Source organism: Mirounga angustirostris, unplaced genomic scaffold (assembly GCF_029215605.1).
Source record: "Mirounga angustirostris isolate CCGP_5_RB_7025 unplaced genomic scaffold, mMirAng1.0.hap1 SCAF_8, whole genome shotgun sequence".
NCBI classification, from domain to species: domain Eukaryota; kingdom Metazoa; phylum Chordata; class Mammalia; order Carnivora; family Phocidae; genus Mirounga; species Mirounga angustirostris.
Genome location: NW_026991716.1, coordinates 1,437,626 through 1,571,504, shown reverse-complemented (window position 1 = coordinate 1,571,504; position 133,879 = coordinate 1,437,626). Strand labels below are relative to the sequence as shown.

Genomic DNA, 133,879 nt, shown 5'->3' with positions numbered 1-133,879 from the left:
ACATTAGGGGTCCCCTGCCTTGAGTGAGTTGAGATTCAAAAGTTCAACTCTGAAAGTTGCCTGTCTTCATCCCTTGTTGTGTCTCCAAACTGTGTGGTACAGTGGGGACATTAAGGACCAGGAGCCAGGTTGCCAGGGATGGAGTCCCTGCTCAGTGAGGTCTGCAGGGTGGGGCCTTTGGTAAGTCACCTGGAGTGGATTTCCGAGAAGCAGAGCCCGGGCAGGGATTCAGGTCCAGGGGATTTACTGCAGAGGGGCAACCGCAGGGCAGCAGGGGAAGCAGGACATGGAGGAGAGGGCTGAGCAAGATGTGGTCTCAGTCTCGCTGGAGCCTAATTTGGGGGAAGGGTGTCTGGAACAAAACTCACCTTGGAGGCGAGGGGCTAGCCTTGTGTGTCCGCACTCAGCACTCATGGATTGAGGGTGGCCTGCTCATGGTGGCCAGGGGAAGGGAGCACTGTCTGGGTGCAGGGCAGGGCACAGGACCACGGGCAGCTTTCACCGAGCTCAGCCTCTCAGGCCTGTTCCTGCGCTTGCCTGCCCACTTCTCACAGTTGTTCTGAGGAGCAGCAGATAGCAATGAGAGGAAAGGACACTGTGATCTCTAAAATACACATCACATGAAGAGAAGGGGACATTATTACTAAGTTTGAATATGATCTATATATAGCAAGGCAAAAGGAGGGTTGGACAGCAGTGAGAGACCTCCTAAGTTAAAGTGTTTGGGGGACTTTTTCTTTTACCTCAATTTTTTAAGAAAGTATATTACAGACTGCAGTCATGTGGGGTTTAGAAATAAATTAATATTTGGATCAGGGGAGCAGAGAGAAAAAACTAAGTTAACATTAAAAAGTGAAGACGTGTCCTGAGTGGAATTCCCTGTTTTCCCTGAACTGGGAGCATTTAGTTCACGTGTAACGTAAATGTGCTCTGCAACAGTCTCTCCGTTAAATTGGTATAGGAGTTCTCCTCTCCCAGTGGCTTTCCCCCCCCTGCTCATCGCCCTGGGCCCGGCGGGCTGGCACAGGGCAGGCGAGCGGCTCACACGGCAGGGTAGCCGTGTATCTCCCACAGTTCTGGAGACGGGGAGGCCGGCATCCGGGCACCAGCTCGGGCTTAGGTGACGGCACCTTCTTTTGTGCTCACATGACCTGTCTTTTGTGTGCCTGGGGGAGGGAGGGAGAGAGACGGACAGAGAGACAAACCGAGGGTCAGAGACAGAGGCAGACAGACAGACAGCAAGCTTCTTAAAAGGGCGCTAATCCCACTGTCATGACCTGACCTGACCCTAATTACCTCCCAAAGGCCCCATCTCCAAATACCATCACACTGTGGGGTTAATTTTAACATATGCATGTAAGGGGGGGGACACACGACCCCACTGCTTCCAGTGGCTGCTCTCAGCAGGTCTCCATCTATTTTTTCAGCTCTGCCTGAGAACTAAACATACCTGCATCTTTATATAACCCTGTAATAGTCATCCTTATCTTATTCCTAATTTTGAATGGATGTATCTAATGATTTGGCAAAAAATCACATTTTCTGTGTGTTTCTGATAATTGTCCTCATAACATTAAGAATATTCCCTCCTCATTTGCAAGAATTCTTTATCATGAATGATTTCTTTTAGAGAATATTAGCCTAGTATCTCTTTCCCATCCTTTACTTTTAAAAAACTATTTCCTTTGGATATCCTATGTACAGAATTGGATTAATTACAATCCTTGGTATGATTCATGACACACTGTCATCATTTGTCCATGAATGCCATGATTTTGATTATTCGTTTGGTAACTTAGGTAGTTAATTTAGTACCTAGCACCCATTAATGTGTCATTAAACACAAACAAAACAAAAGATCTTGAAAAACACCTGTATGGCCAATCACTTGGCACCCCTCATCTTTGCCACCCGAATTTCCCAATTAAAGGACATCATCTTGAATCCTGATTTTATAATTTCTTGCTTTCCTATTTATATACTTTTACTGCATATATTTGCATTCCTAAGAACTATAATTTTTAATTGATTCTAATAACTTTATAAAATTTCCTATGTTCAATCTTGTCTTTTAACTCATCAATTTAATCCAGTTGTGTTTATTATGATTATCAGTTTATTGCTACCACCCAATTTTGTCTTTTCTATTTTCCATGATCTTTCTTTAATTTTTTTCTCAGTTCCTGTTTTATATTGGTTAGTTTATATTTTCTTCTCTTTCCCCCATTCACATGTTTGAAAATTATACATTTTTAGTCTTTCTTTTTACTGGTGACACATAAAATTTCAATATGCCCACCTGACTTGTGAGATTATGAAACTAATCTCTGTGTGTGCCCTTCTGCATGATATTGCACAAAACCTGAATGCCTCCCAGGAGCCTGCTCCAACTGTTGATTAGTATTTTAGTTACACTTGACCTCAAGTTGACCTTGTCATTATAATTATTTTATTAGTGGGTTTTTATAATCAACGACTAATTAGATTTTCACATATGTGTTTTAACACATTGGTTTTACTCACTGAGGCTTTCTTGAAGATTCGTTTTTGTTGTCACTGGGAGCGCGCTTTTCGGTGGTTTGGCATTGGCAAGTTCCGTTAGGCTTTGTGTGAACATGTTTTCGTTCCACTCTCCCCCTTGAATATTGGTTTCCATGTATTTGCAGTGACAGAGTCCTCATGAACTCAGTCTGCTTAGAAGGCTGACTGTTCTTTTCTTTCACCACTGAAGTGTTTCTTCCAACTTGAGATTTAGGTCATCCATCAATTCCTGCAATTCTCAGTCAACCTCTCCCTCAAAGTTCTCTTGGCTGTCCTGTCACTTGTGTGGATTGGGCTTTCTCACCCTGTTGGCCAGGTCTCTTACTCCCAGTGTGTTTTGCTGATCTTCATCTCTCTGTGATATATGTCTTCAGATCAGTCTTACAGTTTACTTATTCTCCATTAGCTATATTTAATATGTTGTTTATTTAACATAGATTTTCATCTCAATGCCTGTATATTCCATTTCCTAATGTTTTATTTGATTCTTTTTCAAATCAGTCTGCTCTTCTCATTTTATATCATGTTCTTCCATTTATGGCTTCTAGGTGTCTAAAAAATACTTAAATGTTCTAAATACCGCTTACCATTTCCTTCAGATCATTATATATCTGAAGCTCTTAGGGAGCCAACTCCGCTGCTCATTTCTACAGACTTTTTCCAGGGTAAATGCTTATTCCTGTGGTCCATTATTTTCTGCCATTGTACATTCTCAAGACGGATTATTTTTTTTATCTGTGGCAGTACCCTTGTTCTAGGGTATGGAAGCGTCACTATGGGGTTGTTCTTTTTTTAAAGATTTTATTTATTTATTTATTTATTTGAGAGAGAAAGAGAACGGGGGATAGGGGAGGAGGAAGGGAGGGGTGGAAGAGGGGAGGGGGAGGGGCAGAGGGAGAGGGAGAAGAAGAACCCCCATGGAGTAGGGAGCCTGATGCGGGGCTCGATCCCAGGACCCCAAGATCATGACCTGAGCCCTGAGCTGAAGGCAGAGGCTTTACCGACTGAGCCCCCCAGGTGCCCCTGTTTGTTGTGGTTTTGACATATATCCACAGATTCCCTTACACTCCTGCCTTCTAAATGCAGAGTCTAATTCCATTCTCCTTGAGTGTGAACTGAATTTATCCTCTGGTTCAGAGATTCCTTCGTCATCTGTGCCCAGTTTTCTAAAAAGCCCATCAAAGGCACTCTTCATTTTTGTTAGAGTGCTTTTCATGTCTAGCACGTCTTTTTTGGTTCTTTCCTAAGATTTCCATCTGTTGCTCACATCACCAAGGCACCTGTTCTTGCACACTATGTGCTTTATCTGTTAGAGCCCTTAGCATATTTTCCGTAGTTATTTTAAATTCATGCTCTGATAATTTCAACATTCCTGCCATGTGTTGTTCTGATGCTTGTGCTATCTTTTCAGATTGTGTTTTTTGCCTTTTAGTATGTCTTGTCATTTTTTTCTTGAAAGCCATACAAGATGTACTAAGTAGAAGGAAGTGCTTTAAAATGGCCTTTAGCAATGTGGTGGCAAGGTGTGGGAAGCATTCTATTATTATGTATGTATGTATGTATGTATTTGTCTTAGAGCATGCATGCATAAGCAGGGTAGGGGAGAGTTGGGGGGGCAGAGAGAGAACCCCAAGCAGACTCTACACCCAGCACAGAGCCTGAGTTGGGGCTCAGTCCCACAACCCTGAGATCATGACCTGAGCCGAATCAAAAGTTGGGCACTTAACCAACTGAGCCACCCAGGTGCCCCCAAATGATTCTATTATTAAAAACAAGACAGGGGCGCCTGAGTGGCTCAGTCGGTTAAGCACCTGCCTTCGGCTCAGGTCATGCTCTCAAGGTCCTGGGATCGAGCCCCATGTTGGTCTCCCTGCTCAGCGGGGAGTATGCTTCTCTACCTGCTGCTCCTCCTGCTTGTGCTTGCTCTATCAAATAAGTAAATAAAATCTTTTTTAAAAAAACAGACTGTAAGACAGCAGGCCCCACATGCAATCACTTACGCTAAGCCTCACATCGTCAAACTGAGATGTAACTTACATACCATCTCAGCTCTCCTGGAACTGGAATCATAGATGAACCGGTCGATCAGGAATCAGCTGGTCAGCACTAGTTAGGGAACGTGCCTGGTAGTGCCTGTTGCCCCTACAGGAAAGTGACCATGCACTGACCAACCTGCTTTTTCTGCCCAGAGTATCTTCCTTGTTCCCAGACCCTTCTGCCTTTAAGTTTTTCAGTTTGTACAGCTTCTCTCCATCTGATAGATGGGGTGCTGCCCAATTCACGAATTGCTGAATGAAGCCAATAAGATCTTTAAAATTTACGCAGTTGAATTTTGCTCTCAGTGAGCCTTTGTGTCTGGACTGAACTTTGCAAGTGTTCCCCAGTGCCCTCTTGTCTTCGATGGAACGTGGTGGCTGGAACTGGTGATTCCCTTCTTCCACAGGAAAGGCTAGAGCTGGCTGGATTGGGGATTTCTCTTCCCCCAGGTCAGTGAGGATCTGATAGCACCCTAGCAGATGAGGCTCAGGATAGCTAGTCTCTCCTGAAGGCAGGCCTTATTAAAAAGAACAGAATGCTCTGACATATCTAAAAATGGTCCCCTTTCCTCTCCTCCGGCTGGAAGCACAAGGGAATTTTTCTCTACCATTTCCTGTGGAAATCTGGTCAAGCTCCCGGAGGTAGAACACACAGTATTGTGGGGGCCTCCCTGTGACTGGAGCTCCCTGGAGTTTTCATCTCTCAGGGTTGCCCACACTGAGCCTCCAGCCATTCCTCCATTTGTGTTCTGGCTTTCCTACCCTCACTTGGTGGCACGCAGTTATTACTCTTGAGTTTCTGCTTCCTACACCTTCCCTCCCTGGATTCATCTGACTGTCCAGTCATGGGCCTGCAGTTCGTCGAGTCCTCCCCTCTCTCCTGCATCCAAAAGAGTCACTGGTTTCTCAGTGTGTTCAGGACAGACTGGTAACTTGCAAGCTCCCCACATGTAGAACCAGGAAACTGATGCTGTGTGTAAGCAGAGTTCAGCCACTAGCTTCTCACAGCTAGACTGGGGGGGGCGGGGGGTGCTCTGTAACACCTGAGTCTAGATCACTGAAGAGCAGGGTGTGCAGCTGCCTCTCAGGTCGTTCCCGGGAGGGAAGTGAGCCTCCATGCCATCAACTCAGTGAGCTGGGTGGATGGGCCCTGGGAGAACTGCGCCTCCTGCCGGCCAGCCATGCTAATGAGCCCTGTTGGAAGGAAGCCTCCAGCCCCAGTTCGGGATGACAGCAGCCTTGGTTGAGCCTTGAACTGGGACCTCAAGGAAGACCCGGAGCTAGAATTGCCCACTTATCGTGTTCCTGAGTTCCTGAATTACAGAAATTGTAAGAGATAATAAATGTGGTTTCAAGCCACGGAGTTTTGAAGTGATGAGTTATACAGAAATAGGTCGGGCGCCTGGGTGGCTCCGTCAGTGAAGCGTCGGCCTTCGGCTCGGGTCAGGATCCCAGGGTCCTGGGATCGAGCCCCGCGTCGGGCTCCCTGCTCGGCGGGGAGTCTGCTTCTCCCTCTCTCTCTTCTGCTCCCCACCGCTCATGCTCTCTCTCTCAAATAAATAAGTAAATCTTAAAAAAAAAATAAAATGAAAGAGCTGGCTCAACACACTGCCTTACTGGTGGCCTGTATCAAGTATAGTATCTCTGCAGGTTTCTTTAGCACCACTTCACAACCGTGCATGGTACCTGCATCTTCCCTCCTCATTTCTGGCACCTGGGAAATTTCCTGTTCTTTCTTTGAAGCTCAGCTATTTAAATTTTCTGTTGTTATACTTTATCATTTACTTGTGCCAGTTGGCCATGCTAACGTATGATTTTCTGTAAAATTATAAATTACTAAAATTAACTACAGAAAAGACAGAAAATTTAAAGAGACTACATATTTCTTAGAATCAAGTGTGATTAAATATGATAAAACAGTTTACGTAATGGCTTAAATAAAACTTCATTTATCTTTTTTATAAAAGAAATATAGAGACAGATAGTTTAGGACTGGTATGGCAGCTCCATTATGTCATACACACACACACACATTGTTTCCAGGGATATAGGCTTATGCATTTCTGTTCAACCACTGTGGTATCTGCTGACATTTCTCATGATCAACTTAGGATCCAGTGAATCTGCTAGATCTCCAGCAGTTACACCTGCAATATAAGAGTAAAGGAGTAAGGAAAGCAGAATAAAAAATAAAAGTCCAGCCCTAGCTAAGTCAACTCCCTGTAGGCCCTTCTCTGAAAGCCCCACAGAGCACTTCCACAGGTGCCCCATTGACTTGAACGTAGTCTCAAGGCTACGATCAGCTGCTTGGGAGACTGCAAAACGTTGTCCCATATTCCAGTGGTGCTGCATTCAGATAGAGTCAGGATTATGGCTCTGAGGAGGAAAGGGAAAATGGATGTTGGATGGACAGTGAGCAATCTCTGCCACAGACTGAGAAGAAATAGAAAAATTGTCAAAGTTCTAGCCCTAAGACAGTGCCAGGTTCAGTGAATTTCACAGTAAAATCTAGAAAAACTCTAAGAAACATAAAGCTGTTTCCAAATAGGGTTTTTTTTTTCTAGTTTTGTTGAGAAATAATTGACATACATCACTGTATAAGTTTAAGCCAAGTTCTTTTATAAAGTAAATATTACATTGATATTAAGACCTGTCAAAACTAGCATAGAGAAAACTACCAATCAAATTTACTTATAAATATGAATTCAAAACTCTTAAATAAATACTAGCCCAAAGGTCCATAGCACATTGAAAGAAGGATGGACTATGCCTGATAAAAATTTAACACCCATTATTAAACTAGGAATAAATAATTACAAATTAAATCTTAAAAATAACTTCCAAATTGGCAGCATGAGGAGCTCCAAGGACCCACTCAGAGCGAAACAGTCATAACTGGTGAGCACTACCAGGGACAGTCTCTGGAAATTGTCCTAAGAGCATACAGCAAATAAGGAAACATTTGGTCAAGAAAATCTACTAAATTCTGGTAAGAACACAACCTGTAGCACTTGTGCCATGAACTACTTCCTGTCCGATCCCCATCCACTGGCTCAGCATGAGGGAAGCTCCAGTCTGGGTGGTTATGTCTAAGACCATGGGGCTCCCAGTTCCCAGGCTCAAGCAAAGCCTAAGGTGCCCCCTCCCCCAAGAGGGACAAGGTACCAGCATGTTTTTAATCCCTTCAAAGCTCTATTTTTCAGAGACTAAATTCCAGGCAAGTATGACCAGTAAGTCAAGAGGAGCTCTTTCCTCCACCCAGCCCCTGTTCATAGGGCAGAGGGTCTACTTCAGGCATGGCAGGCTAAGAAAACCAGAGCCCCGAAAGCCCTCACACAAGCTATAGGGCAGAGGTTCCGTGCTGGGAAGACTGGAGGCTACTGCCTGGCCCAGCACCCTAATCATAATGCAGAAGTGTCACTGAGAGAAGTGGATCACTGTCCCTGTCCTCAGCTCTGGAGTAGTGACTCATATTTTGCCCCGGTGAAGGGGTGGGTGTAAGAGCAGAGTGCTTTGAGGCGCTCCCCAATGGAGCTGACTATACTTGGAACAGATTATGGGAAAGGTCAAGCCTAAAGGTATTCTCTGAAACAGTGTAGATTTTGGTAGTAGGCAATTTAAAGGAAGCTAATAACTCCATGAAAGCTAAGTAATAAATCTTAGGCTGGCTAGTTTACCAAGGAGAACCAGGAAAAAAGACAAGTAAGAAGAACCCTCTTGGGGTCAGAAAGAAACCTTATACATACTGGCCCCCAAAACTATCCCTACAGAGGGGTTTAAATTTAATTGTATCATAGTTGAATATTTTATGGCACAAGGTATTGTTGAAAACAATAGAGCAGTCAGCCACCAATTAATGATGCCTAACTGCTGGATGTGATACCAACAGGTTCCTAAACAGAGGGCCTACGGAGATAGCCCTTCTAAACCACTATCATATCATATCCCATTGTGTATATGTACCACAGTTTTTTTATGCACTTCTCCATCAGTGAACACTTAGGTTGTGTCCATATCTTGGCTATTGTAAATAATGCTGCAGTGAACATGGAAGTGCATATATCTTTTTGAGTAGTGTTTTTTTGGTTTTTGTTTGTCGTTTGTTTTGTTGGTGGTGGTTGTCTTGGTAAGTACTCAGAAGTGGAATTGCTGGATCATATGGTAGTTCAATTTTTAATTTTTTGAGGAACCTCCATCATACTGTTTCCGTGGCTGCACCAAATTTACATTCCCACAAACTGTGCATGAGGATTCCCTTTTCTCTGCATCTTTGCCAACATTTGTTATTTGTCTTTTTTGATAATAGCCATTCTAACAGGTGTGAGGGGATATCTCATTATGGTTTTGATTTGCATTTCCCTGATGATTAATGACATAGGGCATCTTTTCATGTGTCTGTTGGCCATCTGTATGTCTTCTTTGGAAAAATGTCTATTCGGAGCTTTTACCCATTTTTTAGTAGTTGGATTTTTGGTTTTTTTTTTTGTTTTGCTATTGAGTAGTATGAATTCTTTATGTATTTTGGATATTAGACATTTATCAGATAATGTGATTTGCAAATATCTTTTCCCATTCCGTAGGTTGCCTTTTCGTTTTGTTATGGTTTCCTTTTCTGTCCAGATTTTTAGTTTGATGCAGACCCATTTGTTTACTTTTGCTTTTGTTGCTATTGCTTTTGTTTTTGGTGTCAGATTCAAAAAATCACTGCCAAGACCTACATCAAAGAGCTTCTGCCTGTGTTTTCTTTTAAGAGTTTTATGTTTCAGGTCTCACATTCAAGTCTAATCCATTTTAATTTTTGTATATGGCATAAGATAGTGGTTCAGATTCATTATTTTGCATGCGACTGTCCAATTTTCCCAACACCATTTATCTAAGAGACTGTCTGTCCTTTTTCCATTGTATATACTTGGCTCCTTTGTCATAAATTAATTGACCATATATGGGTGGGCTTATTTCCGGGCTCTCTATTTAGTTTCATTGATCTATGTATCTGTTGTTATGCCAATGCCATACTCTTAATTACTATAATTTTATAGTATAGTTTGAAATCAGGGAGCATGATGACTCCAGCTTTGTTCTTTTTCAAGATCGCTTTGGCTATTCAGGGTCTTTTATGGTTCCATACAAATTTTAAAATTGTTTGTTCCATTTCTTTGAAAAATACCATTGGAATTAAAAAAATTTTTGTTTAAATAAGAATTCTTTCAGATGAAAAGAATTCTTATATTTGAAAGGAGAAACAACAGGTACTGATCCAGAGGGAAAGAGCAAAGGGCAAGTGTGCCACCATGGCATGCTGAATCCATGACTCCATTTCCCATCCAAGGCAAAAGCTTCCCAAATCATTGGAATTTTAATAGGGATTTCATTGAATCTGTAGATTACTTCAGGTAGTATGGACATTTTAACAATATTAATCCTTCCAATTCATGAACACTGAATATCTTTCCATTAATTTGTCTTCCATTTCTTTCATTAATGTCTTATAGTTTTCAATATATAGATCTTTTACCTCCTTAAATTTATTTCAGGGTATGTAAATCTTTTTGGTGTAATTATAAATGGGATTATTTTCTTAATTTCTCTGATAGTTCATTATTAGTGTATAGAAACATAACAAATTTTTGTGTATTGATTTTGTATCTTATAACTTTACTGAATTCATTTAGTGGTTCTAACTGTGTGTGTATGTCTAGTATTTTTTTTTTTTTAAAGATTTTATTTATTTGTCAGAGAGAGAGCACAAGCACACAAGTAGGGGGAGTGGCAGGCAGAAGGAGAAGCAGGCTCCCTGCCAAGCAAGAAGCCTGATGCAGAACTCAATCTCAGGACCCTGGGATCATGACCTGAGCTGAAGGCAGATGCTTAACTGACTGAGCCACCCAGGCTTCCTGCATTTTCTATATATAATACCATGTCATCTGCAAATAATGACAATTTCACTTCTTCCTTTTCAATTTGGATACCTTTTCATTTCTTTTTCTTGCCTAATAGCTCTGGCTAGGTCTTTCAATACTATGTTGAATAAAAGTGGTGAGTGGGCAGCCTTATCTTGTTCCTGGTCTTAGAGGGAAAGTTTTCAGCTTTTCACTTTTGATTATGCTGTTAGCTGTGGGCTTGTCATATGTGGCCTTCATTATGTTATATTCTCTCTATACCCACCTTGTTGAGAGTTTTTATCATAAATGATGTTAAATTTTGTCAAATGCTTTTTCTCCATCTATTGAGATGATCATACAATCTTTCTCCTTTGTTTTGTTAATGTGGTGTATCATATTGACTGATTTGCAGAAGTCGAACCATCCTTGCATCCCTGGAATAAATGGCACTTGATCATGTGTATGATTCTTTTAATGTATTATTGAATGTGGTTTGCTAATATTTTGAGGATTTTTGCATCTGTATTCAATAGGGATATTGGCCTGTAATTTTCTTTTCTTGTGTCATCCTTAGTCTGGTTTTGAAATCAGGCTAATGTGGGCCTCATAAAAGGAGTGTGAAATTCCTTCTTCTTCTCTTTTTTTGTAAAAATTTAAGAAAGATCATTATTCTTCTTTGAATATTTGGTAGAATTCACCAGTGAAGCTGTCTGGTCTTGGACTTTTTTTTTGTTAGGACCTTTGTGATTACTGATTCAATCTCGTTAGTAACTGTTTTGTTCAGATTTTCTATTTCATCATGATTCAGTCTTGTTAGGTTGTATGTTTCTAGGAATTTACCCATTTCTTCTAGGTTGTCCAAGCTATTGGCCTGTAATGTTCATAGTAGTCTCTTATGACCCTTTGTATTTCTATGGTAATCGGTTGTAACATTTCTTTCCTTTCTGATTTTTATTCCAGTTCTCTTGTTTTTTTCTTTGGTGAGTCTCCCTAGAGGTTTGTTAATTTTATCTTTTCAAAGAACCAGCTTTTAGTTTCATTGATCTTTTTACTGTCTTTTTAGTCTCTATTTCATTTATTTCTGCTGTAATCTTTATTATTTTCTTCCTTCTACTAACTTTGGGCTTCATTTGTTCTTCTTTTTCTAGTTTCTTAATGTATAAAGTTAGATTGAGACTTATTTTTCAAGATAGGCATTTATCACTATGAACTTAGAACTGCTTTTGCTGCATCCCATAAAGTATAGTATGTTACATTTCCATTTTCATTTGTCTCAAGGTATTTTTTTATATCTTTGACCTGTTGTTCAGTAGCATGTTGTTTAATCTCCACATATTTGTGAGTTTTTAAGTTTTCCTTGTGTAATTAATTTCATACCAGTGTGGTTGGAAGATACTTACATGATTCAATCATTTTGAATTTATTAAGACTAGTTTTGTGGGTGCCTGGGTGGCTCAGTTGGTTAAGCGACTGCCTTCGGCTCAGGTCATGATCCTGGAGTCCCTGGATCAAGTCCCGCATCAGGCTCCCTGCTCGGCAGGGAGTCTGCTTCTACCTCTGACCCTCCCCCCTCTCATGTGTTCGCTCTCTCTCATTCTCTAATAAAATCTTAAAAAAAAAAAGACTAGTTTTGTGACATGATGTGATGAGCACTGTTATACACAAGTAATGAATCATTGAACATTATATCAAAAACTAAAGATGTACTATACATTGGCTGATTTAATTTAAAAAAAAGACTTGTCTTGTAGCGTAACATATAATGTATCTTGGAAAATGTTCCATGTGCTCCTGAGAATGTGTATTCTGTTGCCTTAGGCTGGAATGTTCTGTAAATATCTGTTAAGTCTATCTGGCCCAACATATCCTGTAAGGCCAATGTTTCCTTATTTTCTGTCTGGATGATCTATCCATCAATGGAAGGCCCTACTATTGTTGCACTGCTGTCTATTTCTCCCTTTATTACTTTTTAAAAAGTTTAACATACAGTGCAATATGTTTCTGGAGTTATTTCTCCCTTCATTCCTGTTTAATATTTGCTTTACATACTTAGGCACTCCTAAGTTGGGTGCATAAATATTTACAAATGTTATCTTTTTTTTTTTTTTTAAGATTTTAATTTATTTGACAGAGATGGAAAGCACAAGTAGGTAGAGTAGCAGGCAGAGGGAGAGGGAGAAGCAGACTCCCTGCTGAGCAGGGAGCCCGATGCAGGGCTTGATCCCAGACTCTGATCATGAACGGAGCCGAAGGCAGATGCTTAATCAACTGAGCCACCCAGGCGCCCCCAGATGTTATATCTTCTTGTTGGATTGACCCCTTTATCATTATGTCATGTCCTTCTTTGTCTTTTATTAGTCTTTGTTTTAAAGTCTATTTTATCTGATATAAGTATAGCTACTCCAGCTTTCTTTTGGTTTCCATTTGCATGGAATATCTTTTTTCATCCCTTAACTTTCAGTCTTGTGTGTCCTCACATCTATAGTGACTGTCTTGTAGGCAGCATATAGGTGGGTCTTGTCATTCTATCCATTCAGCCACTCTGTGTCTTTTGATTGGAGAATTTAGTCCATTTACATTTAAGGTAATTGATAGGTAAGTGCTTATTGACATTTTGTTAATTATTTTCTGTTTTTGTAGTTCCTCTCTTCTTTTCTTGCAGTCACAAAAATTGGGGCACCAGACTGAGTATGAGCTCCCTTTGGAGGTGACACCAAATACTACAGTCCCATGAGACCAGGAACATAAGCTTCCCTGGCCTCCAGAGCCAGATGATCCAGAAGCATCCCCTAGGTGGCAGCCACAAAAATGGAAACACCAGAGGCATGTAAAAGCTCATTTATGAGAGATACTGGTGCTCTGGAGCATGGTAAAGGGAGACTGCAAAGATGGCACCTGCCAGTTTCCTCTCTGGAATGTTCCAGCAGGCTCCTAAGTATATATTCAATTAGATGCTTGCTCCTCAGACCAATGTTTTAATAGAAGCAGGTGAGCCTCCTTCACCGGCTATCCGCTGCCTCTGAGCCCTGTAAGAGCAGTTTCTCAGATCACTTCAGTCTTTTGGGTCTTAGGACTCAGGCCCCTGTTGGTTTTCAGGTGTATGTTTTGAGGAGTTGTCTCTCAAGTGTAGGTCTTAAAAGTTGGTATACCTGATGTGGGTTTGAACACATTGCTCTTCAGGGAGAAGCTCCCGGTTTTGAGTTCCTTCCCAGTTGTGGGTCACTGTGCCAGGGGTGGGCTTTATTGTGAAATTGTGTTCCAACTCTTTAACATGCCTTGATGTAGTTTTCTTCTTGTTTGCCAGGTGTGTAGTTGTCACTCAGCCAACCTTTGTTTTTTAAGAGGAAATCGTTCCATTCTAGCTGGACTCAATGTGTCTCTGGGAGGAAGCAAGTTCAAGGTCTCCTATGGTGCCACTTTGAACCAGAACCTCCCAGCACGTTTGTATAAGTGGTCCTCACAACCCTGTGGGTAATCTGTCCCTTTTTTTTTTTTCCTTCTGAAGGAGAAAACAGTGTTTCATAGGGTTATATACTTCACCAAAATTAAGAACACATCTAGGAGGGCTATTCATCAAAAGCTCCTTTCCTAATAACTATTCATTCTACCCAAGTGGAAAAAATGTTATAACCAGCTACTTACTTATGCAAAGGGAGAAAAAACAAAATGGAGCTTTTCTGCATTGCAGCAGTTGGAAAAATGAAGTAGATGGCTGACTAATCAACACTAAAATTTGTAAAAACAATTTTTAAAACAGCACAAAAGTGGCATTTTATTCTACTTTAAATACTGGCCATATCTTAACTAAGCAGCTTATTTTCCTGGATTTAATTTCATCTGGAAATAAATTTTTGACCACACTATTAAATAGGCTAGGGTTGAAGCCATTTTATAATTTACTTCATAAACATACATTTGCTTTATACAAAAGCAAGGTGTCCAAGACTACCAGCAAAGTAGTTTAAGTTGAAATTACACAATACTGCCAGATAGATAATACTTTGATCGTGTCAGTGGCTCCCTGGTACTTACTGAATACAATTTAAACTCCTTGCTCTGGCACTGAAGACCCCTACAATGTACCTATTTCAAACTTGCCTTAATTACTAAATCTGACAAACTCCTTTAGTAATCCCAGCTCTTTCACACATCACCCTATCCATGTGCTAACAGCTCACATCCAGAAATAACCTTTTCCTGAGATTCCATGCCTTTCAGCTCACCATTCCCAAGGCATTTCTCATGGCACTGTCCAATTTATGTGCATGTCTTACCAACTTTAGTATACTGAAACCCTAAGCCCAAGTGTGTATGTGTGCATATACTTTATCTTTCATTATCAGACATAATAGGCACTTGGAAGTATTTTTCTACAATATCTCCTCCTCTATAGAGAAGACTTTAAGGCTGGGAAAGAGCAGAAAGAGTGAAGGAGGCACAGCGGTCCCACTGATCCCAGTAAGTTACACGTGTATAATGCTTTCTGGTTTATAAAAAGCTTTCACATGCATTTCTCCCAATGACATAAAAAAATACCGAAGAAAAATGAGCAATGTTTAAGATCAAGGCTATGAGCCAATATTTAGGAAAAATAGAGAAAAGGAAATTGCTAGCTTTGTGGAAGTAACAAAAGATTAAGGAAATGTTAAAAGGCTAGAAAAGATTAAGTGGAGAAAGCCTGCAAAAGTTTGGAAAGCTACAAACTTTTAAATTAGACTGCAGTGGGGGGAAATGAAGGCAATGAAAGACTGCAGGAAAGTGGTAAGAGGGAAAGCCCCAGAATCTGCAGTCTCTTGTCAGCCTGTGTTGCTTCAGAGTAGGAACCCAGAAAGGGCACTTGAGAGCACAGGGAACACTATGCCGGTGACTGAACAAAACATGGCCCTGAGATCCAAGAGAAATGGAATCCATTCTTGGCACAGCCTGGTAAAGTTGGAAGCTGGTGATATCAGGAAGATGTCAGCCTTTGAAGAACTCAGTAGAAGGTGATTTGGGTGCAAACGAGATATCACAAAATTCTTATTGTGGCTTCACATGTTGATACTTTGGACATTGTGGAGTATGATTCCAATGTAATTCTGAACAGATACATTTTCTCCTACTGCCCATACTTGGGCTCCCATCCTCATTGGCTGCCTCTGACTTTATCTTCCTATCCTGACGCATCCAAAGAGCAGTTCTGAAAACATGAAGATTGTTATAAATATCTGGAGGAAATCATAAGCTGTGATTCAAGTTGGCTCAAAGTTGGGAGGGAGGGATATAGATGGTGTCTTGGCAATTTGTTGGGCCCAAGATAACTAAAAGGTGAGAAACAAGCTGTTGAACATCAAAGAATTTATATCAAAATTCATAACCAGTTGGATCTGACTTGATCAATTCACTTTTTATTTACCTGAATGTGAAAGGTTTCCCCCTAAAAAGTAGCAAAATTAATGTGAACAAATATAATTAACATCGACTGAAGAATGGAGTTCTATGGATGGAGAAGTCTCACCACATCTGAATGACCAGCTGCTTAAGGCATTCTTCTACAAGTACTATGCTGATGAAGAAATACGGATTCCCCCACCCCAACTCTGACAATCCTATGTACGTGGCAATAAATACACAATTGACCCACAATCTAGAACCTCCAAGAATTATACACAAACACAAGTGGCCTTAGTTAGAAAGGCCTCAGAAATCTAGACATTAGATTTTCAGAGCTATGGAGGTCACTTCACTAGTATATTTAATAAATGTTTATAAGCACCTATACAAAAGGCACAATGGGGAGTGTAAGATGTCATGGATCTGACCAACTGATGGAGGATTCTTTACGGGCAAAGTGGTCAGAGCAGCAGCCCCAGCCTTCTGCCCATGAGACATCCAAAGTGCTGGCTGGAGGTGGTTAGCCAGTCTGGAAGCCCATTTCAGTCTAGTACGTGAGAATAAACATTTCAGGTCCTACCCCTTCCAGACAACTCTCCTGTAGCCTCCCATCAAATAAGCTGTTCCTCAGCCACCTTCTAGAATGTAGAAGAGAATCCATCTCAGCCGGACTGTGTGTCTTCTAACGCAAGATGATGGGAAGTGGTCAATAAAGCCCAGCCCAGTTTCTGTGGTCAGGAAGGGCTGCGGGTGGCTTCGGTTCAATGAGGAATGAGCACCAACTCTGCCACATACGACGTGGGTCACTGTGATAGAACTTTTTTTCCGACGTGGCTTCTCTGATGTTGAACAAGGTATGAAGTTCGGGTGAAGCCTTTTCCACATGTGTCGCACTGATAAGGTTTCTCACCAGTGTGGATTTTTTGGTGTTCAATAAGGCTTCTGTTCCGAGTGAAACTTCTCTCACACTCGTTACATTTATAAGACACGGGAGCCTCAACATTTTCCCACTGGCCTTCCACCCTCCCCTGACCCTCCCAGGTCTCTCCACGTTCAGGATCCTGCACGTTTCTATCGCCATGGGTCCTCTGGTGTCTCAGGAGGTGTGAATTCCGCCTAAAAGCTTTACCACACAGGGTGCACTCATACGGCTTCTCCCCCGTGTGGATTTTGTGATGTTCTAGGAGGCTGCAGCTCTGGCTGAAGGTCTTCCCACAGTCCTCACACTCATAGGGCTTCTCCCCAGTGTGGGTTCTCTGGTGTTTGATAAGGTTTGAGCTGTGACTAAAGACCTTGCCACATTCTTCACACTCATATGGTTTCTCCCCAGTGTGGACTCTCTGATGGATGACGAGGGCAGAGCTCCCGATAAAGGTCTTGCCACAGTCTTCACATTCATAGGGTTTCTCACCAGTGTGGATTCTCCTGTGTTTAGTCAGGCCTGAACTCTGAGCAAAACTCTTTCCACATTCATGACAATAGTGCCGCCTACTTCCTGTGGCATTTTTCTGCTTTCTTGGTAACCTGCCCTCCTGTTCACCAGCTTCTACACAGGCAGGAATCTGGGCAATGTCTTCACTCAAGTGGCACGGTATTTCCCCAGGCTCTTGTCCTGGATGTTCCTCATTTGGGGGCAGGTCTGTGATCTCAGCCTGCATGTTACCGCCTGAAATAACAAGTGGCCAGACATGGTCAGTTATGCCCTGCCACAGAGTTCCACAGACACTGGGATGAGGATTTCCGTGAAAGGATAAGGGTGGGAATAAAGGGGGACAACGGGTGCTGGGGAGGAAGGAGACCGGAGAATAGGCATGGGGCCATCGGGAGCAAGGTGCACACTGGGAGTGGAGGAAGGTGGTGAGGACTGTGCTGGGGACACACAGAGGCTCTAAATCCTAAGGACGAAGGCAGGGCTCTGCACTGGGGCTGGACGCTAGGAGGGCTGGGCAGAAGGCAGCAGGAAGCAGGCAAGTGTAAGGACTTGCGAAACGTTCTGTAAGAAACGGGGCAAGCGGGAACTTAGAAACTGATCCCTAATCAGGGATACAAGCAGTCACTCTGATCCCACACCAGGACTGGCTTCAGTGCTGACAGATGTGAGCTGGGGCTCCCACTGTACCGGATGGAGCGGTGTGAGCTCAGACGAGTCAAGCTGTTGCCCTGTGTCCTGCGCCCTGATCTCTAGGTCAGCTCTGCTGTCCATTCCAGGTCACTTCTTGCTCTCATGCTCTGTGGGCCCAAGGCTGTCGAGGCTGTCGAGGCTGGCAGTGGGGAGGGGATCAACACCGCGCACCTACTGTGAGCGAGGCCTGTGCGGGGGGTTGCATGGGCTGCATCCCACTTCACCTGACCAGAACACGGCAGGACGGGGAAGGAGGCGAGGTCACAGGGGTTAAGGAGCTGGTCACACATGTGGTTAGGAGTTAGGGTTCAGAAATGGTGGCTCTGAATGCAAACAGTTCAAACAGGTTCTCACAGCCCGGTAGGTTCTGACCGATAAAGGAAGCCACGAAACCCTAGGAGAAACCAGCACCCATCCGTCTTACCCAGGGGGGTCAGGCCGCCACAGTTCTGCTGCCTTTCATCTCTGTGGAAGCTCCCCCGAGGTGAATCCAGCTGTGTCCATGCAGGGGAGAAAGCCAGGGCCACGTCTTCCGTTTTCAGCAAGCCCTGAAACAGTACATGATCCCACCTAGCTCCTCTTCCCCAAAGTCACGCCCACAGCTGGGCACAGGAGAGTGAACGTTCCCCTCTCAAGGGGCTCTTTAAAAAGACCAAGTGTGGTGCACTATACCTACTTAACCCTATCTCTAATAACATTTTGGTCAAAAAAATATATATATAACCATTAAGGAAGAAATACCACACACATTTGGAAAAATACTTTCATATAAATATCTAAATAGTTCAGAACGTAAAAGGGTTTGGAAAACAAGGGACAGTACAGGGAAAGGAGGAGAAACATACCCAAACCTTTTAAAATATTTGTGCTGTGCTTTGGCAAAGTGGCCTGGGGGCTTATTTATATTAACGATTTTAAATATACAATGAAATCTAGGTCTAAAGTGAAAAAAAAACCAGGGAAAACATAGATATTATAGGGCCTCAAACACTGAGATCTTCAAGCAGGACATGAAAGACAGGGTAAGGTGTTAAAGTAAAAAGGTTAAGTAAAGAGTGTTCAGATTTTAATATTAAACCTTAGACTAAAGAATATGCCTCATCTGTTCCTTCAAATTTAAGTCCCTAGAGGGCAGAGGCCATGTGCTTATAACTCTAAGAGCATAATTTATGAATCTTTAAAAAACAAAGCTGGGTGCCTGGGTGGCTCAGTTGGTTAAGCAACTGCCTTCGTCATGATCCTGGAGTCCCGGGATCGAGTCTCGCATCGGGCTCCCTGCTCGGCAGGGAGTCTGCTTCTCCCTCTGACCCTCCTCCCTCTCATGCTCTCTGTCTCTCATTCTCTCTGTCTCAAATAAATAAATAAAATCTTTAAAAAAAACAAAAAAAACAAAGCTAAATCATCATTACAACAAAATGTTCGGTTTGTATTTACTAAATCGCCCTGTGGAAGAAGAAAATCCCACTGATAAAGGAGCTGACCAAACAGATGGGGCATGAAGACTGGGGAACCAGATAGTACCCCGCGCTAGGAGTAAAACAAAAAAATTCTTGGAAAATAAAGGCAGACAACAGTAAGCAACCTTGGGATTGATGAGAAAACTCCAACTCGATGTAGATGTAGGATGAGGGAGGAGGAGTGGGAGAAAGGGACCTAATGGGAAGCCCAACAGCAGTGAGGAGTGCTGGGGAGGGGGCTCCAGCTCACCTGGGGCTCTGAGGGCAGCCTGGCAGCCACCACTGCGTCTCCTCTGCAGCGCCCTCCCAGGGCAAGCCCAGGAACCTGGAGAACTAAGAAGGAAAGACGCTCTGGATGAGATGGACCCTGGCACCCAGCCTCCCTGGCCTGTGGATTCCAAGTTCAAAAACTGGGCTAGTAAATTCCTGCCAGGAAGTTCATACGGAATGTGCTCCTTTCCCCAGTGCCTGGTCCCTACCAGCTCCAACCCTAGGCCTAGAGAGGCGTGGGGTGCTCCTGCAGATGTGCATGACATGAAAGCAACATCAAAAGAAAACAAAGCTTTCCATTTGAAGATCTTCAGTCTTGAATTTTGCTGAGAGAATGGATAAGAAGATTTTTGATGTTAAAACAACTCTTTACTAGCTCTTAGGGTGTTTCTGCTTTAGTTTTAAAAAACTAAGAGTCAGATGAGGTTAGGCCTAGAAAGAAGAAAATGAGTAACGCTTACATGGAACTTGCTTAGATTAGAGAAGTAAAAGGTAACTTCCGGTTTTCCTGGAAGAGCTGAACTTTGCAAGGGGCAGAGAACAAGTTAGTTTAGGTCAGAACCTGTGTGTTGAAATAAAGACTGCGTGTCAGCTGGTGTGTCCCAGGGCAGTGTGTCTTGGGAATACACCCAAATGTGCACAGCATTCGAGGAACATATGGTGCTTTCCCATGGAGTGATTCTCACCCTGTTCTAGTTACAGACCAAGGGTTTAGAAGATTTATACTCTTTGATTTGCAGCAGTCCTACAATGTCTGGGATTTACATTTCTTGCCTTATATTCTTCACAGCACTTACCAATAACTAAAATTTCATCATTACATTCTTTGCCATCTTCCCTTTTAGAATGTAAGCTCCAGTGAAGCAAGAAATCTGTCTTACTGACAGCTCTATCCCTGATGCCAGAACACTGGCTACCACACTTGGGGGGGGGGTCCTCCATAAATTCATGTTAAATGAATGGAGGTCACTCTGTTATTAAAAAATCAATTCTTTCCAAACACCACTTTTAATAGTCTTACATTTACTAGGTCAGGTTTGGTTAGAAAAGCTTCCCACCATTGTTTGAAATTTCCCTGTCATCTCAATCTAAAAGTAAAGTAGATCTGTGATGGGCATATAAAGCACCTGTCAACAGATCAGTCTTTTAAATGAAGCTGATGAAGTCTGTAGAATTCAAACTGCCCAGAAGGTAACACTCACCCCTGTCTGCTGAGGCCTGGGACCCCAGAGATTCGTGCTTGAGCAGAGCCTTCATTGGCTGGAACTGGGTACTCCATGGCCTCTGAGCTGGTGTCAGCACCGCCATCTTGCAACAGAGTAGCTGCCTCTGGTGACCACCTGGGACCTGGAAGTCATTCACGTATTGATTCATCAAAACTTCTATTATGCTTCCTATGTGCTAGTACTTTCTATTTTCTAGGCGCTATTTCTAAGAGCCTTATGAATATTCACTGAATGCAGATACCAACGACACTATGAGCTAGGGACTATTATTCTCTGTATTTCTGTAATGAGGAAACGGAGGCCCAGAGTTGAAGCAACTTGCCCAAGGTCACCCAGCTAATAAGTGGTGATGCTAGGATGGGAAGTCAGGCAGAAGAAACCCAGAGTCCATGCTCTTCACCACTACCGCATGCTCCTTCATTATATACGTTGTGCTCTTTGGGAACTAGTGTTAAGTTCTCAGAATATTCATAATATTCATAATTTTTCTTACTGAAAAGTGGAAATAATAATTTCTAGCTTACAAGGTCTGGAGGACTAGTAAATAAGATGTGAAATCACCTAACACATGGCCTGGTACATGGTTCATCCTCAATAAGAGCATGTTTCTTTCCAGGCATTTGTAATTAGTTCTGAATCCACTTTCAAGATCATTAGCTTATATGCAGCTTAGAATTTCCACATCCTCTATATAAAACACACAACCTGATACTAAGAGACTTGAAATGCGTTTTCACTGTTAGAGGACTCAGAGGCACTACTGCCAATTCAAGTAGCTTGGTCTCCTGGTCACCAGTTACTCTGGTTATGTGTTCTCTGAAAGGGACACACAAAAATACAGGATAATGCACGTGGAAAATGGTCTACAGGGCGCCTGGGTGGCTCAGTCGTTAAGTGTCTGCCTTCAGCTCAGGTCATGATCCCAGGGTCCGGGGATCAAGCCCCGCATCGGGCTCCCCGCTCCGCGGGAAGCCTGCTTCTCCCTCTCCCACTCCCCCTGCTTGTGTTCCCTCTCTCGTTTTGTCTCTCTCTGTCAAATAAATATTTTTAAAAAATAAATAAAATCTTTTAAAAAAAAGTGGTCTACAAAAAGCAAGAAGATGCGGATAAAAATGAACCCAGGAGTTCCTAACCTGTGGTTCATGGACTCCCTTCCAAGTGTCCTATGAATTTAAGTAGGAAACATTTCTATTTTTATTGGCGTCTAAGCAAAATTTGGCAATTCCTTCAATTATGAATGGAAGCAACAAACCAAAGTGTTATAATCCTAAGTAGGCACAACCAGGCAAACACTATCAAAGTCATTCAGCACCACTTTGAAACTACCAGTTACCGGGCCTATCCCTAGGTCTTACTATTTGGTGCATTAATTTTAAAAAGCATATATATGATTTTATCACTGATTTGTTTCATGCTCTGTTAACTGTATTTCAATATAATTGAGTTCTTTTGTAATCCTTCATGTTCTTAAAAATACTAGTATGAGGAGGGGTCCAGGGACTTCTCCGGAGGGGCAAAGAGGTTCATGATACAAAAAGAGATTAAGAACTTCTGGATCTTCCAGAAACGCCCCTCACACCGATCTTGAGACTTCAGGGAGAGACGGAGCTCGGCTCTCAGATCCTAAGCCCTTTGCCTCTACCTGCGGCCCTGGCTCCTCCAGCTGCCTCTGCAGATACTCCAAGAGCACCACCACCTCGTCCCCGCTCTCCGGGTGCCGCTCCCGCACCCAGGCCTGCAGGTCCCCCGGCAGGATGGCCAGGAACTGCTCCAGCACCAGCAGCTCCACGATCTGCTCCTTGCTGTGCGTCTCGGGCCGCAGCCACTGACGGCAGAGCTCCCGCAGCCGGCTCAGCGCCTCGCGGGGCCCCTCGGCCTCGGGGTAGCGGAAGCCCCGGAAGCGCCGGCGCGAGCGCTCGGGGCCAGGCGCCGGGCTGCCGGGCGCCCCCGCCTCTGCCGCCGGCGCGGGGGCGTCCTCCTCCTCCACCTTCACCGTCAAGACCCCAGTCAGGAGCCCCGGCCGCTCCTCCGCAGAGTGGGCGTCCAAGGCCGCGCTGGCCTTCGACTCTCGGGCCATCCCGGGCCTCGCGCCGGCGAGCGCCTCGACTTCGCGGGCGGATCCTCGAGTGTGGAGTCGCTACCGGCCGGCACGACTGCGGGCTGCACGGGCACGGCTCTGCCGCGGCCACAAGCCGGCCGCGCCGTCCTCCGCTCCCGGCCCGAGGCCCGCCGCCAGCGTCTCCGCGGCTGGCCGGCACAGGCGGGCGCCCGGAGCGCAGCAGTGCGCGGAGCCCAGGCGCCGGAAGCTCGGCACCGGAAGCCGGGGCCCGCGCCATTTCCCCGGCTCTCTAGGACGCGCCTCTCGGTGGCGGCCCGAGTTAACCCTTCAGCTGCCGGGCCCGCCGCGGGACCTCACCTCTAAATCCCGGGGCTGTGATGTAAGCTCGGCCAAAGAGCTGGCGTGCGTCGGACACTGACGTTCAGAAGAAGGTCCGCTTCCTCGGCGTCCTTAGAGCTCTGGCAGGAGGGCCTGCAAAAGAAGCCGGAGCCATCGCCAGGCGCCTGCTTGGGAGAGAGCGGTGGCTGCCCCAGGGCCTTGCCTGCCTCCAGCTGTCACTCTCCTGCCCTTTAAGGCCAAAGGCTTGGAGGAACGCCCTCCCTATCCCTGGCTAGTCCGCTTGCATTCGTCCTTACCACGTTGTAGGCAGCAAACCGCCCACAAAGCCATTCCGACCCCTCCAGCCGAATTAACCAGAAGTGCCCAACCTCCCCCACCAGTTGCCACTTTACATTTTCCAGGGCCTCCTTTCAGCAGCCAGGCTTATGCGGCTCCCTACTTCGGGGAACTCTGCTGTCCCTGGCTTCGGGACCCTATTCTCTTCCTGCTTGCTTGCTTTTTGTTTTCTTCCCAGTTCCCATCCCCTGATTATACCTGGGCTCATAATCCTGGCTTTATTTACCACTTACTAGCTGGGTGACCTCCGTTAACTACATAACCTCTTTGTGCCTGACTTTTCCAATCTTAACTGGGGGTAATAATAGTAGACAGGGATGTTGTGAGCAGTAAGTGAGTTTTTTGTGTGTGTAAAGTTCTTAGAATAATGGCTGACCTATAGTAAGCGAGGCCTTCCCTAAAATGGAAGGAAACCCTGAGATTCCTTTGAGCCAGAGGGGCAAGATTTAAGCCAGAAGTGACAGCAGTTATTTTGCTGGAGTGAGATGTCCGTAAGTCCCCTTTCTACTCAGTGGAATGCAAGTTTGGTATAGAAGTTTATAAAGTGGAAAAGTACCATGTTGGTACCTTCCTGAGTTTTTATTCCTCCGTCTATCCCTCTGCGGTTCAAAGGGTAGCAAGAAAGGGATAGAACTTAAGAAAATGAGAGGTCCCAAAGGCTGTTACAAATGAAAACTACTAGAAAATATTTGTCTCTTGATGAGCCGCCACAAGAGGTACAAGGCATTGACATGAAGCATTGTTGGCAAAACAAGTGAACCTGAATCAAATTAGGTTTCTAGATCCTAGTAGTTGCATATCAGTGAGATTCAGAAACAAGTTAGCATTTTTCACACTGCACAGCACATTAGAATTATTGGGGAGCGTTAAAGCATCTTGATATCTTGGTTGCAACCAAGATCAATTCAATCAGAAGGTCGAAGGATGGAACTTAGGTGTGCATAACTATAAAATTTTCATAGGTAGTTGTGATATGCAGGTACGTTTGAGAATTAATGAGCTCAATGGTACTTAAAAGAAGCAATAAATAAAATTCAGAATGTGGGATATTCCATAGGCAGAAAAACCTGGATCCTCAACAAATACATGGCATTTTTTGAAAAGGCAGCAGAGAAAAGGGAACTGTTTTAAAGGAGACCGAATAGATGTATCAGCCAAATGCAAACCTTATTTGGAAACTGATCAGAGCAAAACAGCTGTAAAAACACATTTGGGACAACTGGGAAAACTAAAACACAATGATATTAAGGAGTTACTATCAATTTAGTTGTCATAATGATATTGGGGTTATGTTAAGGAAAAAAGGCCTCATTTGATAGAAATTTATACTGAGGTACTTGTCGGTGTACTGATATAATGTCTGGATTTGCTTTAAAATAATCAGAACTAGGGGCACCTGGTGGCTCAGTTTAGCCTCAGACTCTTGATCTCAGCTCAGGTCTTAAGCTCTGAGTTTGGGCCTCGTGTTGGGCTCCACACTGGGCATGGAGCCTACCTAAAATTAAGAAATAAAATACTCAGAACTAGAGAAAACACACAAAGAAAGGTACCGCGATAGCTGTTGAAGTTGAGCGAGAGGCATAGGGGTTCACTGTAATATGCTCTTTACACTTATACATATTTGAAGTTTTCCACAGAAATTTGCTTTTTAAGTATACAAAGTCCTACTTCTTTCTTGAATAATTCGGTCCAAAAGCCTTTAAGTGGTGCCAGGATGCTGGGATCATGACCTGCTTAACTTTAACCAGGTGCCCCACTGTAGACCTATTTTAACCCCTACACTGCTTTTCCCTGTTGAGGAGCAGTCACCTTGCTGCCAGAGAAAATTAAAAAATGATAGTATGACTATATGGCCTTTTAAAGATATGATCAACTTTTTTTTAAGATTTTATTTTTTAAGTAATCTCTACACCCAACATGGGGCTCAAACTCACAACCCCAAGACCAAGAGTCCCGTGCTTGCTGACTGAGCCAGCCAAGGACCCCAGTATGATCAGCTTTTAAAGACCCCTAGAGGGCGCCTGGGTGGCTCAGTTGGTTAAGCGACTGCCTTCAGCTCAGGTCATGATCCTGGAGTCCTGGAATCGAGTCCCGCATCGGGCTCCCTGCTCAGCCAGGAAGTCTGCTTCTCCCTCTGACCCTCCCCCCTCTCATGCTCTCTCTAGTTCATTCTCTCTCAAATAAATGAATAAAATCTTAAAAAAAAAAAAATAAAGACCCCTAGAAACTAAAAGACTCACTTCTCTGCTGAGCACAGAGAAATTCAGGGGCTGTTCAAGTTCCTCACATAATTGGTAGCAAAGTTAGGACTAGAAGCTTTGTTATTCAGAACTTCAGTTATCCAGTGAAATTTTTACCCATTATTGTTTCTCATGAACTCATGAACAGTGCCCCTCATCTATACTATTCATCAGTCACTGTCCAGGTAACAAGGGTTACTCTCTCAGCTCGGGGAATTTAGAGTCCCATGAATAAGACTGGAATTTCAGTCATACCTGAAGAAGCAGATTCAGGAGAGTAGAAAATAGAATTTGAGAACATGGGAAAGAAGTACATTACACCAAGTGCTTATATTTCCCCATTATATTCATTATGTTGAAAACTATAAGTAGGTATCTTTGATTTAACTCTGAGGTCTCTAAAAGTCCCTCAGACAGTACATTTCTTCTTGTTTATTGCTTAAAGACATAAAAACTTAATCCTGACACACCTTAATGGAAATATTAAGATCAAATTAAGTGTCCAAGTAACAGTTGAGATGTTGCTATAATTGTTAGAGGCAGGTCTGACCCTTCTAGGTATCAGTATATAGAAATCTTCAGAACAATGGAGAAGAAACAATTCTCCAACCTGCATAGAAACCTTAAAAATGCCTACGTGTTAGGTATTTTGTATTAAGGGAATCAACCATATAGATTCTTATGAAACTGTTACAACATGAACTGTACTAGTTCCAAAATCATACAGTATTTTTTCCTAATTCTGTATCCCCTGTGTGAGACTACAGATGATTCAACAGAATTTATTTTATATGTTGCATCAGGAAAAATAGGATGCTCCTTTGTCTACACCTATTGTTTATAGAGCTGGGAGTTGGGTGAGGTGAGAGAGGCACTTAGGTCACAGAATTTAAGAGAGTGGATGTGTCCTTAGATTTGGGCCCTCAGTGCCTCTCTCGCCTCACCCTACTCCTGGCTCTGTATAGACACAACATTAGAATCCATTAAGCATTTTTATATTTATCTCCTCTGACTCTTCCATTGGTGAGGAAGTGGCATTGCTAGGAGTCTCCCTCATGTCTTTTCACACTCTATTCCTAACTTCCACTACCCGTCTCTTTCTTAGAAAATGCACGTTTAAGCAAGAGTCTTGTTTCTACAGTGAGAGGGTTCCTGATTAATTCATTCATCCAGGTATGTTTATTTGATTTCACCCCAGATACAAAGTGGAGTTTGGGAGAAATCACAAAAGAAATGAAAAGTGTGATTCTTGACCTTGCGATGCCTAGAAATGTATCAGGGAGAAAGTAAAAGGCAAAACCTAAAAATACAGAAAGTAACACTACAAAATGATAATGTGCAGAGAAGAGGTTGAATACAGCTTTAAAACCGCGGTAGCAGGACGCCTGGGTGGCTCAGTCAGTTAAGCGTCTGCCTTCGGCTCAGGTCATGATCCCAGGGTCCTGGGATCGAGTCCCACATCGGGCTCCTTGCTCGGCGGGGAGCCTGCTTCTCCCTCTGCCTGCCTCTCCCCCTGCTTGTGTTCTGTCTCTCTGACAAATAAATAAATAAATAATCTTAAAAAAAATAAAATAAAAAATAAAACCCCTGTAGGGTCACCCCTTCAAGAGCATGGTGGTTAGGAGCGCTGGCCCAGGCGTAGTCCACCCTTCACAAAATCATAAAAAAAATACATTTACAATACTGCATGTACATTTATTGTAAAAATAAACAAACAAAAAGCCCCCCACGTGTAGGTGCCCCAGACTGTGGGCAGCGCTCTTCCCAGGTGGTGTTCCCCTGCCTGGAGGCTTGGGCTCAGCAGCCGCCACACCGGGAAAATTTATGGAAAACAATTTTGAGAAAGATAGTAAGATATTACCTATGAGAACAATTTCATTTTAGCTGAGCTTTCAACATCTGGTGCTTTTCTTAATGATTAGAATGTATTGCTATTTCAAAAACTACCTATTTTCTTTTCTTTTAAGATTCATTTATTTATTTGAGAGAGAGAGCAGCCACGTGTACAAGCAAGGCTAAGGGCAGAGGGAGAGGGAGAGAGAGAATCTTCAAGCAGACTCCCCACTGAGCATGGAACCCAACGCAGGGCTTGATCCCAGGACCCTGAGATCACGACCTGAGCTGAAATCAAGAGTTGGCCACCTAATGACTGAGCCACCAGGGTGCCCCCAAAACTACCATTTTTTAAAAAAGATCTTCAAATACATTTTTGTGCTCTATCTGAATGAATATTTGCTCATCTATAAATAAAATTAAGAAAATAAAAGCCCCTCCCCCCAAAAAGATATGGTAGGCATTTATTTTTATTCCTATCAGCGTATTTTTTGTACCACTGCTTTCTCTACTAAGTCAGGGGTCAACAAACTACTGTCTACAGACCAAAATTGGCCCACTGCCTGTTTTTGTATGGCGTGAGCAAGAAATTATTTTATATTTTCATATTGTTGAGGAAAAATCAGAAGAATATGATGTGAAAATTGCAGAAATTCAAATTTCAGTATCTATAAATAGTTTTATTAGAACACATTCATGTTCATTTATATATTATCTATGGCTGTGTTTGCCTTACAATGGTAGTACCCCAATTAAGCAAAATGTTATTCCTCAATTTTTTCATTCTTCCCATTAGAAAACGTGTCTTACAAAAAATGTATTATTACTTTTAACAAAAATAATTTTTATTAAATTTCTAATCAAATACTATAATAATTTATTTTCTTTCATTAAAAGACTTAAATGTTTACAACATTATCAGTTTGGGAAGACAAAGAGTAAAAATGGCAGCAAAGTGATCAAAAGACAAATTCAGAGACAGAATAAATGCAGCCTATTTAAATGCCTGCCCGGCTCTGGTGGATGCTGCCAGAGTGCTGATTCTAAGCCTCAGAATAAGTAATAGTTCAAAATCTCCTCCAGCTTCAACACGTCCCAGTGAGAAATTTTGGTGACTTCAAAGAAGACCTGGTGACAATACTTGGAATGCACAGTCTTGAGCCTATTACAAAGATGCAAAATCAGCAGGATGTTCAACTGCTTGCCCAAGGGGTGAAGATCAGAGGTCTTGTAGCCACTGTAATACTCCAGGGTAGGAGCCCAGTGTCTGAACTTCTTCAGTAGAGGGTCAGGAGGAAGGAGTCAGCAGCTAGCTTGGAGGCCCTCTACTGGATACATTCCTATTCCTGCAGTCATCTCATGGATGAAGCAGGACAAGGTCAATGTCTTCATGCTGGCATGGAGATACCTAGCATATCTGCACAGGAAATGATAGGCAATGGGAATGTTGGTATCAAATTTGAAGGTTTGCAGGTTGCTGACTTCCATAGTGAGCATCTCATCTTGCTTATAAATATCATCTAAAAATCTAATTTGATCCTATTCAATTTAATTTCCCCACTTTACTGTTTAGAGTCCTAGCAGCAGGAAAGCACTATTTCTAAATTCTGACTTAGCTTTTCTGTCACTTTACAAGTCTGTCAAATAACCGAGGTCAACTTAACTGTAGAGAACCAAGATGATGGTATGCCTACATACATTTTAAGATCAGAGGAAAATGATCTTGCATGAAACGCTGACCATTTCAGAGAGTGAACGAAGTGTGTGCAGAAAGTGGTTCCCAAGCACAAAATTTCTGGAGAAATTAACCAGGTTAGGAGACATCTACAAGACTGGGTTGGATGCTTCCCTGCATTTCAGGGGTAGAAAAGTGTGAATTTAAGAATTAAAATCACACTTGATCTCACCCAAAAGGCCGAGAAGCTATTAAAATCGTAACTCTGGCCTTCACGTGGCTCAGAGGCTGAGCTTAAACTTCGTTTCCAAAAGAAGTTCTGGTTCTTGCTTCCAGTAGGCACAAGCGGGGTTTGCAATTCACGAGTACAAGTATTTCCTCCGTGAAGATGGTGGACAGGTTCCTTTCTGAGATCAACGAAAGGAGCGTGCAAGTAGGAAGCCTCCACCAAGGGGCAATGATAAAGAGGGCCGAAGGGAGCGAGGAGGAGCGAAGGCTATTAAGACGGTTGAAGGCGAATAGCCAAGCAGCGTAGAAGACGTCTGAGCAGCAGAGGGGGTCGCTGGTACGAACTCCTCTTCGGCGACCCAGGGGCTCAGGGCACAGAGGCGGAGCCTAACCACAAGCTCCGCCTCGCCTCTCCACCCACTGCCCCAGGGAAGCCTCCGGCGCCGGCGTTTCCCGTCCCCGCCCGCGCGCGCGCGCTGCGTCCTCGCCCAGCAATCCGCCGGAAGCGGAAGTCGCGGCAGAAGCGTCGCCGAAGCGCCTCGGGCGGTGGGAAGTACCGGCCGCCGCTGTGTCTGTGGTAACTGCCCGGCGTTGGTCCTTGGATCGCCCGTGAGGCGTGGCTCATGGCCCCGGTGTCCCGGTCCCGTTACGTCGAGGACACCGCGGGCTCTCGGAGGTGGCGGCGCAGCTCGTCGGGGAGCCCGCCGTCTGTGCAGGCCAGACGCTCCCCGTTGGGAGGCCGCGGCCGCTCTCACTCCCGCGGCCTCGAGGGCCTCAGGCCTCCGTGGGGAGGGGCGGGCGTCGGCGCCCCTTGCCCGCTTGGCCGCCGTCGAGAGGCGGCCCCGGCGTCGCGCAACTACGCCTTCTCAGCCTCTTCTGTCTACTGTGGCGGGTACCGCTACCATCACCACGACTGTGCGGGCCACCGGCAGTGGGCGGAGGAGCACGAGGAGGAGGAGGAGGAGAGCTACCGGCAGAGGAGGCTGAAAGAGAGAGAGAGGATTGGGGAGTTGGGAGCTCCTGAGGTGTGGGGGCTGTCGCCAAAGTTTCCGGAGCCGGATTCTGATGAGCACACGCCCGTGGAGGATGACGAGGTGAAGACTCAGAAGCCCAGCAGTTCAGACTCCAGCTCTGAAGAAAAAAGGAAGAAGACCGGTCGTTCAAAGAGCAAGAAAAAAAGAAAGAAAAAGTCCAAAAGGAAGCATAGGAAATACTCTGATAATAGTGATGCGAATTCAGACTCCGACACTGATTCTAGCTCTGATGATGATAAAAAGAGAGCCAAAAAAGCCAAGAAGAAGGAGAAGAAGAAGAAACACAGGGGTAAAAAAACCAAGAAGAGTAAGAATAAGAAGACTAAGAAAGAATCCGGTGACTCAAGCTTTAAAGATTCAGAAGGGGAGTTGCCGGAAGATACCTGGATTGGGCAGTCAAAGACTGCAGATACCATGGATCTGATAGGTCCAGAAGCACCTATAATACACACCTCCCAAGATGACAAACCTTTGAACTATGGCCATGCTCTGCTCCCAGGTGAAGGTGCAGCAATGGCGGAGTATGTAAAAGCTGGAAAGCGAATCCCACGAAGAGGTGAAATTGGGCTGACAAGTGAAGAGATTGCTTCATTTGAATGCTCAGGTTATGTTATGAGTGGTAGCAGGCATCGTAGAATGGAGGCTGTACGACTGCGTAAAGAGAACCAGATCTACAGTGCTGATGAGAAGAGAGCCCTTGCATCCTTTAACCAGGAAGAGAGACGGAAGAGAGAGAATAAGATTCTAGCCAGTTTCCGAGAGATGGTGTACAGAAAGACAAAAGGGAAAGATGACAAGTAAGGACTTTTGTTGTTCAGCAGGACTTTTAACAACCATTTTATATGACCAAAATAGTGTGAAAAGACTTCATGGTGCTACTGTATCTACTATGTTAGAAAGTCCTTCAAGAAAAAGCTGCTGTTTGAGATCTCTTTAACAATTTATTTTGTTATTTTTAATTTAATATGTGCACATGGCTTAACAAATATTCAAGTACTACAGTTGGAGAGTTAATAAAAGGTCTTTCATCCTAGTTCCTGATTCTTCTCCTCAAAGAAATCTCTTCTTGATGTCTGTTACATCTGTTCATAAGTTCTGTGTATATACAAGCACGTTGCAGGTTAAAGGTTGGAGTTATTAACCTGAAGATTATTTTCCCTGTTGAACCTGACCTCTCTCTCTCTCTTGAAGGGCTTCATGGAGCCCTTCATTTGCCCCTAGCAGGACCAGAAGAACCCCAGAAAGAACAAAGGATTCAAATGAGTGTATATTTCTGGTTGCAGTTAACAGATTGTGTTAAAAAATAAAGGAGATTTATTGGTTCATGTAACTGAAAAGTCCTGCAGGAAAATGGGTTTCCTGCATGGCTTTATGGGACCTTAACTTTTTTCTCTCCATGGGTCATTTTCCTCCGTAGCCTGTTTTCCCTTAAATAACAAAAGGGTTGCCAAAGGTCCTGAGTTTGGTTATATACTTCCTGGTCCACCTCTGAGGAGAGAAAACATTTCTGTCCTGGCATTCCAAACAAGAATCCTGAGATGACCCTAATTGGATTAGCTTAGGTCACATGCCCACTCTCATAAAAGGTACTGTTGTCAGGAGATAGGCCTACTCCTGGAGCTGTGAGTATAGTCAATTTATAGGCTACATGGGGAAGAAGTGAATACCTGAATGAAAATCAGGGTAATGTTGGGAAGGTGTATAGGCAACCAACAAACGCCCACTATAGTTTTGAATGATTTCTAAAAAAACACAGTACATGTGCTGAAAGCCAAAATTTTCTTGAAGCTTGCTTTTGACTATTAGGGAATACCTGGCTGAAGGGGACATAGGGTTTATCCATCAAAATAGATCTGAAAAGAAAAGATGAAGGTCCATTGTGCTTGGGTCTTCCAAAGAGTAGATTAGGTGCCACCTTAGACTAAGAGGAGAAAGAAAAAAAATGAGAAGGTATAAAGAATGAAGTTGGTGGAGTTCACGAAAAGATCAGATCAGGAGGGACCTCATGGACAACAAAGTTAGCATTGAAAGGCTGGCTAGCTCCAGTGTTAGAGAAGACTTTAGAGTGAACTCCACTCATGGTCTATGATAAAGCCTTCATTGTCATCCAGTGACATCTGCCTGAATCCTAAGACTTCATTTCATCGCTAAGCAAACTATCTCATTTGAAAAGGGGACCCCCGGGGCGCCAGGGTGGCTCAGTTGGTTAAGCGACTGCCTTGGCTCAGGTCATGATCCTGGAGTCCCAGGATCGAGTCCCACATCGGACTCCCTGCTCGGCAGGGAGTCTGCTTCTCCCTCTGACCCTCCCCCTTCTCATGCTCTCTCTCTCTCTCTCTCATTCTCTCTCTCAAATAAATAAATAAATAAAATCCTAAAAAAAAAAAAAGAAAAGGGGACCCCCTTTTCAAGGCTCGAGACCCTACTAAGCTCCACAGAGCTGAGGGTGAAGGGGTGGGGTTCTAGAATCTCACAGGGCAGTATGAGGTGGAAGGGCACCTTCATCCTAGTAGATGACTTGATTGGCACTGGACCACACTACTTTGAGAATTTCCCCAGAGTATTGGGGAGCACTGGTAAAAGCCAATGTTACATATGTATATTTCTATCTTTAGAAACAAACCATACCACATTTCACCCATGAACTTACACCTTGCTTTTTTCACTTAATACATCTTGGAGATGTTTTAATCAATGCATATAAATACACCTTATTCTCTTTAATGACTTTACAATGTTCTATTGAATGAAAGGACCACATTTTATTGGATGTTTAAGATGTTTCCTATATTTTGCAATTACACTGTACTGAAGTGAAAATCTTTGTGGATATGTGAGAATATTATCTGTAACATTCTCATCTAGAAATAGAATTATTGGGTCAAAAAGAATTCTTTGGATCATCTAAAAATGGCCACCTATAAGTGGAGTTCTTGGATTAAATGGAAAATATTTATTAGGTGCTTTTTATATGCTAGGCACTATGGCAGGTACTGGATATAAACCAAAGAGCAAGTTAAGTTTGATCCTTGCCATCACAACAGAATTTTACATTCTACTGGAGGAGACAGACCTTTAAAAACTACCAGACAAATATGTATTAGTTGCGGCATGCTGTGAAGAAAATAAGGGACTAGAGACAATAACAGGGGGAGGTTTTTGATAGGGTGGTCAGGAAAAATCTAAGAATGTCACATGTTCTATGTGCTTTTACATTTTAATAGATTTTGCAACATTGCTTTGTAAATAAGATGTACCAGTTTACACACCTACATCACCAACAATATTGTACTTCTAAACCTTTTGATCTTTGCCAATCTAATAGGTGAAAAATGGCGTTTCATTTTTTTCTTAGAGAGAGAGAGCATGAGCGGGTCTGGGGGAGGGGGGGAGGGAAAGGGAGAGACAGTCTTAAGCAGACTCCCCACTGGGTGCAGGGCCCAACACGGGGCTCAATCTTACAACCCTGAGATCATGACCTGAGCTGAAATCAAGAGTCAGATGCTTAACCAACTAAGCCACCCAGGCGCCCCTCGGATTTTTCTTTATTAGTTTATTCATATGATGGTTTAAAGTTACAGATTTCCTAATATAAAACTATGGGTTAAGTTTATTGGACTCATTTGTAGGTTTTTTATTGTTTAGAACAATCACTGGTCACATAATTTTCTATTTAAAATTCAGAATAATGAATTAATATTTTGCTGAATATGTGGAAGCCGAGAGAAAAGCAGAAAGCATCATTACAAAAAGATAAGAACTGCTATCTTATGCTATAGCATGGTAGCATGACTTGTAATGCAATAGGGCCTCTACAGATCCTATAGAAGAAGAAGCTTTCATTTTGAATATCTTAAGAATGGACCTGATGGAAACATACGGACCACCATTTTGTTTACAAAAATAAGGATAATCCTGAAAAATGATAATCTCAAATTTGAAAATTGATTTTTAAAATTAGCAACATGTAGTCTGTCCTGTAAGATAGCATCTTTATTAATTCTTATCTACCTCTACCCCTTCCAAAAGATAGACTACTTAAATTAAAAATGCAGACCTTGAATTTTTTTAAACCTCTGCTTTAACTACATTTTGATTTTCTTTTTAAAGATTTTATTTATTTGACAGAGAGACAGCAAGAGAGGGAACACAAGCAGGGGGAATGGGAGAGGGAGAAGCAGGCTCTCTGCCAAGCAGGGAGCCCGATGCTGGGGGACCCTGGGATCATGACCTGAGTAGAAGGCAGACGCTTAATGACTGAGCCACCCAGGCGCCCCTACATTTTGATTTTCATGGGTTATTCAATACAATGCCAATTTAAGCCTTGATACTATGAGTGACGTTTACGAAGCCAGCCATGGTAGAGAGTTTGAAAGGGGCAGTAAATTAAGATATATTTACTTCCTTTTTATTTTTATTTTATTTTTTTTAAAAGATTTTATTTATTTATTTGAGACAGAGAGAATGAGAGACGGAGAGCACATGAGAGGGGGGAGGGTCAGAGGGAGAAGCAGACTCCCTGCCGAGCAGAGCCCGATGCGGGACTCCATCCAGGGACTCCAGGATCATGACCTGAGCCGAAGGCGGTCGCTTAACCAACTGAGCCACCCAGGCGCCCTACTTCCTTTTTAAATTTTATGTTTATCTCTTACGTAATTTTCAAAAAATATATAAGCCCTTCTTTAGAAAGAAAGAAAATCAGACATATGAGTTTTCTGTCAAAAAAAAAAGTTAACTTCTAATTAGTAAAGTATTTGCATTGACTGCATTTGTTTGCCTAAGGAAGTTTTAAGGTGAATATATTTAATTGGTATTTCTAAAAGATACTTCCAAGCTTCTGGCACCCAAGGAGGAGATGTTAACTCTCCTTGTTGTCATGAAACACGTTTTTTTCTTTTGCTGTGATAATTTCAATGCTGAAAACACTGAATAAATTACCTGTCATAAAATAATGATTAGTATATTTGATGATATTTCAAAACTATCAACTAATTAAACAGAAGTTGTTTAGATTTTTAAAAGGATTTATTTTATTCAAAGACTAAAAAACAGTTTTTGGTAAGGTGAATAAGAAGGAATATTTCTTCTGTAGAATTATTTTTGTAAAGTGATATCTGATGGTTTTTTCCCCCTAAAACCTACATTCTCTGCAAAGTATTGCTGATTATACTTTTCTAGTAATCTACTTAATTTTTCATTACCTTAAATATTTCAATACCAATATATTTTCATTGTTCAATTTGATCTTCAATTCTTTGATACTACGAAAAAAAAGGGAAAAAACGCCGATACGGTGACATTTATTTTTGCCGTTGTGTTTGACGACTTTTTAAATTGGGGAGAAATGGAAAGGTACGTGTCTGCGTTTAATTCGTGAGCGAGCAAAGTAGAAACGCTGGCTGTTCACGGAAACCGTTAACCGAGCGGGCCTGCTCTCCCCTAATAAAATCAACCTCGGCGCGCAGACGAGGGCCGCCCGCGCTCGCCCCGGCGCGCCGCCAGGGGGCGGAGCTCCGCCCCCTGCCGCGCGCCGGAAGCCGGACACCATCGAGCCGCGGTCCTCCCGCGTGCCTAGAGCGGAGGCGACGGTGCGCTGGGCGGCGGGCGTTGGCGCTGGGCGAGGATCCCGGGCCGTGCTGGACCCGCCTGGCTGGCCCTGAGGGGCGGTGCTGGGCGCGTGGTGTGTGCGCTCCGTCTGGGAGGGCCCTGCAGACCCGGGCTGGGGAGCGGCTGGTGTCCTAGGTGCAGAGAAGCTTCTGCGACGGAGGGCCCGCAGGCCGGGTGGGGGGCCGGGGGCGTCCCGAAGCTGCGGATCTGCTGACCTGGGCCCAGCGTAGGCTGCGCTTGTTTCGTCCGCTGAGCGCGGTTTTAAGCAGGTGTTGAAGGTAAGCCTTAGAACGTAGTGCCTGAGCAGAAACCTGAAGAACATGAAAAGACCTGTGTGGCCTTTGGGCGCACGCGCTTTCAGGCAGAGGGCACAGCAGGTGCAAAGGCCTCCAGGCTTGCTTGGCATTCTCGAGGAATAGCAAGGAGACCGGGAATGTAGACGCGACCGTAACGAACGGGGGCGGGGTGTGTAGAGGACGGTATCGAGAGGCTGGGGGGCGGGAGGACGTGTTTACTGTGGAAGTAATTTGGTGTGAAGAATTTTTGGACGATTTTAAGCAGAGGGAAAACATGATCTGATTTATGTTTTAAAGCGTCTATAGCTGGGAACTCACGGTGAGATGAGACCGTAAGGCCGCGAGAATGGAGTCAGGGAAACTATTGCAAGTAATTCAGGTGGGAGATGCGGCTATCTTGGACTTGTGTTATGGTAGAAGTGGTTAGTCGTGGTCAGATTAATGATCTACCTGGAAGGCGGAGCCAGCAGTCTTTGCTGTAGGATCAGATGTGGATTGTGAGAGAGAGAAGGCAAAGTAAGTCCAAGGGTTTGGAGGAAAGGTCTGAGGTTGAGCTTTGGGATCTTGTGTAAGTTACTACACTCTCCATGTCTCAGTATCCTTCTCTGTGCAATGAAGTTGGCAACTGTGTCTTGATACAGTTGTGTGAAGATTAAACGCATTAATACTCATAAAATACATGAAACAGTTGTGTTGGCTTATTGTTTTATTACGCTGAGACATGAAGGGTATATGGGCACTAATGAGAAAAAAAATTGGTGAGTTGAAGAGTGTTCGATGTGGAAGGACCCAGGAACAGGAAAGAGTATCATAAATTTGAGGAACCGAAAGTTCATTAGCTCATAAGAAAATTTTAAGCCATATTAGATGTCTTTAACTTGATACTAAGGGTAGTGATGAGTCACTAAATGCAGTAAATGCACAGCAGAGATACAGTCCTATCTTCTCTTTAGAAATATCACTGTTTGCAGTGTGGGAAATAGATTGGTGAGTCAGAAAGATTAGTCACAGTAGTCTGGATAGGAGGAGATGGTGGCAAGGGGGATGAAGAGGAGAGAATAGATTTGAGAGCTATTTAGGCAGAATCAATAGATCTTGATTGATCTGATGCACAAGATGTGAAAGTAGGCTGGAAGGGTCCATTTATCATATTATTTATTATATATTGTGTTTGATGCATTTAGTCATGTCATAGAAATGACCACCACTAATTCAGCAGCATATGCTATGTATCTGTATTAGAGTTCTCCAGAGAAGCAGAACCGGTAGGAAATACATAGACATAGACACGTAGGGACAGATTAATTATGAGGAATTGGTTCATGAAATTACAGAGACTGGCAAGTCCCCAAGATCTGCAGGGTGAGTCAGTGAGCTGGAGACCCAGGAGAGCCGATGGTTTAGTTCCATTCTGAGTCCGAAGGCCTGAGAACTGGGAGATCTGATGGTGCAGGGACAGTAGGAAGTAAAAGGCCAGCAGTCTCGAGATCCAGGAAGAGCGGATGTTTCCATTTGAGTCCGAAGGCAGGAAAAAAGCTGATGTCCCCATGTGACGGCAGTCAAGCAGGGAGAATTCTCTTACTTGGGGGAGAGTCAGCCTTTTTGTTCTATTGAGACCTTCAACTGATTGGACGAAGCCCACCTACATTATAGAGGGCGTCTGTTTTACTCAGTCCACTGATGTAAATGTTACTTTCATCCCAAAACACACTCACAGAAACCCCCAGAATAATGTTTGACCAAATATCTAGGCACCCCATAATCAGGTGTTCACATAAAATTAACTGTTGCAATACCAAACTTTTATTTCTGGTTAATAATCATCACTTTCTTTGACTTTTTCATTTCTATTAAGAACAGTAGGATTTGGGGCACCTGGGTGGCTCAGTCGTTAAGTGTCTGCCTTCGGCTCAGGTCATGATCCCAGGCTCCTGGGATCGAGCCCCTCATCAGGCTCTCTGCTCGGCGGGAAGCCTGCTTCTCCCACTCCCACTCCCCCTGCTTGTGTTTCCTCTCTCGCTATCTCTCTCTCTGTCAAATAAATAAAATCTTTAAAAAAAAAACAGTAGGATTTGACTTTTTAAATTTTAAGTCCATTTTTCGACCTATATATATATATATATGTATCTGGTGGGAGTTACCATCCACATCCAGGACTGTATAACAGCAAACTGTATTTGGAGCCCAACCAGGTTTTATAGTGTTTTTAAACCCAAGAGCCAATTTTCACAATTAATTTAGGTGTCTGTTTAATCCAGAACAATACCTCTTTTTATTTTTGTGAAATTGACTGTTGTAGATGAGCTGCATTCAGGATTTATCTGAAAGTCTCCTCATTATTAGATTCATATGAAACATTTAGTAAAAATGCGTAAGTGATAAGGCACAAGGTCAGTTGTCTGACTGTTGGTGTTGCTGGGCTTGATCATTTAAGTTTGTGGCTTCCAGATGTCTCCATTGTTTTTTTTGTAATTAATAAGCAGTCAGCATGGTGGTTCTTGGAGACTGTGAGAGTGTCCTTTCTCCCCACTCCTTTTGCCCAGTGACTTTACCCATTTGTGGTCTTTGGTTCAATTAGTTATTTCATCAAGCTGCAAAATGGTGATCTTTTCAGATTTATTATTCCTGCTTTGTCAGCTGGCAGTCTTGTGTAGAACAAAGTTTTCTTATTTTGTATGTGTGTTCTGTTTTTAGGAATGGTTGTTTTGGAGAGAAAGAAATTGATAGTAATTATTGGAATTGTATGAACCCAGCAAAGGTGTATTGCTGTGGTTACTGTTACTACTACAGCTACTGTTTCTGTGATTCTTTTTTTTTTTTTGGGGGTAAAGATTTATTTATTTATTTGAGATTGGGGGGAAGGGGAGAGGCAGAGGGAAAGGGAGAAGCAGACTCTCCACTGAGCAGGGAGCCTGACGCGGGGCTCGATCCCAGGACCCTGGGATCATGACCTGAGCCGAAGGCAGACACTTAACCGACTGAGCCACCTGTTTCTGTGATTCTTGTTTTTACATTTTCAGGAGGAGACCGTGGAAAGAAGTTCTCCAGGGCAGAGAGCGCAAGCCGGCTGACGCTGGGGATGGCGACAGCACTGGCTAATGCCCATTCCCCAGCTCCTCTGAATCTGAAGAAGGAGGGGCTTCGGATAGTGAAGGAGGATCCCTGCTCTACTTGGGAACAGGGATTCAAGCTGCCAGGAAACAGCACCGGCCTTGGACAAGAACCGCTGTGCAAACAGTTCAGGCAGTTGCGATATGAAGAGACCACAGGACCCCGCGAGGCGCTGAGCCGGCTCCGGGAGCTCTGCCGTCAGTGGCTGCGGCCCGAGACGCACAGCAAAGAGCAGATCGTGGAGCTGCTGGTGCTGGAGCAGTTCCTGGCCATCCTGCCGGGGGACCTGCAGGCCTGGGTGCGGGAGCACCACCCGGAGAGCGGCGAGCAGGTGGTGACTGTGCTGGAGGATTTGCAGCCAGAGCTTGGAGAAGCAGGACAACATGTGGTAAGGAGCAGATTCGTTCTTTTGCAGAAAAGCAGGAGCTGAGACCTTGGGCCGGAGAGGTGGGCATGAGCTCGGTAGCAGGAGAACTGCTAAGCTTTGGTTCTGTTTCTTTCCAGTCTGGCTGCTCGAAGCTGTAGGTCAGCCTCCCCTGCTGTCTGCTGGGATGAACTGAACGTGCTGATTCCCCAACCGCTTTTCTCCACCCCCCCGACCCCTGGTTTCTCTACTCCTTCCTCACGTGGAAGTGTTTCCTGAACAGTTTCCGCCTAAGCCCACATGTCCCTAACTGTGCCTACATAACCGTCCCTAGGGCCCAGACCAGGCAAAGAAGCAGAAGATGCTCGCAGAGGAGGCGGCCCCTGTGGAAGCAGCGCGGGAGCCACAGGTCCAGGCTGAGCGTGACATCCCAAAGCCTGAAGAAGAGAAGGGTAAGAAACAGCTGCATCTTCTCACGTGGGACAGCTTTGGCGTCCCCTCCGGCGGCCCAGCTTTTGTGTTTGTTTTGAGTCGGGTTTATTGAGGTATAATCTACACACAGTAGAAATCACTCTGTAAGTGTCCGGGTCAGTGAGTTTTCACAAATGTGACAAAACTCAGTCTTCTAATCACTGCCACAATCTAGATCTGGAGGATTACTATCACCCCAAACATTTCCCCCCATCCTTTCCTTGGTGTTTCTGTTCAGCAGAAACCAAAGGCCTCTCCTGTGCCACCCTTCATCTCCTCCTCCTTCCAGCTACCATGGGGGTGAATAAACAAGGTTCACTGGTTTCTCACCCGAGGCAAAGAACCCCAGCCACGTGGGCCAGTGCTCATTTTTTCTTGTCTCCTTCAAGTTGGTGTAGTATTATTACTGTCCTTTCTTTCTAAATGTCACCTAGATTGGTTTTTCACTGTATTTTCTTTGTCACTGAAATTCCTCTTTGTTGTTTCTATCCCTTACATTTTTTTTTAAAGATTTTATTTATTTATTTGAGAGAGCGCATGCGAGAGCATGAGTAGCGTGAGGAGCAGGGGGAGAAGCAGGCTTCCCATTGAGCAGGGAGCCCGATGCGGGGCTCAATCCCAGGACCCCAGGATCATGACCTGAGCCGAAGGCAGGTGCTTCACCGACTGAGCCACCCAGGTGCCCCATCATGGGCTTATATTTTAAATATGACAAGTAAATGTAGTCACGGTAGATCCGTGACACTGTCCCTTGCCCTCCCGGTCTGTTGAAAATGCTGTTTTACACTCAAAGTTTAGGTCGTTTTCCGGTTTCAGAGCTGCCCCTGCTTTTTAGTTGTTCATGTCATTAGATCATTGCTGGAAAAGGATCTCTCTTCCTTTAAGCCCTCCCTCCCCTGTGCGTGGCTGCAGGAAGATGTGCACAAGGTGCCTCGCACCGGATTCGCTGTCTCTGGCTTCTCCTTGCGAGTCCTCCACTGTTTCCTTTGGCTCTCATGTGCTCTCCCTTTGCAGTTGATCTGCTGCCTTTATGTGGCTCACAGTCATGAACTTGCACTAGCTTGTTATTGGTGCTGCTGAGGACCTCTCTCTCCTGCTTTCTGTCTCATTCCAACTTTGCGTCCTCATTCAGGTTCCTGGCCTTGGAAGGCCCATTCTACTCACCTACCTCTGCCTGTGTGTCTGAGCTTGGGTTTTATTCATCAGACATTGCTTACGCTCTTTCACGTACCAGACATATGAGCAAATTATTACAACATCAAGATACTTGGTATCTGTTGAGCCACACAGGAAAGCAACTGCTGCTGTCCAAGGAGATCAGGACAGTTCAAGTCATTTCTGTGAACTTCATGTTACCCTTGAGGGTAAAACCCAGTAGTTTTGATCTGTTGGTGAGGACAGTGAGCCCAGAGGGTTTAGATTACACAGCCAGTCAGTGATAAAATGGGCTCTGTGTCTGCATTTCTTCATTTCCAGTACGTTCTCTTTCTTATTGGCCCCAGGGCCCTCAGTTGACCTTGCTTTTTTATACTCCAGCTGACAAACCATTTTCAAGAATGTACAGCCATGCCCTTTGAGACTGTTCGCTTGCTTGCTAACTTTGTGTGCTGTGTGTATGTCACATGATCAAGTTCAAACCATTTAAGATAAGCTGCCTCCTGCCACAGTCCCCATCCTCCCCCAAGCAGCCACTGTTAACAATTTCTTGTGTACCATTGCGTGTATATTCTGTGCAGATGCAAGCATCCACAACATTTCCACTTGGCACACATGGCTTGATTTAAATTTATTCCTCCTAATTGCAGATTCCCTTCCCTAAGCATCAAAAAACAAGTAATTGGTAGTATATATTTAATGTTTCAGGTGAGGAGACAAAGATTGAGAATGGGAAGACGGTGGTAGAGACAGATTTTTTTGGAGGAGTGGAATCATCTGGGAAAGTATCTGAACCCATAGAACCTCGTCGTGAGGACCCTAACTTGGAAGGGCAGCAGGTCAAGCCCAAGGAGAAGACTGAATATAAATGCTCAGACTGTGGGGAGGGATTCACCCAGTGCTCAGACCTGATTAGACACAAAGGGACACACACACAAGGGAAGCTCTGTGAATCTGAGGCTTGTCAGAGTCCTAGTCCTACTGCACATCAGAAAATCCGCTCTAGAGAGAAAGGTCATCAGTGTCACGAGTGTGGGAAAGCCTTTCAGAGAAGTTCACACCTTGTCAGGCACCAGAAAATCCATCTTGGAGAGAAGCCTTATCAGTGCAAAGAGTGTGGAAAGGTCTTTAGCCAGAATGCAGGCCTTTTGGAACACCTCAGAATCCATACTGGAGAGAAACCTTACCTGTGCATCCATTGTGGGAAGAACTTCAGGCGCAGCTCCCACCTCAACCGACACCAGAGAATTCACAGCCAGGAGGAGCCCTGTGAGTGCAAGGAGTGTGGGAAGACCTTCAGTCAGGCCCTTTTCCTCACCCACCACCAGAGAATCCACAGCCACTCCAGAAGCCATCGCTGTAACGAGTGCGGGAAAGCCTTCAGTTTGACCTCGGACCTTATTCGCCATCACAGGATTCATACTGGAGAAAAGCCTTTTAAGTGTGCCGTATGCCAGAAAGCCTTCCGACTGAACTCCCACCTGGCTCAGCACGTGAGAATCCACAACGAAGAAAAACCCTATGAGTGTAATGAATGTGGCGAAGCCTTCAGGCAGAGGTCGGGTCTTTTTCAGCATCAGAGATATCACCACAAACACAGTCTGGCTTGATGGGGCATCCTCTCTGCAAGGAACATGACGGACAGTATGTTGACAAGCAAACAGCACTTTAGGAAGAGTCACTCCAGCCAATTCTAGCCTCAGAGAACTCCAGGGGGCCAAGTGGGAGGCTCTTGTCCCTTCACTTGTGCTCAGCCTTGGACCAGAATGATTTGATCCTCGATGGGACTGTGGGAACAAGCAAAGCAACATTCTTCACTGCAGGACTTCTCTGAGCCTTTAACATGGTAAATGCATGATTGCACACCTCCCAAGTAGTAGAGAGCCTCATGAGTGAGGGCTTTGAAGTCAGCAGTGAGTCAGTCAAGTATCCATGGATTTATAGGCTTGAACAGAACAAGAGCAGGTCAGTATTTTTGCATCTGCTACAGCAACAGCTATAAAATAAAACTAATGATGTTTGGAAATACACCACTCTCAAAGTGCAGGTTAATGGTGGGCATTTTCCCCCACTGGTTTTACTAACCAACCCCTACTGTCATCCCCCCCACTTTCCCCACCCCCAGTCAGCAGAAGCATTTTGGAAAGCACAGAAAATTTAATTTGACCACTTCCCACCCCATTCTTGCCACAATACTTCACTGATTCAAGTTGGAAATCAAGGTTTTACTTAAAGTGTGGAAGACATTTCATAAGTCATTTGAATGAATTCAGGTAGCAGCTGTTTTACTTGATAACTCTGGTGCCAGGATAGTTGGCTCCTGCATAGACACTGTTTAGTAAGTGGGGAAAGAAATTAGACTTTTTCCATTTAATACTGATAATGCAATTTTATTTTATTTTTTTATAGATTTTATTTATTTGAGAGAGAGAGCATGAGCAGGGGGGAGGGTGGAGGGAGAGAAGCACACTCTCTGCTGAGCATGGAGCCTGACACAGGGCTCGATCCCAGGACCCTGAGATCATGACCTGAACCAGAATCAAGAGTCAGATGCTTAACCAACTGAGCCACCTAGATGCCCCTGATAATGTAATTTTAAAATGTTGCTTGTTCTGGAGTTCTTTGGAAGTCAATAAAGTCAGCTGGGAGGAGATCATGATTTTATACTGTGAATACCAAAATGTCGTGGTAATGATGAAGAGTGTTGTGCTTAGGGGAGTCCACTCCTGATTGTTAGTAGCTGAATAGGGTATTGTGTCTGGAAAAAGTGTCTCAGTCTGCCACGAGAATGAACCCTCGTGTATTGTTGAGGGTTTGGTGCATCTGCATATAGTTTAGAAACAAACGAGGAGTGACTTCACAAAAGCTTGTTTTTCTCTCAGGTAGAAAAATCTGGAGACATGCAGTCCAGGACTGATAAAGTGGTTCCATGACACCACTAGGGACCCTGCTTCTGCTTTTCTGCTCCAACATCCTAGTGCACACTATCAGTCCTGAGGTTGTCACATGATGCTTGGTAGCTGCTGAAGCTCCAGCCATCACATGCAAAGTGCAGACAGAGGCAGAAGGAGAAAGATGCCTCCCAGCTCAGCCAACCCTCTGTGAGCAGCCTCCCAGAAGTCACTTCCACACATACGCTACAGGCCAAAACTTGGGAAAGGGAGTCTGGAGAGCGTGTCTTGTTGTGGTTTGCAGAGTGCCCAGCCAAAACAGCTTCTGTCACTAGGAAGAAAGGGGAGCATGAAGGCTGGAACAGGCACTTTGCAGTCTTTGACCCACTTCCCACCTGCTGCGTGCGGTGGGACCAGGTGCCACCATTAATACCATTTCCTGGAGGAGGACCAAGTCTGTGGGAGAAGCAGTGCGACCTTTTGTGGCACTAAAGAATTTCACGGGAACAGTCATGTTCCATTCCTTAGGAAGTCGTAAAGCTATCTGTCTTTCAATCTGCCGATGAATAAAATTAAGTTGATATCAGGGATTTTCTCCCAAGTGTTTTGATGGCTGTGCTGAGGTCAGTACCTAAGCATTCAGCTCTGTGTCATAGTTTAAATCTATTTGATTCTGTTCTGTTTTAGAAGGAAAGAACAGAGAATGTCTGTTTCCTTCTCTGTTAAGAAGGAAGAAATGGGCACCTGGGTGGCTCAGTCGTTAAGCGTCTGCCTTTGGCTCAGGTCATGATCCCAGAGTCCTGGGATCGAGCCCCTCATCCGGCTCCCTGCTCAGCGAGAAGCCTGCTTCTCCCTCTCCCACTCCCCCTGCTTGTGTTCCTGCTCTCACTATCTCTCTCTCTGTCAAATAAATAAAATAAATAAATAAATAAATGTGTAGACTTGGGGCGCCTGGGTGGCTCAGTCGTTAAGCGTCAAGATCGTAATAAAGTCAGGTCCTAGGGGCGCCTGGGTGGCTCAGTCGTTAAGCGTCTGCCTTTGGCTCTGGTCATGATCTCAGGGTCCTGGGATCGAGCCCCACATCGGGCTCCCTGCTCAGCGGGAAACCTGCTTCTCCCTCTCCCACTCCCCCTGCTTGTGTTCCCTCTCTCGCTGTGTCTCTCTCTGTCAAATAAATAAAATCTTAAAAAAAAAAAAAAAATTTCTCATGAAAAAGCAATGACGACAAGAGTCAAAGTATGAAGAGTGATATACCCTTAAATATCTGGAAAATTTAGCTTTCTTTGTGGTGCTTCTGTAGTACACGCATTATAAGTTTTCTAAATTCCTTGGTACCTTAACCAACCTAATCCCTCACACAGTCCCAAAGGAAATGGTGTTCTCATCAGTACCCTGGGGGCATACCCATAACCACTTGGACATAAATGTTGGATACAGGCATATTTTATTTATTTTTTAAATTTTTTTTGAAAGAGAGCATGGGGGTGGGGAGGGTAAGTGGGAGTGGGGGCAAGAGAATCTCAAGCAGGCTCCACGCCCAGGACCCCAGATAATGACCTGAGCCGAAATCAAGAGCCAGGTGCCCCTGGATACAGGTATATTTTAATAACGTGCTTTTCTTTTCTATTCTTGAAGATTATAGAAACATTGAACAAAGGGCAAAATGTTATAACAGATCTTGTTGAAGGTTTTGCTTGCAATGCAACACATGATAGATGCTCTAGAAGGAAAGCTGAAACTCTATTCAGAGGGCAGCAACCCAGAAAGGATGAGCTGTATTGCAAAGTGTCTTCTACTGATCAGCTTTTCTGTTGGGATAGTATCCTATAATGTTCAAAAAAGAGTGGTACTTGTGTGTCTTCATTTCCTGTTCACTCTCCTGTTTAAAAAACTGATAAAGTTATTAATAAGTGTGCCATTATAAATGTAGTATGGAAAAACAGGAAAGGGAAAAATAAAGCCCCTAATTTTCACCTGTCAAAAAGAATCACTGTTTAATGTGCATATATACACACACATACTCGAATTGTGATTAGTCATTACTAATAATTTCTGCTTAATTTTCAATATAATTGTCCATGTTTATCTTCATAAATTCTTAATAAATTAACTCTTGTTTATTATGATAGAAATTTATATATTTTGTAAAAACCTTGAAAAATGTAAAGAAAGCAAATCATCCTGCTTCATGGGTCAGGTATAATCCCTTAATAAAGTATTTTGAGATACTGATCTTTTTTTATGCATAGAAACACTTTACTTTTCTACTGGATTTCATATCATGAACAGTTTTGATTTGTAAAAGAAAAGGACAGTCCATTTGCCTATCTGCCCAGTCCATCCTAGACCAGTTCTGCCATGATCCTGGGTGGACAGCTTGCCATGTGACCCTTCTCTGACCCCTGAGGTTTGGATCGGGTGGGGGACCCCTAAGCCAGGCTTGGTCATTTGGATACCCCCAGAAGTTCGATATTGGGTCACAGATTCTGGTTCATCTCTGTTAGACATTTGAACAAGAAACTAATCTAGAGCTGGAACCATTTTTGTGGTCACATAAAAACCAAATAGAAACAAACCAGCCTAGTGAAAAGTAAAAGAATGAAAGCAAGTCTTGAAGCTGGGACCCTATGAAGGCTCAGTGCAACTCAGGATAAACGACTCCGGCCCTCAGCTCCTGAGGTCCACCACACTCCCAGCTGGTCCTGGGAGTCCAAGGAACACCCTGTTTCCTTCTGTTAAAGGTTTCTTTTAAGTCATTTTGATTGGGTTTCTGAACCTTGCTAACAAACCCAAAAATCCCTGATTAAGACACCCAGATAACTAAAAGTCTTCATGGAAGATCATTTATTTTTATTAAAAAAAAATTTTTTTTAAAGATTTTATTTGAGAGGGTGAGCAAGAGTACAAGCAGGAGGAGGGGCGGGGGAGAGGGAAAAGCAGACTCCCTGCTAAGCAGGGAGCTGATGCAGGACTGGAACCCAGGACCCTGATATGACCTGAGCTGAAGACAGCTGCTTAACCAACTGAGCCACCCAAGCATCCGGAGAGAATTTTAATATAGGTTGCACAATATTCTATGGTGTATGTTCCCATTGTTAGTCGTTTAGTTTATAGTTTGTCACCACAAACATTTCAGTAAACATCCTTGGACATAATAGCCTTGCTCACTGTAGAATTCTTTTCCTTCATTCAATTCCTGAAACTAGGATGAATGAGACAAAGGGTAGGCACATTTTCTAAGGCTTTTGATTCATTTGCCAGATTGCCCTCCAGAAGGGTTATACTAATCTGTGCCTTCTGTTAGCAGTCTGTGAAAATGCCCGTTTTTCCATACCCACATCAAACCTGGGAATTACTCTTTTGCACATTTGACAATCTGGTGCGTACGAAATGAGTCTTTTTTTAAGGGGTTTTAGAAGAATACTTTTGCTGCCAAAGTTGAACATCTACTTGCATGTGAATTGGTCATTTATAATTCTGGTCTTGTGAACAGCTATGTTCACATTTTTCTGGATTTTTCTATTAGATTCTTTTAAATAGCAGTGCCCTTTAAAATTAATAGGGGGGGCTGTATATATTAAATTTTAGATGCACATGCTCTTTGACAGATCAATTCCAATATGTAGTATTTAAGCTGGAATTATAAAAATATGTGAAGATAACTGTTCTCTGCAGCATTATTTACTGTGGGCAAATAGACACACATATATACACATGTCCTATGAAACAATAGGGATAGTTAGGTAAATTGGTGGGCGTCCATACAACGGAAACCATGAGGCTGTTAAAAAATAAGCGGATACGGAAAGATCTCCAAACTGTGTTAACAGAAGAGGCTGAGGTGTAAATTCATGTTGTGAGCCCATGAGGTTAAAAATATATAGCTACATACTCACTGAAATGTTTATTGCTACTATGTGGCTGGTAGTGTCCTGGGAAAACCCACACAAAATACTAACAACGGTTAACTTTGGGGATGGGGTACTTTTCATAGTTTCTAAGCAACTTGATTTTTATTGGGCATACATGATCTACATATTTAAATTTTAAGAACTTGTGCCGCTCGCTAGATTGTAATTGTTCATCTGACCAGCGACCTGAGGATACTAAAAAGGGCGTCTCGGCTTTGCCATCTTGTTTTTGTTTTTTTTAAGATTTCTTATTTATTTCACAGAGCAAGGCACAGCGAGAGGGCGCCCGATGCGGGGCTCGATCCCAGGACCCGGGATCCTGACCTGAGCCGCCCACGGGGCCCTGCCATCTTGTTTCTAACCGAAACCGTTCACAGAGGCGAAGGGCCTGCTCGGGTCTTCGGGACGCGCCTGCGCGGGACGGCGGCAGGGGTCCTCCCGGCGCACTAGAGAGAAGGGCGGCCTCGATCCTAGAGAGGCCGGGCCGCGTTCCTAGAAAAGCCGCTACTCGGCTGCCCGCGCAGCCGAAGACGCTTTGGAGATGCGGGCTCGCCGCCGCCCGGGACCTGTGGCGAGGCCGCCGCGTCTTCGCTGAACACGTTTCTTGAGCTTTTGGTCCGCTGACCAGCCGTCGGACGCGCGCATATTGCGCGCCCGCTTAGTGCCTCCGGAGTGCTCCGAGCGCCGCGGGTGCCCCTCCGTGCCTTCTCCGACCGCCGCGCTGCGCGGACACCAGGTGGGAGCCGGGCTCGCTGGGGCCGTGTGGACGGGGCCTCCGACCTCGAGGGGCGGGAGCCGGGCTCGCTGGGGCCGTGTGGACGGGGCTTCTGTCTTCGCGGGGCGGGAGCCGGGCTCGCTGGCGCCGTGTGGACGGGGCTTCTGACCTCGGGGGGCGGGAGCCGGGCTCGGTGGGGCCGTGTGGACGGGGCTTCTGACCTCGGGGGGCGGGAGCCGGGCTCGCTGGGGCCGTGTGGACGGGGCTTCTGTCTTCGCGGGGCGGGAGCCGGGCTCGCTGGGGCCGTGTGGACGGGGCCTCCGACCTCGAGGGGCGGGAGCCGGGCTCGCTGGGGCCGTGTGGACGGGGCTTCTGACCTCGGGGGGCGGGAGCCGGGCTTGGTGGGGCCGTGTGGACGGGGCCTCTGACCTCGGGGGGCGGGAGCCGGGCTCGCTGGGGCCGTGTGGACGGGGCCTCTGACCTCGGGGGCCGGGAGCCGGGCTCGCTGGGGCCGTGTGGACGGGGCCTCTGACCTCGGGGGGCGGGAGCCGGGCTCGCTGGGGCCGTGTGGACGGGGCTTCTGACCTCGGGGGGCGGGAGCCGGGCTCGCAGGGGCCGTGTGGACGGGGCTTCTGTCTTCGGGGGGCGGGAGCCGGGCTCGCTGGGGCCGTGTGGACGGGGCTTCTGTCTTCGCGGGGCGGGAGCCGGGCTCGCTGGCGCCGTGTGGACGGGGCTTCTGACCTCGGGGGGCGGGAGCCGGACTCGCTGGGGCCGTGTGGACGGGGCTTCCGACCTCGGGGGCCGGGAGCCGGGCTCGCTGGGGCTGTGTAGACGGGGCCTCCGACCTCGGGGGGCGGGAGCCGGGCTCGCTGGGGCCGTGTGGACGGGGCTTCTGTCTTCGGGGGGCGGGAGCCGGGCTCGCTGGGGCTGTGTGGACGGGGCTTCTGTCTTCGCGAGGCGGAGCCGGGCTCGCTGGGGCCGTGTGGACGGGGCTTCTGTCTTCGCGGGGCGGAGCCGGGCTCGCTGGGGCTGTGTAGACGGGGCCTCTGACCTCGGGGGGCGGGAGCCGGGCTCGCTGGGGCCGTGTGGACGGGGCCTCTGACCTCGGGGGGCGGGAGCCGGGCTCGCTGGGGCCGTGTGCACGGGGATTCTGTCTTCGCGGGGCGGGAGACGGGCTCGCTGGGGCCGTGTGGACGGGGCTTCTGTCTTCGCGGGGCGGAGCCGGGCTCGCTGGGGCCGTGTGGACGGGGCCTCCGACCTCGGGGGGCGGGAGCCGGGCTCGCTGGGGCCGTGTGGACGGGGCCTCTGACCTCGGGGGGCGGGAGCCGGGCTCGCTGGGGCCGTGTGGACGGGGCTTCTGTCTTCGCGGGGCGGGAGCCGGGCTCGCTGGGGCCGTGTGGACGGGGCTTCAGTCTTCGCGGGGCGGGAGCCGGGCTCGCTGGGGCCGTGTGGACGGGGCCTCCGACCTTGGGGGGCGGGAGCCGGGCTCGCTGGGGCCGTGGACGGGGCTTCTGTCTTCGCGGGGCGGAGCCGGGCTCGCTGGGGCCGTGTGGACGGGGCTTCCGTCTTCGCGGGGCGGAGCCGGGCTCGCTGGGGCTGTGTGGACGGGGCTTCTGACCTCGGGGGGCGGGAGCCGGGCTCGCTGGGGCCGTGTGGACGGGGCTTCTGTCTTCGCGGGGCGGAGCCGGGCTCGCTGGGGCCGTGTGGACGGGGCTTCTGACCTCGGGGGGCGGGAGCCGGGCTCGCTGGGGCTGTGTGGACGGGGCCTCCGACCTCGGGGGCCGGGAGCCGGGCTCGCTGGGGCCGTGTGGACGGGGCCTCTGACCTCGGGGGGCGGGAGCCGGGCTCGCTGGGGCCGTGTGGACGGGGCTTCTGTCTTCGCGGGGCGGGAGCCGGGCTCGCTGGCGCCGTGTGGACGGGGCTTCTGACCTCGGGGGGCGGGAGCCGGGCTCGCTGGGGCCGTGTGGACGGGGCTTCCGACCTCGGGGGCCGGGAGCCGGGCTCGCTGGGGCCGTGTGGACGGGGCTTCCGTCTTCGCGGGGCGGAGCCGGGCTCGCTGGGGCTGTGTAGACGGGGCCTCCGACCTCGGGGGGCGGGAGCCGGGCTCGCTGGGGTTGTGTGGACGGGGCTTTTGTCTTCGCAGCGCGGAGCCGGGCTCGCTGGGGCCGTGTGGACGGGGCCTCCGACCTCGGGGGCCGGGAGCCGGGCTCGCTGGGGCCGTGTGGACGGGGCCTCCGACCTCGGGGGCCGGGAGCCGGGCTCGCTGGGGCTGTGTGGACGGGGCTTCTGTCTTCGCGGGGCGGGAGCCGGGCTCGCTGGGGCTGTGTGGACGGGGCTTCTGTCTTCGCGAGGCGGAGCCGGGCTCGCTGCGGCCGTGTGGACGGGGCTTCTGTCTTCGCGGGGCGGAGCCGGGCTCGCTGGGGCCGTGTAGACGGGGCCTCTGACCTCGGGGGGCGGGAGCCGGGCTTGCTGGGGCCGTGTGGACGGGGCCTCTGACCTCGGGGGGCGGGAGCCGGGCTCGCTGGGGCCGTGTGGACGGGGCTTCTGTCTTCGCGGGGCGGGAGACGGGCTCGCTGGGGCCGTGTGGACGGGGCTTCTGTCTTCGCGGGGCGGAGCCGGGCTCGCTGGGGCCGTGTGGACGGGGCCTCCGACCTCGGGGGGCGGGAGCCGGGCTCGCTGGGGCCGTGTGGTCGGGGCTTCTGTCTTCGCTGGGCGGGAGCCGGGCTCGCTGGGGCCGTGTGGACGGGGCTTCTGTCTTCGCGGGGCGGGAGCCGGGCTCGCTGGGGCCGTGTGGACGGGGCCTCCGACCTTGGGGGGCGGGAGCCGGGCTCGCTGGGGCCGTGTGGACGGGGCTTCCGTCTTCGCGGGGCGGAGCCGGGCTCGCTGGGGCTGTGTGGACGGGGCTTCTGACCTCGGGGGGCGGGAGCCGGGCTCGCTGGGGCCATGTGGACGGGGCTTCTGTCTTCGCGGGGCGGAGCCGGGCTCGCTGGGGCCGTGTGGACGGGGCTTCTGTCTTCGCGAGGCGGAGCCGGGCTCGCTGGGGCCGTGTGGACGGGGCCTCCGACCTCGGGGGGCGGGAGCCGGGCTCGCTGGGGCCGTGTGGACGGGGCTTCTGTCTTCGCGGGGCGGGAGCCGGGCTCGCTGGGGCCGTGTGGACGGGGTCTCCGACCTCGGGGGGCGGGAGCCGGGCTCGCTGGGGCCATGTGGACGGGGCTTCTGTCTTCGCGGGGCGGAGCCGGGCTCGCTGGGGCCGTGTGGACGGGGCTTCTGACCTCGGGGGGCGGGAGCCGGGCTCGCTGGGGCTGTGTGGACGGGGCCTCCGACCTCGGGGGCCGGGAGCCGGGCTCGCTGGGGCCGTGTGGACGGGGCCTCCGACCTCGGGGGCCGGGAGCCGGGCTCGCTGGGGCTGTGTGGACCGGACCTCTGACCTGGGCGGTGGGGTTGGGGGGTGGTTGGAGCCGGAGAGGGACTGGATGGGCGCGGTGGGTCAGGCTGGTTCTCACGGGAATGGCCTGGAGAACAGACGGGTTTCCTCCCTCTGGACATGAGGTGTAGGGTGGCGTTTGCGCTGGGACTTGGGAAATGTGCCCTCCTAGGAGGGCAGTCCTGGCCATGAAGGACAAGGTGGGTGGGAAAGAGCCAAGCAGGTCAGCATGGCAGTGATGTGAGGAGTTTGCAAAGGGGGTAGGGACTGTGCCTTTTATTATGGGGTTAGCGTTGTGCCTAGAAAATAATGACGTGCTCGGTAGTTTATCGAATGACAGACAAACCCGTAAAAACCCAGAGAAAGTTTGAATCCAGTCCAAGGAGCAGTTGAAACCCTCTTTTTGGTGAGGGAGATGTGTTGAACGTGGTCTGAATGGTGCTTTCGGAAATATTAATGCAGTGATGATAGAGTGGCCTGTGGGGCAGGGATACCACATAGAACATTATTGTAGTTGTGAATGTCCATGGGAATAGGGAATAAAAGGGAGGGAATAGCTGCAAGAGGTGTTTTGGAGGAAGGATTGACTGGACTCCGAATGACTGTGTAGAGAGGCTGGTTTTTGTTTTGTGTTTTAAAGATTATTTATTTATTTGACAGAGAGGGAACACAAGCAGGGGGAGAGGGAGAGGGAGAAGCAGGCTTCCCGCAGAGCAGGGAGCTGGATGTGGGGCTCGATCCCAGGACCCTGAGATCATGACCTGAGCAGAAGGCAGATAGATGCTTAACACCCGAGCACCCAGGCAGCTGAGAAGCAGGTTTTAAGCCTGAATGCATGGGGGATGGTGGTGATGCCAAGGGAAATGGGGAGAACAGTGAGTACAGCTTTGAGAGGACTCTGATTTCAGCTTGGGATGTGTTGAAATTACGACCCAGGAGAAGCTGGAAGGGATCCTACTGGCATTTCAAGATGTGAGTCAGGAATGTAAAGGCGAGTTGGAGTCAGCCAGAGATTTGCGTATTCTTGGAATAGAGGTATACTGAAATTGGGATTAATGAGATCACAAAAGGAGAGAGTAAGAGAGAGAGAGAAAGAACTTGAAGTATGTTTTTCAATTTTCTATTCTTATATTAAAATAAGTTGAAACCCCAAACTTAGTGCCTTAAAATATCCTCAGCTTATTATTTTTCATGATTCTGTGGGTTGACTGGGCATTTCTACTGGTGGAGTTACTGTGGTTGCGATCAGCTGGGAGTTAGGCGCTGCTGGACTTCAGTTGGGGCCCCTGGGTTCCAACCCACAAGACCCAGCATGGCCAGCTTGGGCGTTCTCACAGCACAGCAGGCTCACGGCAGCGTGCCAAGGACTGCTACGCACTTCCTCTTGCAAAGCCATTTCTGCCATGTTCTCTTGGCCAAAGCAAGTCCTAGGTCAGCACAGATTCAAGGAAAGGAGAAATAGACTCCACCTCCTGATGAAAGGAGTGACAAAATCTCATCTTAAGAAATTTTAGGGGACAGGAGACTTTGGAAACAGTCTACCTCCCCTGCATTTGAGGTGGAATATTCTATGGGAAGTACACAGATGAGAGTATGTTTGGCTCTGCCATGGATAAAATGCTCTTCTCTCCAGCTGAAGTAGAGGCTGCTCAAGCATCCTTATTAACCCTGCTTGCCTCACATTCTTAACTTTCCATCCCTTACCTCCTGGCTCAACCCCCTTTGGATTCAAGATAGATTTCTAATTAATCTCACTGGTAACATTGGCAAGCAGGCTCAGTTTCTGAGCATAACTTACAGTGGGGACAAAAATAAAAGTATGTTTCATGGAATTTTGAAGCTCTTGTAACTTAACATGTTACAGATCCATTCTCATGCCTCGGATGTGGAAAACCATTTTTGAAGTGTAGACCTGGGCTAAATGAATCTTTTCCTTTAAGCCTTTAAGCCAGCATGGATGAAGCTTTGCCAGGCTGCACACCTGAAAATGGAGACAGCCTTGTCAAAGTGAAGGAGGAGGACCCCACCTGGGAGCATACGTGGGGCTTATGGGAGAGCAGCCGCCAGGCTCAGGAGCTTTGCCGCCTGCGATTCCGGCAGTTCTGCTACCAGGAGGTAACTGGGCCCCGAGAGGCTCTGGCCCAGCTCCAGGAGCTCTGCTGTCAGTGGCTGCAGCCTGAGACGCACAGCAAGGAGCAGATCGTGGAGCTGCTGGTGCTGGAGCAGTTCCTGACCATCCTGCCTGAGGAGCTGCAGGCCCGGGTGCGGGAGCGGCCCCCGGAGAGCGGGGAGCAGGCGGTGGCTGTGCTGGAGGATCTACAGAAAGACACAGGAGACCCAGGACAGCAGGTTGGGGAACATTTGTTAATTTTTAACTTTCTATTTTTAAATAATTTATAACTGACAGAAGTATCTGGGAAAGTAGCACAGAGAAGTCCTGTATCCTCTTCACCCAGATTCACCAGTTGTTAACGCTGTACTCTGATGTGCGCCCTCTTGTGCGAGCACTATCCCTCATCCTCTCCGCATGTGCATAGGTCTGTGTATCACACACACACACACACTCATGCTTTGTGTTTTCTTCAACCATTGAGAATTACCTGGGGACACCATACTTCTTTATGTAGGAACACTTCAGGGTTCAAGATGTATTTCTGAAGAACAAGGGCATTCTTTTGTATAACCAGAATACAAAGATCAAGTTTTAGGAAATTAAAATGGTTATGTACTGTTATCTACACAGTAGTCCTTGTTCACATTTTGCCATATCATCCCAGTAGTGGTTTTTTTTTTTTTTTTTTGGCAATTTTATCCTGATCCAGGATATAGTCCAGCATCACACGCTGCATTTAGTTGCCTTTACTTTAGTCTCCTTGAATCTGGAACAGCTGCTTGAATCTGGAATAGTCTTTCTTTGTCTGTCATGATATTGATATTTTTGAAGAGTACTAACCAGTTACTTTATAGAATGCTCATAAATTTGGGTTTGTCTTCTATTTTCTCATGATAGACTGCAGCTTGTGCATTTAGGCTAGAATCCCACAGAAGCTATGTGTTCTCCTTAGTGCATCACATCACGAGGCACACGGTGATGGGTTGTCCCATTACTGATGAGGTTAAGGTGGGGTCTTTCGGATTTCTGTATTATAAAGTTACCATTTTCCTGCTTGTAATTAATAAGTAATCCTTAGGAGAGGTTTTGAGATCACGTATATACCCTGTTCCTCGTTAAAGTTCCATCCAGTAGTGTAAGCATCCATCTGGGTTTGTTCTGTTTTCTTTCTGGGCAGAGATTCTGTGTCTGCCTTGTCTCTTGTTTGCCATGATAACCCCAGCGTGTAGAACAAAGTCTGAGTCTCAGTACATGTGCAGTCCTTGTTTACCACATGGATGAATGTCTCTGTGTTGCTCATTTGTCTTACTCGTTGCTTCTTTAAAAGACAACATGGGGCCATCTGGTGTTCTGGGAGATGTCCCTAACTGCTGTTCAGTCTGGTTCCACCAGGATGCCTTTTCAAAGTGAATCTTTTGTCCTCAGGCTTCTGTCTATACTCAGGGACAGGACATGTACCCACTGGTGACAGAATATCAAGGAGCCTCTTTGGAGTGTCAGAGCCTCCAGCTCCTGCCCAGGGTAACCACCTTGAAGTGTGAACCTCCAGAGCTCTGCCAAGGGAACCCCCAGGAAGTGAGTGGTGAGTGCCGGTGGGTGTTCAGCGTGGACGTTGGCAGCAGATACTGACAGTTGCTTTTGTATCTGTGTCCTCCACTTTTTATATTTTGTTTTTTCTTTGTCTCACCCTGTGTCTAAGCAAGCTTCTAAGGACATTTGGAATTATAAAATGTCGGAATCCTAAGATCTTCTTGTCCAATACCCTTCCCAGTAGTTGGGAAACCAAAACTCAAGTTGTTTAATGACTTGTGCAGGGCCGACAGCGGCAGAGCAACATCTGGAATTCAAGTCACCTGACCTCCTGACCAGAGGTGTCTCTGCTACATACCTCTGCTCTACACCTCTAATTCGATACTTGTGGGTGTTTTAGATATTTACGTGGCAGCTTTCCATAAACTTACCTTTTTCCCGTAGTAACATTTTCTTCAGTATCTTCCCTGCCTCTAATCTTGCGTCATTTTAAATGCAGCTTTGGGCTTAAGCAGGTTCTCTGTGTTTTCCATTTGGAATGCAGTCTCCTGTGTGCAGGGCTCCCCCACTTTCCATCTTCAGGCTTCACCTCCAGGTAAACCACCCCAGCTGTTGGTTATTGTTTAGCTCTGTGCAGGCCTCTGGCAATAGGGTAAGCCATGCAGAGAATACAAAGTTTACAGTCTGCAGATGGATTGAGAACAGAAAAAGTACACAGAAAGTTCAAAGAGGAGACCTTCGAACTCCACAGTGCAGTGTTTTTTAACCTCTGGTGAGGGGTGCTACTAGTTTTTCCCCAGAAGTTGTTGAAAACTTGACTCTCCTCCCTGGAAATTGCAGGTACATGCAAAATTATGCATACGATCTCAGAGGGTATATGATTTACCCCAGTCATGGTTACCAATCACCACGTTGGTAATCTGTGAATGCTTATATTTTGACAGTAAGTGTAGAATAAATGGTTCATGTAATAAAATCATCAGAGAGAGATGAAATGTATAGGGCTCATATTACTTATGGTGTTTACCATATCATGTAGCATAAATAGGCCTTGATATTTCCCTACTTACAAGGCTGATGGTTCTCTCATATTTCTTCAGCTATGAAAAACGAGCATTACATAAAGCCCCAGAATGGTTTGTTGATGTGAAGAAGTTGAGAGATGGTAGAGAGCCCCATAGTGGGTAGACACTCCTACTTACCTAGAAGACAATGAACATTCATCTGCTGAAAGCGATTTCATTTTGCCTGGAGATGGGAGAGGGGTAATGAATGGAGGTGGGCAGTTGTCAGAATGGTGATGATAATTGACCAAAAGATAGCAGTGGTCGTAGGATATGAGATTGTTTCATGTAAGTAAATGCTTAAAAGTTGCCTGAGATGGCTTATGGAACCAGACCCTGGGGCACTCTGGGCAGAGTGGTGGCCTCCGATGGTTTCCTGTATCCCCACAGGGAGGCACCAGCGCTGTGGTGTGTGTGACTGGGATGGCAATGCTCTCTGGGCCCTCAGGAAGCATGCCTTGGCATTTTCAAGTGCTTTTTAAAATATATATATCCTTTTAGCTCCTCCTGAATATTCTAGAGATTCTAGCTAAAGGCCTGCCTACCAGCTATAATCCCAGCACATTTCTCCAGGTTACCTGAGACCACATGAACTGAAGACCAATTTCCCAGGCTATTGGCATCCCCTCTTCCTGTGCTGGTATTTTCAAGGGATAGTAAGTCAACCAGCATGGCAAAAGGGTAGGTAGGGTTTCTTTAACGAGAATGTGGGGAAGAATGGGGAGATCACGTGGAAATATCTTGCAGGGTTGTTAAAGTTTGGCCTCTCATTAAAAAGTTGGGTGCTGGGGCATCTGGGTGGCTCAGTCAGTTGAGTTTCTGCCTTTGGCTCAGGTCATGATCTCAGGGTCGTGGAATCGAGCCCCACACCAGGCTCCCTGCTCAGCGGGTAGTCTGCTTCTCTCTCTCCCTCTGCCCCTCCCCCTGCTCATGCTTTCTCAAATAAATCTTAAAAAAATAAAATAAAATTCTCTCTTTATGATGACTTATTGCCATTTTATTTACTATGTGTCTTGGTGTGGACCTCCTTAGGTTGATCTTTTGCCTCCTGTATAAGATTTTATTTGAGAGAGCAAGAGGGAGGGAGTACGAGCTGGGGGAAGGGGCTAGGGGAGAGGGAGAAGCAGACTCCCTGCTGAGCAAGAAGCCCAGTGCAGGGCTCCATTCCAGGACCCTTGGGGTCATGACCTGAGCCAAAGGCAGAGGCTTAACCAACTGAGCCACCCAGGTGCCCCAAGAGGCTGTTTTTGATTTGTCTCCTTTTTCCTTTGTTTTTTAAATTCCACATATGAGTGAAATGATATGGTACTTGTCTTTCTCTGAATTATTTCACTTAGCATTATACTAATCTAGAGATCCTTCCATGTTGTTGCAGATGGCAAGATTTCATTCTTTTTTATGGCTGAGTAATATTCCATTGTAGAAACATACCACATTTTTTTTATCCATTCATCTGTGGATGGACACTTTGACTGCTTCCATAACTTGGTTACTATAAATAATGCTGCTTAAATGTAATGGTGCCTATATCCTTTTGAATTAGTGTTTTCATATTCTTTGGGTAAATATGCAGTAGTGTGATTCCTGGATTATAGAGTAGGTCTGTTTTTAATTTTTTGAGGAACCTCCATACTGTTTCCATAGTGGCTGCACCAGTTTGCATTCCCACCAACAGTGCAGAAAGGTTACTTTTTTTTCCTATCCTCACCAGCACTTGTTTCTTGAGTTTTGGATTTTAGCCATTCAGACAGGTGTGAGGTAGTATCTCATAGTTTTGATTTGCATTTACCTGATGATGAGTGATGTTGAGCATTTTTTCATGTATCTGTTTGCCATCTGTATGTCGTCTTTGGAGAAATGTCAGTTTGTGTCTTCTGCCCATTTTTTAATTGGATTATTTTGTTGGTGTTGAGTTGTGTAAGTTTTTTATATATTTTGGATATGTCATTTGCAAATACCTTCTATTCAGTAGTTTTTCTTTTAGTTTTGTTGATTGTATCCTTTACTGTGCAGAAGCTTTTTATTTTGATGAAGTCCCAAAAGTTTATTTTTGCTTTTGTTTCCCCTTGCCTCTGGAGACATATAAAAAAATGTTACGGACGATGTCAGAGACATTACTGCCTGTGCTTTTGTCTAGGATTTTTGTGTATCGTGTCAGAAAGTGTTGCGTTTCCTTCTTCTATATGTGGCTGTCCAGTTCTCCCAGCACCATTTGTGAAGAGACTGCCTTTTTCCCACTGCATAGTCTACCTACTTTGTCGAAAATTAATTGACCATAAAATCGTGGGTTTATTTCTGGGATCTCTAGTCTGTTCTGGTGACTTATGTGTGTATTTTTGTGCCAGTACCATACTGTTTTAATTAATACAGTTATGGAGTATAGCTTGAAATCTGAGATTGTGACACCCCCAGTTTTGTTCTTTTAAAGATTGCTTTGGTTATTTGGGAACTTTTGTGGTTCCATACAGATTTTAGGATTATTTGTCCTAGTTCTGTGAAAAATACTGTTGGTACTTTGATCGGGATTGCATTAATCTGTAGATTTCTTTGTCTGGTAAGGATATTTTAACAATAATTCTTCTTCCACTACATGAGGATGAGTATCTTTCTGATTGTGTCACTGTCAATTTCTTTCACCCATGTTTGATAGTTTTCGGAGTACAGGTCTTTCACCTCCTTGGTTAAGTTTGTTCCCAGGATTTCATTATTTTTGGTGCAGTTGTAAATAGGACTGTTTTATTAATTTCTCTTTCTGCTACTTCGTTATAAGTGTATGTATAGAAATGCAGCGGACCACTGCACCTTGTGACCTTACTGACTTCATTTATCAGTTCTCATAGGTTTCTGGCGGTCTTTAGAGTTTCCTCTATATAGTATCATGTCATCTGCAAATAGTTTTCCTTCTTCCAATACCAATTTGGATGCCTTTTATTTCTTTTTCTGTTCTGATTGCTGTGGCAAATACTTCTAGTACTATGTTGAATAAAAGTGGTGAGAGTAGAAATTCATGTCTTGTTTCTGATCCTAGGGGAAAAGCTCTAAGGTTTTCACCATTGACTATGATGTTGGCTTTGATTTTTTCATATATGGCCTTTATTAGGGTGAGATATGTTGCCTCTAAACCTTCTTGAGGGTTTGTATCATGAACGAATGTTGTACTTTGTCAAGTATTTTTTCTGCATTTATTGAAATGATCATGACTTCAGTCTTTCTGAATTTGTAAGACTTGTTTTGTGGCCCAATATGTGATCCATTCTGGAGAATGTTTTGTGTGCACTTGAAAAGAATGTATTTTGCTGTGTTAGTATGAAATGTTCTGATTGTATCTGTTAGATCCATCTGGTCCAGTGTCATTCAAAGCCACTGTTTCTTTGTTGATGTTCTGTTTGGATGATCTGTCCATCGATGTACGTGGGGTGTTAAAGTCCCCTATTACTATTGTATTACTATTAATTAGTTTCTTAATGTTTGTTATAATTATTTTAAATATCTGGGTGCTCCCATATTGGGTACATAAATATTTACAAGTAGTATGTCGTATTGTTGGATTGTTCCTTTTATTATTATGTAATATCCTTCTTTGTCTCGTTTCAATCTTTGTTTTCAAGTATATTTTGTCTGATAGAAGTGTTGCTACCCACTTTTCTTTTCACTTCCATTTGCATGATAACTGCTTTTCCATCTCTTCACTTTCCATCTGCATGTGACTTAGGGCTGAAGTCTCTTGTAGGCAGCATATAGATGGGTCTTGCTTTTTTATCCATTCCATCACTCTGTGTTTTGATTGGAGAGTTTATTCCTTTTACAATCAGTTTATTGATAGGTATGTAGCTAGAGCCATTTGGTTACTTTTTTTTTTTTAAAGTTCTTTTCTGCTCCCTTGCTTTCTTCTCTCATGGTTTGTTGAGTTTCTTTAGTGAGATATTTGAATTCCTTTCTTTGTTTTTTGCATATTACTGGTTTTTGATTTGTGGTTACCTTTAGGTTTGTATATAACATCTGCATATAGCAGTCTATATTAAGTTGATGGTTGCTTATATTTAAACCCATTCTTTACTCCTCGCCCCCTCCACGTTTTTGGTATACGGTTTCATACTTTACATCCTTTTATTTTGTGAATTCCTTGGTTGACTTTTATAGATACACTTAATTTTACTCCTTATGTCCTTCCTGCTTTTCTTACTCCTGAGTGTGGTCTTTCCTTTCCACTCAAAGAATCCCCTTTAACATACCATGCTACTCCCTTTTGGCTTGTATAGTTTCTGCTGAAAAATCAGCTGATAGCCTTATGGGGTTTTTCTTTCTATGTAATGGTTTTCCTTTTGCTGCTTTTAAAATTTTCTCTTCATCATGAATTTTTGCCATTTTAATTACTATGTATCTTTTTTTTTTAAGATTTTATTTATTTATGAGAGCAAGAGAGAGCATGGGCCAGGGGGAAGGGTAAAGGGAAAAGCAGACTCCCCACTGAGCAGGGAGTCTGATGCGGGATTCGATCCCAGGACCCTGAGATCATGACCAGAGCTGAGGGCAGACGCTTAACTGACTGAGCCACCCATTACCATGTGTCTTGGTGTGGATCTCCTTGGGTTGATTTTATTGGGGGTTCTCTGTGCCTCCTGGATTTGGATTCCCGTTTCCTTCTCCAGATTGGGGAGATTTTCAGGTGTTACTTATTTAAAGAAATTTTCTGCCCTCTTCTCGCTCTCCTCACATTCTGGGATACCTCTGATGTCCGTGTTATTATGCTTGATCTATTTTATTTATTACTTTGTTCTTTCTGTTCAGCTTGATTACTTTCCATTCCTCTATCCTACAGGTCACTGATCTGTTTTTCTGCTTCCTCTCCTCTACTATTTATTCCCTTTGGTGTATTTTTTTTTAATTTTTTTTTTAAGATTTTATTTATTTGTGAGAGAGAGAATGAGAGACAGAGCATGAGAGGGAGGAGGGTCAGAGGGAGGAGCAGACTCCCTGCTGAGCAGGGAGCCCGGACTCGACCCTGGGACTCCAGGATCATGACCTGAGCCGAAGGCAGTCGCTTAACCAACTGAGCCACCCAGGCGCCCCCCTTTGGTGTATTTTTAATTTGTTTTTCATCTCTGGTTCTTTTTAGGTTTCTTGTCTCTTTAAGGGTCTCACTGAGATCTTCCACTCTATTCTCAAGTCCAGTGATTAGCTTTATGATCACTACTTTAAATTCTATCAGGCATATTACTTAACTGTTTCATTTGGCCGTCTTGCAATTTTGTCTTGTTCTTTCATTTGGGACGTATTCCTCTGTCTCCTCATTTTGTCTCTGTGTCTCTTTCTGTGTTAGGAAGGTCAGCTATGTCTCCTGCTCCTGTAAGTAGTGGCCTTATGAAGAGTTCCAGGAGTGCCTGCAGTGCAGTGTTCCCTGTTCATCAGAACATGGTGCTTCACTGGGGGTCTCTCTGTTGTGTGTGCCCTAGGGTTGTGGGTGAGCTGCGTTTGCCTTCAGTGTCGTCCTTTGCAGTGGCTCTCTTTGCCTGTTGTAGCCTGCGTTTGGTCCCTGTGTTAGCTGGCCAGTCTGGGGCTGCCTGGGGCTTGAGTTGAGGCAGTTCGGGTGTTTGCCAAAGATGCAGTGGCACCAAATTGCAGGGTGCTCTCCCTGTGTTGTCCCCCAAGCAGCTTGTGTTGGCAGGTGGAGCTGCCGTCAGACCAGATGTCTGCCCCCAGTCTGCTGCTGGGGCCACATCAGACTGGTGTGTGTTGTTCCCTTACCGTCTCCCTGGGGCAGGATTCACTTGGGAGTGGTGCTGGCCCCTGCTGGGGTTGCTTGCACATTGCCAGCTGTGTGGCCCAGGCTTGGATAGGCTCTGGCTAATGGTGCACGGGAGGGGGCAGGGTCATGGTGTTAGCAGCTTCTGGGTAGGTTGGCTGTGGGGGGTGGCCTGGAGCCCCCCTTTAGAAAACTCCTGCGACAGGCTGGATAGGGGAGTCCCCTGAGTGTGTGGACGTGGCATGTGGTGTGGGCCGTGCAGGTCCACGGCAGGAGGAGACTGCAGCTGCCCAGAACTCCATAGGCGGTAGGGATGGATGGGGTGTGGGTGTAGGAGAAGGGGGGCGGGGGGGTGAGGCTTGCTGTTACCATTTTGGGTGGTGAGTGCTGCACTACCCTGACTCCCACACGTCTGTGGATCTAGGCTGGGCTGAAGCAGAGGAAAGCAGAGCCTGCCAGCGCTTTTGTTCTTGAAGTCTCCCAACGATTCCTGTCCCTCTAGCATCGCTCTGAGAGTAGTAAGCAAATCTCCCTCCCATTTACCCCAGGCAGTTCTCAGACTGCGCTTGTGTGCGGTATCCCAGTGGGGCTGCTTGCAGTGCGGTCTCTTTAGGGGCGGGGACTCCTTTTCCTCTTGCCCTCCCTTCTCAGAGCCCAGCAGGCTGATCTTTAAAGTTCCAGCTTAAGCACTGCCGACTGTATGAAATTCGCCTGTTCTGGTTTTCAAAGCTGGAGGTTATGGGATTCATCCCTCCCCCCCCCCCCGCCCCCACCCCCGCAGGCTCCCCGGTGTGGGGGGTCTGCTTCTCTCCCCTCTCCCTCCCTCCTGCAGACAGTCCTGAGGGTCCGTTTGCCTCCTGACTTGCACCTCCAGCTTCCTGTCTTCTTTGATGTGGCCTCTTGTCTACATTTAGCTTGTGGAGAATCTGTTCTGCCAGTCTTTGGGTCATTTTCTGGGTTCTTTACACTGAAGGGGTTATTATCTAGCTGTATCCATGGGACCAGGTGAGCTTAGAGTCCACCCAGTCCACCGTCTTCCCTGGATGGCTCTTGACTTCTGTTTTTGCACTTAGCTCTGATCCCCCTGAATCTGCAAGGATAAATGGAGAGGAGGATCTGGACTTGGGATTATTTGGAGTTGGAAACAATCTTTTTAAGCAGCAGCAAGGTACCCGGCACTGTGCAGTCATCCTTCCTGTTCTGATCATTGTGGGTCCTTCTAGAATCAGCAGCTTCCAGCATGGCGGATTGCCAGCATCTGCCGCCTGCACAACATGGCTTCTGTGTGTGTGTGGGGGGGGTACATTTCCCAGAGCGCCCCCCCCCCCTCCACTGCATCCACACACAGCCGCCGCCACTTTCCGCTCCTGTTCCCTCGGTTCTCTCCCGCTTTCCTGTCTCCCCTTGCCGGGTACTTCTACTCTGCTCAAGTTTCCCTTTAGCACTAGCTTCTTCCTCCTGTTTATTTTTATCTGTGACTTTAAAATTTGCTTTATGTGAAAGTGCATCACTATTAAGCACTTGAAGAGTTCGCAAGCACTCAGTCGTGCGGGTGGGAGGCCCTGCAGTTTTAGAACTAGGATTCCGGACAGAATGGGGACAGTTGTGGTGTTCCATCTCAGACAGTGTTTCATGCACATCAGAGGCTGTGCAGGCTGCCCCTCCCCCCCCCAGGGCACTGCTTCCGGCTGTCGTGGCTCATGCGGGACTCTGGTCTCCCCCCCTGACAGGGCCTGCTCCCCCGGGACCAGCTAGAGGCAAGGACGCAGCCGGGTCCCAAGTGAGGAGGGTGCCCGGCTCATGGGAATGTGGGTGGCAGCCCTCTTTCCAGCCACCTCCTCCTCGCCCTTCACCTGGGGGAGCTTTTCAAGCAGCTCCGCCCTCTGCCTCCACTTGGAACAGGTGTCAGGCCACGGATGCCTCCTGCCGGGGGCGTGTGAATGACGTGCCCTTGCCTATTCTATGCCGTGTTTAGCCACATGTCAAGTATGAGAGGGAAGGGCCAGTTAGACCCTTGCGTTCAGAAAATGCCTCCACTCTTAGCTTTGGGGGCCTCTGCCTTGTCTCCCCTACCTGGCCTCCGGGATTCTTCCTTTCTATTCTTGGTGTCCTTGCACAGACCTAACATTTATGATGGTAACGTTCATTCTGTGTATCCAGCGCAAAACTTCACATCACCACAAATGGACCTTTTTTTTCCTTAATCTCTCAGTGGTTCACTCATTTTCCTAGTCATTTAGTTAAAAAATAATTAAGTCTTCCATTAAGTCCTGTGTTGCTGAATCAGCTTTCTCAAAACATGGTCCTTGTGGAGTCCTGTCTTCACTTGGTCCTTTTTTGTGACTTCTAATTAGTTCTTAATTTTGTGAAACTCAGTGCCTTCTATTCTTTAACAAATACTTTATCTTTATGAAAATAATTGTATAGAAAATAAAAATCACCTGTACATGTTTTTAAATCAATATAGTTGATGATGTGGGTGGAACTGTGTCCCCCTGAAAGATGTATTGCAGCCCCAACACTGCAGGTACCTGTCTGTAGGTGTGATGAAGGTAAGTTGAGGTCATTCTGGATGTGGGGGGCGCCCCAGATCTGGTGAGTGGTGTCCTTAGGAGAGGGCCGTGTGAAGGCAGACATTGGGGTGACACATCTACAAGCCGGAGGACACGGATTCCTGCCAACCGCCAGTGGCCAGTGGGGCAGCAAGGACGATCCCCCTGAGACCTTGAGAGAGAGCACGGCCCTGCCGAGGGGCTGCACTACTGCTCTACGGGGGGGGGGGGGGTGTCCACGCCCTTCACAACGGGACCCCCCCCCATCCTTACCACAGGGAAGACTACGAAGCTGTCTTGCCTTTGCAGACATCAGTGAAGACTGAGGAAGAAGCTGCCCAGGCCCTTGTGGCAGAGCAGCGGCCACCTCGGAGTCTGGCTCCCGGGGGCCCCTGTGGGGACTTCACTCAGGGGAAGGTTACCAAAGCCCATCTGATGGGTGAGGGCAGCCTCTGGCGGGTCCCGTGTCTGGGCGCACCGTGTCCCATAACTCTGACTTGGCCCTTGGGAGCCGACATTCCCTGCGCGCCATCGCCCTCCCTTCCTTCTCTGTCCTCTGCTTGCAGGCTTGTCTCAGCCCTTACCATTTCGCATCCCTCCCCATCACGTTATCTTCTTCTGTCACTAATCACTCAGCTTATTGATTCTTGTTATCTTCTCTGCTCATCCCTCCACATTCCCTGAATCCCTCACGGCTCCTCTGCTTCCATTTTCTTCCCTATAAAGGGTTCCATGTAATTGTCATGTGCAGACATCTCTTTGTGTCTGGAAGCCCCACACACTCCTCTGCCTGAACCCTTCTTTATCTCAGAGACGTTCTCTTCACACTCTGAGCAGACTATTATCCACATATTATTTTCTTTAAATACAGAGCTTGGTAGACTCTCTCCCCAGCTAACTGACCTTTCGTGTATTACCTTCCCACACTGTGCCAGACTTTGGAGGACCGCTGTGACAGCACTTCTGGGACACCTGATGATTATGTTAATTTGAAAATCCCGTTCCCAGGGCGCCTGGCTGGCTTAGTCAGTAGAGCAGGTGACTCTCGATTTCGGGGTTGTGATTCTGAGCCCCACGTTGGGCGTAGAGCTCACTGAAAAAGAAAATCCTGGGGCGCCTGGGTGGCTCAGTCGTTGAGCGTCTGCCTTCGGCTCAGGTCATGATCTCAGGGTCCTGGGATCGAGCCCCGCATCGGGCTCCGCTCCGAGGGAAGCCTGCTTCTCCCTCTCCCACTCCCCCTGCTTGTGTTCCCTCTCTTGCTGTCTCTCTCTCTCTCTGTTGAAAAATAAATAAAATCTTTAAAAAAAAAAAAAGAAAAAATCCTGTTCCCTGCTCTGGAGATTTTTTCTTCTTTCTCAGTTCAGGCAACAGATGACATTTAAATTATTGTATTATTTTAGCTGAAGAAGTTGTAACTAAAGATGGATTATTTAATGCAAAGAAAGAAACTTCTCAAGAAGTGGAGCATGGTGCTGAGGCCCCAGGAATACCCGACAGGTGAGTGTCCATGGTTGTATGTGGGACAGATCCTGCAGCTGTCGGAACAGATTGGAATGGAACCAGAGAAACCAACTGGTCTGGAGCTGCTTCCCTGGGATCATGTAGGAAAGTAACTCTCACTTCTGTAATCACAGGAGGTCCCATGCCACGGTGACCTACCGTTATCCGCATTACACAAAACCTTCAGTCGGTGCACAGGTGCCCCAAGAATCCTATCCTGACTGTTTACCTTGCCTGGTCACCCTTCCCTGAGCGCCCTTAGGTCTTTGAGGAGCTACAGATAAGCCAGAAAAGGCGGAGAATTTAGACGAGAGTGAGGCCCGTCATGGCAGTGAAGAAAGACCTAGCATTAGGAAAGTAGCTGATGGCGCAGATATTCAAGATAGTAGTAGCTACTTAGTAAGTGCTGGTTGTGGGAATGAATGAATGAACATGGAGCACAGATACTCCTAAAGCAGGACAGGAGGGACCCAGTCAGAGGCAGAGTGTTAGGTTTGGGTGAGGCAGTTAACTCCTCGGAGGTGAGAAAAAGAGGAGAAAGGAAACAGTGTGGGATAATTAGCCTGGCACGCAGGGCAGCGGTGGGGACATTTGTTCAGGGCAGGGAATCGGAGCTAAATCTTAGTGAAAACGGAAATGTCTTGAAGCTTAAGAAAAGTGAAATTTTTCATAAAGCCCAGAGGCCTGAGCCAGGCTCCCACTAAAATAACATTTTATGAAGTCATTGTACCAGCACAATAGGAATCTGGTGGTGTGCCTGTCAGGGACATTTAACGTTAGTGCCCGGAAACCTGACTCCCTGTGTCTTCATCCCCCCACAGCCCCCGCCAGCCACACAGTTTCTTCACCTCCTTTTCCCACTACTCACTCCCCTTTCCTTCTTCCACCATTTTGGGCCATGATGCATGTCCATTATCAATATCTGTGTGTAAAATACGCACTTTTGCTTTATGTGAATGCTTTAAATTATTTAAAGAGTATTATATTACCACTCAGCATCATGTTTTAAGACCTGTCCGTATTTCTGAGTACTCACAGCTGCCACCTAGTATCTGCAGGGCACACCTCTCACAGCCCGCCTATCACTTCCCCAGCAGTGGTCACCCAGTTGCCTGCAGGCCCCCTCAGGAGGAACACTGCTACGGAGAGCAGTCTCTACTCCACGCCCCTTGTGTGAGAACTTCTCTGAGACAAATAGCTAGGAACAGAATTGCTGAGTCCTAGGATGTGTTTTTACTAAATTTATGCTAAATGGACTTCTGAAAACAATGCACCAGGTTCATACTCGCCAGCATGTGTCCTTATCCGGTTCTCCTAGTCAAGGATCCGGGGCTGCTTTATCCACCCAGGCCCACAGGATGGTCCCTGCAGCTCTACCCATGTTCATTCCTGGTTCCAAGAACACAGACGTTTTCCCCTATTTCTAACTGGCTGAAATGGCCTCCGAGGACCACGTCCGGCTGTAAGAGACGCTGGGGGAACTGAGTATCTAGAAAGGGCAATGGGATTGTTAGGACTGGCTTAGACCAGTTCGTGGCCTTTACCAGGACACGCAGCTGCCTCCAGGAGAACTGGCTTTCTGACGAGCTAACAGAAGAGGCACGGGTGCTGGTGGGAAAGTCACAGTCTGCCACTCTCCCCGAGCAGATGATTAGGGAAACTTTCTCAGGGTGTCACAGGCCACGATGAACTAGACAGAGGTGTGGGTCAAGAATCAGTGATGAACCGATGGGAGAGGCCGAGAGAGAGTTGTGTTGAAAAGACTATTTTCTAGGCACATTTTTGTAAGTTCCAGCTTTCAAACGGTTTTTCCTTTGTTCCACCCATTCAGGAAGCCTCTTGTCCCTCTTACGCAGAGTCCTGTGACCGCAGACAGCCCACCGTCCGTAGGTGCCATGAGGGCACAGCGCAGGGGCAGAGCTGCAGTGCAGAGGGCATCTGAGTAAGACTCAGGGACCAGGCGGGAGTTTGCTGGCTGCACAGGAGGTGGAAAGGAGAGAGGCAGAGAAGTGAATATGCCGGCACCCAGAGGGGACTGGAGGACTAGGAGAGGAGTCACAGAAGGCAGACTGTGTCAATGAGCAGGCTTCTGCCTAAGGAATTTGGGGTCCTCTCTGGAGTAGGAGGAGAGGCTATGGGATTGAAGCTTTGAGAAGAATGATGAAGATATGAAATGTGGGGAACTGGGAAGACAGGGACGAGGGGGAAGGAGGACTCCAGACAGGGTGGTGACCAGCTGAATCTCAGAGACCAGCACGGTTAGCAGTGATGGTTGCCCTGGTGCTGTGGGCTCTGTGGCGCCGCTCACCCTGGGGAGAGGACTGGAGAAGACCCAACGATGGGCTCCAGCCTGGGCTGAAGTCTGGCCGGCCTGGTGCTACAGAAGGTCACTGGGGCAGGTGGTTGATAATCCTGGCCAGAGAGGGACTAAGGTGATGGATTGTGGGGTCAGCTGACTGAGTAGGAAGGGAAGTGGAAGCAGGAGGGAAGGGAGGAGTCCATGAGATGGAACGGCAGGGGCGGATCCGGCTCGACTGAAAAGATGCAGCACGATGGTAGCATCCGCACCGGGTCCCTGCAGTTGAGAACATTAGGGAGCTCTACGAACGGTAGGGAACGTTGAATGGGCCGTCCGTGCACACTGGAGACACCCAGGATAAATGCTTTACAAGTAACTAAACACATGTAGTATAAATTGTACTCTCTTCAGTGCTTTTCCCTGTTGTGTCCTCTGCAACTAGACTATTAACCAAGGGGACATTAGTGAAATGCAAATTTCTCAAATAAAAAGAGAAGCCTGTGCGTAACACTTTTCATCTTGGTAACTGTAGCTTGCTTCCTTGTAAACCCCATAAAAACCAGTTCAACGGCAGTAAGTTTGAGTTTCTCTTAAGTTTCTCCCCAGAGCAGTGTGTCCAACAGATGAACGTAGAGCTAGGAAAGACTTAATCCTTCCATGTTCAGAAATTCTGAGAGCGGTGTGAGGGAGCCCAGTAAATAACAACCCCTTGCCTTGTCCAAGTTTAAAACCAACTGATGGAGATACAGGAGTAAAACAAATGATTCTTGAAACCTCGGCTTCATTACTGACGGAAGCTTGGCTAGGAAAGGAGCAGGACAGCAGACCTCCCCCTACACAGCCCTGCCTGATACAACTTGGAGCATCTGCCACTTGCTTCTGAAGAGTAGGGAGGTGCTGCACGAAGATGTCCAGGTTCCTTCTTTGAGATTCCACAACTAGTTGTCTTGAGGAGTGAGACCATGCTAGGGAGAGGCCAGAAGTGTTAGGTCCTAGGAGGGAGAAGCCAAAGTCCTAGGAGTGAGGAGCAGGTAATCTCCACACAAGACTACTTAGGTGTCATCAGATTCATGTCATAGTAAGACAGGATTTTTATAACCTGTTTTTTTTTTTTCATTCCTAGAGATTGTGTGCCCCAGCCACCTTGTACTTCTGTCCGTACGGAAAGGACAGTTGCACATTTGAACACTCTGAAGGACCGTCACCCGGGTGACTTGTGGGCCCGAATGCACATCTCATCCTTGGAATATGCTGCTGGAGACATGACCCGAAAAGGGAGAAAAAAGGACAAAGCTCGAGTGAGTGAACTGCTACAAGGCCTTGCATTTTCTGGTGACTCAGATGTGGAAGAAGATAACAAGCTTGAGGCCCACCATGCTCAAAAAAAGCTAAAGATGTCAAATGTGCCAGAGAAGAATTGGACCAAAAGAGACATTAAACCCAACTTCCCAAGCTGGTCGGCACTGGATTCTGGACTTTTGAATCTCAAGAGTGAGAAGCTGAACCCAGTAGAGCTCTTTGAGTTATTTTTTGATGATGAAATATTCAACATGATTGTCAACGAAACCAATAATTACGCATCTCAGAAAAATGTCAATTTGGAAGTCACAATTCAGGAAATAAGGTGTGTGTTTGGTATCTTGCTTTTGAGTGGATTTGTGAGGCGTCCCAGAAGGGGAATGTATTGGGAAATCTCTGATGCTGATCAGAACCTGGTTAGAGATGCAATTAGAAGGGACAGATTTGAATTGATTTTCTCATACTTACATTTTGCAGATAATAGCCACCTAGATCAAAAAGATAAGTTTACAAAATTGAGGCCTCTCATAAAGCAAATGAATAGAAATTTCCTCCTGTATGCTCCCCTGGAAGAATACTATTATTTTGATAAGACAATGTGTGAATGCTTTGACAGTGACCAATTCTTGAATGGGAAACCTATTAGAATTGGCTATAAAATTTGGTGTGGCGCAACCACACAGGGTTATCTGGTGTGGTTTGAGCCCTATCAAGAAGAATCAACAGTGATGGTGGATAAGGATCTAGATCTTGGTTTAGGTGGAAATCTAGTGATGCATTTTGCTGATGTTCTTTTAGAGAGAGGCCAATATCCCTATCACCTGTGTTTTGATAGCTTCTTTACAAGTGTAAAATTGGTGTCAGCCTTGAAGAAAAAAGGAGTGAGGGCAACAGGAACAATTCGTGAGAACAGGACTGATAAATGTCCCCTCATGAATGCAGAACATATGAGAAAAATGAAGAAGGGCTATTTTGATTTCCGAGTTGAAGAAAATGAGGAGATAATTTTGTGTCGTTGGCATGGTGATGACATTATCAGTCTATGCTCCAATGCTGTGGGCATAGAACCAGCCAGTGAGCTAAGTTGTTCTGCCGATGAGGACATCCATCAGATAGCTCAACCATCTATAGTGAAATTGTATGATGAATGCAGGGAAGGTGTAGCTAAAATGGATCAAATCATTTCCAAATACAGGGTGAGAATAAGAAGCAAGAAATGGTACTCCATTTTGGTAAGCTACATAATTGATGTAGCCATGAACAATGCATGGCAGCTACACAGAGCCTGTAACCCAGGTACCTCTCTAGACCTGTTGGATTTTCGGAGATATGTTGCACATTTCTACTTGGAGCACAATGCTAATCTGTCAGATTAAGGCAGATAAAATGAACACAATGCCAATATTAACAAGACAAAAAAATTACAGGTACAAATCAGATTGTACCCTTCCAAAGCAAACCTGATGTATGTAATGGAATTTTAAGTAATATTTTTACTATGTAGAATTTCAAAGACTATTATAACAAGTAATTTTTAAAATTATCTGTAAAAATGTTGAACTTGAGTGCCACCTTTTTCTATGACTAATTTTTGGTGTGAGACGTGAGAAATCATTTGTTAAATTGATTAATTTGTGCCCCGAAAGAATGAAATTGTGCCTCTTTAGTTTTTTGTGGAGATTTTTAAAAATGCCAGCACTGTCATAGTAACCATAGGACGATGCTGAATCTACAGCTGAAAACTGAGGCAGAGCCCATGACATAAGGATGATCTAAGAAAGACCTTAGGTGATAAGAGGCTGATGACCTCAGTGTTGGTATGAAACTGGATCAGATGGTGGGCAGGAGAGAAGGGCCAGGCAGGGGCGCTGGAAGGGAGTACTATAAAGGAGAAATTGGAAGTGAAGTACCTCTGAATACTGAAATGAAAGGTGTATCCTATTGGGACTGTGGGAGTTGGCAGAGGCAGCTAAGAGTAAAGAAACTGAGGAAATAGGAAGCAAATCGGGTAACAATAGCATCTTCAGGAGAAGAAAGGAAAAGTCAACAGTAGGATGAAGTTGACATAAAGCCCATGGTGAAAAAACTGTATGCCAACAAACTGAACAGCCTAGAAGAAATGGATAAATTCCTAGAAACACATAAACTACCAAAACTGAATCTGGAAGAAATAGAAAACTTGAACAGACCCATAGCTAGCAAAGAAATTGAATCAGTAATCAAAACTCTCCAACAGACAAAAGTCCAGGACCAGATGGCCTCACAGAGGAATTCTACCAAACATTTAAAGAAGAGTTAGTACCGATTCTACTCCAAAATATTCCAAAAAAATAGATGAGGAAGGAAAACTTCCAACAAATCATTCTATGATACCAAAGCTAGATAAAGACACCACAAAAAAAGAAAAGGGAACTAGAGGCCACAGCAAAGAAACAGGGATGATTGGACCTTGTGGCCCCTTATTCACACTAAAGTAGAGGTGATAGAAATAGGAGGACAGCAGTTGCAGGATGGAGCAACATGCACGAGAGCTGGCTCATCTGAGAATACAGGCAGACTGCTTGAGCACTCTCCCAGGCTGTTGACTTCAGAGCAGTCTGTCTGGGACTCGCACCGCCCAAAACAAGCCACCTCTTTTCATTGCCAGATTTCACATAATCTTGGGGCAAATCTCACGAGATCTCAGCCCAAAACCCATGAGCTCTTGGGCCATATCTTGTGGGAACCTGGTAGAAGAGGGAAGTCCCTAGCTAAACCTCCTTTGTGCACGGTAAGTAGGTCATGATGAATACAGATGCAAAAATCCTCAACAAAATAGTAGCAAACTGAATGCAACAGTATTTTTAAAAAATCATACATTACTATCAAGTGGGCTTAATTTCCCAGATGCAAGGGTGGTTCAATATTCGCAAAAACAATCAACATGATAGATCAATAAGAGAAAGGATAAAAACCATATGATCATTTCAATAGATACAGAAAAAATATTTGACAAAAGTACAATATCCATTCATGATAGAAACCCTCTGCAAAGTAGGTCTAGAGGGAACATATCGCAACATAAGTAAGGCGTAATATGAAAAATCCACAGCCAACACAATACTCAATGGTGAAAAACATAGCTTTTCTCCTCAGATCAGGAACAAGACAAGGATGTCCACTCTCACCACTGTTATTCAACATAGTACTGGAAGTCCTAGCCACAGAAATTAAACAACATAAAGAAATAAAAGGCATGCTTATTGGTAAGGAGTTAGTAAAATTCTCCCTGTTAGTATATGACAGGATACTATATATAGAAAACCCTAAAGACTCCACCAAAAAAAATTTTTTTAAAGATTATTTATTTGACAGACACAGAGAGGAAACACAAGCAGGGGGAGTGGGAGGGGGAGAAGCAGGCCTCCTGCGGAGCAGGGAACCTGACGCAGGGCTCGATCCCAGGACCCTGGGACCATGACCCAAGCCAAAGGCAGACGCTTAAAGACTAAGCCACCCAGGCGCCCCTCCACCAAAAAACTTCTATAACTGATAGATTAATTCATAAGGAAGCAGGATACAAAGGCAATATACAGAAGTCCATTGCATTTCTATACAGTTGTAATGAACTAACAGAGAAATTAATAAAAAAAGTCCACCAATTGCTCCAAAAATAATACCTAGGAACAAATTGAACCATGGAGGTGAAAGACCTGTACTCTGAAAATTATCTGATGAAAGAGCTGAAGACAACAAAAATGAAAGGCATCGCATGCTCATGGGTTTTTTTGTGTTTTTTCTTTCTTTTTTTTTTAGATTTTTATTTATTTGAGACAGAGAGAATGAGAGAGAGAGAGCACATGAGAGGGGGGAGGGTCAGAGGGAGAAGCAGACTCCCTGCCGAGCAGGGAGCCCGATGTGGGACTCGATCCAGGGACTCCAGGATCATGACCTGAGCCGAAGGCAGTCACTTAACCAACTGAGCCACCCAGGTGCCCCCATGCTCATGGGTTTGATGAACAAATACTATTAAAATGCCTAGACTATGCAAAGCAACCTACAGATGTAATGCCATTCTTATCAAAATACCAACAGCATTTTTCACAGAACTAGAAAAAAATCCTAAAATTTCCTAAACAAAAGACCCCAAATAGCCAAAGCAATCTTGAAGAACAAAACGGGAGGTATCACAATTGCAGATATCAAGTTATATTACAAAGTAGTAATTAAGGGGACCCTATTCCAACCGGTCCCATGAACTGAGCTGGGTGCCTAATAGACCACTCTGAACACCCACGAAATCAGCATGAGATGTAAGAAGATCTATCTGGATCTCTACAAACAATATCCCAGGCAGTTGGTTTCGAGGTTTGAAGCGGGGAGCCATGATTCCATGGACAGATATCGGAAGATAAACGGAAGAGGGAGGGAGACTTCGGGATCCTGCACCTCAGGTGTGCGAAAGCCTCCTGTGCTGGGGACGGGGCACAGGCTTGCAGACTGGTAGCAGTGGGGAAGGGACTTTAGGGCAGCCCCGTGGACTGGAACCTGGAGTGGCAGGGCCATGCGAGTGAACTGGGGGCAGCTGGTGGTTTTAGAAGCACAAAGATCAGAGATGTGCCCTGACCTGGAGGCAAGGACTGGGAGCACTGCTAAGGGGTGCACAACCCAGGACCCTGCAGTTTATAGCAGCACAGACAGAACCGGAGATAGTGTGGCCTGGAGAGCTCACTGAAGAACAGACTGAGATCTCTGAGGCAGAGGATTGGAAACGATCTCTTCTGCTCTCTCGGAAGAGACGTGGAAAGTCACCAGGGAAAGCCGCCAGAGAACAAAAGCCCCAAAAAACCAGTTTTCACTGAGTCCACCCACCCCCCACAGGTGGCAGGGTGACTCTACCCAAACAGGGCTGCCTGAGTAACAGTGCGGTAGGCCCCTCCCCAGAAGACAGGCTGGGAGAACAAGAAGCCAACAACCCTAAGGTCCCTATAAAACAAGTGTGTCTTGCTTGGGTTGTGGTCAATAATTTGGACTCTGTACATTCCCTCAACCACCCCTCAACAGAATGACTAGGAGGAGGAACCCCCAAAATAGGAAAGACTCAGAGACTGTGACTTCTGCCACAGATTTACAAATGGCTACAGATATAACCAAGATGTCAGAAATGGAATTCAGGCTAGCAATTGTGAAGACAATAGAAAGGATGGAGAAATCGATTAATGGCAACATAGAGTCTTTCTAAGGGCAGAAAAGAAAGATGAACTGGCAGAACTTAAAAATGCTATCAATAAGGTCCAATCTAATCTAGATAATCTAACAGCTAGGGTAAGCGAGGCAGAAGAACGAATAAGTGATCTAGAAGACCAATTGATAGAAAAGAAGGAAAAAGAGGAGGCCAGGGAAAAACAACTGAAATTTCATGAAAATAGAATCAGAGAAATAAGTGACACCATGAAATGTTCCAATGTCAGAATTATTGGGATCCCTGAGGGGGTGGAGAGAGAGAGTGGACTAGAAGATATATCTGAGCAAATCGCAGTTGAGAACTTCCCTAATCTGGGGAATGAAACATTCGCATCCTAGAGGCAGAGAGGACCCCTCCCAAGATCAAGGAAAACAGGCCAACACCCTGGCATGTAATAGTAAAACTCGCACATCTTAGGACCAAGGAAACCATCTTAAGAGCAGTTAGGGGGAAGAGATTCCTCATGTACAGAGGGAGGAACATCAGAATAAGGTCAGACCTATCCACAGAGACCTGGCAAGCCAGAAAGGCCTGGCAAGACATATTCAGGGTACTAAACGAGAAGAACATGCAGCCAAGAATACTTTATCCGGCAAGGCTGTCATTTAGAATGGATGGAGAGATGCAGAGCTTCCACGACCGGCAGAAGTTGAAAGAATATGTGACTACTAAGCCGGCCCTGCAAGAAATATTAAGGGCGGGGGTTCTATAAAAGTAGAAAGACCCCAAGAGCAATATAGAAAAGAAATTTACAAGGACAACCTATAAAAACAACGTCTTCACAAGCAACATGAAGACAATAAATTCATATCTTTCAATAATCACTCTCAATGTGAACAGCCTAAATGCTCCCATAAAACGGCACAGGGCTGCAGATTGGATAAAAAGACAGGATCCATCCATATGCTGTGTACAAGAGACTCATTTTGTACCTAAAGATACATCCAGACTGAAAGTGAAGGGATGGAGATCCATCTTCCATGCCAACAGACCTCAAAGAAAGCTGGGGTAGCAATTCTTACATCAGACAAATTAGATTTTAAGCTAAAGACTGTAGTTAGAGACACAGAAGGACACTATATCATTCTTAAAGGGCTTATCCAACAAGAAGATCTAATAATTGTAAATATCTACGCCCCCAACATGGGAGCAGCCATCTACATAAGCCAACTGTTAACCAAAATAAAGAGTTATATTGATAACAATATGTTAATTGTAGGAGACCTCAATACTCCATTCTCAGCAATGGACAGATCATCTAAGCAGAAAATCAACAAGGAAACAAGAGCTTTGAATGACACACTGGACCAGATGGACCTCATAGATATATACAGAACATTCCACCCTAAAACAACAGAATACTCATTCTTCTCAAGTGCACACGGAACTTTCTCCAGAATAGACCACATACTGGATCACAAATCAGGTTTCAACAGATACCAAAAGATTGAGATTATCCCCTGCATATTCTCAGACCATAATGCTTTAAAACTGGAACTCAATCACAAGAAAAAATTTGGCAGAAATTCCAACACTTGGAAGCTAAAGACCACTGTGCTCAAGAATGTTTGGGTCAACCAGGAAATAAAAAAAGAACTTAAATAGGGGCGCCTGGGTGGCTGAATCGTTAAGCGTTTGCCTTCGGCTCAGGTCATAATCCCGGGGTCCTGGGATCGAGCCCCGCATTGGGCTCCCTGCTTGCCGGGAAGCCTACTTCTCCCTCTCCCACTACCCCTGCTTGTGTTCCCTCTCTCGCTGTCTCTCTCTCTGTCAAATAAACCAAATCTTAAAAAAAAAAAAAAACTTAAACAATTCATGGAAACCAATGAGAAAGAAAACACATCGGTCTAAAACCTATGGGATACTGCAAAGGCAGTCCTGAGGGGGAAATACCTAGCCATCCAAGCTTCACTCAAAAAAGCAGAAAAATCCCGAATTCACCAACTAACTCTACACGTTAAAGAACTAGAGAAAAAGCAACAAACGATGCCTAAGCCACGCATTAGAAGAAAAATAATTAAGATTAGAGCAGAGATCAATGAATTAGAAATGAGAAACAGAGTAGATCAGATCAACGAAACTAGAAGCTGGTTCCTTGAAAGAATAAGATTGATAAACCACTGGCCAGACTTATGCAAAAGAAAAGAGGACCCAAATTAATAAAGTTATGAATGAAAGGGGAGAGATCATGACTAATACCAAGAAAATAGAAACAATTATTAGAAATTATTATCAGTAACTATATGCCAATAAACTGAGCAACCTGGATGAAATGGATGCCTTACTGGAAACCTATAAACTCCCAAGACTTAAACAGGAAGAAATTGGCAACCTGAATAGGCCAATAACCAGTAAGGAGATTGAAGCAGTGATCAAAAACCTCCCCCCAAAAATGAGTCCAGGACCTGATGGATTCCCTGGGGAATTCTATCAAACATTCAAAGAAATAATACCTATTCTCCTGAAGCTGTTTCAAAAAATAGAAGGAAAGCTTCCAGACTCATTCTATGAGGCCAGCATTACCTTAATCCCCAAACCAGGCAAAGACTCCATCAAAAAGGAGAATTTCAGACCAATATCCCTGATGAATATGGATTCCTAAATCCTCAACAAAATCCTAGCTAATAGGATCCAACAATACATTAAAAGGATCATCCACCACGAGCACGTGGTATTTATCCACGGAATGCAAGGGTGGTTCAACATTCACAAATCAGTGTGATAAAACACATTAATAAGAGGAGAGAGGAACCATATGGTCCTCTCAATTGATGCAGAAAAAGCATTTGAACAAATAAAGCATCCTTTCCTGATTAAAACTCTTCAGAGTAGGGGTACCTGGGTGGCTCAGATGGTTAAGGGTCTACCTTCGGCTCAGGTCGTGATCCTGGGGTCCTGGGATCAAGCCCCACGTCTCCCTCTCCCTCTGCCTGCTGCTCCCCCTGCTTGTACTCTCTCTCTCTCTGTGTCAAAAAATAAAAAATCTTTTAAAAAATAAAAATAAAACCCTTCAGAGTGTATGGATAGAGGGAACATTCCTCAATTTCATAAAATCCATCTATGAAAAACCCACAGCAAATATCATCCTCAATGGGGAAAAGACGAGAGCTTTAACCTTAAGATCAGGAACACAACAAGGATGCCCACTCTCGCCACTATTGTTCAACATAGTACTAGAAGTCCTAGCAACAGCAATCAGACAACAAAAAGAAATAAAAGGTATTCAAATTGGCAAAAAAGAAGTCAAACACTCTCTTTTCACAGATGATATGATACTTTATGTGGAAAATCCAAAAGATTCCACCCCTAAATTACTAGAACTCATACAGCAATTCAGTAATGTAGCAGGATACAAAATCAATGCACAGAAATCAGTTGCTTTCTTATACACTAACAGTGCAACCGTAGAAAGAGAAATGATTCCATTTACAATACCACCAAAAACCGTGTTTTAAGATACCTTGGAGTAAACCTAACCAAAGAGGTAAAGGATCTATACTCTAGGAACTACAGAACCCTCATGAAAGAAATTTAGAAGACACAAAAAGATGGAAAAAGATTCCATGCTCATAGATCAAGAGAATAAACATTGTTAAAATGTCTGTGCTGCCCAGAGCAATCTATACCTTCAACCTCATCCTGATCAAAATTCCAATGACATTTTTCAAAGTGCTGGAACAAACAATCCTAAAATTTGTGTGGAATCAGAAAAGACCCCAAATCACCAAGGAAATGTTGAAAAAGAAAACCAAAGCTGGGGTCATCACGTTGCCGGATTTCAAGCTATATTACAAAGCCGTAATCACCAAGACAGCATGGTACTGGCACAAAAACAGACATACAGACCAATGGAACAGAACAGAGAACCCAGATATGGACCCTCAACTCTATGGTCAAATAATCTTCGACAAAGTAGGAAAAAATATGCAATGGAAAAAAGTCTCTTCAATAAATGGTGCTGGGAAAATTGGACAGCCACATGCAGAAGAATGAAACTCGACCATTCTCTAACACCATACACAAAGATAAACTCAGAATGGATGAAAGACCTCAATGTGAGACAGGAATCCATCTAAATCGTAGAGGAGAACATAGGCAGTAACCTCTTCGACATTGGCCACAGCAACTTCTTTCAAAGTACGTCTCCAAAGGCTAGTGAAACAAAAGTGAAAATGAACTTTTGGGACTTCATCAAGATAAAAAGCTTCTGCACAGCAAAGGAAACAGTCAACAAAACAAAGAGGCAACCCACAGAATGGGGGAAGATATTTGCAAATGACACTACAGACAAAGGACTGATATCCAAGATCTATAAAGACCTTCAGAAACTCAACACCCAAAAAATAATCAAGTCAGAAAATGGGCAGAAGACATGGAGAGACACTTCTCCAAGGAAGACATACAAATGGCTAACAGACACATGAAAAAATGTTCATCATTAGCCATCAGGGCAATTCAAATCAAAACCACATTGAGATTCCACCTTACATCAGTTAGAATGGCAAAAATTGACAAGGCAAGAAACAACGAATGTTGGAGAGGTTGTGGAGAAAGGGGAACCCTCCTACACTGCTGGTCGGAATACAAGTTGATACAGCCACTTTGGAAAACAGTGTGGAGGTGCCTCAGAAAATTAAAACTAGAGCTACCCTATGACCCAACAATTGCACTACTGGGTATTTACCCCAAAGACACAGATGTAGTGTAAAGAAGGGTCATATGCACCCCAATGTTCATAGCAGCAATGTCCACAATAGTCAAACTGTGGAAAGAGCCAAGATGCCCTTCAACAGATGAGTGGATAAAAAGATGTGGTCCATATATACAATGGAATATTACTCAGCCATCAGGATGAATACCCAACTTTTACATCAACATGGATGGGACTGGAAGAGATTATGCTGAGTGAATTAAGTCAAGCAGAGAAAGTCAATTATCATATGGTTTCACTTATTTGTGCAACATAAGCAATAGCATGGAGGACATTAGGAGAAGGAAGGGAAAAATGAAGGGGGGTAATTGGAGTGGGAGAAGTACCATGAGAGATTGTGGACTCTGAGAAACAAACTGAGGGTTTTAGAGAGGAGGGCGTGGGGGGATTGGTTAGCGTGGTGATAGGTATTAAGGAGGGCATGTATTGCATGGAGCACTAGGTGTTATACAAAAACAATGAATCATGGATCACTACATCAAAAACTAATGTACTGTATGGTGACTAACATAACATAATAAAATTAAATTAAAAAAAACTTACAGAACTAAAAAAAAGTAGTAGTAATTAAAATGGTATGGTACTACATAAAAATACAGACATAGATCTATGAAGGGAACAGAAAATCCAGAAATCATCCCACAATTATAGTCAATCTTTGACAAAGGAGAAATGAATATACAATGGGAAAAAGATAGTCTCTTCAACAAATGGTGTTGGAAAAACTGGGCCACTTTTTTTCATTTCTTTTAAAGATTTTATTTTTGGGGCATCTGGCTGGCTCAATCAATAGAGCATGGGGCTCTTGATCTGGAGGTTGTGAGTTCAAGCCCCATGTTGGGTATAGACATTACTTTTTTTAAAAAAATACACAGACACATGCACACACACACACACATACTGATCAGTTTGTACTTCTACCCAGTTTGTATTTTTAAAAACTTATTTTTGAAAACTTTTATTTTTAAGTAATATCTATACCCAACGTGGGGCTTGAACTCACAACCCTGAGATCAAGAGCCACATGCTCTATTGACAGCCAGCCAGGTGCCCCCAGAACACTTTCTTTCACCATACACAAACATAAACTCAAAATGGATTAAAGACCTAAATGTGAGATCTGAAACCCTAAAAATCTTTGAAGAGCACAGAGGCAGTGATTTCTCTGACACTGATTGTAGTAACATTATTCTCCTGAGACAAGGGAAATAAAAGCAAAAATAAACTATTGGGACTACATCAAAACAGAAAGCTCTGCACAGCAAAGGAAAGAAGAAAACTAAAAGGCAACCTACTGAATGGGAAAAGGTATTTGCAAATGACATATCAGATAAAGGGTTAGTATCCAAAATGTTATAAAGTACTTACACAACTCAACACCAACAAAAGAAATACTCCAATTAAAAAATGGGCAGAAGACATGTACAGACATCTCTTCAGAGAAGACCTGTAGATGGTCAACGGACACATGAAAAAATGCTCAATATCACTCATCATTAGGGAAATACAAATCAAAACCATAGTGAGGGGCGCCTGGGTGGCTCAGTCGTTAAATGTCTGCCTTCGGCTCAGGTCATATTCCCAGGGTCCTGGGATCAAGCCCCACATCGGGCTCCCTGCTCAGTAGGAAGCCTGCTTTTCCCTCTCCCACTCCCCCTGCTGTGTCCCCTCTCTCACTGTTTCTCTGTCAAATAAATAAATAAGATCTTTAAAAAATATATTAAAAAAACCCACAGTGAGGTATTGTTTCATATCTCAGAATGGATGAAATCAACAACAAGAAACAACTGTTGGTGAGGATGTAGAGAAAGGGGAACCCTCTTAAACTCAGGGTAGTCCACACCAAGACACATAGTAATTAAAATGGCAAAAATCAAGATAAAGAGAATTTTAAAAGTAATGGAAGGAAAACAGGTATATACAACAGAAACCCCCTAAAGTTATCAGCTGATTTTTCAACAGAAACTGTAGTCCAGAAGGGAGTGGCAAGATATATTCAAATGCTAAAATAAAAAAACCCTGTAACCCACAATATTCTATCCCGAAAGTCTATCATTCAGGATAAAAGGAGATAAAAAGTTTCTGAGACAAAAGAAAGTTAAAGAAATTCATCACCACTAAACCAGCCTTACCAGAAATGATAAAGAGGACTCCGTTAGCGGAAAAGAAAGACCATAAGAATAGGAAAAGGAGGAAGCAAAAAAGCAGTAAAATTAAGTATATATATATAAAAAAATCAGTCGAGGGACTCACAAAGAAGTGAAAGAAAAAAAATAACTGACAACACCACAGAAATACAAAGTATTATAAGAGAATAGAGTGAAGAATTATATGCCAACAAATTGGACAACCTAGAAAAAATGCATGAATTCCTAGAAACATAACCATCCAAAGCCGAATCAGGAAGAAATAGAGAACAGAATAGATTGATTACCAGCAATGAAACTGAGTCAGTGATAAAAAAAACTCCCAACAAACCAACCAGGATCAGATGGCTTCATTGGTGAATTCTACCAAATCTTTTTTTTTTTTTTTTTAAGGTTTATTTTAGAGAGAGAGGGAGAGAATATGCACAGGTGAGGTGGGGCAGAGGGTGAGGGAGAGAGAGAGAATCTCAAGCAGATTCTGGGCTGAGCTCAGGATCCTGCCTTGGGGCTCCAACCCAGGACCTTCAGATCATGACCTGAGCCGAAATCAAGAGTCAGACACTTAACCCACTGAACTACCCAGGCACCCCTACCAAACATTTAGAGAAAATTTAACACCTATTCTTCTCAAACGCACCCCCCCCAAAAAAAAGAAGAGGAAGGAAGGCTTCCAAAATCATTCTATGGAGTCAGCATTACCCTGAGACCAACATCAGATAAAGACCCCACAAAAAAAAGAAGTACCGGCCAATATCCCTATTGAACATAGATGCAAAAATCCTTAACAAATTATTAGCAAACTGAATCCAAGAATATATATTAAAAAGCAGGCATCATAATCAAATGGGATTATCCCTCAGATGCTAGTGTGGTTTGATATTTGCAAATCAGTCAAGGTGATACCTCACATCAACAAGACAAAGGGTAACAACTGTATCATTTCAATACAAGCAGAAAAAGTACTTGACAAAGTACAACATCCATTCATGATACAAACCCTGGACAAAGAAGGTTTAGAGGGAAATACCTCAACATAATGAAGGCCATATATGAAAAAGCCAAAGCGAACATCACAATAGTGAAAAAAATGAGAGCTTTTCTCCTCAGGTCAGGAACAAGACAAGGATGTCCATTTTCACCACCTTTACTCAACGTAGGAAATCCTAGCCCCAGCAATCAGAACAGAAAAAGAAAGAAAGGCATATAAATTGGTAAGGAAGAAGGAAACTCACTATTTGCAGATACAACACTACATAGAGAAAACTCTAAAGACACCACCAGAAAACCATGAGAACTGATAAATGAATTCAGTAAAGTCACAGAAAACAATCAATACACAGAAACCATTGCATTTCTATATACTTATAATGAAGTAGCAAGGAGAAATTAAGAAAACAGTCCCATTTACACTTGCACCAAAAATAATGAAATACCTGGGAACAAACTTAATCAAGGAGGTGAAAGACCTGTACTGTGAAAACTATAAAACGCTGCCAAAAGAAACTGATGACACAAACACATTCCATGCTCATGGAGTAGGAAAATTATTTTATTTTATTTTAAGATTTTATTTATTCATTCGAAGCACAGAGATACAGAGAGAGAGCATGAGCAGGGGGAGAGGCAGAGGGAGAGGGAGAAACAGACTCCCCGCTGAGCCAGGAGCCAGACGTGGGGCTCGATCCCAGGACCCTGGAATCATGACCCAAGCTGAAGGCAGACGCTTAACCATTTGAGCCACCCAGGCGCCCTTGGGAGAATTATTCTTAAAATGTCCACACTACCCAACGCAATCTATCCATCTAATGCAACCCCTGTGGGGCGCTTGGGTGGCTCAGTCGGTTAAGTGGTTAAGCATCTGCCTTAGGCTCAGGTCATGATCTCAGGGTCCTGGGATAGGGCCCCCTGTCCGGCTCCCTGCTCAGCGGGGAGTCTGCTTTTCTCTTTCCCTCTGCTGCTCCCACCCCACCCTGCTGTGCATGCACGTGTATGCGCACTCTCTCTCTCAAAATCATTTTTAAAGATTTTATTTATTTGAGAGAGATTGGGAGGACGAGTGGGAGGAGGGGCAGAGGGAGAAGCAGACTCGTCCCTGGGCAGGGAGCCTGACGTGGAACTCGATCCCAGGATCCTGGGATCATGACCTGAGCCAAGGGCAGACACTCAACCGATTGAACCACCCAGGTGCCCTAAACAAAATCTTAAAAAAAAAAAAAAAAAATCTAAAATTTGTGTGGAAGCACATGTTTGCGAATAGCCAAAGCAACCTTGAAAAAGAACAAACTTGGAGGTGTTGAGATTTCAAGCTATGCTCCATAACTGTAGCAATTAAAACAATATGGTACTAGCAGAAAAATACACACGTAAGTCACCAGAACAGAGATTCCAGAAATAAACCCGTAATTTTACAGTCAATCTTTCCACAAAGGAAGCAAGACTATCCAGTGGGGAAAAGTCTCTTCACAAATGTTGGGAAAACCGGACCACTTTGTTCACCGTAGATGAAAATAAACCCAAAATAAATTAAGGACTTCAGTGTGAGACCGGAATCCATCAAAATCCTACAGAACACAGGCAGCAACCTTTGTGACCTGGGCCGCAGCAACCTCTCGCTAGACACGTCCTTCAAAGGCAAGTAAACCAAAGCAAAAATCAGCCATCGGGACTATGTCCACAGCGCAGGACAGTCTCAGGGACAAACGTCAGAGGCAACCTACACAACGAAGGCAGCTCCGGGCGGTGCGTCACCGCTTCGCACCGCAGGGACCCTTCCCGCTCGGCTTCGGAGTGTCAGCGGCGGGGAGGGTGCGCCTGCCCCGGGCCGGCGGACGGGCGCCGCCCTGCGACTGTGCTCGGGATTACACCCTGACGACCACGCGCTCTGCGGCCGCACGCACGCTGCGCCAACCGAGGCCGGTGCCAGTCCCGTCGGCGAGCACGCCCCACTTCTCACGGAGGCCGACTCAGGGGCACGTGGGCTCACGCTGTGCATCAGCGGCCCGCCGAGCGCCAGACCCCGGCGGCAGCAGCGTCGTGGCCGTGCCCGAGATGCGGGCGCTCCCCTTCCCGGGGACCCCGCGCTCTGCGCCGTCGCCCCGGAACCGAGACCCGCATTCACCCCGGCCGGAGGGCGATCCCGCTGAGAGTGCGCCGCGGGAGTGGCAGGAGCCGGCCGGCGAGGCGGCACGGGCCTTCTTCCCGCGCCCGCCCGTCCACGTCCGCGGCCTCTCCAGGGGGCTCGGAGGCCGCTTCGGCGCTCTGGCCTCCTCGCTGGCGGCCCCGCGCCCCCGAGGGCTAGAAAGTACCCCCTTTCCCTGCTTCCGCTCCCCCAGAATGGGACTTCCTGTTAGAGACAAGCCTGGCCCTTGCCGCAGCCCACTCCTCGCCTGCCACGAGAATGGGTCGCGTTTGGAGAGTCAGGAGCACCACACCGTTGTCTTCCGACGGTGGCACGGAGAGGGCAAGGAGCGCGTCCGCGCTCACTCCGCTGGCGGGGACACAGGTCACCCGCGCCGTCCTCAGCCTGCCCCCAGGCCGCTGCGTGGTCGCCGCGGGACCTTCCCCGACGCTGCACGTCCTCCTGTGCGCGCCGCGCCACAGGCCGCCTGGCCCGGACATCTCCGGAGCGGGAGGAAGACCCGAGCTTTGCAGGCCCTGGACAGGAACAGGCGATGGGGCCTCCGCGAGCGCCAAATAACCGCACCAAAGCGAGGCCGAGCTGTTCACGGTTATAAAGGCCAGCGGGAAATACGCACGCCTTCCGCTTGCAGGGCTACCCCCAGCACTTTGTACATCCGCTTCCTTGAAGAAAGTAATAAAAAGGAGCATTCTGAACACAAAGGCATCAACTTCCCTGGTTGCCATGAGTCGGGCAGCCCTGCAGATACTAGAAGAGTAACAAAAGCTCTGCAGCTTCCTGAAATGTCCTTTGTCTAATGATTTGTATTTTTTCTGTAAAAAACGAATATAGCCCTGCACCAAATACTCCATGGGTTTTTACTTATTTGTTTAACGCCAGTGTGATTACTGTACATTGTTATATTAGTTTCAAGTGTACAATGTAGTGACTCAACAATTCTATACATTATTCAGTGCTCATCACAATAAGTGTACCCTTAATCCCCTTCACCTGCTTCCCACCCACCTTTGTTCTCTGTATTTAAGAGTGTGGGTTTTTTTGTCCTTTTTTGTCTTTGATCATTTGTTTTGTCTCTTAAATTCCACATATGAGTGTGAAATCATTTGGTATTTGTGTTTCTCTGACTTTTTTCACTTAACATCATACCCTCTAGATCCATCCATATCATTGCAAATGGCAAGATTTCATTCTTTGTTATGGTTGAGCAATATTCCATTGTGTGTGTGTGTATGTATATACCACTTCTTCTTTAACTATTCATCTATCAGTGGACACTTGAGCTGCTTCCTTATATTCGCTGTTGTAAATAATGCTGCTATAAACATAAAGGCACATATATCTTTTTGAATTACTGTTTTCATTTTCTTTGGGCAAATACCCAGTAGTTCTATTTTTAATTTTTCAGGGCGCCTCCATACTGTTTTCCACAGTGATTGTGCCAATTTACATTCCCACCAACAGTGCACAAGGGTTCCTTTTCTCCACATTCTCGCCAACATTTGTTGTTTCTTATGTTTTTGAGTTTAGCCATTCTGACAGATATGACATGATGTCTCATTGTGGTTTTGGTTTGCATTTCTCTGATGATGAGTGATGTTGAGCATCTTTTCATGTGTCTGTTGGCCATTTGTATGTCTTTGGAGAAATGTCCATTCATGTCTAATGCCCATTTTTAATTTATTTTTATTTTTTTTAAGATTTATTTATTTAATAGAGAGAGAGAGTGCTTTTGGGGGGAGGAGCAGAGGGAGAGAATCTCCAGGAGACTCCCCACTGAACACCGAGCCCCATGCAGGGCTTGATCCCATGACCCATGAGATCATGACCTGAGCCAAAACCAGTTGAGCCACCCAAGCACCCCTGAAAGAAACTTGATAGAGGTTTACCCAAATATCAACAATTTAAAATGTTTTTGATCAGGGGCACCTGGGTTGCTCAGTCATTTATGTGTCTGACTCTTGATTTCAGCTCAGGTCATGATCTCAGGTTGTGAGATTGAGCCCCAAGTGGGGCTCCTCTGATGCTCCCATGCTCCCCCCCTCCTCCGATGTTCCCTCGCTCCTCTCCCATCTCCTCTCCCGTCCTCCGATGCTCCCGTCCTCCTCCCCTGGTCCTCCTCCAGTGTTCCTGCGCTCCTCCCCCGTCCTCCTCCGATGTTCCCACGCTCCTCCCTCGTCCTCCGATGGTCCCACCCTCCTCCCTGGTCCTCCTCCAGTGTTCCTGTGCTCCTCCCCTGGTCCTCCTCCAGTGTTCCCGCGTTCCTCGCCTGGTCCTCCTCCGATGTTCCCGCGCTCCTCCTCCGTCCTCCTCTGATGCTCCCGCGCTCCTCCTCCGTCCTCCTCCAATGCTCCCGTGCTGCTTCCTCGTCCTCCTCTGATGTTCCCGCCCTCCTCCCCTGGTCCTCCTCCAGTGTTCCCGCTTTCCTCCCCTGATCTTCTTCCGATGCTCCCATTCTCCTCTCCTGGTCCTCCTCCGGTGCTCCCGTGCTCCTCCCCTGGTCCTCTTCCGATGCTCCCACGCCCCTCCCCCATCCTCCGATGCTCCCGCCCTCCTCCCTGGTCCTCCTCCAGTGTTCCCACGCTCCTCCCCTGGTCCTCCTCCGATGCTCCCGCGCTCCTCCCTCGTCCTCCTCCGATGTTCCCGTGCTCCTCCCTCGTCCTCCTCCGATGCTCCCGCCCTCCTCCCCTGGTCCTCCTCCAGTGTTCCCGCGCTCTTCCCCTAGTCCTCCTCCAGTGTTCCCGCGTTCCTCCTCTGGTCCTCCTCCAATGTTCCCGCGCTCCTCCTCCGTCCTCCTCCAATGCTCCCGCGCTCCTCCCCCGTCCTTCTCCAATGCTCTCGCGCTCCTCCCTCGTCCCCCTCCGATGCTCCCGCGCTCCTCCCCTGGTCCTCCTCCAGTGTTCCCACGCTCCTCCCCTGATCCTCCTCCGATGCTCCCGCGCTCCTCCCCTGATCCTCCTCTGATGCTCCCGTGCTCCTCCCCTGGTCCTCTTCCGATGTTCCCACGCTCCTCCCCCATTCTCCTCTGATGCTCCCGCCCTCCTCCCTGGTCCTCCTCCAGTGTTCCCGCGCTCCTCCCCTCGTCCTCCTCCAGTGTTCCCGCGTTCCTCACCTGGTCCTCCTCCGATATTCCCGCGCTCCTCCCCAGTCCTCTTCCGATGCTCCCGCGCTCCTCCGCCGTCCTCCTCCGATGTTTCCGCGCTCCTCCCTCGTCCTCCGATGCTCCCGCCCTCCTCCCCTGATCCTCCTCCAGTGTTCCCGCGCTCCTCCCCTGGTCCTCCTCCGATGCTCCCGCGTTCCTCCCTCGTCCTCCTCTGATGCTCCCGCGCTCCTCCCCTGGTCCTCCTCCGATGCTCCCGCGCTCCTCCCCTGGTCCTCCTCCGATGCTCCCGCGCTCCTCCCCTGGTCCTCCTCCAGTGTTCCCGCGCTCCTCCCCTGGTCCTCCTCCGATGCTCCCGCATTCCTCCCTCGTCCTCCTCCGATGCTCCCGCCCTCCTCCCCTGGTCCTCCTCCAGTGTTCCCGCGCTCCTCCCCTGGTCCTCCTCCGATGCTCCCGCGCTCCTCCCTCGTCCTCCTCCGATGCTCCCGCGCTCCTCCCCTGGTCCTCCTCCGATGCTCCCACGCTCCTCCCCTGGTCCTCCTCCGATGCTCCCGCGCTCCTCCCCTGGTCCTCCTCCGATGCTCCCGCGCTCCTCCCCTGGTCCTCCTCCAGTGTTCCTGCGCTCCTCCCCTGGTCCTCCTCCAGTGTTCCCGTGTTCCTCCTCTGGTCCTCCTCCGATGCTCCCACGCTCCTCCCCTAGTCCTCTTCCGATGCTCCCGCGCTCCTCCCTCGCCCTCCAATGCTCCCGCCCTCCTCCCCTGGTCCTCCTCCAGTGTTCCCGCGCTCCTCCCCTGGTCCTCCTCCGATGCTCCCACGCTCCTCCCCTGGTCCTCCTCCGATGCTCCCGCATTCCTCCCTCGTCCTCCTCTGATGCTCCCGCGCTCCTCCCCTGGTCCTCCTCCCATGCTCCCCGCGAGCTCCGCCAGCTCACCGCGGTGTTCTCGGCCGCCAATTCGGCTTAGTACAGGTATCTGTGTTCTAAGTACACAGCGGCAACTACAGCCTAGGCTGACTCCCAAAACATTTATTTCATTTCACGTACACATCAGCCTAATGTCGTTACTTTTCACCGGCCTGCGTCTCCTCCTCGACTCCGAGAATCCAGAAGACAGTTGCAACAAGACCCAGTATTCTCAGCCTCACAACCACCGTCTCGTCCTGTGCTGTCAACACCAAGGGCGAGCAGTGGAACTCGAGAGACCGCTGCGTTTCCGAGGCCGCCTGACCCCGAGGCCTGGCCCTCCCCCGCGGGAGCCGGAGTGGGGCGGCGAGGTGGCCACCGAGACGCAGCGCCCTCCGGGGTCCTAGAGGGGACAGGAGAGCTCCTGGAAGGCGACTGGGCTCAGGCGGTGACGCACTTCCGGCCTGTGGGGCTGCTCGGTTGCCGGGTGTCGCTGCCCGCCGCGGTGCCGGAGCTTCCCTGGACCGAAGGTGGGTTTCGGCCCGGGAAGGACGAAGGTCCGCGCCTTGGAGTGGGCGGGGAGGAGCCGTGGGCGCTGGCCTGGCGCCGGACGCCTTCTGCAGCCGGGCGGAGCGGGAGAGACTCCCCCGAGGGCGGGGCTGTGGGGGGGACGCGCCTGGGGTCCTGCTCCCCGCGGACAGCCGCACCCCCATGCCCCTCTGTTTAGCCAGTGTTCGCGTTATGAAGCCTTTATTGCTTGTGTTCTTTTCTCTGAATATTTCAGAGGAGGTCACAAGCATCAGGACTTGTCGTTCCTACATAGTCCCGAGTGTGTATCTTCAAAATTGGGATTTTGTGGACGCGAATCGTGACGGCAGTACCATTAACACACCTAACTAAATGGGGGAGCGTTCCGTAAAACCACCTAACACCTAGTGCCCACCCCCTTGGTTGTCTTACGGGCGTCTTTTGCAACTGATTTGCACCAACGGGGACCCAGTTAAAGACCATTCATTGCATGTAGTTGTCTTTGAACACTTGGAACAGTCCTGCTTGTCCCGTGTCTCTTCCCGTCGGCTGCCTTGTTGCAGGGAATACTGGCCCTTCCTCCGGTGGAGGACCGCCGTTTCTGGATTTGCCTGTTTCCTCATGGTATTTAACCGGCCCCTCCATTCATTTGTCATTGTATTTGGTTATGCTTTGGGGTTTGTTTTTCAACACAAGTGGTTGACGATTTTTGTTATTTCTCTTGTTGCTACTATGGTGAAGCCAATAGGAAAAATGCTCTTTTGTGCTTTTTCCTCCGTGATTTTAGTTCAGTTAAGGAACAGGACGACACACTATCAACTTCTGCAATTGTATCACCCTTTATCATGTGTTTGCTGGCTGACACCTAATAGGCACTGAGTATCTGTGAAGTGAATTCTTTGTGGGTTACAGGTAATGCATAGAAACCAAATATTGGATTTAGAATGAGCTCTCCTACTTCCTTCAGGAATATACCTAACATGCCTCCAAGATTATGGCTTTTATTTCACCAAGTTCTGATTCTTTCCTGCCCCCCTCTGTGAGCTACAAACTCCTGTGTATACCCAGCTCTTCATACAGCTCCAGAAACATCTGTCCAAACACTGAAGCACTTTTTTACAAATAAAGATTAAGCTGTTTTGCTTTTCAGGAGTATTTTTCAAAGTTAAGTTAACTTGAAGAATACAGTAACATACTTAGGTGGAAGTCTTTCTGGATCCAGTGCAATAGCCTCCACCCCCACTCTTCTTTCGACTGGGCTTTTCTGCTTCCATTTCTGCTTCCACCTTCATTCCCTAAGCTCATTCACCACCCAGGAGCAGAGCTTCTTAACACATAAATCCAGTTAAATCCAGTCTTTTCACTTCTCTTCTTAAAAGTCTTCCATGACTGGGCGCCTGGGTGGTTCAGATGGTTAAGCGTCTGCCTTCGGCTCAGGTCATGATCTCAGGGTCCTGGGATCGAGTCCCGTCGGGTTCCCTGCTCAGTGCAGAGCCTGCTTCTCCCTCTCCCTCTGCCACTCCCTCTGCTTGTGCTCTTCTGTCTGTCTCTCTGTCAAGTAAATAAATAAAATCTTTAAAAAAAAATAATAAAGTCTTCCATGACTTTTGCACTTAAAATCCAAGCTCCTGTGTCTGCACGATCCGGCTTATCTTGCCAGCCTAAATTTTTACCACTCTCATTTGGCTGGATCCACTCCAGGCTCCTTTCATTTGTTTGACCACACCTTACCCTACCTTAGGGCCTTTGAACAGAGTCAAGTGCTCTTCCTGTCCCCACTTCTACTCTTTGCATGGCTCACTCCTTTTCGCTCTTAAGGACTCCACTTAGATGTTTACCTCACCTCCCACCACCTATCTTCATAGGTCCTCCGTTTACTTGATACCTCAGGGTCTGGTTGGTTTTCCTCACAATACTTCTGTCACCTAGTCCTTATTTGCCTGCCTCCTTACCCACTTCTGTCTTTCGGGTTGTCTTTCCTAATGGAATGTAAGCTCCAGCAAAACAGAGGTGGTTCTGTCTTTTTCACAGTTGCATCTCTAGTACCTCGCAAAGTGGCCAGGTATGTCATAGGTGCTCAGAGAACATTTATTGAGTGAATAAATGGCAACAGCGTCTGTCTAGAACACAGTCAGGAACCAGGACATCAGAAAAATTCAAATAGGAAAACTTAGTGTAATACAAACGGCACCAAATCTACGCAGTATATGTAAAAAACACAAGAGTCTTAAACTGTTGTCAAAATTTAATTTCTTGTGGTTGTAGGATTGAAGTTCCTGGTAGAACTGAGGTCCCCCTCACCTTGCTGGCTGCCAGCCGGCGATTCGCCTCAGCTTCTAGAGGTTGCCTGCATTCCTTTACCCGAGGTTCCCTTCTCCATGGACAAGCCAGCAAATGTGCGTCAGATCCTCCTCTTGCTTCAAATCTGACGTGCTCTTCTGTCACCAAAGAATATTCTACTGTTAAAGGGATCATGCAAGTAGTTTAGTCCCACCCAGAGATGGCTCTCCCTATCATAAGGCCAACTAATTAGTAACCTTAATTATGTTGCTGGGTGAACTTGGGAGACCCCAGGCCCTGAGGCTTTGACCCAGCCTGTCCCAAAGATGTCGCCAAAGGGTCTTGGTCTCATCACATAAAGAATTCAAGGACAGACACAGCACAGTAATGATACATTCTCGAGATGTGAGAGCACCAAGCACTGCTGCCCACTGGGGTTGGGTTTCTTTTACTGACAGTTGTCAGGAAGGGGGTGGAATATACATTTCTTGGGGCGGGGATTTCTTGGAAGCAGGGTTTTGTGCTGGTTTGATTGGCTTCTTGTGGCTTTGTTTTGGAGTGCTGCCAGGACGGGCCTCTGACCTTCCCCACAGCAGCCCATGACCTCCTTGCTGGCCTCCAGGCATCCTGTTAGAGCCTCACTAACTGCCTACTCTGAAAATTACATCTTTTTTTTTTTTTTAAGATTTATTTATTTCTTTGACAGAGACACAGCGAGAGAGGGAACACAAGTAGGGGGAGTGGGAGAGGGAGAAGCAGGCTTCCCGCGGAGTAGGGAGCCCGATGCGGGGCTCGATCCCAGGACCTTGGGATCATGACCTGAGCCGAAGGCAGACGCTTAACGACTGAGCCACCCAGGCGCCCCTGAAAATTACATCTTAATTATAACTTTTGCCATGGAAACCAACAGTCAAAAGAGAAATACTAGAGGACAAAGATCATGGGGCCATCTTTGAATTCTGCCTACCACAATCTTACTATTTATTTATTATGCAGTTGATGGACATTTGGGTTGTTTCAAGTTTGGAGCCATTATGAATAAAGCTGGTCTGAACATGTATTTAGCTTTTAGTGGAGTAAGCACTTGTTTCTTTAGGATCTGTATCCAGGAGTGGAATTACTTAGTTATGGGGTATACCTGTGTTCCACTTGTTAAAAAATGATGACACTATCACTCAGTATCTGAAACTCGAAGACAGAGCTGAAGATGTATGCTGACTGGGTACAGTCCTTCTGAACAGAAGAGATTGCTGATCTTCTATAGGAGTTTTGAGAAGCATGTAGTTCAATATTGCTGGATCTTTATGGGGTTAAGTGGGCTGACATCGTCTGTGGAAACGTGGTTTCATGGAACAGACTGTTGTCAATTACTTGGGACTCAGATGTGTTTATTGGAATGAGTTATTCTGAATTGGCTGATCTTCAAAAGCTATGGGTTGTCACTACTTTATTGACTTGCAAAAATACGTTCTCTGAAGTGAATTGTTCAGTGATTGAACAAACCACATCTGGACTACTTGACACCACGGGTACAGACCAAGCAGTCTTTTCCTAGTTTTTTTCATTCTGAAACTTTAGTAGATAATTCTAAAGAATTTTCCAGGAGTGCCTGGGTGGCTCAGTTGGTTAAGCCTCTGCCTTGGTCTCAGGTCATGATCTCCAGGTCCTGGGATCAAGCCTGCATTGGGCTTTCAGCTCAGCAGGGAGCCTCCTCTCCGTCTCCCTTTGCCCCTCCCCCCAGCTTGTGCTCTCTTGCTTGCTCTTTCTCTCTCAAGTAAATAAAATCTTTTAAAAAAGAAAAAAAAGAATTTTCCAAAGTGGTTGTACATATTGAACTATCAGCATTCTTATGTGAGTGCTCCATTCATTCCATATGCTTGCGATTTACCCTTAAATTGTTAGAGGTGTATTTACCTTTAGAATTTTTTAAATGAAGTGTTTCATTGTTCAGTATTTCTATTCTCCTGACAACAGGGGCCTTAACACTGTAACATTTAACTGAACTGAACATGTACTACATCTTGTCATTACACGTTAGAATTTTAATTTCATATCCTTCCCCTTTTGTGTAGTAAAATATTCTTCTGTAAAAAAAAAAAAAGTGATGAAGGATATCCTTTGAAAAATTGCACGTCATCCCTGCCCCCAACCACTCCTTTTCCATCCCAAAGACAAATAATGTTGCTTGGGAATTCAAATATATATATATATATACATATTTTTTATACAACTGATAGCGTGTTAGTCACACTCGTTCTTCACCTTGCTCTTTTCAGTTAACTGTCTTGGCAGTCCTTTCATATCTGGGCCTAAAGAGCTTTCTCATTTTTTTAAACTGCATCGTAATCCAATATACTGATTACTGTAATCTGTTTTTGCGGTGCCCTGTTGGCCGACGTTCATGTTGTTCCCAGCCTTTTCCTGTCACAAGCAGTGCTTCAGTAAATAAGCTTGTACATACAGCATTTTACATATGATTGAATATATTACTTTTTAGGGATTTTTTGCCGTAATCATTTGAATTTATTGTCATATTTTGTCAGTTCTTGGGCTTATGTTACTTCTTTTCACACCTTCTCTCTGAGTTCACTTTTGTTTACTGAACTGCGTCCTTGACTTTTACGAGGGGTCTGTGGGTAGCATAGGACTTTATTGATCGCACTGTTTCCTCCTAGGCTGTCCCCAGCTGCTTGGAGACCCGTGAGCCCGTGGCTTCACTGCAGTGGCTGCTCCGTGTGTCTGTTTCAGTCCACTGAGATTTTTATCTTGCATTTGTGGCTGGCCACGTCCTTCCCTTTCTTTCTTCTTGCGTATCATCTGCTAATGTTTGGAGCCAGCTGCTGATGAAGCATAACTGGCGTGTACCATGTTCTCTGGAAATCTGAATCCAGTCTTGGATTTGTTGCTTTTGCGCTGCCATAGGGATGTTCAGGGTCATGCCCTCTCGGGATCTGGAAGTAGGCTTCTTCGGCACACATTTGGAAGGTCACCGCAGGTCATAGTCTGTCCTGACCTTTCTTGAATATTTCTTCCAGGATTTTCAACTATCTACTGAATATTGGCCTATGAATTCAATGTTTTATTTTGTTTGCCTTATTTTCTCTATAAAAGAGGATATTCAACTCATTAATACTGCTTTGCTAAGAATACCAGGTAATTAATATTTATTTAGCAGTTGCTGTGGGCCCGGTACTGTGCTGAGCTTTTCATATACATTACGTTATATAATTAGCACAGCAGTCTTCTGAGATGGATGCTTTGGTCAGTCCCACTTGACAGAGGCCACATGATTCGAACATTACTCACTATGCGGCCCTGTTTCTCTAAAGACGATTTTAAAGAACTCATTCCATTTGGTTCATCAGAGGACGCCAAATTGCACATAATTGAATAAATCATGTAAATAAAACATTGAGGAAAGATTCATCCATAATTTCCTGGCAAATCTAGACTTGTAAATCCTCTAGGTGTTTTGTCGTAAGAGGTGTTTGGGATCTGTAGCAGGTTGGAATGTGGTTGGAGTGGAGACAGACATGGGAGGACTGGTTGGGAACACTGGATAACGCATACAGATCCTGGGAGCAGGAGTGGCGTGCGGAGAATCCCTTTCTTTGCCACAGCTTGATGACATGAAAAGGGAGAGTTCAGTTACTGATCCCGAGAACGTCCATGGAGCCCTTGCAGTGGGTCGGCACCGTGCTGGGCATTAGGGGTCAAGACAGGGTTCACGGTGGCACAAGACCAGGAGGTCAGTCTTAAGCCCAGCAACTGTGGGGGGAGCAGCGCAGCAAATAGAGAGGCCGCCCCACCTGTGGCGGCGGGGCTGTGAGGAGTCGGCCTGTGGTGTTCCATGGTTTCTCAGTAGCATTAAGGTGCAGCGCCATAATCATAGAACAGTTTGTGCCTGTAAATCTAACCCCATGGGAAGCCACACTTAATAATAACGAAATCCAATGCAAGTTCGTAGTTAGGAGTTCTCAGACTTACAGGCTTCCTGGACTGAAGACTCAAAAACCCTGACACCCAGATGCTGCAGTAAGGAGTGAAAACAGTGCAGTCGTTGGCCTTGGACATTGGCAAAGAGCAAGCTCCACAATCTTGGTTAACTCTCCGTGTTCTCAACCCTGTAACCTAATTTTATGTGCACACTGCATAAACGTCTGTCTCTCCCACTGGAAATGCCAGGAAGGCAAGGACCAGGTCTGCTTCCTCTTACTGCTGTGGCCGAGGTGCCCCACACTGTGCCAGGCTTCTGGTGGACACACAGCATTTGCATGAATGGAATAAATACATTTTCCCACAATAAAGCATAACTGAAAAACTTTAAATTCTCTCAGACATTAATAATTTATTAACACAGAGCTGAAGTCATATATAAAACTCAAGTTCTACCATGAGAGTAGACTACCAGTATGGCCTCCCAACTTATGTGCCACAATCCTGCAACATGCTCTTACCATTTCCTTCCTGAATCGTACTCAGTATTTCTTTAAAATACAGATCTAATGCTGGGACAATGAAATAAGAGCTTGATGCCCCTCACTTTTCCGTATAATAAAGTCTAAACATCTTAGCCTAGAGTTCAAGGCTGTTTTCCAGTACAGTGCATCTTTCCCCACCTGACCTCTTTCCACACACTTCTACCCGCACCCTGTAGCCTGCAGTTCGGCCGCCAGGACCCCTGCGCAGTGTGACCATAAATAACTGAGGTCCTGTTGTTTGCTTGGCCTGTCATGTTGAGTCCCCTCCCAGTGCCCTGTCCTTGCCTGAAAAATTCCTCTTTGTTCTTGTAGGCCTAACTCAAACGCACTTGCCCCTAAGCCACGTTCTTTCTCTGCTCCGTACCCAGTCAGAATTATTTTTTCTACCCTTTGCTTTCTTGATACCTGGTTGAATCCTCTATGATAGCAATCATCATTGGATTTTATCGCTAGTTTTGTGTGTCCTGTTCTTTACCTGATGCTACTGTATATTGATTGTCTGCCAGGCTTTTCAATCACTACTATTTCTTTGTTTTCTTGCAATAAGTATTTCAAATGATACAAAATGAGAAAAAGTACAGAGAGTATTCTGTGAAGGTAAATTTCCCTTTCTCTTTTTTGCACTTACCTAGTTCCCTCCCCAGTAGCCACCCCTCTGCATCAGTTTTTCGTTGCCATAATAACGTGGTATAACAAATGGCCATAAAGCTTTGGTGGCCGGCAGCAATCAGCATTTCTTTAGCACATGAATCTGTGGGGTTCAGCTGACCTGGGCAAGGCTGACTTGCGTATCTGCAGTGACCTGTGGGTATGCCAAGCAGTTCTGCAGACCTCATCCAGGCTCACTCATGTGTCTGGGGGTGAGCTGAGCCTGGACGATCCATCTGCCCTGCTGGGGGTGACGGGTTCTGTCCCACATGCCTCTTTCATCAGGAAGCAAATCCTCCTCCTTGCAGTTGTGGAGGGCAAGGGCAAGCCAGCCACTGAGTCGCACAAGTACTTCCTAAGCCTTTGGTCTTGTGACAGTTGCTGGTGTGACGCTGGCCAAATCTGGTCACGTGCTTAAGCACAGACTCACAGTGGGGTGGTGGTGGTGGGGGGTACTACAAGTACATGGCTACAGGAAAGAGGGAAGAATCGGGGCAACTAGTGTATTCTGCCATATGCTTTTCTCCAGATGCTTCACATATAACATAGATGATAGCATGATATTCCTTGTTCCTGTCCTTCACTTTTTCCCCCACTACTTTTTGATTTCCATTAATACATGATGTTTCATCATCAGGTGTGTCCTCTTAAAGAAGAATACATCAGGAAATCTTTTTTTTTTTTAAGATTTTATTTATTTATTTGACAGAGAGAGACACTGCGAGAGAGGGAACACAAGCAGGGGGAGCAGGAGGAGAAGCAGGCTCCTCGCTGAGCAGGGAGCCCGATGTAGGGCTCAATCCCAGGACCCCGGGATCATGACCTGAGTCGAAGGCAGACGCTTAACAACTGAGCCACCCAGGCTCATTTTCATTTCAAATCATGTGGCCTCTGTCGAGTGGGACCAGGAAACCTACCATCGAGAGAACAGCTTTTCTAGCCAGGAGGCCTCCCGACAACTTTTTAGGTGCTTTTGTTACCAAGAGACTCCTGGGCCCCGTGAGGCGCTGAGCCGGCTCCGGGAGCTCTGCCGTCAGTGGCTGCGGCCTGAGACGCACAGCAAGGAGCAGATCGTGGAGCTGCTGGTGCTGGAGCAGTTCCTGACCATCCTGCCCGAGGAGCTGCAGGCCCGGGTGCAGGAGCAGCATCCAGAGAGCAGAGAGCAGGCGGTGGCTGTGGTTGAAGATCTGGAGAGGGAGCTTAGTGAGCCTGAGAACCAGGTGAGAGGAGGAAGATGGGCTCCCAGACACTGAGTTCTACACGATGGGTGAAGTTTGCTGACTCAGCGGGCTGGCTGCAGCTGGTTCTCAGCTGCTGTGTAATAAACTGCCCCCAAGCCTAATGGCTTAAAAAACCCAAACATTATCTCATGGTTTCTGTAAGTCAGGATTTAGGAAGCAAGTTAGGAGGATCTCTCATGAGGTTGCAGTGAAGTTTTTTTTTTTTTTTTTTAACTCGGAGTCTCTTTTTACCAGTCCTGTAAGGGTGGGGTGATCTAATCCACTCTCCTGAGGTGGAGAGGGAAAGTGAGGCACAGAGCAACAGGCCATTCAGTGAGTCAGAACCCATTACCCAGAACCGAGGCACGGTGAGGTGAGGTATAGTGCTGGGGTTGCAGAGCTCCTTCAGGATTTCCTGTTTCAGCCCCAGGCAGTGGGGACCCCACTCCCAGAGAGCATCTGAAGGCTTGGCTGGGCTGGTGGATCCACCTCCAGGATGGCTCCCCTCCATGGTTGCTGGGAGGGGGCCCCAGTTCCTCACCGGCTGTTGGCAGTAGGCTTCGTTCTCTGCCATGTGGATTTCTGCCTAGGGCTCATTGAGCGTCCTCCGGGCTTCCCCGAAGAGACGGAGAGAGAGGGAGAATGAAGAGGGAGCCACAGTGCTCTGTAGGACTTGGTCTCTCCGGTTGTGTACCGTCACTTCTGCCACCCATTCTCTTCTGTAGAAATGAGTCGCTAAGTACAGTTCCCTCTCCAGGAGGGGGAATTAGGCTCCACCTTTTAAAGGAAGGAGTGTCCACGAACTTAGGACAATACGTTAAAGCAGCACCAGCACACCAGGCCACCTTGTTCTCCCCCACCTGCTCGTGGGAGTGGGATCACACTCTGGGCCTCTCCCTATGCCATTTCTCTACAGAATGTGTCCTGTGGTTCCATGTGATGTCTTTCATTATTACCCTGGGCTCCTGGAATCCCTCTCACGAACCCAAATATCCCTTCCCGGGCCCCAGATCACGAACATGGCCGTTCTGAGGCGCTCTCGGAGGATGTGCTGCATCTGAAGGCCAAGCAGGACTCGATAGCCATCCAGCTTCAGTCCATGGCAGCTCAAAGGTGAATCTTTGGGTCCCCCCAGATTTGGAGAACAGGGTAAGGACTTGGATGGGTCCGCAGAGGGTAACAGTTAAGGCTGTGGACTCCGGGGTCAGACGGCCTGGGTTGGAACTTAAACACTGCCTCTTAGTAGCTCTGTGACATCGGGCAGGTCAGGTAGCCTCCCTGCACCTTCAGCTTACGTCCGTGGGGTGGAGAGAGTCACAGTCCCTCGGTCACGGAGCTGGGTGGACATTTAATAAGTTAACACAGGTGAAACGGGTGGAACAGCGCCTGCTCGCACACCTGCTTTCGGGGGCCTCGCCCTCGCCGGGTGACCCTCCAGCCGTGTCAGCAGTGCTGCCGGTCCTGCTCTGGTCTCAGTGTCCTCCTTCAGCCCCCTGTCCTTCTCACCTCCGGTGTCGCATTCTGGGGACGTGCGTGTGTGTTTCGGGGCTTGAAAGAGATGACAGTGTCTGGTGTGTGTATTCTCCCAGGTGGTGAAAGCGTACCTGAGAGCCAGGAGTTGGCACGGAGGCAAGGAGTCTTGAAGAAAATGGAACATTCTGGAAATAGCAGAGTCCGGGGAGATGCTCCTCTGGATTGCACGTACGCAGAACCTTGTGCCCAGGGGAGCAGGGTGGAAAAGCAGAGGGCGCAGGCCCCTGGCGAGACGCGCAGGAGCAGGGAGCGTGGGAGAGGCCTACCCAGAGCCCATCCTCACTCAGCACCGCGAACCACACGGGGGAGGAGCCCTGCGGGGGAGAGGGGCGCGGGAAGGCCTTCAGCCGGGGGTCGCGGGGGGGAGGAGCCCTGCGGGGGGAGGGGCGCGGCCGGGCCTTCGCGCTAGCAGCGGCTCGTCAGACACGGGGGGGGCCACCCGCGGCCGAGGCCCAACGAGTGCGTGCGGCGCGTGGGAGCGCCTTCCGCCTGCGCTCAGGCCTCGGGCCGCGGCACCGGATCCACGCGCGGGAGGCGCTGTCGGCGTCACGCGTGCGGCGAGGCCTTCGGCCAGAACGCGGCCTGTTGCGGGCCTGCGCCTCCACGCGGGGAACGAGCCCCGTCCGCGCGGCCAGTGCGCAAGCGCAGTAGGCGGCGACCGCCCCTCCGGAAGCGCGGGAGGGCGCGGCGGGCCGCGTGCGAGCAGGCGCAGGAGGCCGGAGGGGGAGGGCCGAGCGCGAAGGGGGGCGAGGTCTCCCGGTGAGGTGGGGCTGGGCTGGGGGAGAAAGGCCTGGAAGGGCGGAGGCCAGGAATCTGCATCGCCTCCTCTCGCTCGCGGCCAGGCCCGCGGTCCCCGCTGCAGCCTCGTGAGGCGCCTCAGAACCCGTTCCGTTGCCGGAGTGGCCTCGTTGCACGGACCCCCGGACCCTTCAACGCGGCCGTGTTGGGACGTGAGATTTTCGTGGCGTATTTTGTTTTCAGCAGGTTTTTCCTGCTCTGGAATGAGCAGCTTGTCTGCAGCCTGGGTGCGGTGTCTCCGGGGCGAATGAGTGGGTGTGGGCGGTTCCCAGCAGCCTCCTCCTCCCCTGGCCTTCGCTTCATTTCTGATGATTTCCCTAGAAAGGGACCCAAAATGACCCGGAAATAAATTGGTATGGAGGGGCTGTTCTTGAGTAACACTGAACACGGAACCACCCTACAAGACCAGTATCCGCGTATACTCTTAAAGACTGCGTAAATGCAAAGGATATTCAGATGTGAGCCCCCCCCCCCCCCCCTTAAAAGCTAACATTTTAAACACTGAAGCTTTGGGAGTAAGAATCCTTGCGATTCGCACAGGGATCATCGCCAGGGTCTCCCCGAGGACTGTGCTGGGTGGGCTCGTCGGTGCTCTCCAGCAGCGCAGCCTTCCCGGTGGTGTGAAACCGCAGTCGTGGCGGCTTAGAGAGCTGTGAGCCCTGCCGTGTCTAAGGGCAGGTCGTCCCTGGGTTGAAGGCCTCCGTTTGTTACAAATAATAAGGGACGCCTGGGAATGCACACGCTGTACTCTCTCGTTCATAGCCTTTCTGTCGGCGTCATCTCCCGGCCCTGCGCAGCCCTTTGCAGGCGGCATCCTTGAGGCTCCGTGAAGAGCAGGAGCCGCGGGGACCAGCGCGCCCAGGCCATCTACTGTCAGAGTGACACGCGGGCTCTGGCACCAGACAGCCTGGGTTCAAATCCTGCCCCTCCCAGTGTGAGCTTTGCGACTTCGAGTAACTTACTCAAAGGACCCTGTGTACAGCCTCCCCATCTGTAATGGGGGGCGACTCACCGTGCCCTCCTCACAGGGCGCTTGAGATTAAATAAGTGCAAACTTTTAGAACATTTACGACAGCTCTCAGTAAATGTGCACTATGATTTATAAAAGAAATAATACCATCTGATGAGCATAGGCGGAGTTGTTGGAACTTAATAGGATATTAAATGCCTCTTCTGATATTCGCATTATCCTTTTCCCCAAGGTCAAAATCCGAAGCTGAACTTCCAAAGAGAGGAGATAAAAGTTCAGCTTAGAAGTAAACTGTGCTAAACCTTTATCCTTGAAGTTTATAAAAAGAAGTATGGGGGCACCTGAGTGGCTCAGTTGGTTAAGCGACTGCCTTCGGCTCAGGTCATGATCCTGGAGTCTAAAACCCATGGAGATCTAAAATGCGCATGGAACATTCTTCAAGACAGACTTACAGTAAGTCATAAAACAAGCAGTAAATTTCAAATGATTGAAATCATACAGAGTATGTTCTCCAACCACACTGGAATGAAATTAGAAGTGAATAATGAAAGGAAATTTGGGAAATTCACATATATTTGGAAATTAGACAACACACTCCTAAGTAATCAATGAGTCAAAGAAGAAACTTCAAGGGAAATTAGAAAATACTTTGAGATGACTGATAACAAAACAACATACCAAAATACATGGGATGTAGCTAAAGCCATGCTTAGTGATCTCAAATCAATAGCCTATCCTCTCAGTGTAAGAAACTAGATAAAGAAGAACAAACCAAACTCAAAGCAAGTAGAATGAAGGAAAATGGTGGGTACTCCTAAGAGGATTTGCCTTTGCCTCTGTCAGGTAGGTAGGGCAATACTTTAAACTGAATTCATGATTTGAGACTTTTTGGCCCATCTTGGCTTTGTGAATTTGGAATACAAATGTGTGCAAAAGCAGGCTTGTAGTTACAATTCTCAGGCACTGTTGTGTTGTGTTCTGTTCTGTTCATACCAAGGCAACTTCCTTTACAGTCTGCTAGAGGTAGATGTAGGTAGGAGTAGGGTTACTTTTGGTTCACCGATGCCACCGCCCTATGGAAGCTGGGTTTATCAAAGCAGGACCTCTTACCAGATGCTTACCTTAGGCAGGCCAGCTGCTCTGTCTTATACTTTCAGGACCATCAGACTGAAGATGAAATTGTTGTTTGGCAAAAGGTCTCAGGATAAAAATCAACTTAAGTATTTGATTGCCTCTCTGCATTTTCACTTCTACTTTGATTTTAAGTTGAGATTCCTTACTATCTTATCAGCTCTGCGATGCTTTTAAGAATTTACTTGTAAATATTGTATGCTGCATGGGTTGTTTTTACTAAGAGAATAGGTCTGAATAATTAAGATTCATGTTTCAGAAATGGAAAAATACCCCTTCTTTTATAAACCCACTGAAATCATGTGTTTGTCCTTGCCACTCCATTGAAACTTCTTGACCCCCACATTCCCAACTCTAGTGACAAATTCTCACCCTAGGCTCTTGGCAATATTTCACGTTTTTTAATACGCCTTCTTCCTTGAAACACTCTCTTCTGTGGGGCACCACTCTCATAGTTTTCCTACCTTGTTGTTTACTGCATCGTTTCCGTTATGGGTCCTACCTATATCATTTCACTCTCTAAATGTTGGGATGTTAGAGTTCAGTCATTGATTCTTGTAGTGAATCTATTGCTTGATGGTCAGTTCCATCCGTCACAACTGAGGCACTCATTCCCCCTGCTGCTTAGAGTGACTGAGAAGCTCTTGATACACGTCCTTCACCACAATGACAACTCCATACCTCAAGATCAGGTCCCCAAACATGGCATCTCACGTTCAGTGGCTGATCATTGCTGAGGGGTATATGCAACCTTGACTCCTTGCTTTGAGGCAAGACAGCTCTGAAGGACAATTGCTCTGGTTCCAGAGCTCCTTGTAGAATTAGTTGATGTCTCTGTTCAACTTCCCTCTCCACCCAGTAGTGCTTCTCTACAGCACTCAATAAATTTCTTACACACACATCTCAGAATCTCTTACCTAGAGAACTGAACCTACATTTGATATTGGAAGTGATCCTAGGAAGTAGTTTCAAAAATGGGATTTGGGAGTTGGAGACCTGATGTGAACTGGTGATGAGAATCCAGGGCAAGGGAATAGGGCAACACCCATAGCCCTGATAGGAGGTTGCAGTACAATTGTTAAAAACTTCAATGGCGGTGAAAGGAGGATAGGATATTCGTGGGAGGTAATAAATTTTGGGGTGCATTATTTCAGGTGAGGTGAGTCTGGGATTTTATTTTATTCATCTTACAAACTAAAAACTAGCCTTTAATGTTTCATGGATGGTCTCAAAGACATAAGACTTCAGGGTCAGAAACAAAGAACTTCATTATTCATAGAGAGCAAGCAGCATGAATATTCATATATGTGCCATTTCTACTTGCCCCCAAATCTGAAAGAAGTTACAAGATGGATCCAGATGGATGATATGCACACAATGAGTCTGTGTTGCATCTCGGGGGCAGGGGAGACCTAAGCTTAGGGAATCTGCCACCTTTTTAAATTTTTTAAAAATTTTTATTTATTTTTTTGACAGAGAGAGACACAGCGAGAGAGGGAACACAAGCAGGGGGAGTGGAGGAGGGAGAAGCAGACTCCCCACTGAGCAGGGAGCCCGCTGCGAGGCTCGATCCCAGGACCCCGGGATCATGACCTGAGCCGAAGGCAGACGCTTAACAAGTGAGCCACCCAGGTGCCCTAGGAATCTGCCACTTTTGTAGTATGTAGTTAACTAAGCTTACACTTTGTCTAGAGGAAAATGTCACCTCATTTCTCAAAGTTACAAGCTGCATAGACAACTCTGAGAAATAGCTTGGCCAAAAGAATGTTCAGGGTTTTGCACTGGTGGCCGCTGATGTATTAAAAGAAGGCCGTGAAATTCTGAGGGTGATTAAGCACTAATATAAGGTAAAGTGTGAAATCCAGAGGGCTTCTTTGGCACCATATGAAGTCTTATCTCCTTCAGCCAGAGGGCAGAAAAAGCAGAGGATCAGACTCAGGACTTAATTGAAAGAGTAGCAGAGCTCCAAACAAGGATATTATCAAACCTGGCACGTATGCTAAGCCACTGCCAGAGAGCTGACTGAGAAGGAATGTAACTCTGAGACTTCAGACAGGAATAGCTCAGTCAAAGCCTCAAGAGTCATGGATCCTCAGATTCCTCAATGAACCCTATGGGCCTGCAGAATTATTCCATGACCCCCAGTTAAAAGCTAGTGTTGCCACCTTGCTTGAAGATGATGTAGAGGTTCTGCTCAGCAAGACATCATATGCCTCTTCAGGATCTATCCACATCCACATCTGGCCACTAGGTCAGTTCCTAGGGTTATATGCAGCAAAAGCTGGTTGGGGTAGCACTGGGGGTCTGCTAAGGAAGGAAAGAGACTATATGTCACCACGTGGGGAAATTTGTGCTTTCTACCCTCTGAGTCTGGAAGTCTCAGTTCCTGGATACTTCTGCCATGAGAAAGAGGGAGACTGTAAACTTAAAGGTAGGGTTGGCGCCCAGACATTTAAGCCTCCTTTTTCCAAAACTCCAGCAGACGAGGAGAGGAGTAACCACCCAGGCAGGAACTGATGGTCCCATCATCAGAAGGTAGGAGTGCTGTTACACAATGAAGACAGGGAAGAAAAAGTTTGTCACTCAGGTGATCCACTTGAGTGGATGTGTCTTGGTTCTTTGCTAAGCAATTTTTATAAAAAATGGACAAATAGAACAGCTATTGCCTGAGAGGAGTGTAGTGACCAGAAGTTTAGACCTATCAGGGATGAATGTATGGGTCACCTACTAGGAATACCCCCCAGATCATCAGAGGTAGTAGTCAAGGAGGAGCGGAATCTCGAATGGGTAGTAGAGGAGGGAGAAAATGAATATTCTTTATGACTTTAAGATGTGCTATGTCAGCAGGGGCTGCAAGTCTTCCTACTCATCTACCCTTGTTAAGTTTCCCCAGGAAGAGAGGGAAATTCTGGTGTAGTTGTTCCTACTTCTTATTATAGCAAACAAATAGATTGGAAGGTTCAAGGGTAGACTGTGGTATATGCTGTGCTTCAGTACCCAAAATAGGCATTTGCTTTCCCAGCTGTTTGGAGAATTGGTAGACAATGGCTCCTACTTGAGTCTGTGGGAATTGCCCTCTTAAAAAGAGTTGCCTCACACAAGGGTATTCTCTACTCCCAGACACCTTGCATCAGGGCAGGGCAATTCTAAAGGACCATCCCAGCTCATGAGCTTCTGATAAGATCAGCTGGAGCGTCTCTTGTAACCATATCACAGTTCAATTGCTCTGTCTGGTCCTGTTTCCTTAATTTCCTCGTGAGTCTTAGTCCTGAAGATATATTTCAGTAAAACTCCTGCATACAAATCTTGGAGCCTTAGGTCAGCTTCCTGCAAACCTGATCTATAACAGTTCCCTTTTCCTCTCTCTATATACTAACTTTCTTTCTTTTTTTTTTTAAAGCTTTTTTTTTTTTATTTTAAGATTTTATTTATTTATTTGAGAGAGAGAATGAGAGAGAGCACGAGAGGGAAGAGGGCAGAGGAAGAAGCAGACTCCCTGCTGAGCAGGGAGCCCGATGCGGGGCTCGATCCCGGGACTCCAGGATCACGACCTGAGCCTAAGGCAGTCGCTTAACCAACTGAGCCACCCAGGCGCCCTATATACTAACTTTCTATGTGATCTCTCCCACTTTCATGGATCTGTATGCTATCTTTCTGCTTCTGAGTCTCAAGTTCATATCTCCAGCTGCCTTCTCAATATTTCTACTTCAGGGTACACTCAGAAATGAGTCAGAGTACACTCAGGGAAAAGAAGGTACTCTAGGCATATCACATACCAGTAATTTAATACAGGGATTGAGTTACAGGGTGGTGATGGGAGGCTGAGGAGTTGGGATGCATCGCCTTCTCGGTGTCAGTGTGCTCTCCCGCCTGGAAGCTCCCTGAACTCTACATCTGGGGTGTTACAGAGGCTTCCTCGTGTAGCCATGATGAATTATCAACTCCATTTCCAATATTAACCCCATTTCTCCATTATTAACTCTCTGGAGAAGTGGAGATGGGTTGAGAATTCCAAGCTTCTAATCATGGCTTGGTCTGTCTGGTGAAAAGCCCCCATCCAGGAGCCCACCCAGAGTCACCTCAGTAGAATAAGAGATGCTCCTAATGTTCTTATCACTTAGGAAATGACGAGGGTTTTAGGAGCTCTCTGCCAGGAACCAGGGGCAGAGACCAACTACCTATTATCTCACAACCCCTTGGCTTCCTTGCTGTTTCCTCTACCAGGAACACTCTTATCCAGATATGCACTCCATATCCAGATATGGCTAACTCCATCTCCTTCAGATTTCAGCCAAAATATCACCTCCTCAATGTGATTTACACTGACTTTTCCACCTGATATTTCATCTAGCCCCCTCCCATGCCAGGACTTCTAATCTCTCTACCCAGATTTTATTTGGTTCTTTTTTTTTTCTTTTATCATGGTGCTCATCAGCTTCCATTTACCATTCTACTTTATATATTATTCTGTTTAAATTTTGGTTTTTGTTTGTCTTTTTTTGGAGGGGTGTCAATCCCCACTGGAACATTAGCTCTATGAGGGCAAGGATCTTTGTCTCTTTTCTGTGGGGGGTGGGGGGACACCTTTGTATCCTGAGCATCGAAAGCTGTCTAGCCTAGAATAGTATTCAATGAACACTCTTGTTTAAGTTCAAAGCTCTTACAAGGTAAATACTTCAAAGCTGCTGGGCTAGTATGTATATCATTTTCAACTTTAATATATATTTCAAAATTGCTTTTTAAGTGAGTACAGTAATTCATACCCCTACCAACTGTGTATGAGCATTCCATTTTTTTCCACAAATGTTATTGTTAAGGTGTGGGTATGATATGGTTTTAAATTGGCCTTTCCTTAATTACTAATGATTCAGCGTATTTGCCTATGTTTAGATTCCTCCTCTGTGAATTGCCTGTGCACTTTTTTTGTCATTTTTTTTTTCTGTTTGGTTGCTGGCTTTTCCCCCCTTATTTATTTATGGACATTCATTATATATTCAGTGTACTGAACCTTTGTTGGTTATACATGTTGCAAATATCTTCTCTCAGTCATTTGCTTAACTTTTCCACTAGTTTCTGGTGTTTTTAAATATAGTTTTAATTTTTAATAAGACCAAATTTATTTATTATTTATTACTCCTTCACAGTCTGTGCATTTTAAAGCAAATCCTGCTCTACTTGAGGTCACAAAGAAATGATCCTAAGTTTTCTTTTAAAAGTATTAAAGTTTTGGGGTGCCTGGGTGCCTCGGTTGAGCATCCAACTCTTGATTTCGGCTCAGGTCACCATTTCAGGGCTGTGGGATGGAGCCCCAAGATGGGCTCCATGTTCAGCAGAGAGTCTCCTTGTCCCTCTCCCTCTGCTCCTACCCCTGCTTGTGTTTCCTCTCTCAAATAAATAAATAAAATCTTTTTTTAAAAAAAAAGTGTTAAAGTTTCACTTTTTGACTTTTAAGACTTTACTCTTGGGGCACCTGAGTGGCTCAGTCGGTTAAGTGTCTGCCTTCCACTCAGGTCATGATCTCGGGGTCCTGAGATAGAGCCTCTAGTCAGTCTCCCTGCTCATCAGGAGAGTCTACTTCTCCCTTTCCCTCTGCCTCTACCCCTGCTCATGCGCACGCTCTCTCTGTCTCGCTTGTTTGCTCACTCTCTCTCAAATAAATAAAATCTTAAAAAAAAAGAAGTAAAATTAAAAAGAACAGTTAATTTCCACGGAACACATTCTTGGGATTTTGCTTGACTTTGCATTGAATTTGTATACTAACTTAGGAATATCATAATGACATCTTTATGATATTGAGTTCTATACACAGACATGATATATAGCTCCATTACCTATACTTAATAAATAAAAGTTTATAAAATGTTTCCATTAAGGTACCTTATGCATTTCTTCACTCCTATACTAGCTGTCTTCCCCCCCCCCCCATTTTTAAATTTGAGTGTAGTTGACACAGACTGTTACATTAGTTTCAGGTGTACAACATAGTACAACTTTATACATGATGCTGTGCTCACAAGTGTGGCTGCCATGTGTCCCCACACATCACTACTACAATACCATTGACCATATTCTCTGCGCTGTGTCTTTTATTCCCTTCACTTACTGATTCCATAACTGGAAGCCGGTACCTCCTACTGCCCCTCACGCAACTGCTGTCTTTTACAATTGTGTTTCCTAACGTGTGCTGGGGATAGGAAATGCAATTGTGATTATACATTTTTAAAAATTACACCACCTTGGAGCGCCTGGGTGGCTCAGTCAGTTAAGCGTTTGCCTTGGGCTCAGGATGATCCCAGCGTCCTGGGATCCAGCTCCGCATCGGGCTCCCTGCTCAGCGGGGAATCTGATTCTCCCTCTGCCTGCCACTCCCCCGCTTGTGCTCAGTCTCTTTCTCTCTAACAAATAAATACATAAAATATTTTAAAAAGTAAAAGAAAATTACACGACCTTGCCACATTCTCTTATTAATCATTATAATTTGAGTATTAGATTAACTTGATTTTCTCTGCAAACAATTCAGCGTGCTGCTTAACAGTTATGTATAATTCATGCTTCGTTACGTAACACAATCAGCTCTAAAACTTAAAATACATTAAAAACAGCAGTACTCCATGTCTCACCCCCGTCCTCCTTTTCACTCAGTTTCTAACCATTCACCTCTCCCAGGTAACCAATGATTAATTTTCTTACGTATTTTCCCCGGGTTTCTTTCTGACTGCACAAGAAAATACAAGTTCTCTTTCCTTCATTCTATTTGCCAATGCAGCCAGCTGCAGCCGGAGGTCTCTCGCGGGTCGCGGGACACCTGCTTCGCGCCGGCGGCTCAGCCAGGCCGCGAGGCGCGCAGGTGGCAGGGGAACCACCGAGGGCCGGCCGGGCGGCGGCTAGAGCGGCCCGGGAGTCGTCTGCGCAGCCGCAGCCGCAGCCCCGCCGCGCCGGCCCCGCCCCTCGCGCGGGGCGGCCCGTCTCAGAGCGTGTGGGGGTGTCCGCGGAGCGTCGCCCGGGGCTCCCGTCGCCGGTGCGGCCGCCCCGCGTCCAGCTCGGGGTGCGGAGGTGCCCCCTCCTCTCGCCGGGGAGGCCGTGCCCGCCTCCGGGCTCGGGCCGCCGCCTCCCCGCGTTTGCGGACGGGATACTCGGGTCGCTCGCACACACCAGCCGCCGGAATGGGGGCCGCTCAGTTTGGCTCCGTCTGTGGACAAGGTCAGTGGCGAGGTCTCTAGGTTCCCCTGTGGTACCGGACTGGAGCCCGCTCTTCGCAGTCAGCCTGCCTCGCTCCATTCCTGCCCCTGCCACGTCCTGGCTGGGTGGCTTTGGGCTGGTCCCGTCACCTCTCTGTGCCTCAGTTGACTGCTCTGTAAAATGGGAAGAACGAGGTCACCTAACTCACGGGGTTGAGAGCATTCCGTGAGTTACTATGCGTAAGGCCCCTAAAATAGTGCCAGGCACGGAGTAAGAACGGTTTCAAGATTCGCCATGATTGGGGCGCCTGGGCGGCTCACTCGGTTAGGCGGCCGCCCTCGGCTCAGGTCATGATCCCAGGGCCCTGGAATCGAGCCCCACGTCGGGCTCCCTCGGCGGGAAGCCTGCGTCTCCGTCTGCTACTCCCCGCTTGTGTTCCCTCTCTCGCGTCTCTCTGTCAGTTAAATACATAAATAAATAAAATCTTTAAAAAAAAGGATTTGCTAGGATTATTACTGTGGTTCTAATTATGACAGCACCTTTATTTTTAATGAGTGGTCTTGGCTTTTCTGACGTTTCTTTAAATCTTATCTTTCGTCAGTTCTCTTTGTAATGGATGATTTCTCTATTTTAGGAGGAAAAAGAGCCCGTCCCTAAGCAAAGACCCAAACGGGTTTGTGTTGTGTCTTGTGATGCTTCAGCTCTCCAAGGCTTTACAGTTTGGGGACGCCTTTTCCTTGGGGCCGCCTGGATTTAGCAGGAGCAAGAATGGTGTTTTGTTTTGTTTTAAATGTTTTTATTTATTTATTCATGAGAGGCAGAGAGGCAGAGAAAGAAGCAGGCTCCCCGCCCAGCAGGGAGCCCGATGCGGGACTCGATCCCAGGACCCTGGGATCGTGACCTGAGCCGAAGGCAGACGCTTAACCATCTGAGCCACCCAGGCGCCCGCAAGAAGGGCTTTTAACAGCGAAGGTCTAGGGCCCCAGGTGTTAGAAATCACGGCTCCGCCCAGTGCTGGACACGTGCCAGTGTTTGAGCTCCGGGAGAGTCCTGAGTATTTCAGTACTTAACTGGTGTGTTTCCACGAGTTACTCTAAGTGTGGGAAACTGAGTTCATGCTGACGCCGGTAACTCCAATCCAAATTACAGGGTTCACATCAGATTGCTTTTCGCCCTATTTGTAACTCTCTTCTCTGAAAATGAGCAACTTTGCTCTCATTAACTGCCGTATGTTTCCTTATTTGATCAACACTTCCTGTTTGTAAGGAGTCTCCCAATCCGGTGCCTTCTCACCCCATTCCCTTGGGCTAAAACCCCAAATAGGACAGGTGGTGACATGTGCATGGGGACATGGAATAGGTGGTGGTAGGTTTCCTGTCACTCCTGCCTCCCCACCACCATGACACCCTCCTCACACCACCCGGGCACCAAAGTGGCTGAGCTGTGGTGCTCTCCCACCTCCCATGACCCCACCCAAATGCTTTCACACTGTGTTATTCAGGAAGGAAGGAAGGAAGGTAGGATTTTAGTGTGGTTTTTTTTTTTAGATTTTATTTATTTATTTGACAGCGAGAGAGAGAATCCAAGGAAGAGAGAGACAGAGCACAAGCAGGGGGAGTGGCAGAGGAAGGGGGAGAAGCAGACTCCCCGCTGAGCAGGGAGCCTGATGCGGGGCTCAATCCCAGGACCCTGGGATCATGACCTGAGCCAAAGGCAGACGCTTAATGACTGAGCCACCAGGCGTCCAGGATTTTAGTTTTTAAATGGGGTGGGGGGAGGGATTTCAAACATCTCAGCATGAACCCCAATATGCCTGTCCCTCAACTTCAACAAACACTCTTTTGGCCATTTTCTTTCTTTCTTCTATCCCCTCTTTCTTTCCCTTTCCCTTCTACCCCTGCCTTCCATCTTCCCTTCCCTCATTCCCCTTTCTTTTATTTTTATTTTATTTTTTTTATAAAGATTTTATTTATTTATTTTGAGAGAGAGAGAATGAGAGAGAGTATGAGAGGGAGGAGGGTCAGAGGGAGAAGCAGACTCCCTGCCAAGCAGGGAGCCCGATGCGGAACTCGATCCCTGGACTCCAGGATCATGACCCGAGCCGAAGGCAGTCGCTTAACCAACTGAGCCACCCAGGCGCCCTCCCCTTTCTTTTAGTAAAGAAAACTCCAGCAATCATATCTGTTCACCCATAAATACAGATGCTTAAGTGTGAGTTTCTAACAAGGACCTTAATGTAATCATAGTATTATTAGACTCAACAAAATCAACAGTAATTCCTGAATATCACTGTGTTCAAGTTTTCCTAGTTGTTTGAAATGTCCTTTTTTTTTTTTTTTTTTAAGATTTTATTTTTAAGTAATCTCTATACCCAAAGTGGGTCCCGAACCCATGACTCTGAGATCAAGAGTTGCATGTTTTATGGACTGAGCCAGCCAGGTGCCCCTGAAATATATCTTTTTACAGCTGTTTTTCCCTATCGGATCCAGATATAATTTACCATTTGCATTTGGTTGACTTGTCTACTCAGTCTTTTATTTATTTATTTTAAAGATTTTATTTATCAGAGAGAGGCCGTGTGAGCAGAGGAGGCGGGGGAGAAGAAAAGGAAGAGGGAGAAGCAGACTTCGGGCTGAGCGTGGAGCCCGTCGCAGGGCTTGATCCCAGGACCCTGAGATCGTGACCTGAGCTGAAGGCAGCCGGGCAACCGACTGAGCCACCCAGGCGCTCCAACTCAGTCCCTTTTAATCTATGACAGTTTTCCTTCCCTCCCCCTCCTTTTTTTTTTTAAACATTTATTTATGGTCCAGCTTCAGTCTTCTGTCCTATAAAATGTTTCACATTCTAAACTTAGCTGATTGCTTATTTTTAGTATCTTTAACTTATTACTTTTCAAACTCAGCTGCACGTTGGAATCATCTAGAAAAATTTAAGTTATTAAACACCCAGGCATCTCCCCCACAGACTAATATAATTGATCTTGGTTCAGCCAAGGTATCGGGATATTTTAAAAGTTCCCTAATGATTCTAATGTGTAGCAAAGTTTGAAAACCTTTAATTTAATTTGCTTCTGTATTTCACCTGTTTGCTGGTATTTGGATCTAGAGACTTGATGACACTGATTCACTGACTTTGGCACTATTTGTTCACATAACAGTGCCCCAGATCTCCCTGGTAATGTCTTCGAGCCATGGGCACGAGAGGGAGGCTGCTAGCACTTGACGGGTTAATAGTGATTTCCCACTTGCAGGCATCTTCTGCAGAGATACAGCTGCCCACTAGAGTGAGGCCCAAGTACCGCCTTGGCCCAGGATGGCTAGAGAATCCAAGGAAGGCACAGCCTTGGACGACCAATCTGCAGAGAACCAGATCGGGCTTCTGGTCATAAAAGTGGAAGAGGAAGCGGCCTCTGCCTTTGTGGAGGGGGCCAGCCCTGTTCAGGGTTCAGAAAACTCCCGCCGGCGCTTCCGGGGCTTCCGCTACCCCGAGGCCGAGGGGCCCTGCGAGGCGCTGAGCCGGCTCCGGGAGCTCTGCCGACGCTGGCTGCGGCCCGAGACGCACAGCAAGGAGCAGATCGTGGAGCTGCTGGTGCTGGAGCAGTTCCTGGCCATCCTGCCGGGGGACCTGCAGGCCTGGGTGCGGGAGCGGCACCCGGAGAGCGGGGACGAGGTGGTGGTGCTCTTGGAGTATCTGCAGAGGCAGCTGGAGGAGCCAGGGCCGCAGGTAGAGGCAAAGGGCTTAGGATCTGAGAGCCGAGCTCCGTCTCTCCCTGAAGTCTCAAGATCGGTGTGAGGGGCGTTTCTGGAAGATCCAGTTCTTAATCTCTTTTTGGATATATCATGAACCTCTTTGCCCCTCTGGAGAAGTCCCTGGACCCCTCCTCATACTAGTATTTTTAAGAACATGAAGGATTACAAAAGAACTCAATTATATTGAAATACAGTTAACAGAGCATGAAACAAATTAGTGATAAAATTATCTGTATGTTCTTTACAATTAATGCACCAAATAGTAAGACCTAGGGCCAGGCCCGGTAACTGGCAGAGGTTCAAAGTTGTTACAAGCATGAATGACTTTGACAATGTTTGCCTGGCTGTGATGTGGTGTGAAAACATCTGTAATTTCTATTGGTGACTAAGTCCTATGGCTTATGCCACATTGGTTTGTTGCTTCCATTTATAATGGAAGGAAAGGCCAAATTTCTCTTAGAGGCTAGTAAGCATTAAAATACTTTTTTCCTGGACCACGTGGGAAGGAGTCCAAGAACCTCGGGCTCAGAAACACGCCTGCGTCTTCCTGCCTCGCCAGTCCTTTATGAGACTGTGTCCTCTGTGCACCATCTTGTGACTGTTCCTTCAGAGGACATGTGGCAGAGCGTTCCAGGCACTGACCAGGAGCCCAGGGCTCTGGACTGGGATCTGCTGCCCCCCAGCCCTTGAGCAGTGAAGTCGTTTCAAGGCTCTTAGCTTCAGCCTCCTCATTCTTCACAGAAGTGGTTAAGTCTGAACTGCGTGTGAGAAAGTAACTTGGAAAATGTAGTTTAATGTAAATGTCTAAAAGGAAGCCTGCTTTTCATGGGGATAGACCATGTACAGGGTCTGGAGTTAGGTGGTTGTACATATTGTCATCTTATTGGTCCCAAAACCCTATAAGCGAGAAATGACTGCCCTCACTTTTCAGATAAGATGAGACACAGTACTCTGAGAACTTAACACTAGTTCCCAAAGAGCACAACGTATATAATGAAGGAGCATGCGGTAGTGGTGAAGAGCATGGACTCTGGGTTCCTTCTGCCTGACTTCCCATCCTAGCATCACCACTTATTAGCTGGGTGACCTTGGGCAAGTTGCTTCAACTCTGGGCCTCCGTTTCCTCATTACAGAAATACAGAGAATAATAGTCCCTAGCTCATAGTGTCGTTGGTATCTGCATTCAGTGAATATTCATAAGGCTCTTAGAAATAGCGCCTAGAAAATAGAAAGTACTAGCACATAGAAAGCATAATAGAAGTTTTGATGAATCAATACGTGAATGACTTCCAGGTCCCAGGTGGTGACCAGAGGCAGCTACTCTGTTGCAAGATGGCGGTGCTGACACCAGCTCAGAGGCCATGGAGTACCCAGTTCCAGCCAATGAAGGCTCTGCTCAAGCATGAATCTCTGGGGTCCCAGGCCTCAGCAGACAGGGGTGAGTGTTACCTTCTGGGCAGTTTGAATTCTACAGACTTCATCAGCTTCATTAAGGATCACCTAATAGGTCCATTGACCGCTACTTTGTTTGGCCATCACTGACTGACTCTTAAACAGTGGTGGAAAGCTTTCCTAATCAAGCCCAGACATAATAAAAAGCTAAATAAGTAAAACTTGGTTTGGAAAGAACTGGTTCTCCATTCATTGCACACATAATTGTGGAGGCCTCCTACGTGGTAGCCCAGTGTTGTTGGTGAGACAGTCCTGGCTGCCACAGAGCTTATGTTCTAGTGGGGACGACAGTAGATAAACACAACAATATAGTTTCAGACAGTGGTAAGTGCCAAGAAGAAAATGACCAGAATCTGTAAAGCCAGTCAGAATATCCCACAGATTATAGGACTATTGCAAATGAGAGTATAAATCTTCTCAACCCTGGGTCTGTTGTTAAAATAGCATGAATCACTCCACAGGACGTGACCGTATGTCCTGAACGTGTGTGTGGGTTCCCAGGACACAGCCCCGAGATATGGCAGCCCCCACACAGTCTTTATTTCTCAACACAGGTTCTAGCCTAAACCAACTGTTCTGTGCCCCTTTTAAAGTCTGCCTCCTACAGGGAAACTTGAAGTTCTTGCTTTTCTCTCTTGACTCTAAGCAAGTTCTGTACAACCACATGCCTGTGCATTTCTGGTTCTAGCCTTCTTTGACTCTGCTTTTTCAAAACCAAAGAAGGCCCTTAACAACCACTAAAGGCATTTTAACCAAAATCTTATTTTTTTCCCCTCCCAAGCAAAATTCAGGGGATCTTCAGATGAAAAGCTTGTTTTATGTTGCTTAAATTCATCATTCCTTCCAAGGATCCTGCCCTTTTTGTATAGGTTTTGTATATTGACAGCACCCCACGCCTCTCTAGGCCTAGGGTTGGAGCTGGTAGGGACCAGGCTCTGGGGAAAGGAGCACATTCCGTATGAACTTCCTGGCAGGAATTTACTAGCCCAGTTTTTGAACTTGGAATCCACAGGCCAGGGAGGCTGGGTGCCAGGGTCCATCTCATCCAGAGCGTCTTTCCTTCTTAGTTCTCCAGGTTCCTGGGCTTGCCCCGGGAGGGCGCTGCAGAGGAGACGCAGTGGTGGCTGCCAGGCTGCCCTCAGAGCCCCAGGTGAGCTGGAGCCCCCCTGTTGTGCATCCTGTGCCGGGCCCTCCCTCCCACCCTACATCCTACACCCCCCCAAGTCCTAGATGGGATTTGAATTTTCTCACGTATGCCAGTGTCGTTTGTCATGGTCTAGCTTCTTGGTGCCTAGTTAGGAGCCTTTTCCTATTTTATGACTAGCTTGGGTGCTGTACTTACCACATCCTCCCTACTCCGTCTCTCTGGTCAGCCCCTGCTTCAATGGGATTTTCTTCAATGAGTACAATTCAGCAAATGCAAGCGGAAGCTTTTGTGATGGTGCTTTTGTTTTGAAGTGGGTTTTTTTTAAGATTTTATTTATTAGAGAGAGTGCATGAGAAGGGGGGAGAGGCAGAGGGCGAGGGAGAAGCAGACTCCCCACTGCACAAGGAGCACAATGCGGAGATCATGACCTGAGCTAAAGTTAGAGGTGAGCCACTCAGGCACCCCAAGTTTTGTTTTTTTAAGGCTGTTACTAGAGTATAAACACACGGTCTCTGGCTCTCAAGGGAACTTAAAAGTTGAGAGGACAGATGAGCCATGTCCATTTATCTCAACTAATAGTACAATCTGAACAGTCTTTACTTACACCGGATTTTACTTTTCTTATCCAGTTCTTCATGTCCTTGAGATTCTGTAGTCCCACTTTCTTCCCTGACTGTTCTCACCTCAGACCTACATTTCATTGTATTTTAATAATCATTCATGTCAATGAGCCCCCATCACTACTTTGCTGAAAATCATTCATGTCAATGAGCCCCCACGAATCTTCTGAGAGGTTTCGGTTTGGTTCCAGTCCTTTCACTGGGTTGGCCTTTATTTTGTCTAGATACTGACGTGAAGACACTTACCCTCGTGTGTTCACTGATTGTTTTGTTGACCGGGTGAAATAGGTATTAAGGTGCCCCACTGGCGTCGTCTGCAGAGCCTTTAGTGGGGACGTTCACTCTCCTGTGCCCAGCTGTGGGCATGACTTTGGGGAAGAGGAGCTAGGTGGGATCATGGACTGTTTTAGGGCTTGCTGAAAACGGAAGACGTGGCCCTGGCTTTCTCCCCTGCATGGACACAGCTGGATTCACCTCGGGGGAGCTTCCACAGAGATGAAAGGCAGCAGAACTGTGGCGGCCTGACCCCCCTGGGTAAGACGGATGGGTGCTGGTTTCTCCTAGGGTTTCGTGGCTTCCTTTATCGGTCAGAACCTACCAGGCTGTGAGAACCTGTTTGAACTGTTTGCATTCAGAGCCACCATTTCTGAACCCTAACTCCTAACCACATGTGTGACCAGCTCCTTAACCCCTGTGACCTCGCCTCCTTCCCCGTCCTGCCGTGGTCTGGTCAGGTGAAGTGGGATGCAGCCCATGCAACCCCCCGCACAGGCCTCGCTCACAGTAGGTGCGCGGTGTTGATCCCCTCCCCACTGCCAGCCTCGACAGCCTCGACAGCCTTGGGCCCACAGAGCATGAGAGCAAGAAGTGACCTGGAATGGACAGCAGAGCTGACCTAGAGATCAGGGCGCAGGACACAGGGCAACAGCTTGACTCGTCTGAGCTCACACCGCTCCATCCGGTACAGTGGGAGCCCCAGCTCACATCTGTCAGCACTGAAGCCAGTCCTGGTGTGGGATCAGAGTGACTGCTTGTATCCCTGATTAGGGATCAGTTTCTAAGTTCCCGCTTGCCCCGTTTCTTACAGAACGTTTCGCAAGTCCTTACACTTGCCTGCTTCCTGCTGCCTTCTGCCCAGCCCTCCTAGCGTCCAGCCCCAGTGCAGGGCCCTGCCTTCGTCCTTAGGACTTAGAGCCTCTGTGTGTGTCCCCAGCACAGTCCTCACCACCTTCCTCCACTCCCAGTGTGCACCTTGCTCCCGATGGCCCCATGCCTATTCTCCGGTCTCCTTCCTCCCCAGCACCCGTTGTCCCCCTTTATTCCCACCCTTATCCTTTCACGGAAATCCTCATCCCAGTGTCTGTGGAACTCTGTGGCAGGGCATAACTGACCATGTCTGGCCACTTGTTATTTCAGGCGGTAACATGCAGGCTGAGATCACAGACCTGCCCCCAAATGAGGAACATCCAGGACAAGAGCCTGGGGAAATACCGTGCCACTTGAGTGAAGACATTGCCCAGATTCCTGCCTGTGTCGAAGCTGGTGAACAGGAGGGCAGGTTACCAAGAAAGCAGAAAAATGCCACAGGAAGTAGGCGGCACTATTGTCATGAATGTGGAAAGAGTTTTGCTCAGAGTTCGGGCCTGACTAAACACAGGAGAATCCACACTGGTGAGAAACCCTACGAATGTGAGGAATGCGGCAAAGCCTTCATCGGGAGCTCTGCCCTCGTCATCCATCAGAGAGTCCACACTGGGGAGAAACCATATGAGTGTGAAGAATGTGGCAAGGCCTTCAGTCACAGCTCAGATCTTATCAAACACCAGAGAACCCACACTGGGGAGAAGCCCTATGAGTGTGAGGACTGTGGGAAGACCTTCAGCCAGAGCTGCAGCCTCCTAGAACATCACAAAATCCACACGGGGGAGAAGCCGTATGAGTGCACCCTGTGTGGTAAAGCTTTTAGGCGGAATTCACACCTCCTGAGACACCGGAGGACCCATGGCGATAGAAACGTGCAGGATCCTGAACGTGGAGAGACCTGGGAGGGTCAGGGGAGGGTGGAAGGCCAGTGGGAAAATGTTGAGGCTCCCGTGTCTTATAAATGTAACGAGTGTGAGAGAAGTTTCACTCGGAACAGAAGCCTTATTGAACACCAAAAAATCCACACTGGTGAGAAACCCTATCAGTGCGACACATGTGGAAAAGGCTTCACCCGAACTTCATACCTTGTTCAACATCAGAGAAGCCACGTCGGGAAAAAAGTTCTATCACAGTGACCCACGTCGTACGTGGCAGAGTTGGTGCTCATTCCTCATTGAACCGAAGCCACCCGCAGCCCTTCCTGACCACAGAAACTGGGCTGGGCTTTATTGACCACTTCCCATCATCTTGTGTTAGGAGACACAGAGTCCGGCTGAGATGGATTCTCTTCTACATTCTAGAAGGTGGCTGAGGAACAGCTTATTTGATGGGAGGCTACAGGAGAGTTGTCTGGAAGGGGTAGGATCTGAAATGTTTATTCTCACCTACTAGACTGAAATGGGCTTCCAGACTGGCTAACCACCTCCAGCCAGCACTTTATGATGTCTTGTGGGCAAAAGGCTGTGCCTGTAAAGAATCCTCCATCAGCTGGTCGGATCCGTGACATCTTACACTCCCCACTGTGCCTTGAACACAGGTGCTGATAAACATTCATTAAATGTAACCGTGAGATGGCCCTATAGCTCTGGATATGATATCATCTAGACTTCTGAAGAACTTCTCACCATAGCCTTTTGAGCTTGTGTCTAATTCTGAGGTTCTAGATTCTGAGTTAATCTAGCACATTTTTTTGCAGATCACATAAGATTGGCGGGTTGAGGGTGAGGTTACTGTGATAGAAAGAATCCAAATTTCTTGACCAGACTAGGCATTCCAATGTGAATACCTTAGGTTCTTCATCATGAAATCACTGTAAATGTATGCCAGGCATGGAATGCCATTCTTTAATATTGCTACTCTCTGCAGAGAAAATATTCCTCCGCAGACAGTGTGAAAATTAATCAAATCAGAATAAAATGATAAGTTCGCTAATGCTTATCTTGGTTCTCAGCTTTCAGTCCTCTTTTTTTTTTTTTAAAGATTTTATTTATTTATTTGAGAGAGAGAATGAGAGACAGCACAAGAGGGAAGAGGGTCAGAGGGAGAAGCAGGCTCCCCGCCGAGCAGGGAGCCCGATGCGGGACTCGATCCCGGGACTCCAGGATCATGACCTGAGCCGAAGGCAGTCGCTTAACCAACTGAGCCACCCAGGCGCCCAGCTTTCAGTCCTCTTGGGCCTAACCACGTGCTTGCTAAAGCCACAGACAGTATCCTGCCCACGACCCACTCCACTGGAAAGTATAGTAGATGAATCACAACTTATGCCTGCTCAGTTCAAACTTCCTTTAGGTCAGCAGAGTCAAACCAAGTATTTAAAGCAAGTATCACTTATGGTTTCAAAACTCCCATTATTAGTGTACAACCATCTTGGTGGGTTTTTTTTTAAGGTTTTATTTTTTAAAGATTTATTTGAGAGAGAGAGAGAAAGCAAGAGAGCGAGCGCACAAGCTGGGGGGAGAGGCAGAGGGAGAAGCAGACTCTGCCTGAGCTGGGAGCCCAACGCAGGGCTCGATCCCAGGACCCTGAGATCATGACCTGAGCCGAAGGCAGACGCTTAACGACTGAGCCACCCAGGCGCCCCTATTTTGGTCTTCTTACATATTAATTTCCAGGTCACCAATGTGGTACCATCTCATTTGTTCATGATGACAGTTTTAGCCATTAATTCCTCAGGCTATCTACTTTTCTTTCTTCCCTTTTTTTTTTTTTTTTAAAGATTTATTTGAGAGAGAGAGAGAATGAGCAGAAGGGGCAGAGGGAGAGAATCTCAAGCAAACTCTGTGCTGAGTGAAGCCCAATGTGGGGCTCAATCCCAGGACCCTGAGATCATGACCTAGGCCAAAATCAGTCAGACGCTTACCCGACTGAGCCAACTTAGCGCCCTGCTATTTACTTTTCTTAAGCACACTTTGTAGACCATCTTTTTTTTCCTTCCTGATAGTCAAAGTTTCAGTTTTGTGAGAAAACTTTAAGTCACCATTATAGAAGAACAGTGACCGTTGAACAACACTGGTTCGAACTGCACAGGTCTGCTTATATGCAGATTTTTTTCAACAAATGCAGTACTGTAAGTATATCTTACTATTAATAACATTTTTTCTCTAGTTTACTTCAAATATATAGTATGTAATACATATAACAAAAAATACATGTGGTTTTTTTTTTTTTTTTAATATTTATTTATTTGACAGAGAGACCGTGAGAGAGGGAACACAAGTAGGAGGAGTGGGAGAGGGAGAAGCAGGCTTCCCGCTGAGCGGAGAGCCTGACATGGGGCTCGATCCCAGGACTCTGGGATCATGACCTGAGCCGAAGGCAGCTGCTTAACCGACTGAGCCACCCAGGCGCCCCCAAAAAATACATGTTAATCAACTTTGTTGGTAAGGTTCCTGGTCAACAGTAGGCTATTAGTAATTGGGATATTCACTACAGAATTAAAACTTTTAACCATGCTCCTCCCCACTCCCCCCACTTTTTGATTTCCAGTTATTACAACTGATAGTAAAAACCTAGGTATAATGTTTGTGCCTCCCACATTAGGGAAGAGATTCTGCTTTATGCATATACCAGTTCAGATGTTAGTGTCTTCCCAAACATCCTCACAGTCACACCCAGAATAATGTGTGACCGTATGTCTGGGCACCCCATGGCCTGGTCATGTTGACCCATAAAACTTATCATTACAAAACTAGTTTGGGGTATTCCCTACAGAATTAAAACTTTTAACCATCCTCCTCCCCACTACCACCACCTTTTGATTTCCAGTTATTACAACCGATAGTAAGAACCTAGGAAATAATGTTTGTGCCTCCGTCCCCTGCTTACGGATCAGGATAGAGAAGGGCTGGTACGAAGCTGAGACAGAGATGAATGACTGGCTCACTACTCTATGCTCAGCACCTGGCTGACCTGATGAATGAATGCTTCTGAAGATGGGTTGATTCTACTTGCTCTCTCCTATTAACATAAAATCCCTACTGTTAGAGACCACAGTGTTCACATCCTTATTTCCAGAAATAAACTTTTCTTTCCTATTTCTAAACAAACTCTGTGTTTACAACCATTCAGTCAGCAAACCTCACAGTGTTAGGTCACACACTAAGAAATCGAAGATGAACAGTTGTCTCTTCCTTTGAAGAGCAGGAGAACTAAACTCTCTTCTACGATGTTCTATCCATGCCTGTTCTCATTTTGTGAGTCGGCCTGGCAATCCCTATGTCCACACAGGTGCTGCACAGACCAGGATTCAACAGCCGCTGCTCTCGCCTGGGCTCCACCCAGCAAGTGAGACTGGGCGAGCGTGGTGCGCAGCCTGTCCGAGGCCACTTGCCCCTCCCTCGCCAGCACGGAGACTGTCAGGAGAGGGTTTCCTCTCCCGTGGGGTAAGGCTTGCTCAGCAGCAGTATGTTCTACCATATGCACTGCTATCACATGGCTTCTCTGGGTGCCATCCTGTGGGACACATGGAGCGAATACATTTGCCTATTCCTGCCTCTGTTGTTTACACAGATTCAAAAATTGCTGGGGCGCCTGGGTAGCCCAGTTGGCTAAGCTGCCCACTTGATTGTGGCTCAGGTCATGATCCCAGGGTTGTGAGATTCAGCCCCACGTTGGGCTCCATGCTGAGCATGGAGTCTGCTTGAGAGTCTCTCTCCCTCTACCCCTCCCCCTGCTTACATGCTCTCTCAAATAAATCTTTAAAAAATTCTTTTTAAAATATCGCTTCAATCTAAAAGGGGCTATTTGTTTTCTGACCAAATCTGTTGGCCTTTCTTTAAAAAAACCTGGTGCCAAACATGGGGCCATTAAGGGCACAGTGCCCTTTTTTGAAGAAGGACGTGGCCACACACAACAGGACAGCATATATGGTAAGAATTCCTGGGATCTGGGGCATATGTTCTTGACTCTGTGGAGGGCGAGAGAGTACAAGAGTCTTCCCGCCGTTGTCCTGCCCTGGCTGACTTACAGAACATACATACATGTGCTACCTACTCATGAACGTTCAGAGGTTGTCACCAAACATAGGACTGGATCCAGGTGCTCCATGCCATAGCTGTTACTAAAAGTTTGTCTCTTGAGGCTGAGTAGATAGCCACTTGAAAATGAAAGTCAGTATAAATCTAAGCTTACTGGTGTGGAGCTGATCCTTCCGTGCCTCTGAGCCTTCCCTGCCCTACACCCCAGCCTCACTTCCGGTGAGGAAAGAAGGCTTCCTAATGCTCCAGCAGCCTCTGCGATGGACTTGTCCACATCACTCCCGTGCTCCCTGAGCTGCCAGCCAATCACACAGTGTCCTCTCCTGGCAGCTGTAACCCTTCAAGTGTCTTGGTATTTCTGTAAAAAAGAGAAAAGTGTCTCAATTCATCAGACAGAATTTGAGAAAAACTTGCAATGAAGAGAAGGAAGTTAAAGTAACCCTGTGAGTGAGGGTGCCTGAGAGGTGATGTGGAGCGTGAATGGAGCCTGCCCATTGTTGGGTGTTCTTCAGTCAAGTGCCTGTATGGGACTTTTGCCCAGAGCTAACTGTATTGTTTGTTGCTTGAGATTTGATGAGTTCTTCTATATTCTAGACACAAGTCCTCTGTTAGAGATATGGTTTGCAAATATTTTCCCCTATCTGTAGCTTGTCTTTTATTTTTTTTTAAAGATTTTATTTATTTATCCATGAGAGACAGAGAGAGAGGCATAGGGAGAAGCAAGCTCCCTGCAGAGCAGGGAGCCCAATGCGGGACTTGATCCCAGGATCCTGGGATCATAACCTGAGCCGAAGGCAGACGCTTAACCAACTAAGCTATCCAGGCACCCTGGAGCTTGTCTTTTAATCCTTAGCAGTCTTTAACAGAGCAACACTTTTAAATTTTGATGAAGACTAAATTATTAATTTTTCCTTTAATCAACCATGCTTTTGATATCAATTCTAAGAATCTTTGCCCAAATCTAGGTCCTAATGATTTCCTATCTTTTCTTCTAAAAGCTTTATAGTTTTAGGTCATATATTTTAGTCCATGATTCATTTTGAGCTGATTTTTGTATAAGGTGTGAAATGTAGGCTATTTTTTTTTAAAGATTTTATTTATTTATTTGAGAGAGAGAGAGAATGAGAGACAGAGAGTATGAGAGGGAGGAGAGTCAGAGGGGGAAGCAGACTCCCTGCCGAGCAGGGAGCCCGATGCGGGACTCGATCCCGGGACTCCGGGATCATGACCTGAGCTGAAGGCAGTTGCTTAACCAACTGAGCCACCCAGGCGCCCTGACAAAGCCACTAATTTTAAGGACCAGAAGAAAAAAAGGAAAGAAAACACCACAGAGGGGGTGTGGGCCAAGATTCTGGGTTCAGAGAGTCCTATTTTCCCCTGAATCAGTCAGAGTTCAACCACAGAACAAATGATACCTACCTACCTACCTACCTATCATCTAGGTATCTGTCTGTCTGTCTGTCTGTCTGTCTGTCTGTCAGTCAATAGGCTTATGCATTTGGGGGCTGGCTAACCAGTCTCCATGAGGCTCCAGAGCCCACAAGCAGGTAGTCAGGAAAGGAAGATCACAAGCCATCTAGTACCTGTGTCCATTTCTGTTGCCTCTGACTTTTGTGACAAAGGTATCCTGTGAAAATGGAGCCCTTCCCTGTGGAGTTAAACACACACAGCTGGATCAGGAGTCCAACAGCCACAGGAAGACCCGGGGAAGAGAGCAACTGCAAGCCCAGGTGCTGTTTCACACCAACCAGGTGAGCCGGCTGGTTAGCAGCAATGTGTGGACGCTACGTAATGGTCTAACCCCCCTTCTGCCCAGGAACTCTCAGGAGCCAATCTTCGTGCAACATACTAGAATGAGAATTCTGGGGAATGTAGTTCAGCTTGGCCAAGCTGGCACATCATAAGCCATCACAATCAAGTACTAATACACATCTCCTTAACCATACTTAATCGCCTAATAAAGACAGCTACAAAACTGTACTTCCATCTAAATGATGCCAGAATCCCCATAAAACCAGGACCACACAACTCTTTTCTCAGGAGAGGACACAACGTCCCTCTCCCTCTCATTCCCCTTCCCCCACCTTTTAAAAAATGTCTTTACTGATGTTCATTCATCTCCTACCTGATTCACACTCCTTTTGAAACCCCTTAACCTAAATACCGAAGTATAAAGTTAACTATCATTGACATATTTTATATGCTAAGAGGACAAGAGAGAAAGAAAACAAAAATCTGGTTGATATATATAAAGACTCATATCAAAACAATAAAACAATCAGAACTATTGTCCTATTTTTTTTGGCAACTAGTCACATGGTCACACCTGTTATTTATAACAACCTTCTCTCACTATCCATTCCATATTCCCATCGATCCAGCAAGTATCTCAGCTGGTTGTGGTTCTTTGCTTGGTGGAGTGACCCAAGCCTTCATTCCCAAAGCGTCTGAGCCACTGGCAGTCTGAGGCCTGCACTGGGTTGTCACAATTGTCCACCGGCATTAACCACAGGCACTGTAGTACTAGCAGCAACCCACTTTCCCCTTGGGGTGACCAGTCACCCAGCCAGTACAGTGGTCCTTTGTTGACTCAGGGGCATTATGGAGCCCAAAGCAGTCAGCTGTCAGTCTCAACTTCCAGGTCAATGGAATCCCTGTTGTGTCACGTGGTGACATCTAGGGGACTATTCCACCCTAGGCCAGCAGAAACTAAGCTCAGCACTGGAAATAAAAATTTTGCTAATGGATTTCTTGTAGCGGTAAGAGTGAGGGAAGTAGCTTCTATTTCTACCCCCCGATTTCTGGACTTTTGAATCCTGGCTATGGGAGAAATGGCATGATACATTAGATATTGATTTAGAGCATACACTGCATCCTGGAAGACAGTACCAGCTCTGCAAAGTATGTCCACTTAGCTGCGCCATAACTGAGTCCTTAAAAGGTCATTTTACTATTTTATCAACCCAAGTGCTTTAGGCTGATGACAACTATGGTAAGACTAGTGAACTCCATGAATACAGGTCCAATGCCCACTTCACTTGCTCTGAAATGGGTTCCTTGGTCAGAAGTGATGCTCTGTGGAATACAGTAAGTGGTAAGTCCACAGAAGGCAGTTTTGGCAGAAGCACTCACTGTAGGCCAGGAAGGCAAACCATATCCAGAATAAGTGTGTATTCTAGTGTGAACAAAAACACTACCCCTTCCATGGTGGAAGTGGTCCAGTGTACTTCAGTCAAGTAGCTGGCTGATCACACCAAGAAATGATGCATACTGAGAGCTCATTGTTGGTTTCTGCTGTTGACAGACTGGGTACTCAGCAGTGGCTCTAACTAGGTTGGCCTTGGTGAGCGGAAGTGAGACCATGCCTAAACTGGATCCCTGCATCCAAGGCCACTTTGTTCAGGATCCTGTTAAGCAAGGACAGGAGTGTCTGGGGAAACAGGCTGACTGATAGCCACAGAACAGGTCATCCTATCCACCCAATTATAAAAATCCTCCTCTGCTGAGGTCACCCTTTGGTAAACATTCAATGGCACACATGTAACTTCACATTTTTGTTTATTTGGAGAGGTCTATTCACATAGTTTTCCCCAAACCTCCTTGTTTCCAATATTCTATTGGAATTCATCAGCCTACCTTCCAATGGTACCTTGACCATTCAGCCAAACCAAGAGGCACAGCCTGTGAATTGTTAGACTCATACTTCCGGCCACCTCTCTCCTAAACAAAGTGAACCACCAGGTGCAATGCTTGAAGTTCTGTCTCCTAGGAGGATTTCATTTTATCACCGCCTTTGAGGACCGTCCCAGAGTAGGCGTATACTGCTGCAACAGTCTACTTTCGTAGATGTCATGCAGATTCATCTGTAAGCCAGGCCCCAGTTTTTTTCTTCCTCATTCAACTGGTCATAGAGAACTCCGCCATGAGGCCATAGGTTCAGGCAGATAGGAAGTAATGTAGTAGGAATAAAGGCCTGGAGTACTTGGATCACTTCCTCATGTAACTTAATTGTGTCTGCAAGCCTGCTCAAGCCTGACAATATATATACAACTTCCATTTATTAATGAAGCTGCTGTGCACACCCAACTTTATGGCTTGGTATATCAGACAACATCCAGTTCATGATGAGCAGATCAGGTCACATGGTAACTTAATGGTCCATGGCCAAGCATTTATTCTCTGTTAAGGTCCAGTAGCAAGCCAAAAGCTGTTTCTCAAAAGGAGAGTAATTATTTGAAGAGAATGGCATGGCTCTGCTCCAAAATCCTAAGGGTCTCTTCTGTGATTAACCTACAGAGATCTGCCAATGTTCTTTTTTTTTTTTAAGTTTTTATTTAAATTCCAGTTAGTTAACACAATGTACTACTGGTTTCAGGTGTACAATGTAATGTTTCAACACTTCCATACAACACCCAGTGCTCATCACAGGTGCACTCCTTACTCCTTATCACCTATTTAACTCATTCCCCCCACCCACCCACCTCCTCTGGTAACCATCAGCTTGTTCCCTAAGTTGAATCTGTTTCTTGGTTTGCCTCTCTTTTCCCCCTTTGCTCCTTTGTTTTGTTTCTTAAATTCCACATGTGAGTGAAATCATACGGTATTATGCTTAGCATAATACTCTCTAGCTCCATCCATGTTGTTGCAAATGGCAAGATTTCATTTTTTTGATCGCTGAGTAATATTCTGTGGTATATATACACTAGATCTTCTTTATCCATTCTTCAGTTGATGGACACTTGGGCTGTTTTCGTAGTTTGGATATTGTAGATAATGCTGCTATAAACATCCGGGTGCATGTGTCCCTTTGAATTAGTATTTTTGAATTCTTTGGGTAAATACCTAGTAGTGCAATTGCTGGACTGTAGGATGGTTCTATTTTTAGCTTTTTGAGGAAACTCCATACTGTTCTCCAGAGTGGCTGTACCAGCTTGCATTCCCACCAGCAGTGCAAGAGGGTTTCCCTTTCTCCACATCCTTTCCAACACCTGCTGCTTCTTGTGCTGTTGATTTTAGCCATTCTGACTGGTGTGAAGTGATACTGTAGTTTTGATTTGCATTTCCCTGATGGTGAGTGATGCTGAACACCTTTTCATGTCTGTTTGCCACCAGGATGTCTTCTTTGAGAAATGTCTGTTCATGTCTTCTGCCCATTTTTTAACTGGATTATTTAGTTTTGGGGCGTTTAGTTGTATAAATTCTTTATATATTTTGCATACTAACCTTTTATCAGATATGTCATTTACAAATATCCTCTCCCATTCCATAGGTTGCCTTTTACTTTTGTAGACTGTTTCCTTTGCTGTGCATAAGCTTTTTATTTTGATGAAGTCCCAATAGTTTATTTTTGCTTTTGTTTCCCCTGCCTCAGGAGACGTATCTAGAAAGAAGTTGCTACGGCTGATGTTAAAGAAGTTACTGCCTGTGTTCTCTTCTAGGATTTTATTATTTCAGGTCTCACATTTAGATTCTTAATCCATTTTGAATTTATTTTTGTGTATGGTGTTAAGAAAGTGGCCTGATTTCATTCTTTTGCAAGTTACTGTACAGTTTTCCCAACACCATTTGTTGAAGAGACTTTTTCCCACTGGATATTCTTTCCTGCTTTGTCAAAGATGAATTGACCATATAGTTGTGGCTTCGTTTCTAGGTTTTCTATTCTGTTCTACTGATCTATGTGTCTATTTTTGTGCCAGTACTATACTGTTTTGAATACTACAGCTTTGTAATAGAACTTGAAGTCCAGAATTGTGATGCCTCCAGCTTTGTGTTTTCTTTTTTTCCCCCCAAAGTTGCTATGGCTATTCAGGATCTTTTGTGACTCCATATAAATTTTAGGTTTGATCTAGCTCTGTGAAAAATGCTGTCAGTGTTTTGATAAGACATTGCACTGGGATCTTCCAATGTTTTTAGGAAACATCTCTACCACTGACAGTTCTGGATATGCTCTATTATGTGGAAGGAGTTTTTAGTTCCTAAACGAGCACTAAAAGGGGCTATAACCCAACCCACTCAAAGGGTGAGTCTGGAAAGTTTGGCTTATTTTAGAGAGTAGTGAGCCAAAGCTGGATTTGACTTAGATGGCCTTTAGGTAAACATGCAAAGAAATGGCCATTGGTAAAGGTTGGGTGCTGCTAGACATCTAATGGGAAGGAAAGTAGATGAAGAGACAGGTACAAATATTTATTGAATATCCTCTATGTGGCAGGCACTGTGCTGGGCTTATATTTATGGTGCTTATATTGATGATCTAATTCCTACAAGTGACCAATTTTGGGTTTATAATCTGTTTACAAATGAGGAAATTCAAGTTCAGAATAGTTCAGTGGCATATGCAAGAAAAAAGGAAGAAATTAAAGTTTTTTATATATATATTTCTTAAGATTTTATTTATTTATTTGAGACAGAGAGAATGAGAGACAGAGAGCATGAGAGGGAGGAGGGTCAGAGGGAGAAGCAGACTCCCTGCCGAGCAGGGAGCCCGATGCGGGACTCGATCCCGGGACTCCAGGATCATGACCTGAGCCGAAGGCAGTCACTTAACCAACTGAGCCACCCAGGCGCCCTAAAGTTTTTTATCTAAATGTAGGTCTCCAACTCCAAAATTCATATGACTTTCACTACTTCAGGCCAAATAACTGAAAGAAAGCAAGCAGTTGTGGTCTGCAGTGAGGACTATCATTTAGGAATAACTAGATGGAGGAGGGAGGAAAGAGGAAAAGGGGGTGAAAAAGGCAGATAGGTACTAAATGAGCAAGATGGCTGCCCTTCAAGGGGTAAAAGCAGGGCAAGAGTTAAAAGGTGGTCATTGTGAATGCGGGTCTCCTATACCTATATATGCGTGTATTTTGAGGGAAATAGAATTTTTAAAGAATATTTTATGTATGTATGTACGTATTTATTTATGTGAGAGGGGGTGGGGGAGAGCACGAGCAGAGGGGAGAGGCAGAGGGAGAGGGAGAGGGTGAAGCAGACTCCCCGCTGAGCAGGGAGCCTGACTCAGGGCTCAATCCCAGGACCCTGGGACCATGACCTGAGCCCAAGGCAGACACTTAACTGAGCCACCCAGGCACCCCAAGGGAAATAGAATTTTTTAAAAAAGTTACGCATATAAAGTTTTATCACCATAAAACTGAAAGGCAATAAATGAATCTAAAAAGAAAACCCATAAAAGGTGCTCCAAAGTATGAGATATATATGCATGCATAGTCAGATTTACAGACACACTGAATAAACAAAACCACAAGGGGCACCAACAAGGATATGTCTTATGCCCTAAAAGCCATCTTTTACAGGAGGTTTTACCCATACAGAGATAAAAAGTAAAACATTGATATCCAGGCTCCCAAAAAATACAATTTTGGAGATAGTAAATTTTTTTTTTTTTTAAGATTTTATTTATTTATTCATGAGAGATAGAGAGAGAGAAAGGCAGAGGGAGAAGCAGGCTCCCCGCGGAACGGGAAGCCCGATGCGGGACTCGATCCCAGGACCCTGGGATCATGACCTGAGCTGATGGCAGACGCTTAACCGACTGAGCCACCCAGGTGTCCCTGGAGATAGTAAATTTTAAATGACATTAATAATTGACTGAGTCTTAGGCTAAATTTTACTTCCTTATTTTAATATGTTCAACTCAGTTGGTATGTATTTTTTTAAACCCTCAAATGACTTATGGATACCTCAGAGTAACTGGATTTATTCCTATGAATAGAAAATGTTATGTCCTAGCAATAATCCTGTATAATTAATGCTTTCTTCCATCTCTAAAAGATGTGTTCTTTTAAGTGATTAAGGACTGTAAGTATGGAGAATTCTTTGGCTAATAACACTATAACAATGTGAAGAGCATGAAAATTAAGTTGCTAAAATGTCAGAAAATAGAAATTATTAATCCCATGTGTCTCATTCCATGTCCAACAGCAAATATCCCACAGCTTATATCCAAGTAAGTCCCAACGACTCATACAAAAGCAAAACAACCCAAGAGCGAAAATACCCAACAAACAAAAACAACCTAAGAGTGAAGCATGTACACCACACATTCTCAATGAGCTCAAAAACACGTCATTTTCCTTTTCATTTCACATTTTAATTTCTACCCGCATGATTCCCAGGGAACAGAGTGCTGTGTTTGTCAGCTCTGCATTCACTGAAAAATCCAGCGTCATCTAGTCATCTGGCCACTTACGTTAGTGGTGCTGAAACTGGATGCCAGGGATTAGTCAGCATTAGAAAATAACGCAGAGTGCGTACCGGGGAGAACCCGAAGGAGGACATGAGCACTTTCTGTCACTGCTGGCCATGTGGCTATTTGCTACCTATAATGTACTTTAAAAAAATGCTATCCTTTCCCCCCCCCGTCGCCCCAGAAGCCTGTTAGGAATCCACCTCCGGAGCCCAGCTCGGTGCCCTACTCAGAAGCGTTTACTGACACAGCTCAGCTCATGACAGAAAACGTTTCCTTCCTTTGTCATAAGGCTCTGCTAAGAACCTCATTCATTCATTCATTCATTCATTCATTCATTCATCATTCATTCATTCATTCATTCATTCATTCATTCAACACTGAGTTCCTACCATGTGCCAGGCCTGTTTTAGGCCCCTCGGATGCTGCAGCGAACAGAACAATAGCTAACCCGCCACAGTTCCGGGCGATCCGCAATTGTTACTCACGAGCTCAACAAAACACACACGCGTGTCGGCCCTGGAGGCGCTACTAACGTTGGGGTAGAAGCGACGGGGGGGGAATCGAGACGAACCACAGACGAAGACACAGCGGGTTCCACAGCACGTGGGGTGGTGCGAGCTGGAGACGTAAACGCGGCGGTTCAGACAGGCCTCCCTGAGGGCCCCGCGTGCCCTCGGAGAAGCCGGTCCCGCCCCGGACCGTCGGGAAGGACGCGCGACGGAAGCCTCCCCGGCCCGACCGCCGGCCCGCGACCCGCCGCCCACCGCCACCGTGAGGAGCTCGCGCGCGCGCCGCCCCCGCCGCCGGGACTTCCGGCGGCCGGACGCACTTCCGGCGCCGCTCTAGCCTCGCGGCAAGGCCCCGCCTCGGTGGCTGCTCCGAGCCGCTGGAAGGGCGCGGCCGGCTGGGCCCGGAGGGCCACGTGGTCGCGTTCTCGCGGCCCGCCTTGCGTGTCCCTGCGGAAGCCGGCGCTCCGCACGCCTTGCGCCCGCGGGTCGACCCCCGTCCCGGCGGTGGTTATGCGCCTGGACCCACCTCCCTTTGACTGAAATTCGGACACTCTCCTTACAAGGTTGTTGGCCGCCTTGACCGGACTCGTTATGCGTGGGCCTGGCGTAAGTAAGAGCTTCCGTGCGTGTTTGCCGGATAAAAACCGTGCCTTTTCCCTGCTGGCCTGGGCCTCCTCCGTCCTGCCTTTGACCACCGACCGGCCTGGGCCCAGGACGAAGCTGGAGGAGGAAAGCCACGTGGTAAGCGTGGGGAGAAGACCGTTTCCCTTGCACAGGACTGGAAGGCCGTTGTGGGAACAGAGCTAGCGTCTGACCGCAGAAAGCAGCACCGGGCAGGAGGTGTCTGAAGAAACGGCCCGGTATCGTCAGGCATCCGGACTCCCGAAAGGATCAGTGTCCCGCGCTGTGCTCAGAAAAACACCAGGTCCTCCCCCGGCGGCCCCAAGGCTGTTTGAGGGGGCGCCTGGGTGGCTCAGTGGTTGAGCACCTGCCTTCCGCCCAGGTCGTGATCTCGGGGTCGTGGGATCGAGCCCCGCATCGGGCACCCTGCTCCGCGGGAGGCCTGCTTCTCCCTCTCCCACTCCCCCGCTTGTGTTCCCCCTCTCACTGTGTCTCTGTCAAATAAATAAATAAAATCTTTAAAAAAACAAAACAAAGGCTGTTTGAGGATCTAAGAAATAGGTACTTCCAGATGCACCTCTTAGGGCTGACATTAAGCCACACGGGCAGCTGTTGCAATGGGACCATCTCTGCTGCCAGTGAACATCCAAGATCCAAAGGAAGGGTCTTGCCTGTAGGAAATATGAGTGGGCACAACTATTGATTCTTTTTCCTCCTCCTCTTCTCCTGCCTCTTCTCTCTCCTCCCTCTTTCTGTTGTTAATATACCCTACTGAGAAAACCAACTGC

General features: G+C 46.4%; 5 protein-coding genes across 13 annotated transcripts; 4 read left to right on the top strand and 1 right to left on the bottom strand.

The window, feature by feature from the left end:
* Nucleotides 1-15,819: 15,819 nt before the first annotated feature.
* ZKSCAN4 (zinc finger with KRAB and SCAN domains 4) lies at nucleotides 15,820-23,499 on the bottom strand. Of its 2 annotated transcripts, none has more exons than XM_064598403.1 (5): nucleotides 23,324-23,499; nucleotides 20,884-21,028; nucleotides 19,662-19,744; nucleotides 18,379-18,502; nucleotides 15,820-17,498 (listed from the first exon to the last, which is right to left on the bottom strand). In XM_064598403.1, exons 2-5 carry the CDS (start codon nucleotides 20,987-20,989, stop codon nucleotides 16,636-16,638), a joined length of 1,176 nt encoding a protein of 391 aa, XP_064454473.1. In that variant the 5' UTR covers nucleotides 20,990-21,028; nucleotides 23,324-23,499; the 3' UTR covers nucleotides 15,820-16,635. The 2 variants fall into 2 exon arrangements, with proteins under 2 accessions (XP_064454473.1, XP_064454472.1); XM_064598402.1 differs by lacking the exon at nucleotides 23,324-23,499 and adding an exon at nucleotides 22,550-23,217.
* A 6,680-nt stretch (nucleotides 23,500-30,179) lies between these two features.
* Nucleotides 30,180-31,666, top strand: NKAPL (NFKB activating protein like). The gene has a single exon (XM_045866242.2). The coding sequence runs from the start codon at nucleotides 30,241-30,243 to the stop codon at nucleotides 31,450-31,452; it is 1,212 nt and encodes a 403-aa protein (XP_045722198.1). The 5' UTR covers nucleotides 30,180-30,240; the 3' UTR covers nucleotides 31,453-31,666.
* Nucleotides 31,667-36,237: 4,571 nt separating this feature from the next.
* ZSCAN26 (zinc finger and SCAN domain containing 26) lies at nucleotides 36,238-47,121 on the top strand. The gene is made up of 4 exons (XM_045866241.3): nucleotides 36,238-36,536; nucleotides 39,575-40,053; nucleotides 40,364-40,481; nucleotides 42,364-47,121. The coding sequence occupies exons 2-4, from the start codon at nucleotides 39,634-39,636 to the stop codon at nucleotides 43,263-43,265; spliced, it is 1,440 nt and encodes a 479-aa protein (XP_045722197.1). The 5' UTR covers nucleotides 36,238-36,536; nucleotides 39,575-39,633; the 3' UTR covers nucleotides 43,266-47,121.
* A 384-nt stretch (nucleotides 47,122-47,505) lies between these two features.
* On the top strand, nucleotides 47,506-86,724 carry PGBD1 (piggyBac transposable element derived 1). Of its 7 annotated transcripts, none has more exons than XM_064597066.1 (6): nucleotides 48,331-49,193; nucleotides 54,537-54,945; nucleotides 56,135-56,291; nucleotides 66,999-67,095; nucleotides 70,521-71,021; nucleotides 85,190-86,724. In XM_064597066.1, exons 2-6 carry the CDS (start codon nucleotides 54,550-54,552, stop codon nucleotides 85,281-85,283), a joined length of 1,245 nt encoding a protein of 414 aa, XP_064453136.1. In that variant the 5' UTR covers nucleotides 48,331-49,193; nucleotides 54,537-54,549; the 3' UTR covers nucleotides 85,284-86,724. The 7 variants fall into 7 exon arrangements, 6 of the variants coding, with proteins under 6 accessions (XP_064453139.1, XP_064453135.1, XP_045722179.1 ...); XM_064597067.1 differs by having other exon boundaries at nucleotides 48,735-49,193; nucleotides 85,207-86,724; XM_064597068.1 differs by lacking the exon at nucleotides 85,190-86,724 and adding an exon at nucleotides 77,140-85,182 and having other exon boundaries at nucleotides 48,737-49,193.
* A 23,732-nt stretch (nucleotides 86,725-110,456) lies between these two features.
* LOC123837362 (zinc finger protein with KRAB and SCAN domains 4-like) lies at nucleotides 110,457-120,078 on the top strand. 2 transcript variants are annotated; one of them, XM_064597070.1, is made up of 6 exons: nucleotides 110,459-110,704; nucleotides 113,934-114,406; nucleotides 115,726-115,870; nucleotides 116,952-117,034; nucleotides 118,062-118,185; nucleotides 119,068-120,078. In XM_064597070.1, exons 2-6 carry the CDS (start codon nucleotides 113,996-113,998, stop codon nucleotides 119,928-119,930), a joined length of 1,626 nt encoding a protein of 541 aa, XP_064453140.1. In that variant the 5' UTR covers nucleotides 110,459-110,704; nucleotides 113,934-113,995; the 3' UTR covers nucleotides 119,931-120,078. The 2 variants fall into 2 exon arrangements, with proteins under 2 accessions (XP_064453141.1, XP_064453140.1); XM_064597071.1 differs by lacking the exons at nucleotides 116,952-117,034; nucleotides 118,062-118,185 and having other exon boundaries at nucleotides 110,457-110,704.
* Nucleotides 120,079-133,879: the final 13,801 nt, after the last annotated feature.

Bases quoted from the DNA above. Each gene is read 5' to 3' on its own strand.
- PGBD1 (XM_064597065.1), top strand. From the start codon at position 54,550: ATGGATGAAGCTTTGCCAGGCTGCACACCTGAAAATGGAGACAGCCTT. The intron at 54,946-56,134 runs GTTGGGGAACAT...TTTTGTCCTCAG, and splicing joins CAGGAGACCCAGGACAGCAG to GCTTCTGTCTATACTCAGGG. The intron at 67,096-70,520 runs GTGAGTGTCCAT...TTTCATTCCTAG, and splicing joins GCCCCAGGAATACCCGACAG to AGATTGTGTGCCCCAGCCAC.
- ZKSCAN4 (XM_064598402.1), bottom strand. From the start codon at position 22,984: ATGGCCCGAGAGTCGAAGGCCAGCGCGGCCTTGGACGCCCACTCTGCG. The intron at 18,503-19,661 runs GTGAGCTGGAGC...GTACTGTTTCAG, and splicing joins GGCTGCCCTCAGAGCCCCAG to GGCTTGCTGAAAACGGAAGA. The intron at 17,499-18,378 runs GTAAGACGGATG...TTGTTATTTCAG, and splicing joins TGGCGGCCTGACCCCCCTGG to GCGGTAACATGCAGGCTGAG.
- ZSCAN26 (XM_045866241.3), top strand. From the start codon at position 39,634: ATGGCGACAGCACTGGCTAATGCCCATTCCCCAGCTCCTCTGAATCTG. The intron at 40,054-40,363 runs GTAAGGAGCAGA...AACCGTCCCTAG, and splicing joins GAGAAGCAGGACAACATGTG to GGCCCAGACCAGGCAAAGAA. The intron at 40,482-42,363 runs GTAAGAAACAGC...TTAATGTTTCAG, and splicing joins AAAGCCTGAAGAAGAGAAGG to GTGAGGAGACAAAGATTGAG.
- NKAPL (XM_045866242.2), top strand. From the start codon at position 30,241: ATGGCCCCGGTGTCCCGGTCCCGTTACGTCGAGGACACCGCGGGCTCT.
- LOC123837362 (XM_064597070.1), top strand. From the start codon at position 113,996: ATGGCTAGAGAATCCAAGGAAGGCACAGCCTTGGACGACCAATCTGCA. The intron at 114,407-115,725 runs GTAGAGGCAAAG...AATGACTTCCAG, and splicing joins TGGAGGAGCCAGGGCCGCAG to GTCCCAGGTGGTGACCAGAG. The intron at 117,035-118,061 runs GTGAGCTGGAGC...GGACTGTTTTAG, and splicing joins GGCTGCCCTCAGAGCCCCAG to GGCTTGCTGAAAACGGAAGA.